Source organism: Psittacula echo (genome assembly GCF_963264785.1).
Source record: "Psittacula echo genome assembly, chromosome: Z".
Classification (NCBI taxonomy): domain Eukaryota; kingdom Metazoa; phylum Chordata; class Aves; order Psittaciformes; family Psittacidae; genus Psittacula; species Psittacula echo.
This window is the reverse complement of record NC_137742.1, coordinates 25,538,734-25,682,912: the sequence shown is the minus strand read 5'-3', so window position 1 is coordinate 25,682,912 and position 144,179 is coordinate 25,538,734. Positions and strand designations below refer to the sequence as shown.

Genomic DNA, 144,179 nt, shown 5'->3' with positions numbered 1-144,179 from the left:
AGAGGCCAGATTCGGAGGATCTGAGGGGCACAGGCATCTGTGTGCTTCAACCTCTTGGTTTGCATGGGGAGCAGCATCATGCTTGAGTGCCTTCAGGGGCTTCACAACCCAATGAGGATGTAACATGATGGTGAACTCTGTGGTTCTCTCTATCATGTTTTGCTTGTTAAGTGTAAAAAACACTGTCCACAGATTTAAGGGTCAAAGAATATTTCTGCTCCTCCTCCCTCCTCTAAAAATGAGTGATTCAATGAAGATTGCCTTCAGCAGTAACACAGAGAAAATCACTTTTGATCTTAGTCATCCCGTTTTTACCTCTTGGTAAGAACATTAGTTAGGTCACGAATTCTCCAGAGGATGCAGTAATAGAGTCAAAATCACCCACCCCAAAATGTCAGGAAACAGAGCCAACATGCACATGGCGAAGAAAAAGTACTGGATAGGAGTTGTACCCTCTTCATTTTCTTTTTTTTTTTTTTTTTTCTCTCTCTAATAGGAACTACCTTTAACTGACATAAGAAAAGGATGCTTAAAATCAGTTATATGGTTCAAAATGCATTACTCTTCTCACATGAGGATTTCTGTCAAGTTGAAGGCTTTTAAAACAGTGAATGTACTGTATTTCATTAATCTGGTACCGCTTAGTAGGCCAGTGATTGGTACAATATGGGACAGTCCCAAGAAACAGCAGTGCTATAAAGGCAGGCAATAAAACTCTCATACAGCAAATGTTACCTATCTTTCATGTTTGCTATTGCATTTAGGATAAAACTTGCCAGAATTAATCACTTCAGGGAGGTGAAACCTGTTAGCTCTTCTTTTCTGGGGAGAAAAGTGAGGTGATACTGCTGCCTGAATCCCCACTTACAGGGTATGGATATAGGCAGGCTGCTAGTGTAGCAGTACAGAAACTACAGGCAATCATGCTGCCTATATCAGGACTGATCAGACTGCAGACCCTGCCATCAGTACTGGGTGGTGGTGAACTCTGCTGGGTCAGCTTGAAATCACCTGGCTTAGCCTGGCGTTGACCAGAGTCATGACTGCTCCACAGGCACCGCTGAGCTCTGCTTGTCTTCTCCATGGGCTGGAGGCCTGAAATCTCAGTAAGAAGTGTATACTGCTCATCTCCATACAGAGCTCTTTGCAGAGTAACTTCTTCATGTCGTACCATTCTACAGTCTTAGGGCCCTCTTTGCTCAGCTTAATCTCACACATGGATGGCTCAAAGCCACAATTGCAGTGCAAGGGGCTCCAAGCCAATGGGGGACCTGGGCATGCCCCTTCTTGTACCGTTGGATTGTGTACTTTGCACTGCTACCTAACAGTTCGCTCTGGGACCTGCAGCAATTCCTTTGCTGCTCTCCCCCCAAAGCTATCCTGGGTTGATTTGCCACAAATGAACAACACAGTAATGGGGACAGGAACAGAAATGGAAGTATCTGTACCTTTTGAAAAGCTACATCAGTAGGAGACATGTCAGCTTGAATTTTATCTTGCTTCACAGTGCCTTTTGTTTGATAGCTCTTATGCTGAACATGACATGCATTTTATAATTTACACGCTTGAACACATGCTTAACTTCAGAGAACTGTTCCCATAATTGGAGTTAAGTCTATGTTTAAGTGTGTTGCTCAATCAGTGACTGAAGGCTAACACAGAAACATTGATTCATTATATAATAAGAATTACTAACACCTTAACACACTAATAAACTGCTAATTGGTTTCTGCCTTTTTGCACTGATAGGATTTAAGACAAAAGCAGTATACTTGCACAAACAATTTGGGATCCTTATTAAGCAGAAATGAGTGGAGTTGCCTTAACTGATTAGATTTGACTGGAAAAATGGTGTTTGTTTTTACTGATGGTGTAATTGATTGTGCCCATATTCTGTGGAAAGTTTTTTATATCAACTAGTGCCTTAACACATTAGGAAAATTTAGAAATCAGGTTTTTTCAGCAGCTGGATGTTCCATGGCATGGTTCTGATCTGTGAATATGCTTGACAGATGTGGACCTGGAATATTACTCCAGCTTTCTTTTGAAAAAATATTAAGAAGGAATAACAATAAGCAGGGTGGGTTTTTTTAATACATTCTACTCAGAAGGCAAAATTATTTTATTTACTTAAAGCATTAATTTTCTGTTCCAAATGGGACATTTAAAAAGTTGGAGAGTGCAGGTATCACAAGTAAATTAAGAAGCTTGCACCTTAACAAGTGGAGATCCCAAAAAGACTGAGGGGAAAAAAAGCAATCCTCAAGGGAAAAATAGTGAAGAGGCACTGTCAAGTTAACAAAGTCGGGTATTAAGATAACCCTTTGTTTACCTGGAAGAAGTGACAAACTTGTCCACGAGTGTCTGGCTTGGGATATATTTTCACTCTGTTCTGTGGGATGAAGGTCATTATGCAAGGACTGTGTCTAAGGACCTAAGGTAATGCTTCATATCCATCTAGAAAATAGAAGACTGGCTTCAAGGAATTTGAACCTATTATATAGAATCATAGAATCATAGAATAGTTAGGGTTGCAGGATGTTTGATCGTTTGGAAACTCAACCAGAGAGAGAGATGCTTCTACTACAGACTACTACATCAGTGTACTGGATACCTGAGTATCCAGGGTAACTGAAGTAGGCTATTTAATTACCCAATGCCACATTAGAGTTAAGAAGTCAGCTAGGTTTTTTTGAGAATACTAGAAGAAGAAATATTTTCTTCATATATGTGTATATATATATATATTTATATGTTATATAGATATAATAACTACTGACTGGGTTAAAGTCTTAAAGTCTGAGGATATTAGGCAGTTCAGAAGAGCAGAATAAACAGTAACAGAGACCTGAGCTAAACCTACAAGTGAGAACAGTAGGTGCTCTGGGGAGCAGATCCTGACTTGAGCACCACAGTATTTGAAAAACCTCAGTACAGATCCTCTGTCAGGATACTTTCAGATCCTCCGTCTGAGTATCTCCAGACAACACCCTTGAGCTAGTACAATATACAACAAGCCCTTTACAAAAATATCTCTTTCACAAAGCTGCTGTTCTGGAGAAACAGTTAAAAAATAGAAGAAAAAAAAAAAAAAAAAAAAGTAAATGCTCTCTATTGCACTTATTTATTTATTTATTTATTTATTTTTACTTTAGTATTGCCCAGACTGGGCACATTTTAACACTCTGCTTTCTTCACTTACTTGGTAAAAGTTTTTAACTGAAATACCTCCCAAGGCCAGCTACATGAAGTTGGTGTTACTTTTAGCAAAGAATAATGCTTAATGGGGCAGTGCTAAATGAGAACGCCAGGGCTTGTAGCTTTTACTTCTCTCCCAATCCTGATGGTGCTGCAGACTTCTAGAAGCTCCTTCTCTGGTCTTCAGATGCCAGCTCTTCAACTTGCCTCAACCCTGAGACAGGTAGAAAAAATCCTCTCCTGTGTATTCAGCACCGTCTATGACTGCTGGGCCACTAAACTGGAGATTTTATGCCAAAAATGAAAGGGGGAAAGTCCTCATCCCATATCAGCCAGGGCCCACTTGTAGCTTCACTTTTATTAATGGTGTCACACAAATCGGTGGAGCCAGAGGCTGCTCAGAAGCTATTCCTCTGAGAAGATCCTGCTCTAGTCACATAGCTTACAAGCACTGCCACCTTTCCGTGCTGCTTTTCTTTCCAGTGGGAGTGAGGATGTTTGGAGTAGGAAGCGCTGTGAGCAATCTGCATGGTTTTGGAACATTTTCTTCTTGCAGAGATTTAACACTGAGTTCCAGCTCTCCCACCAAGATACCCTATAGCAGCCCAGATGAGGTTCTAATCCTGCCACATCATCAGTCTAAACAGGGAGAAAACAGCTCTTATTGGATTGGGTAAGATTTCAATTAAAATAGATGGAATGCTAAAGCAGTACAAAGGCTTAAGCAGTAAAGTGAGGACAGGATAAAAATGAATGGTTCTAGAAACCATCACTGAGAGAGAAAGAGTTCTTAAAGGAACCCAAGAGCATAATGTGTCATATCTACCAGGGAGAAAAATAAGCAGTACAAAAGGAAAGCATATTATTATGATGATAAAAAGAACTATGTTAGAGTGATTGCAGACTCCAGCATCAAAATTAGAGTAAATAATTTTTTTTCCCAGAACTGTGAAAGAGCTGTTTCCTCTCCATAAATAATGTGTTTACCAAGTATTTTCTTGTGCTCTTCATTATTGAGCTGTTGCAGAAAAGAGCTCTGATTTCTTTCTTGGAATCCAGTATTTGTCAGAGTAACACCTGAGGCTTCCTATGAACCATCAATCTGGAGGTCTGTACATTAGTGAAGAAATCTGATGTTATTAGTCTTGTAATACTCCTGGGCTTGCAGAAAGTTACAAAGTGTTTCCTCTTTGTGTGTGTTCCCAAACGACTGACCTTCATAATACATGGTACAAGTCACTGTGAGGTAGAGATTCATGCAGTGTGGGGATGTAGCAGCCTCAAACAGCTGTCTCATTACAGTTCATGGGTTTGTAGTAGTCCAACTAAATAACTAGTTCTAGAGACCACTAAATATCCCCTGCCACGTAGAGCAGTCTTTGAAGTCTAGATGTAAATGACCTGGAAGGCTAAACTATACTTGGTATGACTGCATAATCATTTGCATGTGCATAGTAGAACAATGTGTGGATAGTTCTTGCTTTTGAAAAGCAATTTCAATGTATCAGTGCTTCTATATCACATACCATGCAATGAATAGCTGAACCAAGAATAGCAGCAAGGATAGAGGAGCGAATGTGCTTGAACTCCATTAGCTCCTAGTGTGGTCACTCAAGAAGACACACTTCTTGGATGAGGCTCTGCAGGCAGCAGACAAGGAGAAACTGCCTGATGAAGGGTGAGGAAGTGGGACAGTGTCATAGTAAGCATGCTTAGCCCAAAGCAGTAGTCTGATTAGCTTGTGAGTACTCTGTTTTAACTAACTGCTTGTATTGCTGTTGCAGTGGATTAGACTGTCCCTGTGTCCTGGCTAAAACCTAGAAGTGCTCCTCTTTTTGCTGCTGTGGCCTGACAAAGCTTTGCAAAAAACACGGCCTCTCCTTGCACACATAGAGTAAGGGGAGCTTCTCCACTTCTCTTTTCTACTGCTGCAAAAATGCATCCCCTTTCCAGGCTCTAATTACTATTTTTTTCTTTCTTTCTTACTCTGATTTGTGCCAAGGAAGACATTCTTCTGATGCAAAACCCCATTCTGCTTTGGATCCTGACGTGGTTTGCCCTTACTCTGTCATAGCCACCTAAGCCAAGCAAAAGCAGGAATAGAGGAATCGGATCATGTAGACCTACTCTGCCACATCAGCTCTTTTAGCTGTTACCCATCTACTTGATCTAAGAGCTTGCTGTGGGGTTCTGAGCTTCATTTCACCATTCCTGAAAGAAAAATATTCTGACCATAAACTGCAATTAAGAGAACAGGAGAATTTCAGTTCCCCTTTTCAAACCACCAGCAATAAGCATCTATCTGAATGGCTGTTGCTTCTAACAACAGCCTAGCAGGGCCAAAATGTTCAAAATGATGACCTGATCTCCTTCTGTGTCATGGTCAGCAGGTAGTGTTGTTTGCTAGGAAGCTGTTTTCTGAGCATGAATAGGGAAAACTTGAGCCTGAAAACTCAAAGTTCTTGCAATCCTTTGTGCCATGAAAAGGGCACCAGCCCAGACTCACATTGTCTAGAAACTGTGTAAGAGTTAAGCTTGCCTAGCAGTGTTAAGATCAGCATCTTGCATTTGTTGTCCATTCAGAACAGACATCAACACATTCAATGTCTAGATTTCAACCATTTTTATTCCACTTTTTGGGGGAATTTTGAACAAGCCTTTCTCTTTAGGAATGCTACAGCAAACAATCTCTGTGCCATCTTTAACTCTGCTCCCTGCAAGAATGTTACCTTCCCTCAGCCAGCTACTAGTTGTTGGTTGGATTTCCTGCCTTTGCCGTTTGCTTGTAGCCATATTGAATACCATCTGGTCATACACCTTAAAAATGTAATGTGCTAGTGTTTCAGCTGTTTCATACTACACAGAAGGTATAAACATAGGAGAAATCAATGACCTTGAATTTATAAGCTGTCAGAGAGAGAAGAAAAGTAAGTGTTGGAAAAAGATATGGCTGGGCAAATAGAGAAGTAGGGTGTTATTCTGGGCCTACAAGAGAAATGAGTTTTGTCTTCGGTAGCAACTGGTCTCAATTTTTATTGAGGTAGTTTGAACTGATTGTTAAGGAGAAGTGGAAGGACTGAGAAATGTAAAATTGTCAGCAATTCAGATTTGTTAGGCCTGCGAAGGTTATCAGAAAGATAAGGGAGAAGGAACTTTTTTTGCACTGAATGTATTCTATAAACAGCTTTTGTACTAGGTTTGAGAAAGGGCCAGAATGGTCAAGATACTCTACAGTAAGACAATGCAGGAGTTCCTCGTGAGGTCATATTCTGACTTCTTACCAGTAATGGATGCATGAAAAGGCTAAATTTCATCACATTTATATAGCTGAAACTTCACTGTGGCAGTCTGGCAGCAAATAAAACATGTCCCACAAAAGGCTGTGCCGGAAGGATCACCAGTGAGAATTCCAGATACTACAACATGCTAGAAAAATATGTATCATCTTTCAGGCTTAAAGCAATAGAAATTGCAATTTTATATCTGGATATCCTCTCAGATCCCTAGGGTTTATTGATAGGTACCTAGGGGAAAAACTAGGAGATTATCAGGAATGTAGTCTGGAATTTGCTGAGTTTAGCCATAATGTGTCCTACTTGTTGATAATGACTGCAGATGTCTGATATCCACAATAGGATTTTATTGCAAACCATGGGTGCAGTTAATTCTGCTCTCGTCTTTTCCAGTTGTCATGAGTCTTTATTTTGCAGATTTGCTATTTTTGAAACTTACCACTAGAGATTCAGTTCCTGTCATAGCATATGGATATTATTGCCTTTTAAAATATTTTAACCCAAATGCTGTTCTGATTTACCAAGAAGAGAACTGACTCTGGTAATGATACATAAACTTACAACAGCCTAAGGATAATGACCATTTTGGACACACATCTCTCGAGAAAATAATCCCTGGGAAGGTTGTCTGAACAGTGTTCTGTGCATTCCTCTGAGTCAGGTCTTCATCCCTCAACAGATGTCTCATTCAGAAGAACCTGTATGTAGATTGAGGCTCTAGAAAGGAGCACATCCAATGGGCTTTCAGGAAAACAAGAAAATCCCTAAGGGTTCTAGTGCAAAGCAAAGGTATTAGTCAGATAAGTTGTTGGTATCCGTGAGTTGAGGACACACTGTGACAAAGGTGAGGACACAGAGCCTGGAGACTTGCTTTTATCTGCATTTGTACAGCATCCATCCAAGAGGCCTGCTCCATGATGAAGGCATTTGACTGCCCTCAGCAGTAGCAGTGGAGCTAATTTCATTCAGTGGTCAGTTGCTGAAACTTGTGAAAACAGTGAGCAGTCTTTTATTGGAACTGCTATTTTAAAATAGTGCAATGCTTACCATGAATTGCCAGCTTCACCCATCACTGAGATTTAATGGGACACTCAGGAGTATTTTCACCACTTTTTTTATCTTCTGAAGGTGTCTCATTACAGTCTCTGAAAGTCTTCTCAAATCTTCCCTGCAACAAGCCGATAAAGCTGTTGGTGAGATACGTTCAGTTGTGTTTACAGCCAAGTGAAGATTTATTCTGTTCCTATTAGACATTGTGCTCCTGGGAAGACACAAGGATTTTTTAAAGGTTTCAGTGGTGATCCTCTTCCAAACTGGGGTGAGACTAAGAGCTTTGGGCAGGAAAAAAATGTTGTCTCACCCACCCAAAACCAACCAGTAGCTCCTGAGTCCAGCCATATCATCTAAAGTTCCGGTTCCTGGGTCTCTGATACTTAATTGTTAACAGAAATTCAAACAGCATTAAGAAAATACAATTGGTAGATCCAGAGAAGAGAACTGATGGAGTCAGAGCAAGGTGTTGGACGAGATGACCTTCAGACATCCTTTCCAGTTGATACCATTCAATGATGTTACTGTTGTTAAGAACAGGCAACTTAACTACCATCTTGCAATTCCTATTGCAAGCTCAGACCAGCAAGCCCTTGGCGACTCTGAAGTGAGCAGGTTTTGAGAGAAAGTGTTTCGTCAGAAAATTCCTCCTCAGCTTTCGTATTGCATGCTCAGCTGTGTTTCAGTTAGGCATGTTCCCTGGAGGCAGCTCTTAACCAGTGTTGCCCAGTATTTTTTGATGATACAGGTTTTCATCAGAATTTGTTAAGTCTGGGTAGGACATATTCTGCCCTCTGACAGTTTAAATGACCTTGCCTCAATCTTTGTAGGTTTGGTGTCTCTCAGCCCCATGTGCTTTACCTATGACAGGATTGGGTTTACCCCTAAAATCGTGTAGTGCATTGCTCTGATCTTTTCAACCTATAGCTACTGAGCTGGCCTTGTAATGCTGTCTTATATAAAAGGATTGTTCTGGAAAGCAAGATAAAGTCTCTGAATTATTGGGTTTTTTTCTTTTCATATGGACATGCATTGCTTTCTCTGGCAGCTCATTTACTTGTGGGTTAGAAGAAAATACTGGGAGAGAATCACCGCTTCTTAGTCTATTCAGCTCCTGCCTATTCAGGCTACAAGATACTTGTGGCCAATTGTGCTGGTGGAGATACTTAGAATCTACACTTGGTTAGCAAGTATCTATCTCACAGGTATCTGAACGATCCCTAAAAAATATTCTTTGCCTAAATATTTAGTGCCAGATAACCAGCTGAACAATTTGATCCAGGCTTCTACTCATCTATGCACAGCTTATATTGCACTCACCAGCAGCAGAACTCATGACATCTGCTACAGTGGATGTGGGCTTGGAAATGACATCAAATACAGCTTGCAGGATGTGGTTAGAAGAAATCCTCACAGGAATTTCTGGGTCTTCTTTCAAGAAACTGTCTGAGATCAGCTTAATCATTATATTCTTCTGTAAGTGTATCTCATGGGGGACTGCACCAGTTCTGACATACTTTTAGTTGTGACATTCCAGATTTCACCCGTTTTGAGTATGCTCTTCCCTTCATGTATCAGTCATAGGCCATAAGAATAGTAGCTGGCTTGTTTGGATGATGTGCATTTCTTGCACATAATTCTCGATTGTTGTCTCCATTTGTCTTTTAACTGCATGTTATGAATGTGATGGTTTCCCTTACCTAAACATCATACAAACAGAGGTTAAGTCCCTCCTTGGTGTTAGAAACTTGCACTCCTTTGAAGAGTTTCTGAAGCCCCTGTGACACACTGATATTGTACACAAGTGAAATTTGTGCCAAATAGGCAATACAAAACCTCCATTCTGTTTCAATGGTCCAGTTAAATCTGTACAGAGTTTGTCCAGACCTAGCATGCATCTTGCCTTTGCAGCTTGCCAAAGATTTTGAATCACCCTTGATTCAAGTTAGCCCCTCCAGCTACCAAGGAATGTGACCCGGAGTCATTCCAGCCATGGGCTGAGATTCATCTTTGAACAGTTTCCAGGTTTCTTGTTATAATCCAATTGGCATAAGCATTGTTTTGAATATAAAAAAAATATTGCAGATATCAAGCTATAGATGCCACTTCTCCTGAGGAGTTCTGCAAATCAGGTGTGATCTCAGGAATGACACTCTGGTCACCCTCACTTGGGATCTATTTCGTCTGCTTTGATTCACTCTGGCTTCCAGTCTGGCTACTCCATGTTTTTCTAGTAGTATGACAGACCTCACCTTTTGTGGGGTCTTCATTACAGCTGCCTCTGTCCTGCACCCAGATTCAAAGCACTTGCTCTGCATACACTTCAATGCTAAGAAAGTCAGACCCCAGGTCAAGCTCCACCTTTTACTGCTACTTGCTTACTTCAGACTACCTGCCTCACAGTTAGCAAAGACATTTCTACTTATTTTTCTGAAGTATGGGCACTTTTCCCATTTCTTTATAAACACTTTCTCTTGGCCTTTGTACCTTCCAGCTGGTAATGAGACATATCAAGCATAAAGCTTGATTTCTGGCGCTTTGTTTATTCTCACTTCATTCAGAAGCCATTTCCATTAAGCAGTGGAACAGAACCCTGCGGTGTTGAATCTTTCCGCTGCTACTGTGGTAACCTACTCCATTCTTTCCCCTCTCCCACCCCTCCATGCTATGGAGTTGACTTTTCCTTCTAGCTATTTGTGTTGGCACTTCAGGCAATAGCATTTCAGCCCCAGCATTCTTTCCAGGCCAGGAACAGCAGGGAGTTTTCCTTCTGACTGCTTCTGATAATTTCTTACTAGGTGAAAGAGAAGAACTGTGTGCCCTGAGCCCCTAAATGAGCATTGATTTACATCTTTGGGTCTAGACTGCCATTTGACTAATGACATTTTGAAAGTGCAAATATGCCTTTTTTTTTTTTTTTTTTAACCCACATTCTGTCATCCTTCTCAATCAACAATCAAAACGTCTTGCAGGTGGGAGCTAGCTGCCATGGCCCCTGAGTGTAACAGGTTGTCAGTTACTGTTTTTTGAGATCTAATGTTGAGAAAAGCAAGTATCTCTTAATAAAATTTCAGGGGTGGGCTCCTTTAGATGAAGTTCCCAGTTGTAAATTAAAGTGTTATTTACTGTCTGTGTAGGAAATCAGTGTAAGAAGACTAAGCACAAGACTCTATGAAAGTGGCGCAAGATTTTAGTTTACAAATCTCTGTGTAAATTGTTTATACCCACTGCCACTCTAACAAGCACATATTCCAAAGCAGCAAGACATACAGGAAATTTTCCTAACTTTTATTCCAAGTTTTGTTATCTGTGCAGCTGTGGTCTGATGTCCTGTTGGGAGAGCTGAAGAAGAGCGGCAAGTACACCAGACTGTACTTCTGTTGTCATTCCTCCTGGCACCAGAGCGTGGCTTTATCAGAGCACAGGCTCTCTGCTCTTGGTAAACAACACATTCCTCTTTGTTTACCGGCTTTATCTCTTACAGTCATGTCTTTAGCTATGAGCACAGGCCATTCTTCTAACCCTTGTTCTATTTTTTTCTCATGCTTTCACACACATATTTTCACTTTATTTTAGAATTGTAATATTTCTGTTACAAATCTCTGCACCTGCTAGGAGGTATCAGGTTAGCTTGGGGGTGAAGACTTTTAAACCATACCATATGGCAGGTTTTCTCACCAAGTATAGTTCCATTATCACACAGTAATGCCCATACAACCCCACTCTGGGTATCTCACTGGTACTTGGTTTCACAAAATACTGAGCATCATTTTATATTCTTAAAGAAGTCACAAATTCTTATGGATACTTATGGAAGGTGCTGAGCCTGAAGAAGTCTCCTCTAAGAAAAACAACTGAAAATTAAATAGGAGGGGTATGCCAGTAGGAAGCCACACTTCAGGTTGGTTCACTTGCTGTTTGTATCCAGAGCTGGCTTCTCTGCTAGAGCTTCAGCCAGGATATGAAGCAGTCATGACTGCTTTTGTGATGATACCTGCCTGGGTTGAGGCCAACATTCCCAACAGAGAGACACTGTGCCATCTGCTGTTTTCAGTACAGCAGAGGTATGCCAATCATTTTCAGTGAACAGAAATGTTGGAGTGGTACAGCAAGTAGTAATACTTTCAGTCTGTTAGCAGAGCTTCCTTCATTCTTTAAGAAGATCTGTCCTTAATCTTCTGTAAATCGTCAATGGGCCTGTCTTTATTTAAAAACTACTCCTGTTTCTGCTGGTGTGTGTGTAGAAGCCTATTTCTTGAACACTGAGCTCAAAAGATCTCACTGATAAGTTGGCAAGCTTCCAGAGAGTGTCAGGATGAAGTCCCTGTGAGACATGTGCTGCAAATACCTTACGTGAAGGATACCTGTTTTCTTTTATTATTAGTACAGGTTACAGACAAAGGGCTTTGACACTAAGTATATCGTAAGTAAATAAATTACATGCAAAAAAAAAGAATCTAGCATTGTAGTTATTCTATGGTTTTGTGTAAAAACATGTTCTCTTTATTAGCTGTAAAAATGAAATTAGAATCATCTGCAGGATTTTGCTGCAATTCATTTAATTTCCTGTTTTCTGAGTTATTTGACTTCTAGACCATTTGTTAAAAGGGGGAAAAAAAGCACTGACTATTTTCTTTGAAGATGGTGCAGGAAACTTAGGAAACTTAAATTTCAAAGATTAGCTGGTTCATAAGAGGAATATATTTTACCAAGTCCATGTATGTTCCAAATAGTGAACTGACTGTCAACAGAGCTGTGGCGACCAGCAGCCTCCATCTGTTTTAAAAAAAGGAAGAAATAATGTTCTTCCCATATGTTGAGGGCCAGGAGAAAAGGGATATGCAAAATGGTTGTGTAACAGTGTTAGAAAATAGGCACCTGCCACCTTTAACATATCAAAATAGTTGAGGTTTTCTCTCCTCCCCACTGCCTCTCAGTCCCACCTCCACCATAATGTAAAGATCAGGCCTTCACTGATGAGTTCTTCCCCATCAAAGCAGTACAACTGTTTTCCTTCCCACACCCCAAATCTAGAGCCAAAACCTCCCCTTCAGGGAAGCACAAGTATGTTGTTGGGGAGTAGCAAAGCCATCACGTCAGGTTTGCCTACAGAATCATAGGTAAGGGGTTTAGCACCCAGTGTTCGATCTTCAGCAGCTCTGCCCTGACCCTGTGGAGTCCCTGGGCCTATACAGACCATGGTCTCACTCCCATTACTGGACTTCAGTCCTCTGGCCTCTGGAGTCCCTCAAAAAAGAGGCAACAAAAATGCAGCTGCATGAATGGGCCAGATGTAAAAGCTAATCCTAATGAGGGCTTTGGAAATGTTCACATGGATTCCTCTCAAAGGCTAGATGCAGCAACAAAAACAGTGGTGTCCATAATGCACCGTGGCTTCATTCCCGCATCACCTGCTCCTAGGGCCCCATAACAGATGCTGTGATCCATCCAAGTTTCAGGGTTAAGAAGCAAGAGCATGAGCACAATCTCACAAATAAGATTCAGCTCCCCTTCAACTGCTGAGCAGTTTCAGCAACCTCCCCCCCCGGCAAGCAAAAGCCTGAGATCAGAAATTATCCAGTGTTACTATGACTTGGGATGTTGAGGGAATGCTCTAGCTGCCCTAGTCAACAAATGCCAAACTCCTGACTCAAAACACAACACTTTCTCCATGGCTTTCACCTTATCTCCTGGGGAAGAAAAGCAGCCAAGGAAGAAGTCTCCTTGGAGAAAAGCTTTTATCTAAGCTGAAAGGCAAGATCTTCAGAGAGAGGGGGATTAATGAGCTCATTAGTAAACAAGTTGCATGCTGCTACAGACAATAGCAATATCTAATTTCAGGCACTGAAACCTTTTGATTTCTCCCTTATTTGTAGGCCAGATCCCTTGAGTTACTTACTTCCAGGAGCAAGCCTTAATTGTGTGGCTAAAATGCAGGCCTAGTGCATGTAGATGAGCTGTAGTCTCATGAAAGCTGGGCCAAGGAAGCCCAATATCTCAGTGCTGACAGCCCAGAAGACGTGCTGTGATCATCCAGTCTGATTTTTCTAAAACTCAGGTCAGATAAGCATCCTGAATTAACTTCAGCATGCATTGCAGCAGACCGGTTAGAAAACCAGGCCTCTCCATTTTACAATTTCCATGGAGATGGAACCACTGCAACACTGCAAAGAGGTCCCCAAACCTAAATGTTCTCCCTGTGAAGAATGCAGTGCTGTATTTCTGGTTGACTTTACCACATCTCAATACCTGGCTATCCAATCTGCCTATACCATTCTCTGTCAGAACAATGAAAATTAACAACCTATCTCTGCGCCCTTAGAAGTATTCTTAGACTGTCATCAAGAACATCTGAACCCCCCTTTTATTTTTCTAAGCTGCACAGATTTGAGCTCTGGCAGTCTTTAGTAGAAGGCATTTTCTGATCTGTTAACCAGTCCTAGCTCTGCTCTGACAGCCTCTAATTCACCAGCATCCTTCTTGAACTGCAGGTATCAGGAGCCAGCTGAGCAGCCCAGGAGTTGCACCGATGTCAAAGACATACATGTGGCAACTTCTCTGCACTGGATGCAGGCCCATTTTCACATTCTCCTTTAGCACTTGTGGCCCCCATGTCACACAGGAAGCTTGCGATTAACTAAATATTTCCCACAACCCCACGTCCTTCTTCAAACCACTGGGATGACTTCCCTTATCCTGCAAACCTACACTATGCTTTGCAGTCTTCAATGGATGATTTGCCATTTAGCTGTATTCAAATGTACTGTGTTTGCTTACCCCACACAGTCAGCCTGTCTAGGTTCCACATGGTTATATCTTTATTTTGCACTCCTTTGCATTCAGGGGTATTTTTTACCATCTGTGCTGCTAACAGGCAATGTGATAGAATATAAAAAGTGTATTAGTTATTCAGTCCAGGAACAGCAGAGAGGGTGACTACTCTTCAGCTCCTTCCTTCCCTTTTTTCTCTCTCTCTTGTAGCTGCTGCCATTTTCCTGAGTATCAGGATTGTTACAAAAGAGGACAGTGCATAGTAATGCAGATGGAGAAGAGGATGTTTTGGATTACAGTGAATGTGGGATCTGCTCCAGAGCCTCTCCTCGATGCTCGCCTCCATGCAGTCCACAGGAGGCAGTGCATGGACAAAGGGAGGGCCACTTTACATAGCTGAAGCATTTGAGCTTCCTCTGCAGGTGCATGGGAACATGTTTTAAGCTAGCTAACCAGTTAGCCACGGCAGCTATCTGTGTGGGGTCACCACTGCCATACTCACTCAGGCTCTTTGGTAAGCCCTAGATTGCCATGACTGCTGTGTTAACAACATCCCAAGCTCATCTCTGCTACTGGCATATCCTCAGTTTTGTGTTACACACTCTAAGGCCATTCTGGATTCAGGAATGCTATATTTTTTAAGGTACTAAAAACACTGCAGAGTCAAAGTCTGTGAAATATACCTCAATGTCTTTTCTCTTTTGTCTTTTAACTGCCAAATGAATTAATTAGTATCGGTGTGAGTTTAAGAACTATGGAAAGCAGAACAAGCCATATGAACTTTCTCCAGTCTGTTCAGCTCCCAGAGAGTTCTCATCAGAATTCATCCAAATGTCATCACTGGTTTGCTTCTTTCAGAAACCTACTATTCCTGTATGTTTAAAATGATCCCTTGGATGTGCTGTTCATCTGAGCTAATTAAAGCCTGTAGACTAACAGGCACATTTTGCTCCTTTTTCTATCAACAAATGCTGGAGAAGCTATATGTGCAAAGATGTGTGGTAGATCTTGGGGTTATACTATGGCAACTTTATTTGTGATAAAAGGGATAGATCTGAGCTGGTACTGTTTATGGCAAAACCAATTTTAAGAGTTGGGGTTTTATTTTAATGTTTCAAAAATAACCTGATAATTTTAATTCCAGGAAGGGGGAAGGAGGAATATATTACATTCTCATCTCTTAAAATAGTTTCACTCTTATAGAACAGTTCATACTGTATAGGTTACTATTATAATTTGGTTTATTAACTCTTAGAAATATTTTTGCCTAGCTCTTGGTATAGGGTTTTTTTAAAATTGAAATATCTGGGGGTTATATTTGAAGAATGCTGGCCAGGCATTTATTATATCTCTGGCTCTTAAATCTACAGTGATAGGGTAACTAAATCTATGGCTTTGAAACCTCACTCTTTATTCTGTGTAATGAGTTATTAAGCAAATAAGACAATGGAGAAATCTAGTCAAGATGGCGTTGCTGTATGCTCTATTCTCATGTTTTATGTTGTCGCTACCTTCACGACATACTAAAGAGTGCAATAGTTTGAATGCAAATACATACAAGGTTGTTTTAACAGCCAAACCCAGAATGTTCCACATAGACATTTCTGCTGAGATTTAAGAAAGCTGTTCTTTAATTTTCTTGTGTTTAGGTACTGGTTCATCTGTGATCCTCTATTGCTATCTGTCATTTGCCCTGTTGCCTGCAATCACTTTTGAAAACCTAAGAGCTGTTCTCTGCTTGGAGCATGGATCAGCAAAGGATGTTCCCATAGTATGTATTAGGACCATATTGGAATGAAATGTCTGCGTAACAAATTAGACTTATAGACAGATGGATAAGACAGGCAAATAGATGAACTGGGGAGAGATCCAGTCCCAGCTGACATATGTTGAAACAATATTAAAATAGCTGTGTTAAACCACAAGGCTTTTACACTGTGTATGTTGACAGGAGTTAGATGGTGAAGAATGAAAGCAAGCTTTTTCCAAAGCAAGGTAATAGGAATATTTTTTCAATGATGATCTCAATAAGCCAAGGACATTGGTATACCAAAATGGACAACATTTGCTGCTTAATATACAGTACTGGCTCATGTTTGCCAGGTTATCCTGTAAAGAAAGAACTCTTTATAAGCATGAATGAATGGAGGCTAATGCAAAGAAAACCTTACTGCTCCTCACACTGACAGTAGCTGCTATAACTGGAACAGCCTTCCTCCTTCCCTCTGTCAATGGCATGGGAGGGGGGTTGTTGAAAGAGGTATCCTGAGACCGGTCGGGCTGCATGACACCAGCTATTGGATGCACATTGTCGCCTAATGACTCTGACACCACTACAACCTCTAACCTATTTTGGATGTGCCTCATTTAATCAGAAACTCCTGCTGCTGCAATATTATTCATGGCAATGGTGCCTTGAATGTCTGCTGGCTAGGATCCCTTAGCACTAAGCAGGACACAAAGTTGTAGCAAATTATAGTCCCGGGGTCTGATGACCCATTCCTATTGCACTCCAAGGGAAACTTATCTCTGGTGCCAGTAAGAGCTGTAGCATACGTTCCCATATCAACCCATGTGTGTCATTTGTAGTACAGCTCTCAGGCAGTAATGCACTGCTTGGCACTTAATCTCAGTATGGTAAGCAAAGCCTGTGAAGAGAAATAATGGGATTAGCGGCCATGCTAAGGTAAAATAACCAGGTAAAGGGCAGAACAAAAAGCAATTGGTATCTGAAGATGAGTTTAAACAATTACCAGTACTTTTGGATTGACGTAAGAACCCTGGGGAGTGGGAATATCACATTATTCAAGGATAAAAACAAAACAAAGGAATCTCAAGTATATGACAACACTTTTGTGCTATTTTTTGGCCCATTTCGTAATGGGGAAACTCTTGAGATACAGTATTGTCAAATGAGGTACAGCACAGGGAGACGGTAGGAAGTCCAAGCACAACAGAGTAGCACATGGCCCAGTGTAGGTGACACTGTACACGGGTACATGTGTGTCTTCCTATTGTAGCAGTTTCCAAACTGCAGGGTCATGGAGCAGTTGGTTAGCTCCAGGGGTGATAATCCTTAAACACTGACGTAAATAGAAAAGACTGTTGTATAACCATTTTGACTGGGGAGGCTTTTAGTGCCTTGTAAAATCTAAAATCTCATGTTTCTCACCATCTTTTCTAGTTTAGCTTTCTATGGAAGGTTTTAACAACGTGAGAAGTAATTAGAAGTAAATATGAAGGTTTTCTCCATCTGCTTATATTTTAAATCCACAGTTGGTCAAGCCCAGCACACTGAATTTGCAGTAGGTTTTACTCTCTGCTACATATAGTACAATTCATCTAAAGCCCTAGCGAGAAGGCTTGTAGGAGGTGGCAGCAAAATTGACACAGCACTGGTCCATTGGCCCCACCATGCCCTGCAGTGCGATGGACAGCAGGACAAACCCTGCCACTTCCAGACTGTGGAGGGGGTAGGGAGCTCTGGGTTGCGGATGGAGTAATGTGCCGAGTGCAGGCAAAGGGCTGCTCTGGGGCCCTGCAGTCACAGCCAGGCAGGGCAGAACACCATCAGGACATCCTCTGCTGCTGAAGGACTCACTAGCTCCACAGTTTATAAACTCTCTGCAATGGTGTCCAAAGCAATCCTGTCTTGGGGAAAAATAGATTTTCCTTTCCTTAGTTCAGTGTCCCATCAAGCTAGCTAGCTTGAAAGACACATTTCTCCTAATGAATACTAGCTTATATTTTTGTCAGAGACATGGTATAATGCAAAGGCATATACTTAAGATCACCTTACAAAAACATTTTGATTGCCTTTTCAGTTGGTGTTAACTTTCCAAAAGTTCAAAAACTGCTGATGTTTGAGAAGTTTGATGTTCTTGCCCATGGCAGGGACACAGCTGAGTGGTTTTGTTTAGGAAGAAGCAAAGGGTGTTTTTGTTATAAAATGCTGAGTGTTTATACAACAATCAGCTCTGCTCATCTGAAAAAGCACATCTGCTTTATCAGAGCAGGCAGAAATGCAGTTACAACATCAACATTTTGTCCCTGGAAACACTTGGGAAAAAAAAAACAAACTCAAAGCTGGTCACTGTCTCCACCTGGAGGGAAAAGGCTGTCCAACATAACCAACTTGTCCCATAGCATGAACCCCACTCCTGCCCACAGAACAGGGCAGCCCATGGGATCAGGAACAGGGCAGCCCATGGGATCAGGAAAGCCTCCAGAACCCCTCTGCTGAGATTTCCCCAACAGTGTGAAGAAGCGACCAGGTAGACATCAGGGCATCGTCCCTGCCTGTGGCAGGAGGGTTGGAACTGGATGATCTTTAAGGTCCCTTCCAACCCAAATCATTCTGTGATTCTATGAATTCAAAACACTTTCCAGTAGCCCCTGGAAAGTTGGGCAGTATCAACTTCAGGCGTGGTATCAGTTGTTCTTTTTTCTTGGTTGGGTAACAAGCATAAGAAAAGCACTGCTGGTACTTAAATAAATAACAAGTGTAACTTCTAATTGCTTTGAAATATCTCTGATTTCCAAAGAACTGCATTACAAATACGGTTTCCTGTATTCCTCAAGAATTCCTCAAGAATTTGCCTTTCCACTTGATAAATTCTTCCTCTGTTTCTTTCCTTAGTAGTTTCTATTGCACTTTTTCCTCTCTTCTGAGTCTATAAGCTGAGGTACCCCTAAACCACACCAGTGGTCTTCATCACTTCCCACCAGAGTACAGTTAGTCTCAAGCGAGTCTGAGCCCAGCATCCTGCAAGCATGTGCCAAGAGTGTGAAATGCTTGCTGATGCTGTGGACCAAAACATCCTCCAAACAACATCAATAGGCCCACAGACTAGTGTTAAATGCGTATTTACCACCAGTCTGCGTGGAAAAGGGTAACTGGGGTCCTGTTTGATCTCCCAGCAAAGGTCTGATATGGGGAGATGGAGTTCTCTGCTCAGGTGGTCAGAACAGCAATTGCTGAAGAAGAATGAAGTCAATTTAAATATGCCTAAACTCCCAACCTAACAACCGATGAAATGCATCCTCCTGCAAGTCACAGTGTTACCCAAGCCTCTCTAATACCACAATGCCATCCAGACCATGGAACAGAGCTCTGCAGGGAACGGTGCACATTCTGGCACAGACCAGCAAAGGTGAGTAGGCAGCTAGGTCAGTGCTTGGGTGAATGGGGCTTTTCTGAAACAGCTCAGAAAAAGATTACTCTTTCATCTGATTCTCAGCCAGGAAGACACACTGTCCCTAAGGAGAAGACGTGATATGTTGTGGTGCTCTCTGTATGCTCTCAGAGGCCTCACCAGCAGTCACAGGGAAGGCAGTGTTCTGAAGTGGAGCATGAACCCTGTATTTGGTTTTGGGTTTGTTTTTATCCCCTGTGCTATCTAGGAGGTGATTTCTCTTTTCCATTTCCCTGGATTGACCATTACTAGAAGCAGGGAGACAAACTGAGAAGCCACTGGAGCAGAGAAGGGACAAGATTTAGAGCCACTGATTTTCCTCTCTTGAGAGGGAATTCCATTGTGCAAAAATGTGTGAAACCAGTGAATTTTAGCTGTGAGTTTGTGAGAGCTTGTCATGCTGGTTTTGAAATGCTGTGAGGCAGAGAGGGCTGGCCGCATCTCTGGAGGAACAGCTGTGCAAACAGGAGGCTTGGTCCCATGGAGGTGCGCTGGTGTGCAGTGGTTGGGCGGCCTGATCTGCAGCAGGAAGGACTCCAGTGTCCTACAGCATTGAGATGCAGCTGTGTGCACAGCCTCAGCCTATAATTAAGCAAGGAGCCTTGGTCAGCCTCTCCCTGCCAGTCACTTAACCACACCTCAACTGCCTGTTGTATGTGGTGTGTGTCTTGTGGCTCTCAGACACACTGGGAGGCCGATATGCGGCTTCCAGGGCCATGAGTACCAGCTGTATGTGCAACCATGGGAGTCACTTAGATGTCTCCACTGCCAATGGGAGATGAAAATTAGAACAGAGATGAGATGAAGCTGAGATAGCATGTAAGAGGCAACAGCATCTAAAACCCCACATTAAGAAAGATCTCAGCCATGTCCTCAGCACTGCCCCATAGTAGTTATCAGGCTGGACATATGCATGCTGGCCCAGAAGTTCCACCATGCTGTCACCATGACAACAGTTCCACTGTTGTCATGAAGCCAGTATGTGAACCTGAACTATCATACCTATGTTCAGCACTTCAGTGTGAGGGAAGTCCAGGTTCATCCTGGTCTTTCTCATTTCCAGCGAATAGTGTGATGACCATTATGTCAAAGATTGTCCAAGGTTGCCTGCTGGTCTGACCTGCTGAGCTCATTGGTTCACTCTCACTTGCCAGAGCTGCTCCAGCAAAAGGAGAAGCTCAGTGTTTAATAAACAGCAGAGCATGGCTGCCTGAGGAGCTCTGCACTGGCTTTCAACCAGCATGTTTCATGTGAGTGCAGCCGTGCCTGCCACATAGATATTTCCTTGGGCAGTGCTCTCCAAGGCAGTGTCTCCTCCTAGCCTGTCCCCAGATTGGGATCTGCTAGAGTTTCATAGTATTTCAGCTGGACTGCATCCATGCAATGTAGTAACTCTTATGTCAACAGCAGCCACCCCATCATTTGTCATCTCCTGCCAATGAAGCAGGATGGTGTTTGAATGACAGCCCTCCAAGGACCACTTCATGATGCAACTTGTGGTGGCAGTGGCTGGCTAAGCAAAGTCCATTTTGAAAGAGTGTGATTGGAGTGTGCCGCAGGTCTTTGACATAAGGCATGAAAGAGAAGTCCTCACCACTTATTGCTGTTCCTATTTCAGGAGTGCCTTTCTCTCTGTAGGAGTGAGTGTCTAGTAAAGCTTTAGCATCAGGATGCTAGCTTGGATTTACTGGCTGGACTCCAATTCAGGCAGTTACCATCTAACTCTACAAATTTTCCATGCTGTTTCAGTTGGCTACAGCACAGGTTTCATTTCATGTTCAAATACGATTTAAATAGTTACTTCATACACTTGAACAATTCCTTTATTTCGTACCCAGTGGTGGGTGAAAGGATGTCATGCAGCATATACTTGGGTCCACTTCAGTAGCAGCTATTACCATCACTGCTGGGGTTGCAATGCTGAACAAATATATGCTGAAGGGAGCAACCTAGGGGTTGCAGTTATATGCTTATATATAAGCATAGGGCTTATAGTGTCCTACTGAATATACTAGCAGCTCATGAGAGAAATTTATAGTAACTCCAACATGTTATTAATAGTAAATGTTTAGTTCTTTAGAGGATTATTTGTGCTTATGATAACCATAAGAAATGAGATCTCTCTCCACCGAAAACAAGCCAGTTAAACCCAGAGCTTAGCCTCTGCAACGGTGGCCAAACCCCAATCTAGACATCTGCATTTTCTGACACCCCAAGAGGACAGAATCCTCCCCAGCTACTCAAGTTCCCTCATTTCACCAAGTAAACTTTTTTGTTCTCATATTCCAGTTGTTGAAATTCATTTGCCACACTGTGCTCAAAACTCTATTTATCCTTTTCCTCCCACTTTTCAGAACTGTCATGGTTATCAGCTTAGCAATGTGCAATGTAGATTCTTGAGATCTGATGTCATCTTGCTTGGCATATGTTGCACATTCAAATAAGCTGTTGTGCTGAATAATGTACCATATGTATTATCTCCCAGCATTGTGAAGGCTTATTAATGCTCTGATTATGTACCACTTAAACCAGGATTTTTCTCCTTGTTCTGTAGAGCTTTCAAATCTGGCATTACCAACTAAAATAAAATCCTCAGCTCGCACTCTCTTCTCTGCAGCATGCTGTTCTGTATATCAAACCCTGAAAAGGTTCTGGGAAAAGCCTATTATGATGATCTTTTGAAGGATAAATTGCACTTGGTTACATATGCCCACTTATCCTCTAACACTCGAGGTGCTTCTTTGGATGGAGGTTTTTCTTGCATGTTTTTTGTGTGCATGTAGGTTGGGAAGCAGAGTAGAAAGAAAATACAGCAGTGAATTTCAGCCCACAGCCATGGGAAACTCAACAGAAAGAGATAAACACCCCAAATGGTCTTCCTGTAGGGGTTCAAATAGCACACAAGGGGAGCCTCCTTTCCGGGGGGGCAATGCAGAACCAGATCAGCTCACCAGAGACAGTGTGGAGCCACTTTGTTGGAAGTTTTCTGGGACTTGGCTGAACACATCTTGATCCGACCTAGCAACAGTCCTGCTCCAGGTTGGGAGGGACAAGAACCTTCCAGCAGCCCCTTCCAGCCAACACTGTGGTGGTGCTCTGTGCCACAGTCTGAGCACCCTGGCCTCCAACCCAAGCAGACCATGGCTTCAGGCCTGGAGGAACAAGCGAAGAGTTACCCAGAGTGGCCAGAGCAGGCAGGATGGGAGCACTGCGCTCCTGCTTCAGCTGCAGACCATGCCCAGGACTTGGATTCCCTTTAAATGACCCTGCAGGGAACAGTCTCCACCTGGAAACAATGGAACAGGCAGCCTCTCCCCCCAAGGGCCCCTTCCTTCCTTTCTCCATAGGCTTGGGCATCCTGCTACAGACATCTCCCTGAGCGGGACTGCTTTGTCCCCTGCAGAGCACACTTCCCTCCAGCTGTGGGCAATCTAGGCACTGAGGCAGCAGTCATGGCACTGCTCATGTCAAGCCTGAGCACTGGGCACCTCTTCTGCCTTCTCAGAGCCATGTAACAAGCAGACTCAGGATGCTTCTACGGTGCAAGGGGCTGCAAGCAGTGCCACAGCACAGCAAGTGCCTGCTCAGATGGAACCTTTAAATTTAACTGAGGTCTCTAAAACATCCCTTTTTCAGAGAAATCTGTGTACCGACTTTTCTAGAAGGAACACAATAATGAGTACATATCAAGTAGTGCTCTCCAATTGTTACTCATGAACAGAAGCATCAGTTCTAATGAAACACCTTTATTTTTTGGCTTTAATGCTTTCTACATGCATGTTACTGTCATCATGTGTTTAAGTGATCCATATTTAAAGACTCTGAAGCCATTAAAGGAAAAGGGAGTCTGATCACCATTGTGGCATCTGGTTTACAGTTAGCAAAGCATTCTGTTTTTCCTGGATCACATTTGCACCCTGGGAAAACACTAAGAACAGATGGTTTACTATCCAAGTTTTACAAGTGGTTCAAAGAGGAGTAGGCACCCTGCTTGCTGCAAGTGTTTATAGAGGTTAAGTATAATCAGCTCCTGCTAGTCCCTGCCAACTGCATTCATTAAGTTAGTGGTGAGTATGGAGAAAAAGCCTAAGGAAATACAGTTTTATGAAGATACTGCATTATTCTACACAGTATTTAAGATCACAGCTAAACAGCTGACATAGATAAAAGAGTCCCATGTCTAGAGCAGAGACTTTAATTTTCATGTTAGGTTATTTACCAATACCAGTGACTAGCAAAATTAATCTTTAGTTCCTTTCACCCTGCAGATAGGGAAGGCTCTTACAAAGTTGCTGTTGACTCTATTTGAAGTGTTTTTTTGTTAACATTGGGCACAGAGGAAGATGTAATGGGAAGAACAGGCTGCAGAACCAGGAAGACCAAGTGGATAAAGCATTCTAAACAGATAGGTGCAGCCTCACATTCACCAGCTGTGGTCCTCATGAGGGACTTCAACTACCCCAGCATCTATTGGAGCGACAATATAGCGGGGCATAAGCAATCCAGGTGGTTCCTGAAATATGTTGATGGTAATTTCCTTCTCCAATGACAGAGGAAGGTACGAGGAAGGAGGCTGTGCTGGACCTTGTTCTCACCAACACGGTGGAGAATGTGAAGCTGGAGGGAAGCCTTGGCTGCAGTGACCATGAAATGGTGGGGTTCAAGATCCTGAGAGCAGCGAGGAGGGTGCACAGCAAACTCGCTACCCTGGACCTCAGGAGAGTGGACTTTGGCCTCTTCAGGAACCTGCTTGGTGCGGTACCATGGGATGAAGCCCTGGAGGGAAGAGGGACCCAAGCAAGCTGGTTAGTACTCAAGGATCACCTCCTGCAAGCTCAGTTGTGACACACCCCAACAAAAGAGGAAGTCAAGCAAAAACAGCAGGAGGCCTGTGTGGATGAACAAGAGCTCCTGGATAAACTCAGACACAAAAAGGAAGCCTACAAAGGATGGAAGGACAGGTAGCCTGGGAGGAATACAGAGAAAATGTCTGAGCAGCCAGGGATCAGGTTAGGAAAGCCAAAGCCCTCACAGAATTAAATCTGACCAGAGACAACAAGGAAAACTTGTCCTTGTTATCGACAAGAAGAAAAACCTCTAAATGTACACTGAGAGTAAAAGGAAGATGTCAGAAAGTGTGGGACTTCTGTGGAAGGAAACAGGAGACCTGGTTACCTGGGACATGGAGAAGGCCGAAGTACTCAATGACTTTTTTGCTTTGTCTTCACTGGCAAGAGCTCCAGTCACACTGCCCAGTTGCAGAAGGCAAAGGCAGGGACTGAGAGAATGAAGAACTGCCTGTTGCAGAAGAAGATCAGGTTTGAGACCATCAGTGGAACCTGAAGGTGCACAAGTCCATGGGACCCGATGAGAGATATCTGTGGGTCCTGAGGGAGCTGGCAGATGAAGTTGCCAAGCCATTACCTGTCATGTCTGAGAAGTTGTGGCAGTCAGGTGAAGTTCCCACTGACTAGAAAAGGGGAAACATAGCCCCCACTTTTAAAAAGGGGGAAAAAGGAAGAGGCAGGGAACTACAGGCCAGTCAATCTCACCTCAATGCCTGGCAAGATCACGGAGCAGATCCTCCTAGTAGTTTCTGTATGCTATGGCAGATGGACAATAAGGGGGTGACTGGTGACAGCCAACATGGCTTTACAATGGGCAAATCATGTGACAAATTTGGTGGCTTTCTATGATGGGGACACAACATTGATAGATAAGGGAAGAGTGACTGATAATCTGTGTGGACTTGTGCAAAGCATCTGACACTGTCCCACATTGCATCCTTGTCTCTGAACTGGAGAGACATGGATTTGACAGACAGACCACTCGGTGGATAAACAACTGGCTGGATGGCCACACAGAGAGAGTTGTGGTCAAGGGCTCAGTATCCAATTGGAGACCAGTAACGAGTGGTGTCCCTCAGAGATCGGTGTTGGGACCGGTCTTGTTCAACATCTTTGTCGGTAACATGGACATTGGGATTGAGTGCACCCTCAGCAAGTTTGCCGATGACACCAAGCTGTGTGGTTCGGTTGATACACTGGAGGGAAGGAATGCCATCCAGAGGGACGTGCACAGGCTGGAAAGATGGGCCCATGCCAGCCTCTATCCCAAGCACAAACACAGTCTGGGCAGAGACTAGATTGAGAGCAGCCCACTGGGAGAATAGCAGGATACTGCCACAGGTTCCCCAGAGAAGCTGTGGCTACCCCATCCTTGGAAACTGTCAAGGCCAGGTTGGACGGGCTTTGAGCAACCTGGTCTAGTGGAAGATGTCCCTGCCCATGGCAGGGTATTTGGAACTGGATGATCTTCCAAACCAAAGCATTCTATGATTCAATCATTTTATTTTCATAGTGGTTCTTTGATGCAACTGAAAAAGTATTTATCTTTGGTGTTCTTGCTTTTGGACAGCAGTTAAACTTTATACAACTCTTTCTTTGTGCAAGACAGTATGAGAGAGAAGCTGATCATGATTCACAAAGCTCTAATTGATAAGGAAACGTAGAACCCCATCTTCTTTAACTACATCTAAGTGCAAGACAACAAGAAGGTCTGTCTTTGTTATAGGATTTCTAAGTCTATTTCATTTTTAGGTGTGTTTTTTCAAGTCCAGCAAGACCTGTACATCAGTAGAGATCAACAGTCAGTAGAACATCAGTTCTACAAACAAGAAATTTTTTTTCCTGTTTGTCCAAAGTGAAAGGTCTGATGAGTAGAACACTCTTCCTTGCAAGTGAAGTATTTTTGTAACTTCCTCTCGATACCTGGAAATGTGAAAGCTTCATTATTGTGCTGTTAAAATCAGTATGGTGACTCATTTAATAGCTCAAACAGGTCTGCTCAGAGATCACCACATCTCATTAAATATCAGATATAGGTTCTATTTCATTAGTCTGTAGGAGTATTGTCCTGGAGAAAAAGGTTTCATGTTAAATAAATACCACTAGCTAAGAGCATCCATGCCACAAATGGAGTTTTAAATTTGAAATTTAGACAGAAGTGATGCAATGGCCTTTAAGTTGCAAATAAGCTTTCTTACACACCCTTTACACTGTGTTTTTTTAAACTAAACCACAGGTGTTAGTAGCTGTAAAAGGTCCTATGGATTGAATACTGGTTGTTTATAGAGTAATGATTCAAGAGAAAAAAATGTTTTATCTTCTGAGTCAGTATTGAAACAGTGTGGCACTCTGGTTAACTTTCAGGACACAAAACATAGGTCCTGATCAACTGGCCTCATTAACATACAGTAAATCTTTGTTAAATAAGTACTGAATTTTAATATGACTGAGAACTTGATTTCTGGAATCTGAACAGAATTGAAATGCATTTACTGCTCGTATTGTAGCAGCCAGCATTTTGTTTCCTGGGAAAATCTGCAGTGACTCTGCTCAAGCCTTGCCGAGAACTGAGACTGGTTGTTGTGACAAGGCATTGTCAGGCTTGGCACTTCCACAGCAACTGAAGTTCTCCTCTTCTTTCCAAAGCCCTAAGTACTTTAAAATACCTACTATAAAAAACCCCCACAGCTCTGCCTCATATGCTTGACTCCTCAGGAAGAGAGTTGCAACTATGTTCAGTTTTCCATGAAGGCTTGGACACAACGGAAAATAAAATTCACTTATGGTCTATCGCAACTAATGTTATTTGAAGAAATTCAAAGGGTGAATATTAAATCGTTATGAAGTAACAAGATAAATGCAATTATCAAGAAATAATTCTGTTGTTTCTCTGACTCATTTTATCAAAAGCTCCAGATAATTCTTGCAATTAAATGTTCTGGGGTAAATAAATTACTGTGTTGGGTCAACAAACAGAGAACACATGGTTTAGTGTATCTACCTGATTGCTCTTTTGAGGAATCAACCAAAACTTTAACTCTTCTTTCCCGTACTCTGAATACCTTTGTCCTGTGCCAAAGTATTTGAAAAAGAATACATTTTTAGCATGAGGTGCTATAGCACAACTTTAAAAAGTCAGGCAGTGAGATTACAGACACACGTCTGTAAGTGATGAATGTACTATTAGGTCAGCATACCAGATCCATTTTTTGAATTTGTGGACATGCTGCTTGCTACTCCATGTCTTTCTTCTTGCTCTTCCATGCCTTTCATAGAAGAGAAGCACCTCTCCTGTATAAAGACAGGCTGAGAGAGCTGGACTTGTTCAGCCTGGGAAAGAGAAGACTCCAGGGAGAACTTAGAGCAGCTTTTCAGTGCCTAAAGAGGCTGACAAGAAATCTGAAGAGGGACTTTTTCATGAGCATGTAGGGATGGGACAAGAGGGAATTATCTTAAGCTGACAGAGGGGAGATTTAGATTAGACATTAGGACTAGACATTGTGACTGCCCAATCCCTGTCAGTGTCCAAGGCCAGGTTGGATGGGGCTTGGAGAAACCTGGTCTAGTGGAAGGTGTCCCTGCTTGTGGCAGGGGGCTTGGAACTGGATGATCTTTAAGGTCCCTTCCAACCCAAACCATTCTATGATTCTTTGATGCCAGGCTCCCACTATGGTAGCCTTTTTCAGCTCTTGTTTTATAACTTCTGTTGAGTAATACTGTGAGCTGGAAAACAACTTCTTTGCTTTCAGCAAGAAAGATAAGGTGATCCCATCAGCAGTTGAGTCCTCCAAGGGTACCTTGGGGGTTAGTCTGCAGAGGTGATGCAGTTGTACATCAGGCTGGAATATACAGAGGTTAAGCTTTGGAAAATCTTGTGACATGCCCAGGGAAGCTGTGGCTGCCCCATCCCTGGCAGTGTTCAAGACCATGCTGGCTGGGGCTTGGAGCAACCTGGTCTAGTGGAAGGTGTCCCTGCCCATGGCAGGGGGGATGGAATGAGATTATCCTTAAGGTCCCTTCACACCCTAACCATTCCATGATTCTGATTGCCCAGCCTACAACTGGGCTTAGATAGACATAACTAAGCCCTAAAGCATCTTCTTTGTCTTGCTTCACTGTACAAGTGCATTCGTGAGGGGAGATTAAAACACAATTAGAAACAGTGTAGGTAAGTCCTAAGTGCATGTAATTTTGTAAGGATAATACCATAAGCTGCATTTCCAAGAAGTAATATTGTCCCTTTCAATAAACTTTCTTCAAGGTTTGTACTTGATGGGTGATGTCAGAAATCATGTAATTTTGTTCTGAGAGTTAAACAAGAAAAGTGCATCCATTTCTTTGTAAAAATAGTTCACTATATCCTCATCCATATGGTGAAGGAGACCCTAGGAAAATACCCTATTCTCCTTCCAAAAGGCAACACCCCACCAGGCACGGTAGATACCTTCCTGTGATGTACCTGAAGTTACCAGTAACTTCTTGCAGAATTCAGCTACTAAGTAATTGGGAAGGTGCTGAAAAACTGCGAAGACCAGAGGAGCACAAGATGTAAATGCTTAAGCCATGTCAAGCTATCCCATCTATTCAGTGTTGACGTTTGACCTATGACAGCACCAGAGGCTTCTGTAAAAGTGCATCAGGAAAAAACCTGGTTTTGTAAAAACATGGGAGAGGAGAAATTGGGAACAAGTTGATATATCTGCCTCAGATGTAGTCAGAAGAAACAAGTAGGCAAATTGAATGCATCTGTATCAATTAAAAATGTCTCTATCAATTCTTTCCAGGGTGTGTCACCTTCATATGCTAAATTATATAAACTTTTGTAGGAATTATCTCAAACAGAACCCAGGGAAACAGCTGATAAACATAAACTGAAGGAAGTGCTATTAACACTGAAAACACACAAGGAAGTTATTGAAACATCAGACCACATTGAACTGACTGAAAGAGAATGCTAAGGATATCATTATTGTTGTTAAGAGCTAATTAGCAGCCAATTGCTTAAGTTTGCATCCTGTGGGTAACTTCCAGGAGCACAGCCTAGTTTACTTAATTCAAAGGGGTTTTGGAAGAAATGTAGTCTGGGTTTGTTCTGTACCACCTCCCTTGTGGCAACACAAAACTTCAATAATGCTTTAATAGAGCAGCAGAGGAGTGAAATAACGCAGGCACTAAGGCTGTGGAAAACTCTTCATCCAGCCTGACAACTCAAAGAGAAGATGTCATTCTGACTCTGAATGATTCTCTCCAGGTGTACATCTTGCGATACAGGAAATATGACACTTCCCTCTGTGCCACAGGGTAATTTTCTTACTCAGACGGTGAACAAAGCACCTCTCAAAACTGATGTTTCTTTTATATCGGAGTTTGCCAAGCATAAGAAACCAACAGGCATGAAAAGATTTGGGGTGCCAGAACTGTAAGTTGGAAACTTAAGCATAGAAAATGCTGTCTTATGCAGATGTGGGCAGGACTTTTCTATAGGCATGTGTCCTTATTGTGGAGGAGGTAAGGAAATCTTCCTTTACTTTGCCTCATAAAACAGCAAACTCATACTTTGCAAAGGTTTTCCACCTACAAATCACTATATAAACTTGGAGTGTGCTTTAACCAAGCTCTGGAAAGCAGCCTCTCGTATTTCTCAGGTACACCCACCTCTCCTGCAATCCTATGAGTCAGTCAGGAGCCTTCTTCCAGGAATCTGGCCTACTCAGAAACCCAGCTAACAAGCACTGCAATAATCAGTGCAGAGGGCTGACACCATCTTGATAAAGGGGAAAAAACAGGAGAAGTTGGCAAAAACTCTTAACAAAGTCTACATTGATCATTAAACAAAAGGCCCTAAAATTTCCATGAACTCCTCTTCAACTGTTTTCCTTTATCAACTACATAGTAAAAGAGGACCCCACTTCTCTGTCACTGATACCCCAACTTCTCTCATTTCAGTTATGCATCAGCCTTGGTTCAGAGTCAGCACATGTCATCGCTGTGGGTGAATTTCTGATGCCTAAAGAAAGAGAAAAGGCATCTGTTTTTGTCTACTGTCCTATTGCCAACCAGTCATTAAATCCCAGGACGAGAGCTGTAAAAGCAGTGATGGGAGCATCCTTACATGTGTTGGACCTTCCCAGACCAAAGCCAATAAGCAATGACAGCTGGCAGCTTTAGGTTTGGTCTTCCCCAGGCTAATGAGACTGCAGGAGAGAAAACTGGCACCATGCTGGTGTCAAGATAAGCCAACAAAAGCCAGTGGCCTTCTATGCCAGGTGACCTAAAGCTGATCTGAGAAAAAGCTGAGATGGCAGTATTGGGAGTAAGAGGGTAATGCCCTACTCTTCCCACTGTCTTTCACTGGGGGATTGTAATCCCAGCTGACCTTGTTCTCGCTGGTCTCTGTGGCAGCACCTGATGTCTAATGGTCAGGGCTGCAAACAGCACAGAGCCCTTGGAGACTGCTCTCAAGAACTGCCCATTGCTGGAGGTGGCATCTAGCAGGTACCGCGACTCTCACAAAACATACTTCAGCAAAAAAAGTAAGCATCTTGCCTGCTTCAGTCCTTCTGAGCATGTCACTCCGTTGCTATGTTCTCTACACTGGATGCCACCAACTGCCAACAGCACTTCAACACTTAGTCTTCCATCTGCAAAGACAGCTACCTGGCTCAGCTAAAATAAGGAGGCAAATAGAACAGATGGGAAACTGCTTTCTTAGCCTGTGGAAGTCAGGGGGATTTCTGAGTTTTTCATATCCTGCACTGAGGAAACAGGACCTCTCAAGGATTTTTGTGAAAAATAAGGTATCCCTGCCCACTGCACAAAAACTACTAATCCACTGGCTCAGACACTTGGCTAGAGCTGTAGAGCAAACAAAATGAGTTCTCACTTTTTCTTATTCAGAGAGTGCTGAAATCCCTCTCCCACGTAATCAGGGAGGGGGATTCAGCTATTACAGGCAAATTTGTGCCTGATCTGTACCCATCAGTCCCCTTCCACCTCCCTTCTCCCCCCAGATTCCTATCTGGGTATGAGCAATCTTTCCTGTACAAAACAGTACATTTTTTTGTAAAGCATACAGTTTTCAAAAATTTGCATTTCCAACAGTGACAGTTTCAGCAGAATATGTTACTGGCCATGGAGGTGCTGCAGCCTTTCCTCTTCCCCATGGAAGAAATTTCTTGAGATGTCTCTTACTGTGGCCACAACTAAGAGCAAAACTCACTGGGAAGTCCTGACCTGAACATATGCAGCCCAGTTTAACCAAATATTGGTGTTGTCTTTTAACAGTAAGAAGAAAAAAAATGTTTTTCCTTTTTTTTGTGTGTGCTTTTAATAATTCTCAGAACACAAAGACAACCCATAGCTGGAGGCCCCATGAAAACCTAAAAACTTTCCCTTCAGCATCTGACTCTCTAATGCTATGCCATTCAAGTGAAAGTTAAACATAAGTTGGAATAACTGTCTGCAAGAATGGAAAAAGGTTGGAGAAGGAGACTTAAGATTTAAAATAAAAACAATTAAAATGGATAGGGAAAAGAAAATCAGTCACATTTGTTCAAAATAATTACCTAAGGAAGAATAATTGCAAGTGCCAAAACTGGACAAGAACATGGGTGGGTGATAACAGCTATGTGGAAGTCAGAGAGCAGTGCATCAAGGTTAAGAGGGCAGACACAGGGACCCTGTTTGCAGCACAGTAAGGACAACAGCCTGGAGAGGACAGCTCCCAACATGACTGCTTTACCACCTGCACAGCCGCTGTTGTGCCAACAGTAAGTCAGCTGGTAGCAACTGATAAATAAATGATCATTCACTGCAGCAAACAACAATGTGGTGGAGCTGGATTCCCCCCTTCACCAGGCTGCTTTGGGTAAGTTGTAGCTCTGCAGACTTGCACTTCCTTGTCCCTCTCACCTCTACACTCTTGGAAACCAAACGCTTGAAGTGTTTGGATGAACTGGCAGGCTGCCTGGCCACCCTTGGCAAATTTGAGCTGAGTACCAAATTGCTCACACAGGGACTGCTTCTACTTAATGGGCCACTTGATACCCAAGGCAAGAAATTTCTTTGTGCTCTTAGTAAACTGAAGGACCAGCTACACTCTGTATCTTGATGGCAGTAAATCACCAACAGACCATGCATGCAATACTTCAACATTGGAAAAAATTGGAACATTGACGTTCATGATGAAAAATACCACACGCAGTTTTAATGACGGAATGAGCAAAAGGGAGATGAACAATGCTGAGGAACATCTTGTGCCACAGGCTGATTTACTGCAAGACCTTACTTGCCATAGAACTAAAGTTGTCCTCCACTAATTCCTCGTCTCAGCTTAGCTTTTAATAAAACTCAGTAAATCTTGCTTGCTCAGTCTTGCACTAGGCCATACTGGCCTAGCATATTACAAGTAATTTTCCTTGTTGGTTTTTTTTTTCTATAAAACCTGCAGCAAGTCATTGGATTTTCCTCACCTTCTGCCCACAAGAACAGTCCATCGTACTTAGTGAGGAAGTCTTTCACAGTCTCAAGTACTGTGATACTGATAAATATCTCAGACAACAGGTCACTGACTGTGAAAGCACATGCCCATGATGCCTTTCCCTTGCTAACCTTTTCTTTCCTTCTCCTTCCCAGCTTCTGATTCCAACCTGATCCGATTTCATTTGCACCTGGGATCTGTTGCTGAGAGCTTTACCCCAGCCATAAACAGTAAACCAGTGTGGTACAGCGAATACTGGACCTCCTTCTTCACTTCTTTGCTTTAACATATCCCTGAGGTGGTACAAAGCCTCACCTGCCTTCCCAGCAGCTATCCCTGATATGGAGCTCTGCTCTGTAACAGGCTGCCCCTGGCCCTCCCACTGCTGGGTAGACTTCCCTAGTGCAAGTAGACCTGGACAGGGAAGCCTGGCTTCTGCTGTCCTACCCAGACCCAGGGCACAAGGTATCACCAGAACGTCAAGCCGCACCTCATCACCACACCTGAATGGCTAGGTCTTGCATAGATGCAGAACATCAGTGCTAACAAGAGGCCTATATGCCAGACAGAAGGTGGGCATATGCCTGACAACACCAGAGGCAAGGTTGGCCCACTGGTGAATGGGATGGGTGCCCTGGTGACAGAAGATACAGAGATGGCAGAGTTATTGAATGCCTTCTTTGTGTCAGTCTACTCTGCCGGAGGCAGTCCTGAAGAACCCTGTACTCCTGAGACCTCAGATGAAGTCAGGTCACTGGAGCGGTTTGCCTTAGTCCATGAGGAATGGGTTAGGGACCAGTTGAGCAATCTGGACATCCATAAATCCATGGGTCCAGATGGGATGCACCCGCAGGTGCTGAGGGAACTGGCGGAAGTCATTGCTAGACCACTCTCCATCATCTTTACCAAGTCTTGGGAAACGGGAGAGGTGCCTGAGGACTGGAGGAAAGCAAATGTCACTCCAGTCTTCAAAAAAGGCAAGAAGGAGGACCCGGGTAACTATAGACCGGTCAGCCTCACCTCCATCCCTGGGAAAGTGATGGAACACCTTATCCTTGATGCCATCTTAAGGCATGTCAAGGATAAGAGGGTTATGAGGGGCAGTCAACATGGCTTTACCAAGGGGAAGTCATGCTTGACCAACCTCCTAGCCTTTTATGAGGAAATAACATTGTGGATGGATGATGGCAGAGCGGTGGATGTGGTCTACCTTGACTTCAGCAAAGCATTTGACACAGTCTCCCACAGCATCCTCATAGCTAAATTGAGGAAGTGTGGCCTGGATGGTCAGGTAGTGAGATGGACTGCGAACTGGCTGAAGGACAGAAGCCAGAGAGTTGTAGTCTATGGGGCGGAGTCCAGTTGGAGGCCTGTATCTAGTGGAGTGCCTCAAGGGTCAGTACTGGGACCAGTATTATTTAATATATTCATCAACGATTTAGATGAGGGAATTGAGTGTACTGTCAGCAAGTTTGCTGATGACACTAAGCTGGGAGGAGTGGCTGACACGCCAGAAGGCTGTGCTGCCATCCAGCGAGACCTGGACAGGCTGGAGAGTTGGGCAGGGAGAAACTTGATGAAATATAACAAGGGAAAGTGTAGAGTCCTGCATCTGGGCAGGAACAACCCCAGGTTCCAATATAGGTTGGGGAACGACCTGTTAGAGAGTAGTGTAGGGGAGAGGGACCTGGGGGTCCTAGTGGACAGCAGGATGACCATGAGCCAACACTGTGCCCTTGTGGCCAAGAAGGCCAATGGCATCCTGGGGTGTATTAGAAGGGGGGTGGTCAGTAGGTCGAGAGAGGTCCTCCTTCCCCTCTACTCGGCCCTGGTGAGACCGCATCTGGAATATTGTGTCCAGTTCTGGGCCCCTCAGTTCAAGAAGGACAGGGACCTGCTGGAGAGAGTCCAGCGCAGGGCGACAAAGATGATTAAGGGAGTGGAGCATCTCCCTTATGAGGAAAGGCTGAGGGAGCTGGGTCTCTATAGTTTGGAGAAGAGGAGACTGCGGGGGGACCTTATTAGTGTATATAAATATATAAAGGGGGAGTGTCATGAGGATGGAGCCAGGCTCTTCTCAATGGCAAACTATGATAGGACAAGGGGTAATGGGTATAAACTGGAACACAAGAGGTTCCACTTAAACTTGAGAAGAAACTTCTTCTCAGTGAGGGTGATGGAACACTGGAACAGGCTGCCCAGGGAGGTTGTGGAGTCTCCTTCTCTGGAGACATTCAAAACCTGCCTGGACACATTCCTGTGTAACCTTATCTAGGTGTTCCTGCTCTGGCAGGGGGATTGGACTAGATGATCTTTTGAGGTCCCTTCCAATCTCTAACATACTGTGATACTGTGATACTGTGACAAGCGGCTGAGCTAGGAGAACAGCCTCTCACTCAGAAACCTGCCTATGCTCAGCCATTTCCCCAGCTTCCTACTGCAGGCACACAACACAGGTGTTGCAGGCACAACACCTGTTGGCAGGTCCCAACAACATGGTCTAGAGCACCTGTGGTGGCTAAAATGCCTGGGCCAGCTGGGTGGAAGACAGTGGCTTTTCTGCTGGCACAGATTGGGCTGAACAAGTGGAAAGCTCTGGGCTGTGTGCTTTGGGATTTGACCAGCTCAACCCTCTGTGCGGCTCTTTAATAGCATGTGTCATGCTGAACAGCCTGATCCTGCATCAGTGCTCTAGCAAAATCCATCACCTTACTGGCACTGGTTAGCACCAGGCAGAATTATGAGCCATTTAGCTGAATCATGCTAACCACAAACAACAGACTAAAATAGTTTGTGAAACTGAGCATTTGTGCTGTGAAACAGTACATTCTTTTAATGCAGTGTCTTGTTAGTCAACACAGTCTTTAAGCATGTTAGGGATTGGGCAACTAGCTGCCAGCAGTGCACCCAGCCAGATTTGAGCCACAGCAGTTTGTCAGGATAATGTAAAAAGCTGGTCCACCTTTCTGTGTGAAAAATATCCAGCACTGTGAATGGTTCCTACTGCAATGCCAAGAATAATACCAAGCGAGAGAAGAAAGCTACTCAAGTGAGTCTGGAAACCATTTTAACCAGGGACCAAATACAACTGGGTGTTTTTCTTGACAGAGTTTAAGCTACATTAGCAAAAGTGACATGATTTCAACAATGTTTAAGTGTTTATAAAAGCCTAATGCAACAATGTTTTTTAGAGGGGGAAAAGATAGTTTAAAGCTGGCTTGGAAATGCTAAATATACCATATTTGTAGCAATTCATTCATAACATTTTTCATCGTATTTCTTCTGGAATAGACAAGTTCCTACAGCCAGCTGACAGAAAGATACAGATTAGCCCTGAAAATACCTACATGCACTTCCAGTGAAAGTTTTCCTGGGCATAGGAGTGTTAAATGTGCAACCTCTGGAGTGCTTGAGCCAGCTTACAGTTGGCAGTCACCTGCATTGGGAAAGCAGGGCAGGCTGGAGTTGCTCTAGAGGTAATAACCTCTTCCCTCCCATCATCACCTTCCAGGAGCAGTGCAGGGAAGAGAAGGCCCACCAGCTGCCCTGGTAGCAACAAGACAACAGAAAGGTTACAAAACATGTGCTTCCCCCCAGCCTCCTCCCCCCAAGCAGCTGTTGAAAGGAAAGATTTCTCCTGAAAAGCTGTGATTAAAATTTAATAAACCTTTTCATAAGGAGAAAGAAAAGTGTTCAAAAAACCTGACACTATTTCCATACAAAAACACTACCAGAACTCCACAAAAAATCTAAAGTTTTAATTCTGGAACAATGACATTTTTACAAAGAGATTTTAGAGACTGAGTGTACATCTTCATAAAAGCAACAAACTAAGGCATGTTCTCCATAGCCGTGTCTAGAAATTAAGAGATTTTTAAAAGCCATGTGACTTGATCTCATTTAAACCTTGTCAAGATACAGGCAGTAAAAATTCTAAAAGTCTGACTTACTTTTAGATGAAGTGGACTGTCGGTTTGTACAACTGTCATGAGTATGAGCTAGATTAATTTCAAACCACTGAAATAAATATTCTAGTAAGAGCATGGAGCTGAAACACTGTTTTAAAGTGCTCTTTAGAAACCCAACATTTCAATTATAATTAAGAAATGTTAAAGATCTTACATTCCTTACATATCAAGTCTGAAAGTACAGTATGTACACGATATACAGTCTTGTCTTTATAAATAGGAAATAATTTATCTATATATCTCAAACATGACTACTAGCTGAAGGGAAGCTTAAAGACTATTTTGATTTGACCTGAAAAAAGGAAAAAAAAACAGTCATCCCATACATACAGATACGGGAATGCTGTATCCCCAGAACTGCCATTTTGGCTGATCTCCTTGATTAATTCTTATCTGGCAGATACTTCACCCACTCATGAAGCATCTGCCAGCACGTTGCCAGTAGAGAATGACAGCATTTCCCTTGTAAAGGAATTGCCTGGGTCTCTAGAACTTGCAAGGCTGCTGCTAAGAGAATATGTAATGAGACATAAGTCCCTTAATTAGAACAGAAGATATAAGCACTGCAATGTATTAAAGTTTGCAGAGATAAAAGAACTCTGAACTAGACTGTCAAACAACAAAAATTTGGATTTTTTTTAGTTTTTGAATGAACTGTAGTGCTTATAAAAAATTAAGACAAAACTAACATGAGGCATTTGTGACAAACTTAAAAGCCTATCTCAACTTTCTCATAAAGCCCTAATCAGTCTCTTTCAATCCAGAACTGCAGTGTAGTTGCTAGTCAAGTCTCCTATCCTGACAGGACTCAATCAAATCTCTCCAGCTCACTACTGATGCTCTCTGATTCTCACATAACAGTTCTGCAGCACGTGGCATTCCCTTGTGCACAGGTTAAGCCTGCTTCACTCAGGACTAATACCAAGTACCCATGAAATGTTAGTAGTGTACCTCACTGCACTCCCACATTGCACACACTTTCCAACAATCCCCCTTCAAAGTACAACATGATAATGTTTTCAAAAATATAAACCACCTTAAAACACAGAAGTGTTCATGAATGTACAATAAAAATATTTAACTTCAACCCATCACTTTTCATTTCTTGGCTGCCACAAAGCGCAACTTTTTTTTTTCCCTTTCAGTCTTTTCAACGATTTTGAAACTCGACTTTGTAATTTTCAAACAGATACAAGCGTATAACTATTCACATACAGTAACATGATTACAGTAAAATCAAGCCACAAAATAAATTTATGGTGAACATTCTGTAACGGAATTTAAACTTTTGGTCAACCTTTCTGCTAGGCTAAAGGCAAAAATATGCTGTACAAAACCACTTCAACATCTGCAAGAATAAGCCTCTTGTTTACTTTAGCCTCAGCTTAGCGTGTGGTCAGCCTGAACTACGCAATTCCTTAAAAGAGCAGGTAGACAGGAGATTGTAAAGCTCTATTTCTTCCTAGCTGTTGTACCCATAAGCAGATTCTTCCCTTGTGAAACAACATTCATGTGAAAAAATTTATTGTGGCGCTCAGAATTCTGAGTTGAAGGCAAACGCAGGTGTATGAGCAACAAAAGTTGTCAAGGTGACAAACGATTCAATGGACTGCCTTCTTCTCCACCTGCAGCAAGCTTGAGCGTCTTTAGCTTTCGAGGGGGATGCTGGGGACTCTTACGAAGGTTGTCGTCCATCTGCAGGGAAATAATGAGAGCCGGATCTGGCAAACAGTAGAATACAGATTACACAATTGTCTATTCGTCAGCACTGCCATCATTAATGCTGGTTTGGGATATTTTTTTCCCGTGTTATTCCAGGCCCAGCTAGAACTGATGCCTTGGTTCCTTTCCACCCCCAAAGATATGCTTGTGTTAAAGCAACTATTCATTCCACTAGCATATGGTGCATCAACCCCAAAGGGCAAATAGGTTGCTTCTGCTCAAATAATTTTGTCAGCATTATTGAAGAAAGCAACACTGCTGCCTTCTTCTAAGAGACCAATGTTTCAATTTTGTACAATACCCAAATGCAGCAGCATTTGGGAAAAAAAAAAAGCTGAAAAAAAAGAAAGCTGATCAAAAGTCAAACTGGTAATATCAATGGATGATTCTGCATGTTCAGCACCTTGCAAGAACAAAACTTTTTCAAATTAGAAATGTTCTGGAGGCGCTGGGTGAATTTAGATCAGTTACTGATTTCAAAAAGTATTTAATAAAGTACTTGTGATACGACCTTTTCAAAGACATGTTAAAATTAATCTCTGAAATATAAAGATTCTACATTTTCATAGGAAATCAATCTAATGCCCTGTGCATAATGTGGTATCAAAGAGATTCTAGTTACTACAGAATAAAGCGAATTGCAGAAGACAACACAGGGTAGATCTCCCGAGACTGTCTAGTCCATCCCACTTCAAGACAGGAGTCTTTAAAACTTCCACAGCCATTTCAATACCTCAAAGAGGAGATACAATCCATACCTAAAGCTACAGAAGCTGTTCATAATTAATGATCTATTTCCTACTCTGGTCTTTTCCAGGAAGAAATGCCTTCTGTCCTTCTAGTTAAAGTGTTCTGTCTGCATCAGAACACTAATTCTTCACAAGTCTTTTTCACATGAGTTGTATAGCTTTTGATAGGTGCTGAGTGACACAGCCTTAGAGACAAAGAATACAAAGAAATAAAAGCTGGATGTAGAACAAGCAGAAGGAAGAGTGACTGTACATTAGTGACTACAGCATTCAGCTGGGAGCAAGGAGAGCTGGCAACTGGTCTTAACTTGAAGGACCATTTCTAGGTCTTGATCAATACATTGATTTCTTTCCTGGAATGTACTTGCAGAAAGACATCTTCTTTAGTTCGTATGCGTACTTGCAAGATAATGCTTTTGATTGTAATGAAAATACTTTTGAAGTACAAGGCTTCATTATTATTTTCAAATTACATAATTCTTCCTGCCTCTCTACATAAAGTAACTCACTTAGAAAAGAAGCAGTTAAATAAAATGTCCACCACACAGCTGCATTTGCCATACAAAAGTATCTGTGAACAAGTAACCACAAAGAAGCAGGAATATTAGAGATTGAAGCAAACGTAACCTTTTCAATCAAGTTGGATTCCTTATTTACAAGCTGTGTGAGTTTCTGCAGATTAGCATCTGCTGTATCCTGTCCAGCTGGAGTATGGCCTGGAGAGTGAAGGCAGAAAGATGAAGAGTGAAAAGGTATTTAGAAAAGCTTTTAAACCCTTAAAAATGAACCCACATTGGAGAGAAAGTTCATACAGTATTTTACGCAAACAAGAATTTAAGTGTAAAAGCCATTCCATGTGAGAAAACCGAAGTATTAAGCATAAGCCACAGCATACATGTGCATTTTCGGAAATGCTTGCAGAGCACAATTTTAGAAGCCTTGCTACTTCATTTCCCCACAGAAGCTCTAGCATCAGCTACATAAAATCTAATTCTGCCTTGGTTCACAGATGGAATACTGAAGTCCTAATCCAAACAAGGGGAAAATAAACAAATCTTACCTGAGGCAGTTAACCTGAAGTAGCAAGTTAAAATATCATCACAGAATCGACACAGATTGGGAAGCTGTTTCAAATGCTCTTGTAGACGTACTCTGGGGAAGCACACTTTATAAATTGGTGCAAGGAAACCAAACACAAAGGCATCCAAGGTGGTAGGCCTGAAAAGAGTGACAAAACAAAACAAAAAACCAAAGTGACTGAAGACATTAAGACTGCTACAACATAACCGCTTTTTGTCTATGTCAAACACAACTTAGGACAGAACGGAGCCAGCTTTTCCAGCATTCCATCTTTTCACATAAATCTGTTAAATGCTTTGATTTCAAATCAATCTGGTAAATGTACAGATGATCTACTGATTTCAGCACCTCTGAACTGGAGACATACTGGCAAGCTGGAACAGTTAACTTCAGCATTAAAATCCAGTCATGGTGCATGCTGATAAGCCACTCTAAACCATATTTCTGCAGTATAAAAGCCAAACTGTATGCCAGGGGACCAGGATCCTCTTTCACAAAGTGGTCCAACTTCACTGGCTAAAGGAACAGATCATCTTTTTTAGGAACTGCTGGCACTATGCCACTAGCAATATATGTTTCCTGCTCTGTGGACATACCACAGAAAGAGGAGTGCTCCCAGACATACACCCTCTGCCCATGAAGGTGCTGATAACACCCCAGGCTTAAGGCAGCTTTTCTACATACAAGCACAGGAGGCAATATTCAGAGGCTAGAAAATCACTCGTTAGTGCAACATTAACTCATCAAACTCCCCACATTTTCTTAGCAGCTGTAGTCTGCCTCTCTGGAAAAATTCAGGATAAGAGAGACACCACATTGCCTTACTCCAAATGTCTTCTTAGTGACCTGTTTATTCAGATTTATCTGTAAAGATGAATGTCAGATGTGAAACTACTGTGCAGCACTTTTTACGTTCTGACAGATAAAAAACCAAAACAAAACAAAAAAAGAAATTTGTGTTCACAGTCATGTGGTACCTTCCTTATTAGTCATTAAAAAGAAACAAAACCTTCAAAACCAAAATACAAACAACAGAACAAAACAAAACAAAAAAATCACACTCACGTATCTCCAAAGAAAAACTGAGATGTTCCCAATCTCTTCGACAGGAGATTTAGGCACTCCTTGGCATCCCTGTATATCTGATAAGACACAAAACTGTCTAAGAGCCCTAGGTTTAGCAAGGCTACTATGCATAGCATCATTCATCATTTGACAGTGTGCTAGACTGTTTCCGTTCTCGTTTTTGACAGCATCAACTTACAAATTCTTTATTAGACAACACATACTTGTGCTTCCACTTCAGTGAGAGTGTAGAGTGGAGGCCCTCCCCTGGTCAGCAAAATCCTGTTCAGTGCTTCCCTGGACATCTTTCCAGGCAGATACAAACTCAGTGGGAAGGTAATCCTTGAGGCAAACCATGGTTTTGTCACACTGCAGTAATTTTCAGCATCAACCCAGAAAGTGTGCAGCTGTATCAACACAAAGAAAAATGTGGCTGGAATTTGAGTAAGAAAAGTAGGTACTTCTCAAAAGTTTGATGTGCAAGGCCTCTGTCACAAAAGCAGCAGCACCAGGAATTACTGTAATTTAAAGCAATCAGGCCACATAAAGGACTATACTCATTCTTTAAGTGTAGGAGTATATAATTAAGACAACAGCTACCTTCCACCTAAAGAAAAACAACAAAGATATTACAGACCTATACACATATGCATAAAATTACATACACACTCATGTTTATGTATGTGTACATATCCACACTCACACGCACACACACTACCTATAGAAAATATATTACAAAAAATGTTGCAGGCATACTGTATCAGGTTGAAGTTTCTATAATATTCTTTTTAATTTTATACAAATCTTAAATTATTATAAATGGTGGCAACTGAAGCCAAAGTCATTCAAGAGATCTGATGTCTGAGGATTTTTATAGCTGTAATATACTTACACTAAATTGGTGAGGGCATGCAGACATGTGTTATTTAGAAATTAAAAATGAAATTATTTTGATTTCTCAAAAGTTCTGCCTGAACTGTCCAACAGGTTTAAACAGTTGTGCACCCCACATCAGACATAACACACCTTTTTCAGAATACTCTAGTGAAAAAGAAACAGCAACAATAAGCTGCTTTCAGGACACTGTTTCCTAAAAAGCACATAAAATAAAAGCAAATCATAGATGACTTTTAAAATGTGTTTCATACATTCATTATTATTACTTCATACCCCACAAATAAGTACTGCATTCAGCTCTGGGGCCCCCAATACAAAAGGGACAGGAACCTGCTTGAGCAAGTCCAGAGGAGGCCATGAAGATGATTCTACGGCTGGAGCGCCTCTGCTATGCAAACAGCCTGAGAGCTGGGCTTGCTCAGCCTGGAGAAGAGAAGGCTGGGTGGAGATCTCACAGGAGCCTTCCAGTATCTGAAGGGGGCCTACAAGGATGTCAAAGAGGGACTCTTCGTCAGGGACTGTAGAGATAGAGTAAGGGGTAATGGATTCAAACTTAAATGGGAGATTCAGGTTAGATGTAAGGAAGAAGTTCGTTACTGCAAGGGTGTCCTGCGTTTGGCAGTAACAGAAAAATAACTTATTTTTCTCCTTCTCAGTAGCTGCTGCAGTGCTGTGTTTTCGACTTTAGTCTGGTAACAATGCTGGTAACACACCAATGTTTCAGTTGTTGCTAAGTAATGCTTTCTCCAATCATGGACTTTTCAGTCTCATGCTCTACCAGTGAGGAGGGACACGAGAAGCCAGAAGGGAGCAGAGATAGGGCACCTGACCCAAACTAGCCAAAGGAGTTTGTGGTATTCCATACCACAGCACGTCATGCCCAGTATATAAACTAGGGGAAATATCTGGAAGGCCCAGATCACTGCTCACGTCAGGCTGGGTATCGGTTAGCGAGTGGTGAGTAACTTACGCGTCACATATGTTTATTGTTTTCTTAGAATCATAGAATAGTTAGGGTTGGAAAGAACCTTAAGATCATGTAGTTCCAACTCCCCTGCCATGGGCAGGGACACCTCACACTAAACCATGCCACCCAAGGCTCTGTCCAACCTGGCCTTTAACATCACCAGGGATGGAGCATTCACAACTTCCCTGGGAAACCCATTCCAGTGCCTCACCACACTTACAGTAAAGAACTTCCTCCTTATATCCAATCTAAACTTCCCTTGTTTAAGTTTGAACCCGTTACCCCTTGTCCTGTCACTACAGTCCCTAATGAAGAGTCCCTCCCCAGCATCCCCGCAGGGCCCCTTCAGATTCTGGAAGGCTGCTATGAGGTCTCCATGAAGCCTTCTCTTCTCCAGGCTAAACAGCCCCAACTTTCTCAGCCTATTTTCATACAGGAGGTGCTCCAGTCCCCTGATCATCCTTGTGGCCCTCCTCTGGACTTGTTCCAACAGTTCCATGTCCTTTTTATGTTGAGGACACCAGAACTGCACACAATACTCCAAGTGAGGTCTCACGAAAGCAGAGTAGAGGGGCAGGATCACCTCCTTCAACCTGCTGGTCATGCTCCTTTTGATGCAGCCCAGGATACAGTTGGCTTTCTGGGCTGCGAGCGCATACTGCCACCGGCTCATGTTCATTTTCTCATCAACCAACACCCCCAAGTCCTTCTCTGCAGGGCTGCTCTGAATCTCTTCTCTGCCCAACCTGTAGCTGTGCCTGGGATTGCTCCAACCCAGGTGTAGGACCTTGCACTTGGCATGGTTAAACTTCATAAGGTTGGCATCAGCCCACCTCATAAGCATGTCAAGGTCCCTCTGGATGGCATCCCTTCCCTCCGGCGTTATCAACCAAACCACACAGCTTGGTGTCATCATCGGCAAACTTGCTGAGGGCACACTCAATCCCACTGTCCACGTCACCAACAAAGATGTTGAACAAGACCAGTCCCAACACCTATCCCTGAAGGACACCACTGGTCTCCAGCTGGACACTGAGCCATCGAACACAACTCTCTGCATGTGGCCATCCAGCCAGTTCTTTATCCACCAAGAGGTCCACCCATCAAATTGATGTCTCTCCAATTTAGAAACAAGGATGTCATGTGGCACTTTTCCTTTTCTCCTTCTAGTTTTATATTCTCTCCCCTTGTTGTTTCCCTTATCATTATTGGTGGTCACAGTAGTAGTTTTGTTTTATACCTTAGTTACTGGACTGTTCTTATCTTAACCTGTGGGAGTTACATTCTTTCGCTTCTTCTCCCCATCCCTCCAGGAGCAGAGAGAAAGGAACAGGGGGACTGAGCGAGCAGCTGTGTGGTTCTGGGTTACCAGCTGCGCTTAAACCACAAAGAGGGTGTTAGGCATTGGAACAAGCTGCCTGAGGAGCAGTGTTGAATAGTCTTGAGCAACCCTATCTACTGCAAGGAGTCCCTGCCTATGGCAAGGACCTTAAAGATCATCTTTCCAACACAAGCAATTCTATGATTCCATGAAATACACTCTTCTTTCCTTTACAAAATTTGCTAGGCAGTATTTCCAAAATTGCACTAATTCTAGCCAGGACTATGGCTGAGAGACTTTAATGTCCCCCATATTGGACACTTCTTGTACCGTTCATTTCCAAAAATTCTGACCATTAAAGTATTTCTCAATACTTACCAGAGAAGGAAGCAGCTTCTCTTCAAGTAGTGCAATATATGCCAATGTATCAGCCCCTTGTTTTGCAGACAATTCATAATCAGCATTGTATTTCTACAAATTAAGAAAAAAAAATTACATACTACAAACAGTGTTACTGGGAACTTTCTAAAAAGATGATTAGCGCAACCCAAAGTTGTTTCAAACTTAACACCTATCAAGTCAGCAAACAAAACAACATTTTTCAGGACAGAAATCATGCACTCACTAGAATTGCCTTTCTTCTTCAGGCCAGCTATGTCAAACCTCCTTGCATCTCCTTTTTCTGCATCCTCATTCTTAGATTTTTGGGCCCTCCTATTCCCAAAACAACTCTTGTGTCTCCTTCCCACTGCTTTCCAAGCAACTGTCCAGTGACACAGCGGGAATTTTTCAGTACTTAGGGATGTAACAAAACTCTGGAAAGAGCTCATCTTTATTTTTGAAGAAGAATCTGGCACTTAAGCTGGTGCAAGCATAAAGAAGGCACATACTCTCATCTTTTGCTTTTGATGACCATTCTAAAAGTTGAGAAATTGGATGCTAACAATATAAGGGACCAAATGCACACCTAAATTAATGCAGTTACAGCTGACTGAGCTTTTAATTCTGACACTGGATCCTCTTAAAGTATTATTTGAAGAGTTGATAAGGTTTTTAAGGGGGACATGAACTTAGTCAATTTAGAAACAAAGGGTCAGTGCTGACCCTTACATATTTGAAATGCAAGCATATTATTAATATATTTTAAGCCAAGGAGGGTTTTTTCCTAACATTAATAAATCTTTGGTATTCAAATTACTATGAAACTTCTGAATTTTAAAATAACTGTCTAAAATCCCACCTCAAAACACGCAGTTTTCAGATTCTGCTTTTCTGCCCCCAAAGATTTAAAGTTTCACTTTAAATTTAGTATTTTTTAAAGTTTCACTTTAAATCTTGACTAGGCAGGAACTGAGTTTCTAATGTAAAAGCAGAACAGTGAGCTGGAAAACAACCTTAGAAATAAAAGGATGATGCAATGCTTTACTAGACATCTTTATACTTTGTCAAAGAAGAAATCATATAGCTTTATTCTTTGTGAATAAAACATGAAGAAATCTGCAAAAGGCAAGCAGGAGTTGACTACGCAAGAACATGATGTGCATCCAGAAATGCTTGCAGACGTTTTTACACTACAGGCTATAGAAAAACTATGTAGATTAAAACTGACACTGTATTATCCTTTAAAAAAAGAGCACTCACAGATGATTATCCATTTAAGCAGTTAAAACCACACTTCCTAAACTGTGATATCCTAAGTCTGCAAAGTCATAATGGTGGTACAAGTGTTATAATTAGGAGCAGGGTGCTCAGTGAGAAACTGTTCAATTAAGGCAAATTTGTTGTCCTTCTCAATGAATATTCTTCTCTTGCCTATTTATGTATCTTTCACATAACTAACCATCAAACTTTCAAACAACTGTTATCCACCATTTTGCAATTCTCATGCATGTATTAGCAATCTGGGTCTGAACTGAGTTCTAAGTTTTCAGAAGCCTGTATCATTGTACACGAGGGACAAGAAGAGCCACTATGAGGCAGAGAAAACAAACCTTTTGGGAGTGACCTACCTGCTTTCTTAAGAAGTTTAGTATTTTTGCTGGCTGAGAAATGACAATGTCTTCTGATATGAGGACTGGCACATCCCCTAGAAGGCATAAATAATATAGCCAACAATTTATGTGGATTAGTTCTAACTTAATTAGAAAGCAATCAAGTCACTTCATCTACTTTTCCTCATGTTTGGATGTTACTAACATATACACACAAACTAAGCTTTTACTAACATGGGAGTTCCGCCAAGGTCACAAATACATCTAGGGTATTATGGCCTTCATTAACAGTAACACATAAGAAAGAGACTGTGTTAAATCAAACTGAAGACAATGTTTTCTGGTAAATCACTGATACTTTGAGAACCAGATTCCTTGTCTGGATTTCAGATATTAATTTTAAGACACAAATTCTAACACAGTCCAACTGCTCTCTCAACTCATTTACCTCTTGACCTCTCCTTCCTTCTATGCCTATTTTTCCCTGCCATTCCCCTCTGAACCACAGAATCATAGAATGGTCTGGTTGGAAAGGACCTTAAGACCATCTAGTTCCAATGCCCCTGCAATGGGCAGTGATAATTCACACTAGACCATGTCACCAAAAACCCCATCCAAGCCAGCAATGAACACTGCCAGGGATGGAGCATTTACCACTTCTTTGGGCAGCCTGTTTCAGCCCCTCACCATCCTCACAGTAAAGAACTTCTTCCTTATATCTAACCTGAACTTCTCCTGTTTAAGTTTTAACCCATTACCTCTTGTCCTATCGCTACAGTCCCTGATGAAGAGTCCCTTTCCCGCATCTTTGCAGGCCCTCTTCAAATACCGGAAGGCTGCTATGAGGTCTCAACACAGCCTCTCTTTTCCAGGCTGAACAGCCCCAACTTTCTCAGCCTGTCTTCATAAGGGAGGTGCTCCAGCCTCCTGATCGTCCTTGTGGACCTCCTCTGGACTTGCTCCAGCAGCTCTATGTCCTTCTTATGCTGAGGACACCAGAACTGCACACAGCACTCTAGCCTTGCTAGAACCACTGCCCATGCTACCATTGCATAATCATGAACCAAGTACTTCCCTTCTGCCAGAAGCCTACTGGCCAGATGTTACTCATCAGATTGCAGGATCAAAGACTGCAGACTGTAAAATTTCTGTAACAGGTCTATCTTATAGCAAATTCACAACATAACTGCCACAATGAGCCTATCATGACTGTGCTGCTAAACACTATTAAAGTAACAATAGTCAGCAACACTTAACTATATGGACCTTTTTCTTAATGGATGTTATGTATTTTGGCTATGAAGTATTTGGCAAGTACACCCAGCTAATTCTTGGTATTTTCTTCTAACAGAAAATAATAAGCCTAAAAGCAAGAGCCGAAGGTACTAATTCTACATGGATATAGTAATGTCTAAACTGATATTGTGGTAAGTGTAATTGACAGAGTACTTTAACCCTGCAGTGATTTTACCTCTCTGGAATACAGATAAGCAATGGATAGAAGTATCTGACACAAAGAAGTCCTCTCTGATACCTGATCTTCAACTTCCCCAGCAACTAGGTTGTTAGTCACCTTTTCTGAGTCAACCTCTCTAACTCAGCACAGTACTACACATCCCAGCTGGTGTAAGTTTATACTCTTTGAGGCTCACATTCCACTTCCAGCTGTACCAGCCCATTAAATTACGTATAATTCTTTAATTACATAACATTATTTCCATACACAAGTCTAGTTACTACCATCATAAATAGACAGGGTGCAAAAAGCTTAAGAATTTGTTTTCATTATACCAACAATTTAGACTGCTGACAGGCACAGGTACATCCTTGGCACCACTGCTTTGCTGACTGCCTGCTGCTTCACCCATACCCATTTTAATAAACTGTCCTTTGAGGCACTTTATTTGTCTTCCTTTATTTTATTCCCACAGATTCATCACATTTGATCCTGCAGTCATTTATTAATGTGTGGTGAAAGCAGGCAGCCTTCACTGGGCCAGGTTACACCCTTGAACACAAAACCAAAGCAAATGCCGGAAAAACGCAGAAAGTGGAGCCCACGTTTATCACCTGGCTATGATTAAAGAATAAAGAACTCAAGGATGGTACCTTTGCGAGCTCTCCATGAGTTATTTATAGTATTCACTGTCAGGGGAGCACCAGAAAATTTGGCATAAGCCTGCAATAAAGATTGAGGGGAAGTAAGTCCGGTGTGTAAGAGAAGTGTAAGACAGCACTTCAGGAGTTGTTTTAAACAGCTGTGGGCACTGAGGACCGACTCAAAGGACACGCACCGGTAGGCGTATTCGGTTTTAGTCGGCCGTCAGTGCCCTAATGCACTTCTAGTCAACGTAGGCCGCGGCGAGGCAGCACCCCGCAAGGCACGATGCCCTCGGAAAGAGCAACAGCCCGGGACGCGGCAGTCGCGCCGCTCCGCAAGGCCCCACCGTGGGCCCATTCGCCCTCACCTCCCACCCACCCCCGGCCGAACACGGCGGCAGCGGCGGCCCCTCGCCCAGCACAAGGCTCGGCCTAGGGCGACGAGCGCGGGCGCGCCCCGCGGCTGCGGTGCCGGCTCTCCCGGGAGGAAGAGTGCCGCGGACAGTCGTGCCGGCGGCAGGCGAGTCCGGGGGCGCCGTCTCTCCTTCCCCCCCCTCCGTCCTTCCCTCCCGGGGCGGGTGCCGGCCGACAGCAGTTACCATGACGGTCAGAGACTCCGGGTGCACGGACGGCAGCCCCCAGCCGCCTCCCCAGCAGCTCAGCTCCATGGGAGCCGCCATCTTGTCCGCCGTCCGCGCCAGAACGGCAGGAGCGGCTCTGCTGCCCTCGCATGGCGACGCCGGAGCGCCCCCGGCCGAGCCCCGGGGAAGGACAAGTCGCCGGATGGGCCGTGGCCCTGTGGCCGGGAGGCGGCGGGGGATTCCCGTGTCACGGTGCTCGGATCCTCCCGATCGCCGCCCCCGGCTGCCGAGGCCCGAGGGCGAGGCCACTGGAGGCGTCGCTGGGGGTAGGGGCATCGGCTGCTCCAAGCCTTTTACCTGTGAGGAGACGCCGCCTGCCTTGAGGCGCCATCGTTTTACTTGGGGGCTCCTGCTGCCGTACTGCTTGAACACAGCTCTCTGGCTCCGTTGCTACACACGAAGCTGTGACTTTCCAAAAGAGCAAACATTGTGGCTTTGGAGCAGATGTGAAGATCAGTCGCCAGGAATTTGGCTTTAAAAATAAGGAATTCTGATCATATGGTACCAGTTTTGACCAGGTTATAATGATAACCCTTTCAGTGTGGTTTTTTTGTTTGGTTGGTTGGGGTTTTTTTTGCTGTGGACTATTAGAAGTATCAAATTGTCAGCTGTTTCATTTCAGCGTTGGTACAGACATGCCAGAGCATGTCTATATATTACATCAAGTAAAATGTTTCCATCCTGCCCACACAATTGACTTAAAAAGACCTTATGCAGACCACCCTTATTGATATCTTCTGTGTATGAAGAGATGAGGAGAACAAGGTCAAAGCTTCATCTTCCCCCTACCCCAGATCTGTGGTTTCAGATCTGCATGAATTTTATGGCAGAAACTTACTACAAATCCACAACACTGATCTTGAGATCACTCTGCTCCAGTTTATGAGGAGCACGGGAGAGGAAGCATGTATCCATTTTCTTCCTCAGAAATAAACACACCACTGGCAACGTTAACAGTAGGGTGGAAAAAAACCCAAACAAAAAGAAAAAACAAAACCTGTTTGGTTGGTTTTGGGAGGTGTTTGTTTGTTTTTTAACTGCTAAATTTGTTCCTGTAAAGAAGTATTTAAGGTACATATTCTTAAGGACACCTTTCTTCTCTTTTCTGCCCTACAGGGACCAGCTAACTTCTAGTCACTGTCTCTAAGTACTTCACTTTGGCCTGATCCCCTCACTGGGGTGTGCAAAGGAGGTTCCGAACAGTGAACAGCTGTGATCCCAATCATCTGTTTCTATAAGGAGGATGAGCTGGCAGGACTTTCTTAGGCAGGCTGCAAGAAGGCTTAGGAGGTAAATGTTAGAGTAAAATTTCTTTGCATTGCCTTAGGGCCCAATTCATCTCTGTGCTGCTCTGGAGTCCAAAGCAAAGATGGAAGGCAATCTGCATCTTCCCTCCCCCATCCAAAAGCTCTTCAGGAAATTTTCCTCTTGGTTGCCTGAGTGGAATTCCTATTAGTGTAAATGAAAAGTTAATAGGTGCATCAAGAATGGGTATGTGCCTGGAATTGAAAAAGTAGAGCTTAAATCCAATCTGTGTTTCCGAAAAAGCAAAATTTCTTCTGAAAACCATGTTTGAAGCCCTATGTTCTACAAAATTTTTATGAAAATGTGGCAGGATCAATCCCAGAAGTGTTGACACAAATACAGAAGGATGTGGTTTAGAGCTGATATTTCGCTTTCATTAACTAAGACTCTACATCTTAATGGACTCTTGCCCATTAATCCTGATTTTTAATCATCCATATAATTCCATAAAAACAGTGAGTCTCCTGATTCATATTAAGAGCAAAATATGAAAGCTGAATTAAGCAGCAGGAATTCCTTTCTACTTCCCCTGGCTTATTACTTGGAGTTTGAGCAAGTCATGGACACTTCTGCAAAGCAAATTCTATAATGTTGGCAGCTTCTCTGTATTCTGCATACTTAGAATTTTACTGATTGATGTAAACTAAACAGGAAAAATATTTTAACAGTTGAGGTTACCTGCAGATTCTTCATATAAATTTAAACTTGTATATATTTCTGTAAGAAAGTTACTTACAAAATGTTACTGGCTTTATGAAAGTCTCATTAAAAACAAAATGCCCTAATAATCACATTTTGATTCTTATCCAAGATACTAACCTCCAGTACATTAAGATGGAGTATGTACTTCAGATAATATGCAAAAATGAGAAGGCAATAGCTACTATTCCATTGTTTTTATTGAAAATTACAATTATAAGGTCAAATAGCCCCTTCCAGACAGCAGATAAACATTATACTTTGTGAAAATTCTTTAAAGAATGTTGTGCTTGAACACAAAATTCCTTTCAGGAGTATATCTGTAACATTCTCCAATAATTAAACTCATCACTGAAATGAAAACTGGAAAAACCACAGTGAGCTTTATGTGTACTAGCTAAGTTCATCTAAACATGGTCTTAAGCTTCTGTTTATAAACACTGTGAACTGGTTCCCTTCTGTTATATTGTATTCTGCAGCATGCTGTATTTGCCAGTATTGCTTCCATGTGCATTCTTGGCGAATAAGCACAAAGAATAAGCAGATGTAGAGCAAGAACAGAATATGACCCTCACAGAAATAACCAATACATAAAATACTACAAGCAACACCCTCCTCCCATAAGGTTGATAAACACCAGTGCAAGAGACTTCTCTGTAATTAAACGAGAAGTGAAAATTGATAAGTTATAATTATTTAACAAACATTTTTGACAGAGAAGGGATTTTCTTCTTTTTTCAAGAAAATATTTCTGATGTTTTGATAAACTCAAATAAATGGCATAATAAATGGTTGCATATAATTGATGGTGTTCTCTTAGATAAGTGAAAGCGAAATTTTACTATCCTTTTATCCCCTTTTTTTTGTCTGCTTAGTAAATGCTTTAATACAGAACTGTGATGATTTTGCAGATGTTTTTGTGTCGGGCATTTAAGCTTCTGTTTTCAAAGAATGTTCTTTGGTGATGCAGGTCTTCCCCTTAATAGATAGTAGAGCAACATCAACACTGCTCTAGCTCCATGTATTAACCTCTGCAGCATTTGTGCCACCTCCATCGTTTAGCCTGGGGAGAAGTTCCGAACTGAGAACAGAGGCTTCTAGGGAGCTTGTGGCACTATAAGTTCTTCCTTCCTTTTTCATTCCACACCCTTGCCTCCTGCTCTACTTCCTTTCAGCTTCCCTCTTTCTCCCTGCCCCATAGCACTTGACACCTACTGCTGTGTTTTTCTCACTCTACTGTGCAGCTCTCTTGCCAGCCTAATGACACCACCATGTCATCCTGACACTTAACACTGCAGGGGCAAAGATAGTGGAAGTGGAGGCAAGGCATTTCCTGTTGTGTGCGGACATACATATGGAAGAGCAGCAGTGTGAGGAGGAGGAATAGCTCTGTACTGGGACACACTGGATACAGGGGAGCACCATCCAGCCTGGCAATAGGCTGAGGAAGGAATGAGCAACTGGAGGAATGGTTTCTGTTTCGCAGAGAAGCTACGAAGTAGGGAGTGATACAGGGTATATACCAAGCAGGGAGTGCAACTACAGGGTGAGTATGGTCCAGCTGGAGTTATTGGGAAATCTCAACACAGCTGCACTGGGGAGGAGCCAGCCCTCGTGCTCTGTGTGGGGACAGAGCCTTCAGTGTGCCCTGCTGCCCCTGCCCTGCAGTGTACTGTTTCTTGCCTTCCACACAATGAGCTCACCAAGGGCTGATCTCCGTGGTGCTTGTTAGCTATATATGCCAAGCCTGATGTGGCTGAACATTATTCAACACTACTTTTCTTACTGAACATAAAATTTCCCTCCTATTGTTGCCTTTCTTTTTATGATGTAAATAATATCAGACAGTTACAGCTATTGCAACAGCGTGCTGTGTAGGTAGCAAACTGTGAGGGGACCAACCGTGGCTTCCTGCGTTTCTTGTGATGTGACAGTCTGCAGGCCTGAGGCACAGAGAAGCACAGGACAAAGAAGGCGATGCAGCAGGTTAGGAAGCACGCTACATGCTGTCAACTCCATGAGGTTCTGTGGAAGACTCCTTCTGTGAGCAGGGGGGCTGCCTGATGGATGGTTTCATGTGGGCATGAAGATACTGGTGGCACTGCTGGCACTGCTCAGCCCGGAAGGGGCTTGCTCGCTCGCTCACTTGCTCCTTTTCTCCCATCCTTTCTAAACACCAGCGATGCAGAGTCTAGAATTTTCTGAACTAGATAGGAAACAGTAGGATAATGACACTCCGGGGCACACACAATACTGAAAATTGTTGTAGTTGAAAGCAGAATTTTTTTTAAAAAAATGAGTCTGGTAAAGTCGTCAGGTTTGGGGGTTTGTTAAGACAAGCAAGCTTTTCCATTAGCCTCAACCCAGTCAGTTTGAGCTCTCCCAATGCTCCTGAACTCTCATAGTGAAATGAAGGAGCAGGTAAGACATTCCTCACTTTGCCAGTTACAGTCTTCTAGAAAGAAACTCAACCTGCCCAGTGTGCAATCTGCATGGCCCCTTTTGGTGACACTCTTAGATAAGGAAAAGTGGAAGAGTTAAACTCCTACGAAGGCCAAACCTGCACACCAGTGCATCTCCACCTGTTTTGAATTCAATGCCATTAAGTATGCTTTCCTTTCCAGGGCTCCTCAAAGGGCAGAGTCTAACCAGGATTCTGACAGGCTGTTATTTTCCTGAACCTCAGCAAGACTGTGAGAGTGATGAGACACTGGCACAGGTTGTCCAGAGAAGCTGTGGCTGCCCCATCCCTGGAAGTCTTTAAGGCCAGTGGATGGGGCTTTGAGCAACCTGATCTAGTGGAAGGTGTCCCTGTCCGTAGCAGTGGGGTTTGGAACGAGATGGCCCCTTCCAACACAAACCATTCTGTGATTGATCTCTGGCTCTGCCCAAGCTCTGTAGACCCCACCAATGCCGGTCGTTCCGAGCTCGGTCCCCGACCGTTCACTGCTTTTCGGACCACCGCAGGGCCCGGCCTTTCGCGGGCGCAGCCGTACCCCGCCCGCTCAGGGGGCAGGGGGAGCCCCGGCCAATGGCCTGCCGCCCGCCGCGGTCCCTCCCTGGACCGGGGGCTACCGCCCTTAAACTGGGGGGCCCGGAGGAGAAGGTCTGCCGTCCTGCACCGCGCTCTTCGGCCTGCGCGTCATGGGGTGTGAGCGCGGCGCCGCTCTGCTACTCCTATCTCTCGCCCTGCAGCTGTGCTCGGGCCGCGCTGCCTCGCCCGCTCCCCGAGGTAAGCACCCCGCCGACCCTGCTTCCCTACCGCTAGCACCTTTGACCGCCCTCTCTTTCGTTCAGGACGGCTTTGGGTTTGCAGTGCCTTGTCGCCCCGGGAGGAAGCCCTGTGCCGGCAGGGAAGGCGCTGGGAAATCGCCAGGTCCGCAGGCACGTGCAGAGCCGGAGCTGTCGCGGGCAGCCTGGTCTGTGCTGGTCGGCGGGACGCTCAAAGCGCCTGGGAACAGCCGGCTGCCCTGGGCCGCTTGGCTCTCCCGCAAGGGGGACCCGGAGGAGCTGGTGATGTAGCTCCTCCACTATCCACCCCCCTGTAATAAGTAAAAGATGCTCTGGTTTTATAGAGGTGCTGGTAGGTGTGTTGAATATCTGAAGGGCGCTTCTTCGGTTTCAAGCTCTCTCTCGAGGCGAGTTGCTAAGCTAGGAAAACTTGGAAAACTCCTTCATAAAGTGCGCAAATATTACCTTCCAAATCCAGAATTTCTTTGATAATATTATGCACATAGTAAATCTTTTATTTTAGAGCATGCATAAAACGTGTGGTATCGCTATCCAGCAGTAGCTTCTGACTGGAACCAGCTCAGCTACTAAATGCAGCAGTTAGTGTAACTTGATGCTGCTCCGGGAGCCTTAGAAATGTGCGTTCTTCTCTCTGTTTTTTTAACCCCTCCATTGTCTTACGAAAAGGTCTTTGACATTTTAATCGACTGCTTCATTCCTTATGTAAGTGAAGCAGATTTAAAACATAGCCAGTTAGATTAATTTACCTGTATTACCGAAAGCTTTTTATTAAAGTCCTTCTTGATGTAAAAACATTTCGGAAAATTGTTATATTGAGAAGTAGGGTATTGCCATACTTAAAAAAAAAAAAAAAATAATAAAAAAAAATTGAGGCAGATCTCCAGCTTGCAAGGGGCAGTGGCCTGTGAAAGGTGCCGCTTTCAACATGTAAAGTGTTCTCCTTATTAACAGTCGTCAGAAGCTGTTGCAGTGGTGTTAGGGTTTCACTCCAGGTGCCTAAGCCATCATTACTTACCTTGAAAAGTGCTGAACAATGTAAAGTTTACAGTCATTATGGTTAGCTGTGAGCGGAGAAGAACCTTGAAGGGTCTCAAAAAGCTGGTGTATCATGGCAGCAGGATTAAGGGAAAGAAAAGAGTCTTTTATTTTGAACTCCATTTTCTTCTGTGCCACTAATTTCACTCCTCCATGCCTCCGTCTCTCAGGGCTTTATGCCCTGTCTTTTAGTTCTCATCTGAACGGGTAGCCTTGATGTTTTTGGGCAGATCTCCAGAGTGGTTTGCCACTGTCTCAAGGTGTAGCTGATCCCTTGTTAGCATTTTCATAGGAGGTTGAGCATCTCCCTTCTAAAAACCACAGGAAGCAGGTGAGGGAAAGAATTCCTGGTCCGTCTCTCGAGTGGGCTCTGTTTAGCCCCGTGGGTATGCATGCTTGTGCTCAGAGGCATGCCCGAGTCTTCACTTTCCCTGCATGGATTGAAAACAGCTGCTTGTGCCTTACATCACTGGCAGTCCTTTTCTATCCGTTTGTTTTAAGTCTAGTGTTCCAGAGAGACAAAGAGAGAGAGAGATGAGATTCTTCTAAAAATTGAATCTGAAAGCCTTGTGAATCTTTTTTTTATCTTGTTCCTTCCAAACAAGCAGTTATCTCTGTAAGGTCTAAGAACTGTCTCTCTGCCAGATCTACTGAGGATATAAAATCAGTTTTCATAATCCCATTGCTCTTCTGCTAGCCACTTTTGCTAGCATGTGTGTAATTTACACTAGGGACGGATCCATACACGGACTGCATTTACATGCCAGTCAGTCAAAATATGCCAAGACAGGGTTCCATAACACGGTGCTGAAGGATCCAGTTGAAGCAATGTGCTTTATAGAACACAACTACCAAACCAATTAGAGCATTGGTTTCAATATGCAAATTTCGGCAGACGTTTTCCATGAGGTTAGACAGACATTTGCTGGTGTTTAGTCATTACTTTAGTAATATCTCTCCTATATTTTTAAGTGTTTGACTGTAGCAGAGATTAATTAGTCTCACAGAAATTGATATAAAATCTGCCAACAGACCTAGAAGAATTAGATAAAATGCATAGCTATATTTTATTCTGTCTGAGACTCAAGTACGGTATTGTGGTGCTCTAGCTGAGAAGATACAGCTCTACTTTATGAACGATTATTACCTGCAAAATGCTGTTGTACATAGCTGTGAGTTGCATTTCTCTTGCCTGGGCAATTGCTTTGCTCTTTGGACCCTGAACATGATAAAATGCCCAGCCTTTTGCCTCTGCTGTCTGGGTCGCTGTTTTCAGTAGGAGCAGCAGTTGTCCTGGGATGCTGTAAATCTGAACTGACTGAATAAGAAGTCCTTTGACCAGATCCATCCCAGATACGTGTTTCTTACTTGTTTGACAACAGTATTATAAGCGCATGCAAATCAAGGGCCTGATTCTTATTGTATTGTGTCCTGGAAACTATCCATAGTCATGGAAAACTTGGACCCAATACAAGTGTAGATTTAAGCAATGATCTGTATTTCAATGGTTTCATGAGATGAAAGGAAAAATCTCTTTATTTTTGGGAATTACATTGTTGTCTAGATGAATGGATGCTCCAGAATGAGCAGTGAAAGCAGCATGAACCCAGGGCCTAATGTAAGGTTATATACCCCATAGCTGAGTGTAGGTATGTGTGCCTACGGGATTGTCCTGAGTGCTCTTCAGTCTCCTCCTGCTTGTAGCATATGGAAACACTGCATTGGGAGGATGACCCCATCATCTTAGTCAATGAAGACAGCTTTGAGGTCATGCTGGGTAGAAAGGATTCCTATCAAAAGTTCCATTGGTTTTTGACCTGGAAAACTTAAGTGGCACAATCACAGGCTTCAATCAAGATAAGGCGCAATGTGCTGTCATGTGCTTTTGCTGTCTGCCTGGTGTTTAGGGCTCTTCTCCAGTGGCAGCTCTAGAGTATTCTGCTGGTGTGGGAGAAAAATATGGCCTATGGAGTGGCAGTGGTATACAGTGGCTAAATGGGTGATTATATTTAAATAACACTTGTGCATAGTCATTCATCAGACTTTATTGGAAGGGTATAATATATACACTTCTTTAGTAACAGTGGGTTGAAATAGGAGATTATCAAAAAAACTAGCAGAATAGTTTATTGAGTTTGGAGACATCATAGATTTAGGAACATTGAGGAAAACCCCAGTTCATGTTCCAGTGCTGTAAGGGGAGGTAGCTGATGTATATGTGTGAGTATAAAGTCATATATATGTCATAATGCTCTTCACTGATGCATTGTGCAGAAATTGCAAGAAAAATTTGAAATGGCTTTTACTATGCCTTCAAGGTTTATTCTTTTGTTTTGTTTTGGGTTTTGTGGTTTTTGGTGTTTGTTTTTTTTTTGTCAGGTGTATTTTTGTCTGTGCCAGAAGGAAAAGATAAGTCTTATTTATATAATATAGTTTCTTAGATGTCAGTGAACTGAAAATGAGTTTATGAACATCATATTGCTTACTTTGCTTTTTAGAATTTTAATTGGTGCACTGTAGATGTCATCAAAATGGTTGTTAGGATAAGTACACTGAAAATCTGAATTTTTTGATGCTGGATCCTTAGAGTAATTAAAATGTGAACACAAGCATCTGATTGTGATAGCAGAAATAGGTTAAAAAGCTTTCTACTGAGGTGCATCCTCAGAAGAGGAAAATCTTATAGCTCTACCTGAAAATACTGAGTACTGCAGTTTGAAGACTAGATATTTCTGTATTAGTAACTTACCAATAATTCCTGTTAAAAAAAAAAAAAGGTTGCTAAAAGATAATCCATTGCAACAAAATCTGTATGATATTTTGACAGACTCCAAGAATATTTTTTGTTGGAAGGGACCCTTAAATATTATCTAGTCCAAACCTCCTGCCGTGTGCAGAGACGTGTTTCACTAAATCAGGTTGCTTTAGATGTCTCTGCTGATGCCAGAGGGATTGAACTAGCTGATTTTTAAAGATAATGTTATTAGTTTTTGTTTTCATATTATTTATTTTAGGTAGGACAACTTGAGTTCATTTTAAAATATCCATATGGAAATAGCAAAGAGCATACAATCTGCAGTGGTTGGCTTCAGATTGCATTCTTCTTTGGTCATTTCTATTTTTAGATTGCTGTTGAAACTCGCTTATTTTTCAGTTTTTGATCTTCTTCCGTATTCCAACGAGAGAGTGGTAACAAACTTCTTGCAACAAGCACTTAGCGATCCTACGCTGAACGATGTGTACTTGCTCTCATCATTCAAATTGCAGCCGAAGAGCACAGCCACCGTATTTGGCCTGTATTCACCAGCTGACAACAGCAAGTATTTTGAATTTACAGTAATGGGACGGATGAATAAAGGTGAGTTGTTTGAAGTATGCATGAAGTATTGTTGGGGGAAAACTAATGTTGGATCCACAGTTAATGGTGTGTCACAGATGCTTTAAACTGTGTGATTAACCTTTGTGCTTGAGTAGTTACTGTTGCTTGCTGTCACCATTTAGCTCCCCCCCCAAGATAAAATTGTTGGTTGCATCCTCTCTCACTGCCTTTCTCTTTCGTTCCTCTTGCTGAATGCTGCTCTTTCATGTCCAAGGAAAGCTGACCTGACAATCACAATCACTGACATATCTCCACTATGCTCTGAGCAATCCTGAGAAAGGAGTTAAAAAAAGTAGTATGGAGAAAGGAGTCAGTTCAGGGCTTTTTTTGGTGGTTTGTTTTTTGGTTTGGGTGTTTTTTTCCGTTCCCCTTTTTGCTTTTCCCCCTTGGGACAATCACTGGTTCTTATTACTCAGGAATGTGAGGGACACACGCACATGCCGCCTCATGCATATGAAGGGCAGGTTTTCATTCTGCTGACCCTGGAGGTTAGATGTGACTATGCAAGATAAACGTTCCTAGCACTTGCAGGATCTTTTGGGTGAATTCAAGTGTGTGTTCTCTGCTTACCAAAATTAGTTAATCAGTAATCAGAGTAGGAACTTCAGCAGACTTTTAGATATGAAGAGCTTTCATTGCTGTCTAGACCAGACCTAGGATATATTGCAATTTTAAGTTTCAGTGAAAAATTGGTGAATTGTTCAAATTACTGTTGTGCTGTTGCTTCACTACTGCCATGATAATTTGCTGCTGCAAATGTTGTAAGCAGGTAGCTAAGTATAGTATACTGAGAAACTCTACTGGTAAGCTTTAGTTCATACATAGGAAAATGACTCTGTGTGCTGAGGAAAAGCACAGTTTTTGCTTGGGAAATGTAGGGGAATGAGTTAGATATAATGTTGGTAGTTTCATCAGGTCTGCCAAAGTCCTTCTGAGCGTGTAGAATAAGAGCATTTGTCTTGTGTGTGTGTTGGGGGTGGCCACACAGTGTTATCAGTGTCACATAGTTCCTAACACTGACTTACCTAATTGGTAAAGAAATGATAGATCACACATACATCCCCTCTCTCACCGCCGCCCTCTCATACACACACACACACAATTATGTGTGTAAATTTTATATATAGGTCTGCATAGGTGTACACAGAAATACGTCTATATCCATATAATTGTGAATACACAAAACTCTTCTTCTGACATTCAAGAATACCTGCATAACTGATTGTTAGTGGTATGCTTTAACAGACAGAAGAGACGTACTGAGGAAGATTATGTGGTTTCCTTTGGTTTTGTCCTCAGTATGTTAGTGTTGTATTTGAGAAGTGTCTGTGACAGGAGAGTGGCATATAGGTGGGCAAAAACATAAAGAAATTTGTCCTGCCAATGACCAGTGTTGAGTTGATGGGGAAGATCTGTAACCTACCAGTTGTAGAGGTCTCTTTGCCTCCTTATTGCTTCAGTACACCTTGTTGAAGGTACATGTTAGTTTGTGAGTAGTAGGTGGTATTTACACAGGTGATTTCTCTGGAAGTGTCAGGTGTCCCATATGGCTACTTTATACAGTAAGTTAAACTGCACCCAGGAAATCATTGCGTGAGCTGAAAGTATGAGGTGTGGGGACTGTTCGTGATCCTCTCAAGATGGGAGATGACCACTTAAGTGGTCAGGCAATGTTGCCATGTTAGCAAAATACAGGTTCTAAATATTCATGGTTTTGGAAGGGTGTGTATATGCATAGTGCTTCCTATGCATGGTATTTCCCCTTATGCACCCCAATCTGATCTAAGTAGCCCAAAGCAGGCATTAGTTATCCTTTATTAAATGCCACATTGAGAGCTGTGTTCCAAATGGTTTGTTCTGGTTTTGTTGTGGTGTATCTGATAGTAAAATGTTCATAATGCCTAAATGTTTTTAAAGCACAGGTTTGAATCACTAGGCAAGTGCTCAACTTGTTTTGGTTAGACCAATGTACTTTTCAGAGGCAAATAGCGTTGGTGGGGTTTTTTTTTTGAACGATTCTGTTATGGAACAAATAGCGGTAAGTGATTAACATTGGTGTAACAACAATTCTGTGAAGCAGTTTGTATTTACTTCCAGGATTACTAATTTCATTTAAAATCTGTTTCTTAAACAGTACGGGTGAGCCACTTACTCTAATGAATGTCAGTGTAGAATATCGTAGCAGCAAACATGTAATGCAGGGGCTTGGATGAGTAAAATCTTACAGAGGCTGAGGCAAAATCTCCTTTCTAAAGCCTGCTCTACTTTACCAGATGGATATTTGGCCGTGCTCGAGGAAGGAATATTTGAGCCACCTTCCAAGCCAGTGCTTCTTGTCCTGAAACTATTCTGGCAGGGTCTATTATGTCTGCCACCATCTTTCTTTCTGTAGCTTACAGCTGTGTTTGGTCACTCTGAATGCAGGGCCAAGATCCAAAGACCTTACTTTCGTATGACCAGGCATGTGTAATATTCACACAAATATAACGCCTGCAAGCTGCTCTATCCTGCCAGATCTTTGAGGTTGCCAAGAAACACTACCTTTTAGCAAGTTACAAGTGACCTCATGCATCTTTGTGGAAATCTCAGCTGTGTCAGTGTCTTGACATAGACAGCAGTAAAAATATTCTTGATACTGATCACAGCTGCTGGGACATTAGCACTAGCATAGACTCTGAAGATGGAGACATACCCTGACCTATTCATGCTGGTATAAATCTGGATTCTTTTAATCATTAGGCTGAACAATTAGAAAAATGGTTGGGAACATGTACTCAGTAACTCAGAAGGTCACCAGCAAACAGAGGTATTGCAGCATCAAAGAGGGTACATTAGTAGCTGAGAGATGGAAAGCTAATTTGTTAAATTAATAGAAATGGGATGAATTCAGTAGGTGTTATTAGCTCTGAACCTAGTAAGAGTTTTTCCCTTCACTCTATCCACAATTTGTAGTTTACCTCATGTTAACGTAGGTGTTTCATGAAGGTCAGAGTATTTGTGAGCTCTTCCTTGATGGAATAGTAGCAGCCCTCTGGACTTCAAAGAGATATCAACAGGAGCCAGTACTTAACTGTTCAGGTGCCCATCATCTGTGCAGCTTGACATCTCAATGCACATAACTTATCATGAGGAAATAAGAGACATACAGGCTAGTGATCAGTGGGATCTTAGAAACGAGGTCTGACTAACACTGTAGAGCAGTTACATACTCTCCAGATGCACTCAGTTGTTGCTTCTGAAGAAATGCTTTAGCAGAGTTGGGAGGGATTTTGTAGAGAGAACTAACTAGTTGGTCTAAGAGATTTAGCTTGTGGATCCTGGCTTACCAATCCAATTTCCTTAGGAAAGAGACAGTTTTTCAGTATTACGCTATAAGAGTTTTTGTTTGCTGTTGTGTTTTTCTGAAGGTGAATTTTACTTCATAAAATGAAAATTTGTTGTGTAAATTATCAAGTAGGTCTTTCACTAATGCCTTAAAAAGTAGTTGAGAAGGGGCTTAGTCATCTCTAGGGGTGGAATATGTCTTCTCTGCATTATATTTTGGTTTTACTGTTTGTTGCAGAGAAATGCTGGTTACTGGCTTGGACTCATGCTTCCTTTGGTTTCTTTAATGCTGCATTTGGATACACTGTCAGATGGCCTCACTCAATGCAATGTGCATCACTGAAACTGATTTTTCTAGTTGTACATTTCTGCTGCAGAGTATTTCTAGGTCTGTCAGACATGCAGTTGCCAAAGCGCTGACTGCAAGCTGTCCATTGCACCCTTTACTTTTACCACTTATATTCTGGCACATTTTGGCCTGTAAAGTGACTTTGGCTAAACCAGTTAGAGAGGCCTGGACAGAGCAGTGAAACACACTGCAGGCAGCAGTGCTTTAGAGATGGGGAGTCATGCAAGATTCCTGGTAATTGTGCTCTGAAAGTCAATGTCTCATTTATTATTACCATTTATATCTGCATATCAAATGCATTTACGAAAGCTGACATGTGGAAAAATACCAGAAGAATTGCAGATTTCCACATGACCTTCCTTGACCAACCTTGGGTTATCTGCTACACTCTGATAGTTCTTCTGTGTATTTTGTACTAGTGGTGCTGCGCTATCTGAAAAGTGATGGGAGGTTGAATTCAGTGATCTTTAGCAACGTCCAGCTTGCTGATGGGAAACCCCATGCTGTCATCTTGTGGCTGAGTGGCCTGCAGCAGGGATCAAGCACAGTAGAGTTGTATCTGGACTGCCTGCAAGTAGGTGCCATTCAGGACCTGCCAAAAGTGTTTTCAGCGCTGTCTCAGATGTTGGCGGTGATAGAGTTGCGCACTTTCCAGGAGAAGCCACAGGTGAGTGGTAAAACTGGGAGCAGGCTGAGCACTTAAAGGGATCACCAGGGATCCTCTGGATCATTGTCTCCTGACCTCAGCCCATGCAGTGGCCAAGCTCTGTACAATGTGCTTCAGTAACCCGAGTATTAACTTGTGAAGTAAATATAAGTTCCATATAGAGCAGGTGAAATCTTAGTTTCATTGAACCCTGTAATAATAGTTATGCTGTGTGTTTGAAACACAATTTTTTAGCTTATTAAGAAAAAAATAAATTGCTGCCTGTGTTATTTCAGGCTAAGTTTCTTGGGGATTGAACCTTTTGCAAGGATTTAGCTGATGCAGCAATGGCAGCTCTTCATCAGCTTCTAACAGCTGTTCAGTTTGAGAAACCCTTGGCTGCGTAATGTGGCTTTCTGCTTCATGATAAGCCACATGGACTAAAAAGTCAAAAAAAGAGGGGGACTCACATGGTGTAAAGGTCCAGTCCCCTTCTGTTTGACTACAGTAGCTTTTTTTTCTCTGTCTGAGGTTTGCATAGCTTCCTGTCACCTCCGTATCAACAGTCTGAGGTAAACAGTGTCTTCTACAAACAGCTTCCATTGTTGTTGATGCAAAATATGCATTAGAAGGTGCAAAGGCATACTGCACCCAAGTTTGCCCCATTGCTTTGTTTCATTTTGGGCTTGAAAATGATCCTGTTTATATGGAGAATTGCTAAGCTGCCCATGTTCCTTACGTGAATGTAAACCTGACTGGGAGTGGTGGGGGAAAGATTACTTTGGATTCAGTTCAACAACAACAACAAAAAAAATCATTCTTCTATGTCACAGATATAAAAATATGTGAAATTCCTGGTACGTGAGATCATATGAATCAGAATAGTAAAAAAAAAATAAAGTTCAAAATAAAACCACAGCTATGTGAAAGTCTGCAAGGCAAAGCTTAGGAATTTTATTACAATTCAGATGGTGATGGGTGGTCCTGAAGGGGATGGTGTGGGAGCCCTGCTCAGGAAATGGACAACCTCTCTAAAAAAACAATTTACTTTGTCTGATATTTCACACTTTTTCCATTGTCCCAGAATTGTGAACTCTGTTTTTCTTGTGACTCCAGGATGCACTAGATGAGCTGAAGCTGGTAACTGGAGGAACACTTGCCCAAGTGGGGAACCTTCAGGATTGTTTTCTTCAACAAATTGAACCTGTTCCTCAGTACACTGGTAAGGCCTGCAACCAGAAGTTTAAATTGTTCCTTAGGATCCCAGTGCAAGAAACTAATGTGATGAATATTAAAAAGGTGGAGAAACTCTAGAGATAAGTAATAACAGTTGTTTGACTGAACTACAGACATTATAATTTCCTGTAAATGTTTTAGAAATAGCTCAGTTTGGAAAAAAAACAGTCACTGTTGCTGGTGGTAAAGCGATGAGTAGTGTTCCTAGTGAAGGAGAAGTCTTAATGATTAACAAAGGCTTTTTAGCCTAATTTAGAAGACAGACTTCTGTGATCATGATCTATTGGTGTCAACTTCATAATATTTTAAGCATTCAAGTTGCAGACAGGAAGCAGTCCTAAGTGTGATATGCTGCTACAGGCTTAGTGAAAATAGGTAGATAGAGTAGCAAGACCTGTCAAAGTACAGTACAATGGCCAGTATTCATATTTTGATCACTGAAGTGTACCTGAGAGGGGAGGAATGGGGCATGAAGAAGGACACAGGAGACTGCAGAGCATGTAGGTGCTACAGCTGCAGAGCCCATGGGTTCAGAAGGGGAGAGCCATCACAAGGCAGCCACTAGCCCTGCTGCAAGTTAGCCAAGGCTTGTGTCACCTGCTGGACTGGAAAACTGCTCCAGAACCAATTCCTTTTCTACATGTGCTGAGCATTACGGAGACTGAGCAGGGAACAGGGAGGAAAGGAAGGACCTGAAGCATACTGAGATTTCTGCAGATCCCCAAGAGATGGGTGAAAAATCCCCTGTGAAGGGCAAGGGTACTCTCTGACTTGTCAACCCAGTAAACCTGGGCTAGACTGCCCCACCTCTACTCTTTCCTAGTCCCTGTTTGTCTGCCATCCTGCTGTGGGTGTGAGGGAGAAGAATGGGTTCACACTGTGTGCAGTATGTTAATATGTGACATCTGGGCAGAGGGAGAAGTGAGTTCCAGGTTTGAAATAGGATCACTAAGAAGTTCTCTCTCTCACACCATTTCCTGCCTCCCCTGCCTACACCCCTCCGGCAACCCTGCAGCATTGCTAGTTTTGATGAGAATAGAGTCAAGATACACAAATTTTATATGAAGGCATCCCGAGTATATTATACGAACGTAGGAGTCAGTGGTGTGCAGCAGTAACAGAATCTGGTTTGCCTTTTAATTATTTAAATCCTCAATTGTATGTGCTTCTGTTTTCTTGCTCGTTAACATGTATATCTAGGCAAAAAATAGAGTTTTGTTATCAAAGGTCTGTCTTTTTCCCCTAAATCAACAGACATTTACACATAGAAAGGAAGGGCAATTCAATGTTTCCTCCTCTAGAAACTCGCAGCTCTGTGAATGAGATTTCCAGATTGCAGACTTGCAGCTTTCTCATCTATAACTTTTTGCTTATTAATCAATAATACGAATGGCAGTAACACAGAGACATATTGTCTCTCCCTGGCTGCCTCTGCCTGACTGAGCCTCTCAGGTTCAGTTGCTTATTACCTTCAAGTGGAATTAGTATCATATTAATAATAAAACAACTTGCATGAATATATTCAAGGTCTACATAGTCAAATTCACCAAAGGAAAGGTGCAGATGTTCCAACAGCAATATTAACTCAGCTGCATTACACTTTATATATGCTTCATGGTGTCTTTTTACAGGAGCAATATATCAGACAACCACAATTGGCCTTCAGAGAGAAAAAGCTGGAATGCAAATCCTTAGCTGTATAGGGATGTGAGACCTATGTATCTTGATAAAAGCATGTGGTTTTGTATTAATTAAAAAATGCTTGGGAAAGCACTGGAGGGAAGAGGGACCCAAGCAAGCTGAATAATATTAAAGGATCGCCTCCTGCAAGCTCAGTGGTGATGCATCCCGACAAAGAGGAAGTCAGACAAAAATGCCAGGAGGCCTGTGTGGATGAACAAGAGCTCCTGGACACAAAAAGGAAGCCTACAGAGGATGGAAGGACAGGTAGCCTGGGAGGAATACAGAGAAAATGTCTGAGCAGCCAGGGATCAGGTTAGGAAAGCCAAAGCCCTCACAGAATTAAATCTGACCAGAGACAACAAGGAAAACTTGTCCTTGTTATCGACAAGAAGAAAAACCTCTAAATGTACACTGAGAGTAAAAGGAAGATGTCAGAAAGTGTGGGACTTCTGTGGAAGGAAACAGGAGACCTGGTTACCTGGGACATGGAGAAGGCCGAAGTACTCAATGACTTTTTTGCTTTGTCTTCACTGGCAAGAGCTCCAGTCACACTGCTCAGTTGCAGAAGGCAAAGGCAGGGACTGAGAGAATGAAGAACTGCCTGTTGCAGAAGAAGATCAGGTTTGAGACCATCAGTGGAACCTGAAGGTGCACAAGTCCATGGGACCCGATGAGAGATATCTGTGGGTCCTGAGGGAGCTGGCAGATGAAGTTGCCAAGCCATTACCTGTCATGTCTGAGAAGTTGTGGCAGTCAGGTGAAGTTCCCACTGACTAGAAAAGGGGAAACATAGCCCCCACTTTTAAAAAGGGGGAAAAAGGAAGAGGCAGGGAACTACAGGCCAGTCAATCTCACCTCAATGCCTGGCAAGATCACGGAGCAGATCCTCCTAGTAGTTTCTGTATGCTATGGCAGATGGACAATAAGGGGGTGACTGGTGACAGCCAACATGGCTTTACAATGGGCAAATCATGTGACAAATTTGGTGGCTTTCTATGATGGGGACACAACATTGATAGATAAGGGAAGAGTGACTGATAATCTGTGTGGACTTGTGCAAAGCATCTGACACTGTCCCACATTGCATCCTTGTCTCTGAACTGGAGAGACATGGATTTGACAGACAGACCACTCGGTGGATAAACAACTGGCTGGATGGCCACACAGAGAGAGTTGTGGTCAAGGGCTCAGTATCCAATTGGAGACCAGTAACGAGTGGTGTCCCTCAGAGATCGGTGTTGGAAACATCTTGTTCAACATCTTTGTTGGTGACATGGACATTGGGATTGAGTGCACCCTCAGCAAATTTGCCGATGACACCAAGCTGTGTGGTGCAGTCGACTCACTGGAGAGAAAAAACATCATCCAGAGGGACGTGCACAGGCATGAGAGGTGGGCCCAGTGTAAAACTTAGGAAGTTCAACAAGGCCAACTGCAAGGTCCTGCCCCTGGATCAGGGCAATCCCAAGCACAACTACAGGCAGGGCAGCCCTGAGGAGAAGGACTTGGGAGGTGCTGGTTGACAGGAAGCTCAACGTGACCCAGCAGTGTGTGCTCTCAGCCCAGAAAATCAACTGTGTGCATCAAAAGGAATGTGACCAGCAGGTCAAGGGAGGTGATTCTCCCCCTTTTCGCTCTCAGGAGACTCCACCTGCTGTACTGAGTTCAGCTCTGGGCCCCACAACCCAAGAGGCATGTGCACCTGCTTGAGCATGTCCAGAGGAGGCCATCAAGAGGATCAGAGGGCTGGAGCACCTCTCCTATGAAGAGGCTGAGAGAGTTGGGTTTGTTCAGCCTGGAGAAGAGAAGGGTCGGAGAGACCTTATAACAGTCTTCCAGTACCTAAAAAGGGCTGGCAAGAAATCTGGAGAGGAATATTTTACAAGAGTATGTAGTGACAGGTTGAGAGGAAATGGTTTTAAGCTGACGGAGGGGAGATTTATATTAGCCATTAGGAAGAAGTTCTTTTACTATGAGGGTGATAAAGCACTGGAACAGGTTGCCCAGAGAAGTTGTGGTTGCTCATTTGGTAAATGAGATTAGTATGTTGCATATAATCATCATCATAAGATCATTCAGGTCAGAACGAATCTTTGGAGGTCATCTAGTTCATGTAGGGTACCTGAATCTGACACAGGTTAAAAAACATAGCCGTGTTGCACCAGACCAAAGGTTCTTCTAACCTAGTTAGTGTTACAGAGTATGCCAATATAGACCCAAGGACAAGAATTAAGAGTGGAGTTATAGTGTGTTTCTCCCTCAATGCTATCCTATTTTCCAGCAATTCATAGTTGTCCTGGGTTCAGCAGCAGCAGTCAGTTTTTTCTCCTTCTTAGTAGCTGTTGCAACACTGTTTTTTTGACTTTTGGCCTGGGAACAAAGCTGATATCACTGATGTTTAGACTGACCAAGGACTTCGTGAGTCTCATGCTCTGCCAGGGAGGAGGAGGGGCCGGGAGGAAGCGGGGACAGGACACCTGACCCAAACTAGCCAAAGAGGTATTCCATACCACAGCACGTCATGCTGGGGGATGTAACTGGGAGCTAGCCGGAAGGGCACGTCCTCTTTTCGGTCAGGCTCTTTTCCGGCGGGCGGTATCGTACTCTCTTCCCTTGTTATTTCTCTTATCATTATTATTCTTGGTGGCAGCAGTAGTGATTTGTGTTATACCTGAGTTACTGGACTGTTTTTATCTCAACCCGTGGGAGTTACATTCTTTCGATTCTCCTCCCCATCCCTCTGGGGAGTGGGGGGGGGAAGTAGACTGTGTGGTTCTAATTTACAGCCGGGGCTTAAACCACGACAATAGTATATAGGGATGTCTCTCAGAGATGGAGTCTTTGTGTTTTGTACTTGTCCTGGTTAATTTTCTTCCTAGCAGCTGGTGCAGTGCTGTGCTTTGGTTTTAGTCTGAGAATAATGCTAGTAACGCACCAATGTTTTAGTTGTTGTTAAGTAATGCTTACCCTGATCAACGACTTTTCAGTCTAATGCTCTACCAATGAGGAGGGGCACAAGAAGCTGGGAGAAAGCAGAAACAGGACACCTGACCCAAACTAGCCAAAGGGGTATTCCATATCACAGCACATCATGCCCAGTATATTAACAGGGGGGAGTCACCCAGAAGGGACTGATTGCTGCTCGGGTTGGGCTGGGTATCGGTTGACGGGTGGTGAGCAACTGTATTGTATATCACTTGTGCTTATTGAGGGTTTTTTTTATTTTCACCTTTTAATTTTCCCTTAGTTATAGTAGTATTACATTTTACTTCAGTTATTAAGCTGTTCTTATCTCAACCCACTGGGTTTACATTCTTTCAGTTTTCTTCCCCACCTTGCCCAGGGAGGTAGGAAGTAGGGGGTAGTGAGTGAGTGGCTGTGTTGCCAGCTGGTTTTAAACCTACAGTATGTATGTTTCTTTCCATGAGTGTCCAGTCAGTTTTGAATGCTTGATTAAGAATGTCTCCTGGTAAGAAATTCATCATGTTTGTAGACATACCTTCTTCTGTTTACTTTGAACCTGCCTCTTCTAGTTCCATGTGCAACTTCTATATGTAGCTTCTTTGGTGTAGGATTATAGGCTGACAGGAAACTGTTCTCTTGTCAGCCATGATCTATAATTTAAACACAGCTGGATCTCTGCCCAGGTAACCACAGTCTCTTTGAATGATGTTTCAGGACTCTTGATTTCGCCAAATGGAGGCAAGTAGGGTACTTGAACCAGTATTGTTCCCAAGAAAACTTGAAGTTTCCTTGAGGCATTTCATTGTGGCCTGTACTTAAACAAGCTAGTGTTTGTGCACTTGTCCTGCCTCTACCAATTAGCTGTGCAATGGAGCTGGTGCCCCCTCTAAATCCAAGGCCCTGTGCTGGAACATGTTGCCCAGAGAAGCTGTCAGTGGAAGTGTTTGAAGTCATGTTGGGCTGAGCTTTGGGCAACTTAACCTAGTGAAACATGTCCTTGCAATGGCAAAGGTGTTGAACTAGGTTGTCTTTAACTGTCCCTTCAAACCCAAACCATGCTATGAGCCTGTACTGCAGACAAGCAAACAAAAAAACTCACACACACACACACACACACACACACACAGAAACCAACCAACCAACCAAAACAAAAAAAAAAAAACCCAAGCAAAACAAGAACAGACCCTAGCATCTGTCCTGACAGCCTGTGTGCCAAGTTCCAGTGTGCGATTGTGAAATACCCATGATCCTAAATTCTTGTGCCTTCCTCCCAGATAAAAATAAGACAATAAGACTAGAACACGGGCAGATTCTGGAACAGGTGGTTCACGAGTGTTTAAACTTAGTGTTTTGATGAGAAAGTCTGACATGAAGAAAGCTTAGTATGTTAGGAGTGGGATAATTCCCACTAGATACGGTTTGAAGTTTGAAACAGTAAGGTAAATATTAAGAAAAGTGTTTTTCACATAATTTTTGAGTACTCACAAAAGTGACACATGAATAAACCTCCCCAAAGCCATTTGGCTTAAAATCAAAATACCCTGCATATATTTGTGAAATTTGTTTAGACATACAGACTTAGAGAAGTAAAAAACCTGGCTGCTCAAGAGAGCTACAAACTCAGAAGTGAGCTACAAACAGAAGCTACTGCAAGCTAGTGTACTAACCATGCTCTCTGCTACTCTTCTGTCACTGACTCAAAACTAGTGTTTCATTTAACAGGTGGGTGTCTCATGATCTTGGCTCATGGACAGATGTAACTTTTGGTCTTGTGTTGGGTTGGCGGTCTTTAATTTGTTGCTTGTTATTGAGAGCTGGCTTTGGTGTGAATTCATAGCATGTTGTGAATCCATGCAAACTCTGCACCTCCTAGAAGAAAAGGCAGCCATGAAATGTGCGTACAATGTGACGAGCTGCCTTTTGGAAGAAAAGCCAATTGCAAGTCTTAAAAGGACTGTTTTTATCAGAGCAGGCACTCCTGATGCATTGTCAGAGCTGCACAATGAGGTTGCTCAGAACGCTGGGTAACTTCACTTTGAAAGTATGCAGGAATCAATTGTGGTGACATGGAATACACTTAAAAAGGGTGACTTCCCGTTTTATGCTCAGATACCTCATGCCCACCTTGCCGTCCTGCCCCAGATGGGTTATTGCCATAAGCTTGAAATCCTAAGGTTTCACTTAAGGTTGCTGGTCTCAGGTGTGGAGGGAACCAGTAGCACTGATGGCATTAGTTCCTAGTGGTGTTAGGCCCTACTAGAGAGCCTTGCCACTGAAATAATGGTAGAAAAAACAGACTGGTTTTCTCTTCATGGAGAGATTTCTGCTTTGCCTGTTTCTGTGATTATACAGTGGAGCTCAGTCCAGAAAACCCTTAAATACACAAATCAATACAAAAATTGGAAATAGATACTGTGTTTGGTCTAAGGATTCCTACAGGGCTTAAGCAACGGTAATGTCTGCCCTCCTTAGCTCTTCATGGTGTTTCCATCTTGTATCTCAATATTAGCATGGCAAATAAGGGAGAGTTGTGTGCACACTTTCTCATTGCTGTTTCCCTGCAGGTGATTTTAATAGGCAGCTAATGGGTCAGATGATTCAGATGAACCAGATACTGGGAGATGTGAAAGACCTTCTCAGGCAACAGGTACTGTATAAAGGCTTCAGTGTGAAATATCCCAAGCTTCCGACTTTAGATAGAGTCAGTGAGAAATTCACATAAGCAATAAACTCCTGTGTAGAGTTCATTGCCTCAGAAGTATGACACAGTGGAGAATAACCATACAGGTCCTGGTACCCTGTGATTGCTATGGAGGATCACTGAATGTGGGAGTGCTTACTCAGATACAGAAAATCTCATGTCTTAAGTGGAGAGGAACTAGACTAACCATCCTAGCTTGCTGTTAGGTAGAGATAGGTCTATCAAAACTGAACTTAAGTTTGTTTCACTTGCTTGTGGGTTTCAGAACATGGTGGCACGAGCCTTTGGTTAAGTATGTTATTCCTAAGGGTCTGTTGATGATGGCTGAACTGAAGTATAGCACCCATTATCACTGCCCTTAATTTTATGGTATAAAGAACATCTATTTCAAGATAGACTAGCTATATTGCATGGTTGGAGTGATACCTTGGGGAAGAAATCATAGAATCATAGAATAGTTAGGGTTGGAAAGGACCTTAACATCATCTAGTTCCAATCCACCTGCCATGGGCGGGGACACCTCACACTAGACCACGTTGCCCAAGGTTCTGTCCAGCCTGGGCTTGATCACTGCCAGGGATGGAGCATTTACCACGTCTCTGGGCAACCTATTCCAGTGCCTCACCACCCTCACAGTAAAGAACTTCTTCCTTATATCTAACTTGAACTTTCCCTGTCTTAGCTTGAACCCATTATCCATTGTCCCATTGCTACAGTCCCTGAAGAATGATAATGGCTCCTCCGGCAGCCAGGTGCAAAATAACTTGCCTGTATCCAAATAACATTTGGTTTCTATATCCTCAAGGTCAAAGAAACAACTTTTCTGAGAAATACCATAGCTGAGTGTCAAGCATGTGGTAAGTATTCCTGGTATTCCCAGTAAAAGGCAATCAGATGAGATGTACAGTCATTTAAAAACTAGTATTGATTGCATCAGCTTTATGTTGTTTCTAAGAAGTACTCTTAAAAAATATTACTTTTCCATGTTTTAGATGTATTGGACACAAATCTAAAATGGATTTTCATTAGAGAAAAAGCTTTCGGTTTCCATAGGCCTGATAATCATCTATCAGGGGTTAAACCCCTACTAAATCAAGTGGTACCACTCACCCTGAACTGTCAGTTCTTGCTTTGCCGCAAAGCTGTGCCATGTGTTCCTGGGTAGGGAGACAATGCCTGCCAGGAATCTTATGAACAATCTTAGTAGGAGAACAAAGGAGGAATCATGTTCTGCTCTAGCTGGTATTGTCAGTCTGAGGAAGATCCTATGCAGTCCTCTGATCAGTCATCTGATTCTGAGCAGGCAGTCACTGATGAACAGCAGGAAGACCCAAAACATGGTCTCCATTTTTTCACTAAACAGAAGCAATAAATACTTTCCTAAATGCAACTGCATGGACCTCCTCTATGACTGACAATCAGGCCATACATGCACTCAGTATAAAAACCAGAATACCCCCTCACTGGGTGGGGCAAAAGGCTTTAAACTCGTCAAGCGTTTTAGTTTATTTCTTCTCCCAGTCTGTCAGCCTCATCAAAGCTCAAGCTGAGCTCCTGCCAGATTAACCTTTATGTATAAGTGCCAAAGAAAAAGTCTTTAAGGCCTGCATGCATGAGTACCAAGGTTCAGCACCTGCCAGAGTCTCAAAAAAACTTTGCTCTTCCCTGGGGCTGGTCTCTGTGCACCTAAGCCAGTGTACTTGCATGTCCTTCTGTGTGTTCATGGGCTGCCAGCTGCTGCTTCTTTGTTCTTCTTATATGTAGACTGTCAGATGTGCTCTTGAAAACTCATAGCACTGTTTTTCTTATGAAGTGGTAGTGTTGCCAATTTAGCCAGAAAAATGTGTTGTACTCTGACACAAGTCCCTTGGGGCATCTGAGGTCACTGGCTTTCAGCTTCCTCCCCCTGGCCAGAAGCAGATCTGCGCTGGGACTAACCTAGCAGGAAGGCTCCCATGTGTAGCCAGGAGAAGCACGTGGATCTAACAAAATAGCCTTAATTTCCCCTGTCTGGGGACACAACAAGCTCCTGGTCTATTCCCTGCAGGATTTCTCTTCAGCCACAGCACAGCTGGTAGCAGCGTGGTGCAGAAACACCAAGCCCCTGCTGCGCAGCCTCCTGGGGATTTCTTCAGAGCGCTCGCCAGCTGAAAGCCATAATGGATGTTTCGTTCAATCGCTGAAACTGTTGTTCTTTCTGCATTAAAGGTTTGGGAGCTGTGAATTTTCCAACTCAGCTTCCTAGGCGCAGTAAACCCAAATGCGAAGTTAATTCCTGCTTCAGGGGAGTCAGGTGCATGGAGACAGCAGAGGGATTTCAGTGTGGCCCCTGCCCTGAAGGACTCACAGGAAATGGAGTTACCTGCTCAGATATTGATGAGGTAAAAAATAGTGACTTTCACTGAATTTAAAAAAAAAAAAAAAAAGAAAAAAGAAAACAAACTAAAAAGCAACTGTTTCATACATATCAATGGGTTGCTGATGCTTGCTGTCTTCAGCATTTGCTGACTGCTTGCACAGTGAATATTAGTTCATTCTGATTTGATTCCACCTCCTTATTTTGCTGTTGCTGCAACTTTATGGAGGTTATATGTGTGAAAACTTGAAATACTCTGGTGAGTTGAGAAGTCACTTAAAGGACTTTAATTTTGGAAAAAACCCAAAAAACCCCAACCAAAACAAACAAAAGAAGCTTTTGACATAGTTGTTTCTATTCCCCAAGAAGATGCAGCAGCTTTTGTTAGGGGCTGCAGAAGCCCTTCTTATCAATATGGGCTTTGTTTCTTTAAATTGTAGTGCTTCTGAACCAGCCTTGAAGACCAAAGTCTTCTCTTCAACCCAGACTGGAGCAATGTTTTTCAGCCTTGTGTTTAAAGTCTGTGAAAGAAAATAAACATTTATTGTTATTGTTGCTTTTTTTTCTTTATGGTTGTGTTGAAAGCTGATAATGTTGACTTAAATTTGCTTCTTTTTTCCTTGTGTTATATGTTAGAAAGTCAGAGCTTGCTTGTACTGAAGACTGAGTTAATAAATTGACATCTTAAGCAATTAAATAAAATCTGTGTTAATTGGAATGTGACATTCAGAACACAACAAAACCACTTCCCAGTTCACCACATTTTTTTTCTGTATGAAGATTTTTGCCATTGCTGTTTAGCGATTTTTTCTGGAAAAACACCTGGATGTAGTAGACCAGGGAACCAGGAGAATTAGGTCATTAACTGTGCCTGCAGATAGCACAATACTACCAACGTGGCTGCCTAATGATGTAGCACAGCAAAAGCAATTCCTTTTTTCTCCTTCTCAGGCAACAGGAGATGTGCTTTGACTGCTCTTTTGGTTTACTTCCTCCTGTAGGCCATCAGCAGAAAGGATGCAATGTGTCCAACTTATATATGTCTGTGAAAAAGTAAGTAGGTTGAGTGTGGCAGTTTCCTGAGTTGCAGGCAATATCTTTTGTTTTGCCTCACATGACATGGACTATGTCTGCTGCAACAGAAGGTGCAAAAAATGGAGGTGAAGCCCTGAAATGTGAATGGAAGAGGTGAAGCTGAAAGAGCTGTGGTGTGAGTTTCATGCCACAAACAACCATGGTGAGAGTATCAAGCCAGCCTAGCTGGAGCCTACTGGTACAGATGGTTTCCACCTCCTGAGGCATACCTAGGCTGAGGTGGAGCATGGTGATAATCTCCCTGCCATTTTCAGGATTGAAGCAACACTACTCTTGACAGCAGTGGTAGGAAAACAAACCGAGACTGGTCTGTAGTGACATGATTTCTCATACGGGGTCTTTACATGAACAATGCTGCTGAAATGTCACCTAGTCTGGTGTGGGTCTTTTCACCAGTAAATAACTCTTTTAACAGCTGGCTTTTCACTTACAGTTGTGCAGGGGGGGAAAGAGGTAATAAATGGCAATAGCTTTTCATTTTTGTTGTCTAATAAGAGAGGATGTGTCATATTTGTTTTCCTGAGTTAGCTGAGAGTATGAAGTAGTATTTTTTTATTATTTTTGAAAGCTTTTTAGAAATCTTCTGGGAGAGCACCTTTCTACTGACTAAACTATTTCTGTACTTCCTAGTAGCTGGCATTTAAAAAGAAGTTCACCTACAAATTCTGATAAAGACAAATCTAGAAGATGCCTCACTCAGAGCTGCCATAATCTTTTCCAAGGCTTTTAGCATCTCTGCAATATGCTCCCTTATTCATTACCAGTTTGAAGACATTACTTTCATATCTGTATCTTGGAAGCTGCAGCTCTGCTCTGTGTATGGTGTAACTTGAGTGCCCTCTGCTGCCTATAATAAAAAATCCACAGTAAATAAGGAGCACAAAATGTCTGTCCTAGGTTTTACATTTTCCTTTTGCTAGTTGTGGACCTACTTCTAACAGATCTTTCCATCAAACACACTTTGATATTAAACATGCCTTCTCTTGCTCCATTACGCATGTGTTTAGTTACAAGTTGTATGTTTGTTGTGGGTGGGTATCTTCTGGCTTGTTCTCCCTCCATCTTGTAGATGTTTTTCTGTCACTGAGGGGAGAAAAATGCATATTTTAAAAGCTCTTTTCTATTTCTTTCTCATGTTTCTTATTTACTGTTGTCTTTGAGCCATGCGTAGCATGATGGTATGTTGAAGTTTTCAGTACCCTTAGAAATATTACCTAGTATGGTGAGGCAGCAACACAGGATGTGGTTTCTCAAACTGGCACTCCCAAGGCCAGTGAAATGGGTCATAACTGTTCTGTGAAGCTGCATGATGGCAATAAAGCAGATGGTGCCTTCAGGCCAAGGGTGATGCTGTGAGCATGTGGGATTCTGGAACAAGTACCAAGGGTTGTGTTTGAGCCTTCAGTTTAGAAACGTGTGAGTGCCACTGACACATCCCTGCTCATCTGCTTTATGTTTGGGTTACTTCCGGCTTGGAGATTTGCCCAAATATAAGTGAGGGGAGATGCTGCTGCCACTTTTGTGTCCACAAACCAGAACTGGAGGACCAGTTGATGGGTTGTAGTTATACAGCTGTCTGTCCTGATATTGTGGTTGGGATGCTTCCAGGGGGCTCTCAGCCTTCAAGGGAATTGAACCTACCCAGCAAAAAGGACTGGGATCAGAGCTTAGGGCATCAACTACAGGCTATCATGGAAGACTGCAGACAGCTGAAGACCTACTGGGGTAAGAAATATCTGCAAAGTCTGTTTCTTTCTAAGCCAGTTCTGAACAGAAGACATACAGACATTACATGTTGCAATGCCTTTGACTGAGAAGTCTGTGCGCATAGTCAGGGTCTGGATGTTACTGAAGCACAAACATGTGCTCGGTTCATTTTTTCTTTGCAGTGTCGTTACAACCCTTGCTTCCCTGGAGTGCGATGTGTGAACACTGCTCCAGGTTTCCGATGTGAGTCTTGTCCCCCAGGATATACAGGACAAACCGTGCAAGGGATAGGCCTCAGCTATGCCAAGAGCAATAAGCAGGTGAGTAGCAGTATCCCTGTGGCAACCACCATTGCAAGTTGCTGGTTTATATCAATGCATCTCTATTGTACTTTATACTTCAGTCATTCCGTAAATGCCTTCTGTAGTTAGGCAGAGCTGAGTGTTTCAGTCAGAAGATCTGAGTTGTGTTTGTTTGGCTTTAATGGGAGTATTAAGAGTCAAATACTCAGATATAAACAAGAAAAAATGTCATTATCTTCACAGGTATTTCTGGTCAAGGACACTCTGTTGATATCTGTAAGCTGGCTTTGAACTAGGAAGAGTATGATAGAAAAGGCCTATTTTACTGTCATTTTTTTCATGTTTCTGTACCACCCACCCTATAGTTGTCTAAATTCTTGTGGGCAAACCAGAAGCCCATCCTAAGTTTGAAATTTTCTGTATCACAGAGATCCATTGGAAGGTACACCTATGGGTATGTCTGTGTCATTCTAAGAGTGATTTCAGGAGAGTCTATGACTCTTTTCTAGACTTAAATTTCAGTGACTTTTCTTCAGACTTGGATCTCAAATTGACATTGTTCCTATTACATGATGATTTGTTTTGTTGCTAGGTCTGCTTAGATATTGATGAATGTCAGACTGGTGGACTTGGACTCTGCGTTCCAAATTCCCATTGCATAAACACTTTGGTAAGCACCTTTTCATTTGTGGCTTTAAAAAATTGACTGTTCTAAAATTCCTTGAGGCTAGGATTGGATTTATGGCTCTGATTGATGAGCTGAATAATACAGTTTGTTGGCTTCATCTAAACCAATCATTTCCTCTTTTCCTGTCTATTAATAAAAAAAAAATAAATCAATACTTTGTCAGTAACATGTCCATTTGAGCTGTATCCACATCGATTTCCTTGAGGAATGTCAGGAACTCTTCTATCCCCATCATCCAGTTATGTGTGTTTGTGAGTATGCTATTGCAAGGAACCTCCTTTGAAAGATTAAATCTTTGCTTCCCCTCTTCCCACTTGGGAACTGCTGCAGCAAGCTGTTCTCCTAGGTGCTCTTTTCACAGGAGTAATGCCTTCACTTTGTTAGGGTATTTATAGAGTACCAGGTATCCTTCTCAATAAGTAGAGAGGAGGAGAGCTGCGATTGGTACAACATTTTTAATACTCATAGGTATTTAGTCTAGAAGAGCAAGCATAACAGAAGTAGAAACAGCTATGCTTTGAAAGGTTTGAAAGATATTAGGCTCCAAAATAACAGGGCACATATACCTTTTAATGCTATGAAGCAAGTTAGACCTTTCACTTAGAATCACAGAATCAAAGTTATTTAGGTTGGAAAAGACCCTTAAGATCATAAAGTCCAACCATTTACCTAACAGTGCTAAGTGCACCACTAAATAAACGATGTTCCTAAGTGCCACATCTGTGTATCTTTTAAATAACTCAAGGGATGGTGACTCAACCACTTCCCTGGGCACCTTGTTCCAGTGCTTGATAGCCCTTTTAGCAATGAATTTTTTTCTAAAATCAAATCAAAACCTTCCTTGGCACAGCTTGAGGACATTTCCTCTTGTTCTGTCACTTGACACCTCATTAGATGCTTCCTTTCAGGTAGCTGTAAGAAGAGATAAGGTCTCCCCTTAGCCTACTTTTCTCCAGGCTAAACAACCCCAGTTCTTTCACTTCCTCCTCATCATACTTGTGCTCCAGACCCTTCACCAGCTTTGTTTCCCTTCTCTGGACCCACTTCAGCTCCTCAATGTGTTTTGTCGTGAGGGGCCCAGAACTGAACACAGAATTCAAGGTGCGGCCTCACCAGTGCCCAGTACAGAGGGATGATCACTGCCCTGGCCCTGCTGGCCACACTATTGCTGATACAGGCCAGGATGCTGTTGACCTTCTTGGCTGCCTGGGCACAAGCTGGATCATGTTCAGCTCCGTCAATCAGTACCCCCAGGTCCTTTTCCATGAGCAGTTTTCCAGACACTCTTCACCAAGCCTGTAGCATTGCATGGGGTTGTTGTGGCCCAAGTCCAGGACCTGACACTTTGCCTTTTTGACCCTCATACAATTGGCCACAGCTCATTGATCCAGCCTGCCCAAATCCCTCTGCAGGGTCTTCCTGCCCTCCAGCAGACCAACACTCCCACCCAACTTGGTGTTGTCTGCAAACCTGCTGAGAGTGTATTTGATCCTCTAATCCACATCAAAGATAAGACTTTGATTACTTTGATTTATTATAAAATAAAGATACTAAGCAGAACTGGCCCCAGTACTGAGACCTGAGGAACACCACCTGTGACTGGCTGCCAACTGGATTTAACTCCATTCACATCCACTCTTTGGGCCCAGCCACCCAGACAGCTCTTTACCCAATGAAGACTAATGAGCAAGCAATGAGCAGCCAGTTTCTCCAGGCAAATGCTCTGGGAAATGGTGTCAAAGTCTTTGCTAAGGTCCAGGTAAACAGCAGTCACAGCCTTTTCATCATCCACTGAGCGGGTTACCTTGTCATAGAAGGAGATCAGGTTGGTCAAGCAGGATCTGCCCTTTGTAAACCCATGCTGACTGAGCCTGATCACCTGGTTGTCCCATATGTGCCACTTATGCTACTGTAGACACTGTTCTGCTATAGCTGGTTGTACAAAGCAGGCTTTTTCCATTACAAGGGAAAGGTTAAAAGTATCCTGTGGGTGTAAAAGTGGTCCTTTGTGCAGCGAAGTATTGTTGAGGCTATTAGTAGTGTTTGAAATGATTGCTTTCTTTGTGAATAACCTTGTTTTTCTAGGACTGCTTTCAATATTCAGTATGATTTGTGATTTGGATTTTTTGGTGTGGTTTTTAATTTGGGTTTTTTTAATATCTAGAACATTTCTGTCACATGCTGTATCTTACTGCATGACTAGACATAACTAGTCCTCTTCAGGAAGTCATGAGGACCTGTTTGCAGATGGCAACAAGTGTCCTGCCATCTGCCAAAACAGCAGTATGGGTTTCTTACTCCTGTCTCCTTTAGAAACAGTTTGGTCTGGAAATGCTGCCTTAAAGGCTATTTTAATGCATACCAGGCCTTGATATAGGGCAGAATTTACTGAGTGAATTCAGAAGACTCCAGAAGATATTAGCCTGGCATCCATTAAGAGAAAGTGCACCGGCTGGTATGTTTTATATAGGCCATACAGTTTGCATAGCCCAGTGATTATTTTACTCTTCACTCATTTGCATATCTTCATCTTCAGCCTGGAAGTATGCAGACAGCACAGAGTTAAAGTTTGGAATGAAGCTAGGAACATAGGACAAAAATAATACCCAGATGGGTAGAAAATGTATATCTCTATGATGGCTGACTAGGACAGTCCTGACAGTTCCTTTTACAAGCTTTGTATGGGAAGAGTGATGGTGTGAGAAGTGCCTCAGTTTTACAAAGGGATGGATGCACAAGTTTGACAGAGATCTGACTGTTTCTGTTTCTCGACATGTCAAAAATAATTCTTCTTTACAAGAGAAAAAAAAATTGTTTTCAATTAACTTTTATGTCATAGGTTACAGATCTACAAGTGTGTTGAGTTTTGGTTTTGGTTTTTTTTTTTTTTGAGATGAAGGCCACATTAAGGGTCAAAAGAAGAACCCTTGTTACCAGCATTTATCCATGGTGGTCATCCCAGCACACACGTCCTTGGCTTAGCTCCTTTGGGTTTGTTTACACCAGAGAGTGGCATAATATGAAATATATATATGCATCTAGGTAAACCACTGGAAAAGGTGACAGGGTGTTCTTAATGCAGTGTAAATGAGGATGACTATGTCTTCAACTCCTGAATTCTTTTCTGAAGAACAACATTTAACTCAAATGGGCTTACAAACATACAAGTAAAAAAAAAAAAAAAAAAAATGAAGCAAAGGCATTCTAAACTTTCTTGTCTCTCACTGATTAAAAGTTGTGCCTAGTTGAGTTTATTAAAAACTGATGGATCTGCTTTACACTGAAATAAGAGCATCCAGTCTGATTAAACAGGTGCTGCTTACAATTTTACGTGTTTTGGCTACCTGAAAGCTGCCTGGAAGCAGCTCAGACTGATACTGGCAGGGACAAGGCATCATGAAGAAGCTTTTGCTGCTACATGACTTTTCTCTGGCTTAACAAAAGACTTGTCTAAAAGGTAGCAATTGAGCATATTTTTCAGCTTGCACTGAGGGAGCCAAACCTGATTTTCGTGTAGCAAACAGTTTGCTCACAGTGCAAGGAGGCCTCATTGGATGAAAAACACTTGCACAGCATAAGCAATGTGGCATGAATCTTGCCCACGTGTTTGATTTAAAAGAAAGGAAGTCTTGTTAAAGGGCTGGCTAGTAACTTTTTGTTCTTACAGGGGTCTTACCACTGTGGCCAGTGCAAACCAGGATACACAGGAGACCAAATCAGGGGATGTCAGGCTGAAAGAAGCTGCAGAAATCGAGCTCTCAATCCATGCAGTGTCCATGCTCGTTGTGTTGAGGAAAGGAGAGGAGAGGTGACATGTATTGTGAGTTCATAAATTCATGCTTTTGTACAATGGAAAATAGCCTTTTTTAGGCTGGAACTGAGAAGGTCTTTGTGTTGGGTATTTTAACTGGATCTTAACTGGGCGCACTAGCCCAGACCAGCTATGAAAATAACCAGGCTAAGTCTATCTTGCAATTGCTTTCTTCTTGCAGCATCTCTGTGAGGCAGCCGTGCTCATTTACAGTATTTACTGTGTCTATACAATTAGATATTTTGGGAGTGGCTTTTATAGACTTTCTATAGTCTCCTCAGAAAGGACTGTTGAATGTCACTCTACAGAAGACATCACAAGGACAAATTCCTCTCCTGGTGCTCATCTGCATGGCTGTGGGATCCTCTCTGCATACCCAGTGTGGCTATACTTGCCTGCTGACAGAGATGATATTTTTCTAAGTGAAACCAAGACCACAGATTCTAGACGTAGGTAGGCTGTACTGTGCTTTCCAGCCATGGGACCAGAGGAGCAAGTGGCACATAACTTCCATTGTAAGAATCTAACTGAAGTATATTACTTAGTTTTTCCATCTTGCAAGGAGAAACAAGAGACTAATCCTGTGACCTAAATTTGGATACAATGCATGCTTTTGCTGGCACTTGTTTTGGTCTCATTTTTATGTACATCTGTTTCAAAAAGAATCTGGGATATTTTAAGTCCATACTGTAATGGTAAGACAGCTAGGAACTTGTGTTAGGCAAGCCCTTATTTTAAGGAGAGGACAGAGTTTGATATGTACTTCTATGCATCAATCTTCAGTTACAAGATGAATTAGGCATTAAGTTTCAACAGTACCAATCTAATTGGCTGGGAGAAACTTGCATGCAAATGCACTTGCTTTGCTGATGCAAATTTAGTAACTGTCAGCGCAGTTCTATCTTGAAACTTCCTCTAGTCGCAGATGTATTCTTGAGATACTGAACAAAACACAGTCATCCCATCTAGCCATGGGCCCCTTGCTGACCACTAGCTGCATATTCTGCCTAGGTCACATCTTCCTGGTCAGTGTCTAAAATAAATCTATAGCTTTCACTGAAATTATTGTGTTGCAGACACGCATTCCATTTAGCATCAAGTCTTGGCTCTTTCTAGCTATGTCTAGATATGGAAAGCTTGAAACAAAAGTTTTCTTTCCACATTTTTGAGAGATGGTGAAGTGTACCTTACTGTAGTTCAGGGACTGTCCATTCCTGGTGTACGTTTGTGTTTTCAAGACTGTTGTGGGTTTCCTTCTTGAATATTGCTACAGTGACTCATTAACCTTTTGGTAGTACTACCATGGTGTTTTATTGATAGTGTGGCATTGGCTGGGCTGGTGATGGTTATATTTGTGGAAAAGATGTTGACATTGACGGCTACCCTAACGAAGAACTCTCATGCTCTGCTGGAAACTGCAGAAAAGTAAGAAATTCTTTCTTAATCCTATAATGACTCAGAGCACGGAGGGGTAAAGAGGAAGAGGGGAAGAAACACAACTAGATGTATTAACCTTTTTTCAAGGAATTGAATTTATGGCTAAATTGTTTTAAATTTGATTCATTGAGTAATTAAAACAGTAATAGAAAAAGTCATTGAAATTATGAAGGCATCCAGTTTACCCATAGAACACTAGACAAGTCTCATTTTATATCTAGGACAATTGCAGATTTGTCCCAAACTCTGGACAAGAAGATGCTGATGGTGATGGGATTGGAGATGCCTGTGATGATGATGCAGATGGAGATGGCATTCCCAATGAGCAGGTACTGTGTAGATCTGGGTGTGGGGGTCTGTGTAAACAGCAGGATTTCACACTACTGCAATAGGCAGTGATTTTGAAATATGGCTCACCACTATTTGCCAGTGATTATCCCATACCTTCAGTGTGAGCAGCTGTCTAAATCCTGTCTTTTTCTTTTATAGAATGCTCGCTATTATAAGACCTAAAAAACCCAGGCTGTTTCACAAAGCCTTAAATCCATCTGTGAGGGATTTACTAGTGTATGCTCCATTATTATATTTTATCATTGAATTCTAGAGCTTTTTGCATACAGAACTTGTGTCCTTGTCACACTTTCCTATAGCATGGCCTTCAGTAACATTACTTTCATTAGTGTCTTTTTAAAGAGTAGGTTGACCTTACGTCATATTCCTTGAGGGATCCAAACCCCACTCAAATTAATGGGTGTCTTGCCAATTGGTTGAAGAAAGCTTTGAATCATATTCTGAAAGTGAAAGAGGTTTCCATGTCGGTACACTACTGCAGAATATATCAGAGATTAAATTCAGATCATAAAAGCTCTTCTGTGTTCACCCCATACCCCTACAAGCCCACTGTGGTTCTACATGAAGATCTTTCTGTGGTATTGCTTAAAGCACTTCCAAGATAGACAAGAAGAACACTCTATTCAGATTACAAATGTCCGTGCGGAGCTAGGGCAGACTGGCAATCACAGAAGGTCTGCCCCAGGCTGTTCTGCCACAGAGGCCAAACCTAAATTCAGGTAGCTTGAAGCAACTGGTTTTATTAATGTTCTACAAGGAAAGATGTTAAATCCTCCCTCAACTGTAAATCTATATACAGTTTCAACACCTTTGCAAACAGTAACTTCTGTATTGTTGCTAAACTGTGTTCTGCCTCCATGTGTGCAAGAGGGTGAGATCATGGATGTGCTAGATGGCAAGGGAAAGTTTACACCAGTTTGAAATAAAGTCTTCTCCATGTGCTTCCTGATGGTCTTAAGAAAGTCAATAGCATTTATGTGGCAAAAAAAAAAAAAAAAAACAAAACCAAAAACAAACCACCCAAGCAAAACCAAAACCAAACAACAACAAAAACAACTTGCACATTTTTGCGTCAGAAAGTCATGTTTTTCAAAGTGTTTCAGCTTTGGTTTGAGTCTCTACCAGAAGGGGGCAGTGGACTTTCACTGAGAGCATCTGGCAAATCCTGTCAGGGTCCCTGAGCTACAGCTTTTGAGGACAACCATGTAAGGAAGCCAGGACACCAAAACAGGTTACTCAGTTACTTACTATGGACAAAATGAGAATCAGCAGTCAAAGTTATAATTAAGGCCTTATGATCTGCATGTTTATATTTAGGGTTCCCCCAGCATGTTTCAAAGGAGAGCTTTAAGGGACATGCAAAATCCTATCTAGAGCTAATCATAGAATCATAGATTGTTTTGGGTTGGAAAGGACCTTAAGATCATCAAGTTCCAACCATCTTGCCATGGGCAGGGACGCCTCACCCTAGACCATGTTGCTCAAGGCTTTGTCCAACCTGGTCGTGAGCATTCACAGGGGTGTTCTTGTTCCAGTGTCTCAACACCCACACAGTAAAGGATGTCCTCCCTATATCTAACCTAAACTTCCCCTGTTTAAGCATGAACCCATTACACCTTGTCTTATCACTACAGTTGCCAATGAGAGTCCCTCTCCGGCATTCTTGTAGGCTCCCTTCAGGTACTGGAAGGCTGCTATGAGGTCTCCACGCAGCTCTTCTGTATATATCAGTCTCTTCTCCATTCTGAACAGCCCAGCTTTCTCAGCCTGTCTTCATATGGGAGGTTCTCAAGCCCCCTGATCATCCTTGTGGCCCTTCTCTGGACTTGTTCCAACAGCTCCATGTCCTTTTTATGTTGAGGACACCAGAACTGCACACAATACTCCAAGTGAGGTCTCACGAGAGCAGAGTAGAGGGGCAGGATCACCTCTTTTGACCTGCTGGTCATGCTCCTTTTGATGCAGTCCAGGATACGGTTGGCTTTCTGGGCTGCGAGCACACACTGCTGAGCCACGTTCCGTTCCTTTTCTCATCAACCAACACCCCTAAGTCCTTCTCTGCGAGGCTGCTCTGAATCTCTTCTCCACCCACCCTGTAGCTGTGCCTGGGATTGCTCCAACCCAGGTGCAGGACATTGCACTTTGCTTTGTTGAACTTCATGAGGTTGGCATTGGCCACCTCTCAAGCATGTCAAGGTCCCTCTGGATGATACCCCTTCCCTCTTGTGTATCAACCGAACCACACAGCTTGGTGTCAGCAATATTCACATAAAATGTAAACTGCTCACAGTAATAATTTTTTACAAAAGTAGAAGCAAATGTAACAGTTATATAAATCCACAAATGTAGAAATTAAGTATTTGAGACCCAGTTCATGCCTGATTTGGATCTGTGTCTCTTGCAGGATAACTGTGTCTTGGTTCCCAATGTTAACCAGAGAAATAGCGACCAAGATATCTTTGGAGATGCTTGTGACAACTGCCGCAATGTTCTGAATAATGATCAGAGAGACACAGATGGTGATGGGAAAGGAGATGCTTGTGATGATGACATGGATGGAGATGGTTGGTCATTCTTCACTCCCAGCTTCTCTGATGTTCTTGAAACTTGCCCAGAATGTGCCATGTGTTAGGAGATTTCCTGTCACCAGTTACATTGTCTTTCTTCATGAAACCTGTGTTTGCAGTCCTTTTCATTTACATTAATCTGTAACTTTTAGCCTTCATTGGAAGCCCCAAACACTGTAACAGATAAACCTAGCCATGGTTTATGTGTAAGTTAGGGTCATTAGTCATTCAGTAATTCCTTAAAGGTACAAACATGTCCCAGAGTACCCAGCTGCTGCCTATCCCAGATGCCCAAGAGCCACATAATTTTTATTGCTGTAGAAGGCTTAAAAGAAGTAAAAAAAAATCACAACCCTTCAAACGTAATAACAAAGGTGAAATGTTCCATCCTCTAAGCTGTGAAACAGGAACAGGATAGAATGAGTTGTATATAATTAATGAAGTGTGTGTGATGGAGTTGAAAGCTGTTCTTTAGCAAGATGTTTCTAACTTCTTTTAAGTGAACGGATGCACACGTAAGAAGGATCTGCTGTGCAGGCTTATAATGTCATTGCAAGATGAAGTAGTTGCTGAAAAGGAATAGTGTCTTTACTGTTCTTCATGTTTATGTTGTCCAGTAACAAATGAAGGAATTGTTTTTAATTAACATCCTGCTTTTCGCTAGGTATTAAGAACCTTTTGGATAATTGTCAGAGAATCCCCAACCAAGACCAGGAGGACACAGATAATGATGGTGTTGGTGATGCCTGTGACAGCTGCCCTACGATCAGCAACCCAAATCAGGTCAGCAGGCACAAGGAAAAAAATACCCTCATTTAGGGAGAGGTACTTTTGAGGTTGAAAAAGAAGCATGAGAATGAAGCAGCTCATGCAAGGTGTTTACCTTTTAACAGTAGGTATTTGGAGAGGTTTTATGGAGCTTCAGAGTCTCCTGACAATGGGAAAAGGGAGGTAACAGGTGTATTATCATAGTTTGGGATGTCATTAGCACCTTTGCCCTGACAGTATCTTCTGCTGGCATGCTCTGAAACATGGGTGTGGTCCAGTCCCACAGAGTCCAATGCCAGACCCGGCACAGTGGTGTCATTTAGTTACACTTGATATTTCTTCATTTAGGACAAAATCCCAGTGTCCTTATTTAGTAAAACTTTTCATTGCTGCTAGGTGAGAATGTTTTGAATTCTGATTAAGCCACTTGTGACTAACAAAAATTGCTGGAAACTTTATAGAAACATAGTAGATTTTCAAAGCTGCTGAAGACATCAACTGTGGTTAGAACTGAGGGGCACTTATTTTCAGTAGTAGAAGAATTTCTCTTGAACTACTCACCTTGCTTTAGCTGCTCCAATCAAGTTTAACCCTGTTTACTCATTGTCTGTTGGTTTTGGTTTTTTTCTTCCTTCAAATAAACTGTCTTTTTGGTTGAATGGATGATGCAAACAAGAAAATATGTTTTGTGAAACAAATGTTTTTCCATGCTTTTATTTTAATTGCATTTGATTTGGTTGTGTTTTGGTTTAATACTGCCATTTTAGTAGATGCTCTCAGCAGCTGATACTGGAACTTTCACTGTTTCCTTTTGCAGTCAGATGTTGACAACGACCTGGTTGGAGATTCCTGTGATACCAATCAGGACAGGTATGCTGTGTAATGGCTTGTAACAGCAGCAGGGAAGGGGAGAGGCCTGTCTTGAGCTGAATCAAGCTCAAACTTCCTGGAGAAATTTAATCCCTCAGACTAGCCTGGATTTAACTCCAGTATCTCCTCAAAGAGGTGTTATTTCAGAAAACATTGTTTGAACCATCACTCTTGTTGGATTGCTTCCCTGTAGCAGTACAGTTAAGAGCTTTTCACCTTTAGCCCTATGTTCACACAGGCTTCCTGCGAGTTCCTGTGGAAGTGACATTCAGTGCAGTTCTCTGGCTGTAAAACCCAGAGCACTGCTCAGAACTTTAGTGAGGTAAAAGGCTTTTTTCTTTTCTTTATTTTCATTCAGCTTTTCTTTCTTTTTCAATCCAGCAGGAATTTCACAGTTAAGGGCTGCATGTTTTCCCATAAGAACCTAGTGTTCCAGAAACAGAATTTTATCACCAAGTGTAAAAAAAAAAAAAATACAAACCAAAACGATAAGCCACTTTGCTTTAGCACAGCAAGAGTGGCAGGGGTCCTCTCTGGCTTTACACACCCTGAGCCTTCACAGGGGCATGTCCCGTGACAAACTGCTCATACCTGCCTGGAAGCAGCTTCTGCATAACCAGCGTTAGGGGTGGCAAGTCCTCCCCTGCTCTCCTTACTTAAATGAAGAAGAAAGGGAAGTGATAAATCCTGTGCTGGCACAGCTTGTTGTCAGCCACAGGTGGCTGCAAGGTCTCACCCCCGGGTGGTTGGTGGATGCTGCTACCTGGGATGATAAATGCAGGGAGCCCACTTCCTGACCTCCACAGAGAGCATTCCCAGTCTTGGGACAGTAGCTGCAAAGGGCCCTAGCTGAGAGCTGTTTTAGGTACATATGGCCTTAGTTTTTTCCTGTTTTAAAAAGGGACATGGTTTCTTTTCCTCAAACCTAGCTAATTTGTATGAAGCATTTCCTGGTAGAAACACTATAGTTCTGCCTGAGGTTAACCTTGCAGTAAATGTATGTGCATGGTCCTCATTGCATTTCATCTTAAGAATGTGTGAACATCAGTTGCTCTGACCTAAAATAAATGTACTTTTCTTAAGCAGTAAAAGATAGGTGGGAATATGCATAGCTGTAAGCTGCAGCACTGCCCTAATTTGGCTGCATGTCACCTGCTCTGCCTGGGTTCAGCATAAAGCTACTGAGAAAACATGCCTGCTTATCACCAGGAACTATTTTATTTATGGTGTGTGTACAAGACACACCTGGCTTCAGGCCATTTTTTTTTGCGCAGATGCGCTTAACTGTTGGCATGGGGAAACAATACAGCCAACCCATAACTTCCTAAACTCTTTCTGTAGTCTGTCCCCATTACTTGTGACTCTTTACTGTAACCAGCTGATGCTCGGGGGGTTCTTGAAAGCTACAAACTTCTCTGTTTCTCTCTGTGCGGCTCCCCTGCAGGACTGTAACGTAACAAAACTTGATATGTAGGAGGCGGAAAGTGGTGCTTGTTTTTTAAACAAGTCTGATTTCCCATGTTTGTGCAGAGTCTTCCATAAATTCTTATTCACATTCACACTTGCATGTTCATGAGCACCAAAACACTTGTGGACAACATATCTGACAAGGGACACCAGCTGTTGAGTACTTGGTGTCTCTTGGGTGCCTTTTGATTGATGACACTGCACTTGTTGGATGTGTCTTACACGTCCTTTAGGAGTGGATGTCATTTGAGATCTTGGGCTCTGGTACCTTTTCCCACTCCCTGTAAGGTTTCTTTTTCTTGTCTGAGTATTTTTATACCTCCATGCTTAGTCTTTTACATTCCTGCTGCCTTATCATATGGTCTGTGTTTGCTGCTTGTCTCCTTGCTGTTCAGCCACCTGAGTGACACGAGGTTGTGGTGACCACTGGTCTGTTTCCTGTTATGGCATGCCTCTAGTGCAATTCCCACTTGAGTACCCATGCTCTCCCCCATGCAGAGGCAAGAGCTGATGCTGGCATGCCGTTTCTTTTTGTTTCTTTGCTCGTAGTGATGGCGATGGGCACCAGGACAGCACAGACAATTGCCCCACCATCATCAACAGCTCTCAGCTGGACACGGATAAGGATGGGTTGGGTGATGAGTGTGATGAGGATGATGATAACGATGGCATTCCTGACCTCTTGCCCCCTGGCCCTGACAATTGCAGGCTGGTTCCCAATCCAGGGCAGGAAGATGATAATGGTAAGATGGGCCTTCAGGAGCCATTTCAGTGCTTAGGCCCTACATCCTTCCCCGGGCACTACATATGTGCACCAGGATCCAACACAGTCACTGCGTCTGCATACACTAGTGCCAGGAGGGAACCCAACACACAGGGGCCCTTTGGCCCTGGCAGAGGACCCCGGGTCCCCTCCCCAGGCACTGCAGCCATCAGGGCTGAGACTCCAGCTGCTTCTCAAACACCCTGATCCACCCAGAGGTGGCTACTTGCTAAACCATAAACCTTTCACTTCTCTGATGCCTTCAGGTGATGGAGTTGGGGATATCTGTGAGTCTGATTTTGACCAGGATACAGTGATCGATCGGATTGATGTGTGCCCTGAGAACGCAGAGATCACCTTGACAGACTTCAGGGCCTATCAGACAGTGGTGCTGGACCCAGAGGGGGATGCACAGATTGATCCCAACTGGGTGGTTCTTAACCAGGTAAAAATACATCTGGTCTTTCTTACCTAGCTGAGAAAGATCTTTTGAAAACCACAGTAAAACTGTCTCTGTAATTGCTGGACCTCTGGCAAACAAGTGCAAAGTGAAAGCTGTTGGTTGGTTGACTATTTCACAGGAGTTATAGCGAAGAAACATTTTTTTAGCATATGATAGCTTTGGTGTTTCTAATAGTCTAAAATAACTACAGGGTGGTCAACTTTTTCTGGGTAGATTTCACTGCTGCCAAGAAGGTGAACACAAGACTTTTGTGTCAAACTATTGAAATCTTTCTGTAGCAAACAGTTTCATGAATCCTTCCCAAAATTTTGGAAATCTGACCTGCTGTATAGCAGAGCATTTACTCTAGATGGAGTCCAGTAACTTATACTAACAAGTCTTAGCCTCCAGGAGGCTAATGTATTCTGAGTCACAGGGAATGTGCAGTTTATTCTCATTGGCAAAGTCACTGCCAAGCCAGCTGAGATGTATGCACCTTCCTTAACCCAGTCCCAGCAGTCAGTTTAATCCCAAATTCCATGATCAAACTGTACAAGCCAAGTGTAGGAAGAGCTCTCTTCCACCCCAGCCCTCTTTCTGACATCCTCCTGGCCCTGCACCCAGTTCTGGTTCAGTGATTTGCAGAATCAAATTTTGCAGTAGGAAAGGCAAATCATTCCTGACTCAGGGCACACAAGCAGCTGAAACATTAGTATTTGATTATAGCCCTCATTTTAATTCAGATTAATTATAAATAAATATATAAAAAGATCATAGAATAGTTGGGGTTGGAAAGAACCTTAAGATTATCTAGTTCCAACCCCCTTGCCATAGGCAGGGACACCTCACACTAAACCATGTCACCCAAGGCTCTGTTCAGCCTGGCCTTAAACACCGCCAGGGTTATAGATTATTATTAATATTATAATTATTTTTCATCGTATATATTATAATTATATAGCTATATATTTATATTTACATATTTTATATATTTATCGTGTTATTTGTCTATTACAAATATATAAATATTATTATTTGTATTATAAAGAATTATAAATAAATATATAAATTAATTAATTAACTACAAGTGTTATTGTGAGCAAAGGGAGGAGATGAGTGGAGGGGGTGCTAGAGGAAGACAGAAGGGGCTGCAGGCGTAGCCAGTTCAGCTCATCACAGACGCCAACCAGCCTAAATTTACCCTTACAGGGCATGGAAATTGTGCAGACTATGAACAGCGATCCTGGCCTTGCTGTTGGTATGTACCTCTTCTGAGATTCAAGTTTTACAGCAAAAAACTTAGAGCATGTGAATTCATTTTCTGCAGACTTGATTTAACCCATGTGTGTCCCTCAGGTTACACGGCTTTTAATGGCGTTGACTTTGAGGGCACTTTCCATGTGAACACCGTGACAGATGATGACTATGCTGGCTTTATTTTTGGTTATCAAGACAGCTCTAGCTTTTATGTGGTAATGTGGAAACAGACTGAACAGACATACTGGCAAGCGACTCCCTTCAGAGCTGTTGCAGAGCCTGGCATTCAGCTAAAGGTACTGGTCGTAGCTCCTAGCTGGTGACACGCCAGTCACCACAGCCTGGCTATGCCATCCTGCCATGGGCTGGCTGTGCCACCAGACCATCTGACTGCTGTGGGCTAAGCCATCATGCTGTGCATTGGCCAAGCCATCACTCCATGGTGGCTGTTCTGCCTTACTGCTGTTGTCTCTCTGCAACAGGTGCAAAACTGCCACTCAGCCCTTTCAATAGCAATATTTGTTAAGGAAATTAATCTGCAGTCTTGCCCCTGCTCATCAGCTGGAGAGTTTAGTCTCTGCTGTCATTGTGCTCTGATTGTAGCAGGTCAAACTGCCTCCTTGTCCTGGGTTGTCCATGCAAGTAGTGGCTCCAGTTATACAAAAGAAGTTAGGAGCATGTGAGCAGGAGGGAGGGTGCTTCTGCAGACCCGCTCCCTATTACAGAAGGACTTACAACTCCTGAAAATCACATTTCTCTGTGACTGGTATTGGCAAATTGCATTTCTGCAGGCTGTGAAATCCAAGACGGGCCCTGGTGAGCACCTTCGCAACTCCCTCTGGCACACGGGGGACACTACTGACCAGGTCAGGCTGCTGTGGAAGGACCCCCGAAATGTAGGTTGGAAGGACAAAGTCTCCTACCGCTGGTTCTTACAGCATAGACCTCAGATCGGTTACATCAGGTAAGAGAGGAAAGGATAGATATGGTGAGTACTGATACATGTCTGCCTAAACTGTTGTTTCTCATCACCTAATTCAGACAATAACCTGGGAACTTGTGAGATGCTTGAGCTTTACACTGATGAAGCCTTGTAACAGGCTAGACTTTCGAAATTAAGCCTGCAATACTTTTCCTAGGAAACATAATTCCAAGTTATGCCTGTTTGTAACCTGAGTTTTATACCATCTGGCTGTTGTAACTGAGTGCTACCCTAATAAGCCCTTTTCTGGGTTCAGTACCTTGTTTTCCAAGCTACTGATGGCCACTTATCCCAAAACCAATGCATTTCAAAATTTCTTGATTTTGATCCTTTAGAGTATTTTTGTTGGAATCATGATAGTTCATTTACAGATTTTGGGATAACAGAATTGGTAAAAGTTGTCCACTTAAAAGGCTGTGATCCTAACTATGATCAGTAATTATCGTGACATGATAGATTTGAGATTACATAGCATATATTCAGAAAGTTTGTCAGAGCTGTGTAATGCATGTTATTTATTTTGTTATTTGAAAAACAAAAAAAAAATCACCTCTCAGGAGGAAGCATTTCACTCTGCACATCCAGGTCAGCAGGAATTATACTTGTAGATTAAGGGCAGTGTTAAAACGCAAAAAAAAAAAAAAAACATAAACTGGCATCATCAGCTCAGTTTTGCATCATTGTAATGGGACAGAAATAGAGGTACGTCAGTTGTTCTTCAAAAAATCACCACCCTGCAGTTAAGATGCAGTAACTTGATATTATAATTATTCCAGGTTTCTAGTGCAGAGCATCATCTTCATTGGTAATGGGAATGATTATGTTTGACTTTCTGCTAAAGTGGATTATGAACATTTATTCTGTCAGTTGTGTCCCAGCCACAGGGCAGTTGTGAATAGATCTTGGGTGGCAACTTTTGTTTAGTCCAAGCTGTTTGTGAAGCTGCTTCACAAGCAAGCATCTGCCTGTGGTTGCAGTCTCTAGCCAGCCTGATTAATGCCCCCTGCAACTGGGAAAGCTAGTGAAGTCTCTCACAGTCCTTCAGAAACTAAAGGCAGCCAGGCCTAAAGTGAACCTCTGCCAGCTCTCTGTCCACATCTTGCTGCGGTCTGTTTAGGCCAGATGCCACAGACCATAATGCGTCTAGCAAAGGTTTTCTGAGGCTTCAAGGAAGCATAGGAAAAAGTCACTTAAGCCAAGACTCTCCCACAGAAATTTGAAAGACAACAAGTTCTATTCATTGTACAGATGCTTTTGAACTGCCTCAGCAAATCAGGAAATAAACTCAGGAACATAACAGGAATTGTCGAGGGTTTTTTTTTCCTTATTTTATAAAAAGACACAGGAACTTCTTTCCCTTCACCACTGTCTGTTTTCTTGCATGTCAGGGTCCTCATCCAGACAGGGTCTTTCAGGCTCATCATCCTCTAAGTCACGTACCCAGTACCCCAGAGGCTGAGGACTTGGTGCAGACAGCATTGCAGCATCCCAGCTAGCTCCAGCATGGTTCTGCTGAAGCCCTAAATGCAGGGCACACGCTGGGGAGCTGGCAGGGCACAGCTCTTCCCAGAGCTGCTTGGGAATTTGCTGATGGGTTTTCTAACAACGAAATATCAGATCATCAGAACTGTTCCTGGAATTAATCACAGTCACATTTTTAAAGAAACTCACAGTGAAGTTTAACATTCAAACTGGTTTGTTTGAAACTTTGCCTATTAAAAAAGAAAAAAAGGTTTAGCTTCAAACTGTGTGAGACAATATCCGTTTGGCCTTCTTCAACTGGCCTGATCTGGTTCTCCCTTTCTCCTGTAACTGTTGACTGTGGAATTTTTCAAGAGTTAAAGCTCTCAACCTGACTGACTATACAAAAATATATTCCAGGGCTTTTGGAGGATGTGTAAAAAAACCCCCAAACCCACCAAAACACCCTTCCTGTCCAGCTCTTGACAGCATGCAGCATCACTCCAGTCCCTGGCCTCCAAGAGGAGCTATCTTAGCTTCTTTTTCTCCTATGGGAAGGAGGGAGAATACCATTTCCAAGGCTGGAGCCACCATCGATAATGAGATTACTTTTATGAATGTTGCAGCCCTGGAAAAGCCATAATGGACATTCTGTTTGCTTTCATTAAGGGCAAGATTTTATGAAGGCTCTGACCTAGTGGCAGATTCTGGTGTAACTATAGACACCACGATGCGTGGAGGACGGCTTGGAGTTTTCTGCTTCTCTCAGGAAAACATTATTTGGTCCAACCTGAAATACCGCTGCAATGGTAATGTTGCTCTTACATCATTTCAGCTAACAACTAGCAAATGACCATGAAGTAGTGTGGTAGTGTGGCTGCTGGATTAAGCCATTTTGCATCCTTTCCATTGCTTTTCATTCACAAGTTATTCACAGCTGTGAAACGCCTCCCCTGACACCAGCAGCATGCTGCAGCCCAGCCAGATGGGAGCTGACACACTCACAACTGCTCCTCCCAGAGCAGTCACTCTGCTGCAGAGATTGTGCCAACTAAGTAGTATAGCTGTCATCAGAGAATTAGATACATTATTTAAAACCAACCAACCATGAGGTGTACACACACAATATACATTCTGAGGCCATCATACATGTAGGATGCCTTGAGCTGTAAATACAGCATGAAAGAAATCTGGAGAGCCACTGGGATCAGTCACCAGGCATTAGTGTCACACATGTACTTGTTGGTTGCTCCTGTCTGTGGGAGGAAAAGATCATGAGATGTGCTTTGTCCCATGGAGGAATCCTTCTCAGACTCTGTTGGAGCATGCTGGCTTACCCCTCTTGGGGTCAGAGCCTCCTAGCTTAGCCTTAATCTCCCACTATATGGAATAACTCAATCCTTGGTCACTCACACAGAAGCTGTTTGTGTCATGACATTTCTGCCCTGGCAACACTACCTTGCTGGTAGTGAGGTTGGAGGGGCTGCCCCACTCCTCTCAGCATCAACCCCTACCTGACCAAAGCAGCCTTCAGAAAACAAGTTACCAGCCAAGTTGGAATAGTTTCTCTGCTTGCTCTCTGTGGATCGAAGAAGCCAAGACCACGTCTGCAGCGGACACAGCCACTGCACAGCCAGACCCTGGCTCTGTGGTGTGTTCCAATGATGGACCCTGGTTCCTGGGCACTCAGTATGCTTGAACATCATGGTTAAACAGGGAAATTTTTAGACAGTGGTGCTTTCAATTATGAATTACTTGATAAGAGCCTGAAAACAGACTCTTATGTCTGTGGTTTCCCAGACATATGTGTTTTCCCAGCAATCATGTTTCAAAACTGCTGCTGAAGCCGTAGATACCGTCCTGACAGTGAGCAGGCAGTGACTTAGCTGCAGGCACTTCAGCAGGTCAATTAAACCCACTCAGAGAAGTCTCTGGAGTCCCCAAGCATCCTGCTTTCATTTCAGAAAAAGCTTAAAAGGAATTTTCAAGCCTCAAAAAAAGGTCAACAAAAAGCAAAGAACTTGCCCTTTTTTGCTGTATACTGTGTGTATTTACATAGTTACTTCCTTTTTGAGTTTAGTTACCTGTCCTGCGTCAGGGTGGAAATAATCAAAATAAAGTTGAGGTCACGCAGTTGAGCTTCATTGTTGAGGCTCCATCTTTGGCTGCAGCTTTAGCTCTATGGTTAGTTCTGTGGTGCTCCAGATACAATGGGAGCTGGCAAAGATGTCCTGCAAACTCAACACTTCCAGCAGAACTGTAGTCACTCTTATGACGTTGACCCACCTCCAGCTTACTTCACCAATGCTGAAGTGGTTTTCTTCTACCAGCTGCTATTGGTCCTTGGGTTAATGTGTCAGTCCCTTCTTGCTGCGTGGGAAACCATCACAGGGAAGTTGAATTAGGAGCCATGAGAAACAGAGACACTGACATAGAGACATGTCTGATGTACAGAGCAAGACAACCACATTTTCTGCCTTTCCAGTCAGCGCTTACTAATAAAAATATAGATGTGGAAGCCACAAAATTTTTGGATGGAAATGTAATTTGAAGGTTGGTAGTGCTCCATTATGAGCTGGCGCCATAGTGTGCACTGTCTAGTTAGCCTCCCTCTGCTTTTCGGTGGTATACAGCTAAAACTGAGAACAGTCCCTGTTCATTCTTAATGCATAAGCAAAAGAGAAGGCATGGTACCTAAAGAAGAATGTGTGGGTAATTCATTTATTTAAATGCTCCCTTGTTTTGTTGGAAGAGACTCAATTTTTGCATATTTTCCTATTTTCAGATACCATCCCAGAGGACTTTCAAGAATTTCAAGCTCAGCAATTTGGAGTTGGGGATATTTAAGAACAAGCAAACTAACACTGCTATTGCAAACAATAAACCAATATATTTTAAATCCTTACATGATTGTTGTTGTCGGAGTGCACACTGCAGCTTGTTCTCATTGATGTGACTATATCAGACTTCTTTTTTTGTATAAAAGTAAAAATAAAAAGGAGACAAACTAGCCTGGAGCTTCACTTGTTTTTGAATTTGCCCTGAAATCTAGGGAGCAGCATGTAATGGAGTGACACTTGGTTTCTCAGCAAAAGTTTGAATCTATTGCTATTTTGGATTTGGTGTTAAACAGGGTGGGGAAGAAAGTGCAATTTTGTCTATCTGGAATGTGTCAGAAAGAACAGGTTGCAGCCAGGCACGAAGTGGTTGGGAGCAGTCTGGCAAAGCCAAGGGCTTCTTAGTACCTTTCCAGTCCTGCTAGGATAGTTTTCTCTCGTGTAGAGCATTTCAACTCCTTCAGCAGACCTCCTCTAAGAACACTATTAGACCTCCCTGCCCTCCCACTCCCAGGAAACTGTGAGTAACATTGTCACATCCTGTAAAAGCAAAAAAGCTGACTGCAGGGCATTGTATTCACAGCTTATTACTTGCATGTGACTTAAAAAAGAAAAAGGACATAGGGAGATAAATGCAGAGTCATCTATACAGAGAAAATGATCCTAACTTTCAGATACACAAAGCCAGGCTTTGACCTGCTGTCTGTAGTCAGAGCACTCTCTCAGCAGGCACTACACTCATGAAAAGTCACCAAGTCAAAAACCCAAACCACTGCATGAAGCATTAGCAACCATTAGGAAAGGACTAAAAAACAAACAGTAAAAAAAAACCTTACCCCAATGTACCCTGTAATTTGAAGTATAGAAAGGTGTTGGATACCATGTGATTTCTCCTATGTTCTTCTTCTTACTGAAGCTAAGAAAGGGAAGGGGGACAAGCTGCAAGGACAGCTGAAGAGAAGGATATTGCAGCCTCTAGAGTAATTGCCTTAAAAGGGACAATGGGAAACGGTATTTCAGCAGACGGGGAGTACGGTGAGGGTTTAAAAAATCAGAAGTAGCCCTGAGGAGATGAACAGCCATGGCCCCTTCCCAGCACGAGAGCACAGGGAAAATGCGGTGAGTGCATCAAAAAAATTAAAAAATGTCCTGTTCTCTGTACAGTAAAAATGCCATTGAGGTTTATGGTGCTATCAAAGGCTTGGGCTCCAGGAAGAGTTTTCACTGTGGGCATGTCCACCATTGCCAAGGCTTCTGGGAGCAGCACAGCCCTGCGACCTGCCCCACGAGGGATCCCAGAGTCACAACACTGGAGCGCTCATCCGGCACGGCATTTAATTGTGAAAGGGCCTCCAGTGTCAGTCCACCTTTCTCCTTGGCTTCATCAAACCCAACCTCACTCACCAGGTTTTCAACTGAGGACTGGAAGGCTAGTTACTTTGGAGCAACACAGAGGGTATTGTCACATTATGCTGAGAAGATGAGAATAAACATTTTTTTCTAGCTGAACATAGGCTGTAACTGCAGTATTGTTTGTTTATGAAAGAACACAGACTACGAAGCAAATTTCTGTCTTCCTTCTCATGCACTCGCATTTCAGTGGATGAAGCCGCCCTTCGCCAGGCAGAAATGCTCTCCAGATGATTTGGGTGCAGTCTGAGCGAGAGCAGTTTCTCACTCTGTGCTGTGTGAGCCTGCAGCACACACATCTTGCACAAGTGGTCTGTTCCTCACAGTGGGTGCCACAGGCCTGGCCCACCATGCCCTGCCTGCAGCATGTGCTGGTCAGAGCATGGCAGCACACATCAGCTCAATCAGGAAACATCCAAACGCCTGCCAGCCTCTGAACCTCCACCTATTGTGTCCCCTCCCATGGCTGGAGGCTCTCCCCCTGGCACAGGAGCTGGGAGGGAGCACCCTTGCTGTTGGTCACACCAGTTTGCCACCTTTGAATTTGGCCATTCCCAGGCTCTCTTCCAGTCTGTGCCACTGCCACTGCCACTGGAGACTGGAAGGAAGGAGGCTCTTGTGCTGTCAAAGGCAATTGCATGAAGCTGTGAGCTTCTAACCTGCCCCAGGAGAAAACACATTGCCTTTCTCAACCGGCAGCCACAGAAACCAGTCGCAGCTCAGGCAGCCCGAGCTCTTCCTTTGTTTCAGATGGTGCTGTTGGGACATTACAGCAGGGTGCCAGAGCTCACTGCCTTTTGTGTTGACTGCTAGAACTGAGAAACAGCAAAGCGAATAGTGAAGTCCAACTGTTGCAGACAAACATTTGCCACCCAGGGTCATAGTCTGGGCTTGGGAAACCTCCTGCCCCTCACCTTCCCATCAGAGACAGTGCAATCCCTGTGTGTGTTTAAACAAGCTCCTCTTGCACCACCACCTCTTTCTGGATGATTCTGCAACACAGACGTAGCTCCATGTGTGGCCTCTGGCAAGTGAAGATGCTGCAGTCCTACATCTTTCAAACCCTATGTGTAGCTTCCCTTTGCCCCTACCACCTGCAGAGCAGAGCAGCACTCAGCTGGAGAGGCAGCTGCAGAGTCCTGGGGCTCCTGCACCAGGGTCTAACGTCTCATCACAGGTTAACTCTTTCCTGCACGCTACAAACACCACGACAAACACAATTCAAATGCTTCTGTTCTCCTGGTTTTAAACTCCAAGAGAGAACATCCTGCCATGGTGCTGCAGGGTGAGGTGAAGGTAGGGGTGGCCACATGAGTGGCAGGCTGCTGAGCAAAGACTGCTTGCTCTCACAGACCCTTGGCACTGCTCAGGACCCATTTGCACCATGGTCAAAACACAGAGCCTGCTGCTACGCATGCCAGAGCTGCACGGAGAACGGCAGCCTCCATTCCACCCTATGAAACTGGGTAGCAGCTTCTCATAGCCACAGGAAACCCATGTCTTGGTGTAGGCCTATGGCACAGGCACAACCAGCCCCAGCAGGCAGGCTGCAGCCAGCAGATGCTGATACAAGACTCTGCAACAGCCCAAATGCAGATGGCAGGAAGCAAGGACCGCAGGGCAGTGCAGGGAGATGCAGCACTTTCCCTGGTGTAGATCTAGGTGTCATATTCAGCTGCTGTCCACCCCACTACCTGGGCAAGTGAGAAGACAAATGAGAAATCCTTGTTTCAGACAACTGCGTGGGCTTCAGCGCTATCCGTGGCCTGAAAAATATTCTGTTTGTGCTGTCAGAGGTATGTGACACATCTCAGAGCTCGATTGTACAGATGAATCTGTGCAACCTGTCATCTCGTGAAGGTCACGCTCTGGAGGGATACAAAACCATATGGACAGGGAAGACATGTAATATTCTATAAGCCAACATTTTAATTGCTAAACAATGTCCCAATGTAGTGAACAAAAATGATCAATCAGTTTACCATTACTGCCTCAGCAACTCTTTACCTCATATATTTATATATGTCTCAAGTTTCTCCTAAAATAAATGGACTTTTCAATTTTTATATATCACACCAATTCAATTCAAATGTAAGAAAAACTTTATTGGTCCATTAAACATTAAATCTATAACAATACATTCACTCAGTATACAAAAGGAAGTGTTCATAAAAACCATTAACATGCTTTAAAAAAGGCAAAGCCGTTGGCTATTCTACAATTAAGATCTTAAAACTCTGACGTCTTTACCAACCCTTAAAAGTCAAAGTGTTACAGTTACTACAGATCACAAAAACTCGCAAAAAAGTTAAATAAACGAGCAAACCTCCACTTCCCTGGGCTACAGCTTAATAAAATAAAACCACACTTACACACCAGAAAGTTCCCTTGAGATATTAAGAACCTTGTAAAAGACTAATTAAAATCCCCTCATTGCTAAGAAAATGTGTTTACATTTTGACTACTTTGCATCCAGTTTTCGAACATGGTGTATACCAGACCGGGCACTGCTCCTCGTGGTAAACAAAAAGCAGACAGTGAACCCATATGTTCTCAGTAACTATTTTCTCACCTTGCATATGGCAGGTTGAACAATTTTCTCTGAAAGTCAATGTTTCTCGCTTTAAGTCTGTCCGTATGGATGCCCAATGACACCTAAGCACCTGGACATGTGTTGGTTAAAGGAGAAGTAAAGCCCTGGTATGAATTAAAAGATATTATTTCCCCATAGCTTTCCAAAATTCTTGTTGGCTTCACACCAAGGCTTCTTTGGCAAACGCGTGGCTGCAGTGGTGCGCCCCGCAGATCTGCTCAGCAAAAGCCCTGGAAGCTTTCAGCTGCTGGAGTGGTCTCAAAGCTGATTACTGCAGCTCTGAAGAAGTTTGTGCAAATGGCTGCCCAGCACAGCACTGAGAGCTATTGGAGACTGGCAAATGGGGCTTGTATCTGAAATAAATTCCAGCTTTAAAAAATAGCATTACTGAACAGGTGGGAATGAGTCAAAACCAGGTTTGATAAAAAAACAACCAACAAACCAAATCAAAGCTGGATTTAAGCCCCCCTTGACACCTACAGAGTTTCATCTGGCATTAGAAAGTGGCCACCATGCCAGTCTCCTGAAGTTTCTAATTCAAACCCTGCACAGTTGCCTGCACCCTTGGCAGTGTTCAAGGCCAGTTTGGACAGAGCCTTCAGTGGCATGGTTTAGTGTGGGGTGTCCCTGCCCATGGCAGGGGGGTTGGAACTAGATGATCTTAAGGTCCTTTCCAACCCTAACTATTCTATGATTCTATCCCCACCCTTGGGCACATGGGCATTCTGCCATCAGGATGTTGAAAACACAGAGAGATACCAGTTCCCAAGTTATGTATTCTGTTACAAGAACAAAAAGCCAAAGCTTTCTAAGCACTCGACCCCTGGAATTCCCTTGTATAGTCATGTGAAATGCTCAGTTCAAACTACTGTTTACAAAATTGAAAACACAAAGTAAGATGTCATGGCGCTCATTATGTGTTTTCCTCCCACAAGAACTTGTAGGCCATTTCAAAGAACAAAGAAGCAGTTTTCATAGAGAAAACTGACCCATATAATAAACTATGATCCTTGACTTTAACACTGCAGTTTGTCCTGCTATAAAAGGAAAGGATCAACAAGACGTAGCAAAGAATTCTTTGCTAGTTTCTAGTGCCAAAGACATCCTACTTGACAGGAAGCAGAATGGGAGCGAAGTAGGTTTACAATGAGTTTAAAAACAATCCAAGGAGAAAAAGGCAAATAAAACAAGGAGAGACAACCAGCAAGCAAAAGGCATTGCTTCCAAAGCCCAGAAGGAAAGATGAGAGCGAAACTGTAGCTTAAGTTTTAGCTTAAGTCTGCATGAAGACTTGAGCTCACCCATCTACCCACAGAGGTACAGTCTTGTGGTATCATACTTCAGCAACTTATTCAGGAGAAAAGCCTAACAGCTGATAGCAGAAAATCTTTATAGTATGTTTTAGAAGCACTCAGCGGATTATTCTGTTACCAATCTGTTCAGAGATGCCCATGATAGCGTGGGCTGCTAGTCAAAGTTCGAGCAGCACTGGCTTGAGCTCCAAAATCTTCCTGGTGAACTGGTCAAAACCAGAGAACTGTTAAAGAACAGCTTTTTTCACAAGTGCAATGGTTGCTTCATTAATAGGAACGTTCTAGCCCAGAAATGGCTGATGAAGCATTCGTATGTGCACAGTTTATAATCTCAGAGCACTTCTAGATCTGCAAAAAGGTGCTAAAACGTAAAATAAATAAATAAATAGACATGCAGCGTTTACGATTCTGTGCAGGGACAAGCCCTCCTTCTGACCATGCATAGGTTAGCAACACTGAATTACCCATTTCAGATGAAAGTGGTCCAACCCAGTCATGATTTACCGAATTAGCTGGGCAAGTACCAGCTTTTTGAATCCCATGGAAATGCTTGAAGTGCAGAGCTAAGACTATCACAAACGTGTAACAATACTGATGTGTGATCACAGTGCTGTTCCTTACTAAGCATCCAGCTGCAAGGGCTGCCTGCACGCTTTGAGGAAGTAGGTGGTAAATAGCAAACAAGCACACTCATCTGCTTTTCAAACATTCGTAATGAGGTTTGATGGTATCACTTATTAGTCCACCAATCTGGATTCAGATATTTGCTCTCTGAGTCCATCCCCCTGATTTTACCTCAAACAAGAACCAGTCATGATTGCAGCTCTCGGTTGCTTTCATGAGAAAAACTAAAACTGCTCCAGTCTCAGACAGTGCAGCAGTGAGGCTCCAAATATCCTTTCTTAGGACAGACAACTTGAAAAAGTAGGAAGCTGCTGATAAAATTGTTTCACCTTCCCAGCATAACTAAATTGTGTCAGCAGTCGGCTCCTCCAAGAGTCCATTACAAGATACCATTAGTATTAACTAGAGGAAACTTAGTACAGGACATTAGTCTTCCTGTGTTTGTAACAACAGTTTCCTCACTTCACACAGCCCAAAAATACTAGAAGCCAGAAATGCTGCTCTGCTTATGCCTGAGAATTCAATGAACAATTGTGGCACAACACAGGATAGACACCAGGCAGCTAACCGCCTCAAGCAGAGCAGATACCTGCACCTTCAGATATGGGGAGAGAAAGTTAACTGTTTACAGTTTAAACGTAAACGTAAGCAACAACTACTCATTTACTTACAAAAGCATCAGGCTATTTGTGAGTCTTCCCAGATCATCTTACACTGCACAGTAGTACCTGAGACAGTCTCCCCTAAGAGGTTTGTCAAGCACAGATTATTTTAGTCTTCCACATGCACCATGGGTCTGACTTTAGTCTTGTACACACCAGTGTAATGCAGAAGGCAGTATTACCCAGTCACAGGCTCAGTTCAGGTTTTCCAGTTCCAGTGCCATCTGAATTATTAGCTGTCATAGCAATAGGTATGAAGGCACTTCTTCAGAAGGTTTTAAAAGCCCAATTGTGTGAGTTGTTTGGAATCTATGAACTGGGCATTTGAACCCTCGACTCTTGCTGAAGATTTTGTTAAGTAGTTGCACATGGAAGTTCACAGTACAGATTTTGCAGTGAATGGTAAGGCTGTAACACTTGCCTGGCCAGCAGGAAGCAATGCCTGAGGATCTAGGGGTGTTGAACACTCAGGTGCCACCAGTTACTGATCTGTTAGAAAGGCCTGTAGGTACACAGCTGGATCTGGGGCCACAGCAGGGACAAACAGGTCCTCAAAGTTATTTTCAGGGTGATTTCCCACAACGTTTGCTCAGAAGTAGACAAAGCAGTGTGGTCAGGCAGTGGTCCATTCCCACCCTACCTATACCAGCAGATCTAGATGCTTAAGGTCAATAGTGGAAGGAAATGATGAGGGAGCAACTCAGTGAGGCAAGTGCTGTCTAAAAAGAATGGACTTATGCCTCACTGTGGACTTCACTCTTACAACCCTGTTTCCCCTGTGTAAAAACTATTTCCTTACATACAAACTATAAAAAAATTGAGCACAGTGAGGTGCAGGAAGTCCCGATGCAGGCAGATACTGCCTACATAAAATAAGTCTTTTTGTAAACAAATAAGAACATCCATTGGCCAAGATACATGTTAAGGTCATCCACATTTGTGACTGCTATCAGAACCAGAAAACAGTTACCATTCCCTGCCTTATAACCTGACATAGTGCAGGCCTTCTTCTGCAGAGCTCTTCGCCTAGATTGTTCTGTTAGAACACACATTGCTAATTTAAAAAAAAAAAAAAAAAAAAGCTTAGTTTCTCATAGTACAACACACATGGCAATAGGAGGTAACTCCTGCAAGCCTCTATACTTTAGGGAAAGCCTTCACTAATGGAGGAGCAAGAGCCTGCATTGTCTCAGCTGCAGCTCACAGCTCTAGCACTGGATCAAGATTGTTTGTCGGAATAAGTGCTGTGAGTTAGGTGGGATAATTGTTAGTCATCATGGCACAGCCCATAAGTCCTTATCTTAGAGATGAGATAAAGGCTTCTATATTGACAATGCGCTAACAAAGGCCCTCTTCTGCTGCAGAAAGATCTGTGTGGCTGGACACCAAATGCAGAGAGAGACACACTGATGGGCCCCCATGCTAGCAGAGCTTTTGGCGAGATTAGAAACTTCCAGCAGAAGCAAAAGGAAAGGAAAAAAACTCTGCTTTCCTCTCCAGAGTTATTTGTTGCTCTTCTAACTCCATGCCCAACCTAAGCTTCAACTGCTTTTTCCCCCCAGATACAAATAGGAAGAGCAGCAGGGGAGTCACCTCTGAACAGGCTCTTCCTTCCCTCAGATCTCATGACATGTATTTTGAGGCTTCTAATCACCGAGGGTAAGTGGTGTTAAGTACGCAGGACTGAAGATCTGTAGATTTTGTTTGAGGTAAGAGTACATGGGATCGGGAAGATTGCATCCCTAGCAAGCTCTAAGCAGGACAGAAACCTTGAGATAACCATAGCAACAAGGCAGCTAAAAATGGTAATGAAAACAAGAGCAGAACTAAGATCTGTTACTTTAGGATTACTCTCCAGGTGTGCATCAGCAATTATTGCAACAGATCAAATAAGGCATGCAAATATTTTGGTCACCTCCCTGGCCTCTATTTTGTGCTTTATTTTGTTTTGAGAAACTACTGGTACTTTTAAGGCTCCTTCATATATCAAAACAAGAAATGCTGTATCTGTTGATTTTGTCTATATCCTGCATATTTCACATCGTGTGTATATATATGTAGAGAGAGAGAAGACAAAACCTCTAAGACTAGCATAAGACATAAATTCACCTCATTGGAATGTAGTCAACCATACTAGATTCAATCTTATTCAGCATTTAGGGCATCAGAGTTGTTGTTCTACCACCGTATTGTCTGCTTAAAGCCAATAAAAGTGACATTGTACAGTTTAATATTGTCAAGTCAGTCATATATACTAAAGCAGCTGCTGTTACATTTGTGTCTTCTGGTTCTGTTTTTCTCACTGCTTACCCCACTGCTTAGAATAGAAAGTCTCCAAAAGAAGTCTAGTCTCCATTAATGGATTGGTTGGATAAGTTCTACCCCAACAGCAAAACTAACATCAACAAAGGAGTATAAAAATACAGCAGTTTGAAAGAATACTTTCCAATCAACATGCAGGCAGAAAGGGAACATGATGCATCACAGTCCTTTTCTGACCATCAATGCATTTAAAATATTATAAAATTAGTAACAGAAACAGAAGTGAAGATCCTGGGAGATCTTTAGACACAAGCTGAAACAGCAAGGTAAGAAAGTAAACGAGCGCTCCACTTTTAAATTTGACAGCAACTGGCAGTGCTCATGTAATTAGCATTTTGCCAACAGCAAACATCCTGAAAGAGAATGTACCATATCTTAAATCCCGTTGCACTACATCCAACATGTAATTTAGGAGAGCTGGCAAAGCAAAGTTGGACAAAATTCAGAGTTTAAGAATTTTTGTAAGAAATCCCCTTCTGTTAACACTGGACCAGATCTGAATTGCATAAAATATTCAGGTGCCTTTAAAAGTTATAACAGAATAAATACTCTATTATCATTGGTACATTCCTTTCTCAATCTAGGTAGACAATAACTTAATATATTTAATATTTAGATAAAGAATTTTTAGTAGATGCTTTGGCAATCAAATTCTTACATATTCTCTATTTCTAAAGAAGTATTTAGTTATGTTTCTGGAAAAAATTATCTGGATAATACTTTCAAGGATTATATGCTGTACAGAACAGCAATCCAAATCATCACTGCAAACTGTAAAGGACACAGTTAATAGAAGAGTATGGAAAGGAATGTATATTTGCTAGAAGATATCCAACATTCACAGGAAAGAAGAAGATATATCTGCACCATGATTTTTTTTTTTTCTTGCCAATGAAGCCAGAGAAAGATTGTCAGTTATTTGAAAAGCATTTTCTTACTTCAGTTTATGCAACAATGGTGTTTCCTACACTCCACACATCAGCGTCACAAAGATTTGGAAGAGATTTGTAATCTTTTAGGTAATGCTTGTTCATGAAAATTAAAAAAGGTAAAAAAAAGTCTTCAATCATGTCTTTAGTAGACTAAAAACTTACTAACTGGTACCTTATGATAAGTGGGAAAATAGGTGTAATTCCTCATTACAAAATTACTTGTATTTTATTTGTAACAGTGGGTGAAAAAAAAAGAAAAATAAAAATATAAAAACCCAGAAAGACTTTCCGAGTGTTTACACTGAGAACTCTCTGGTTGGGCAACAGAGTGGAGCAATGAGAGTACACAGGTACAGGCAGACACAAACCCAACATGAGGCCATCTTAATCCAGAAGATGGACCAGGTTCCGGTGAAGAACTTTTCAATCTGAGCACTTTCGTAACTGTGAAAGGAAAAAAAAAAAATAAAAGCAATAAACTCACTATCCATATCTCAGACTGCTGTATCTGTGTCTTCAAATGGCTCACAGACTTCAACTAGGTTAACCCAGACACAAAACAGGGGAGAGGAGCCCTTTGTAGAGCAATACCTTGCACAGGAGTCACCCAGGAAAGACTTGGAATGTCTCTTCCAGCTTCTTATTTAAGGAGAGAAGACACACTAATGGCAGAAGTTCCGTTCACATCTCCCGTCTCAGTGCAGAGGACCATTAATTAATTAATTAATTCTCAGATTTATAGAAATATACTTACTGGAACCAGTGAGTTACTGTCATCATCACGTAGAGCGAAGCCAAGAAGAAAACAAAGTGGAAGTAGGCATAACTGTACACTGTGCCTTCCTTCTCATCATAAATCACAGACTGACCTCCCCTTTTTTCAATGTGCTCTTCAGCATTGGCTGTTAAGAGACAGGAAAAAGGGAGATTTTTCAAATTTGATGAGAAACGAAAGCAACAGCTGGCTTCACCAAGAACACAGAAAAACACCCATGTTGTGGTTTAGGAAAGAATGAATACAGAGCAACACTCTCCTAGCTTTCAGGGCGTGGACCTAAGCCTTTAGTAAAAGAAACTGGACTGCCACTGAAAACCACCTCCCATCAGCTTTCTGGCCCACAAGCTAGTTTTTTAGCATTTGGGCCTTTAAAGTGCTCTACCTGCACAATACTCTTCTGGCAAGTTCAAGCTGATAACCCTCATTGTGTCAAGTCTGTAAACAGGGCACGTACTTCCCCATTCACTCCTGAACTGCAGTCTATGCAGAGTTGCTGAGCCAAAAATCTAGCAGGCAATCACATCCAGAAGCATGCAAAGAGCAAAGATTACTCTTTGTATATTGCAGTAACGAAATGTCCTTTAAGAAATTATTAACTAGCCTGCTGTTTTAAAATGGTATTGTTACATCTCCTGCTTCCTTCCCTAGCCTAACTTTGAGCACTTCAGCTGCTTCAGTTTAATATGCAACAGCACAAGCAGGTCTCCATCTGAGAGCTGTGTCCTTACTCTCTTGGCTTTGGTCTGAAAACCGTGAGTGAGGTAAATTGTGAGGTGAAAATGTAATTACCATCTCCATCAGGAATACAGCAGAAGCAGCAACGAGCTACCTGTGGAACAGACAAAGGAAGGGTAAGAGTTGTGCTACAGTAAAGAGGCAGGAGAGTCGGTAAAGGAAGGCCTGTTACGTCTAGGTTACAGAGCCTAATGTAGACAAGTCTAGTTTGTATTTCCAGCCAGGACAAAACTCTAATTAGGATTTGCAAGTAGTTCGTAACAGTTTCTAAGCTTTGGAAAAACCTATTCAGCAAGATTTTGAGCAAATTAACTATTCTTTAAGGACTACTCCATCCATTTTATATAACCCACGGTCAAACACAAGTGCAAATACTTATGACAAAATGGTGGAACAGCTATAGTACAGCAGTTGCACATTTCTAGTTCAGAGGGTACTTACCTCTTCAGACTTGCATTGAAGTGCTTTTTAAATAAAAAATTTCTCTACTGAAATGAAATGGTGACTTTCAAAACCTTGCCACATGGGTTGGAAATCACAACTATACAAGTGTAAGTAAGTCAGAAATGTACTTATCTTTGCAAGATTTTGCTGGAAAGGAGCCAGAATGAGTACAAGCAGAATAAGTAAAATCAGAAATCTGGCTTTACTCCTTTATATAAATTAAGGGGGTTTTTAATTGATAAAAAAAGGAAAGCTTAAACTTACACTTCTTGTGGTAATTACCACTTCTAAGTGGTAATATAAATGGGAAAAGGGTGCTGACCACCCAATAAATATAAGTGCATTTTCTGCATCAGACCACAGTGCAAGTCAGCACCTTCTATAGTGTATCACCCACATTATTTATCCTGATAAAATCCTACTCTGGGTTTTACTTTGGTTGTGCTCTGGTGAAGACAATGAACTCTGTTGGGAAAATTCCCTTCCCTAACTATTATATCAATTGGGATTTATAATATGAAAGTGTCTTAACCTCGTTTACTTATATTAGTTCACAGCATACACTGCAATGTAATGAGGTAGTGGAGTTTTACTGGAGGCATTGGTATTGTTCATGCTTCGGTAAAATAAACCTCAGGACTGCCCAGCCCTGGAAAGGACTTTGCTTCTTGGAAGGTTACAGCTGTCCACGAAACATGAAAGATACCCCTGGACAAACAAGAGCATCCTAGCCCCTCTAACATATCTTTGAAACTCTCCCAAGCATCCTAGATAAGTAACTATTGCAAGACTGACTCCAGGGATGTCTGGATCAATAGACAAGTGGCAAGAACACTGCAGAAACAAAGTTGTTTTGCCAAGTTTTACTGTGACTAGGTAAAACCCACCACACCCGGTGGTGTGGGTGTCAGTGATTAATCAAACAGTGCTGCTCCTGAATGCTTGAAGGGTACGGTATGAGAACCCTGTGTAAAACCAGTTGGGGTGCCCCAATTTGTGTGGGACACCGCATGTGCCTGAATAAATATTTACCCTTGTAATTCTATACTTTGTGATCTAGCCTCTCTCCCTGGTCGGCACAGGCCACTTGCAAGTTTTCGTAAAATGCTCAACTGATACCTACCTTGGAGAATTCTAACCACCCTAATAAACAGTAAGTAAGCTATTGCGCCTGGACAAGATAAAAGGAAGCCATGGGACACTATATCCTTGAAACAGCAACAAAAGTAGACCAAAATGTGGGAATCAGCAAGTTTTGAGAAACATAGTAACGGACAACAGGGCATGTGCAAGAATGGAGTTCATCTAATGGACACAGTGAGGAAGACTATCAAAGACCACCAGAGGATCCCGGACGACCACCTAAGAGACTGTGCGCACATATGTACAGAACACTTACATTACTATAATGAGTTATAAGAAAATTATGAATATGCTAATGGTTTATTGGAAAAGTAATGCATATGTATGTTTTATCCTAACAAAAACCTCATAGTTAAACTGTCATGCACGCACGTTAGGTTGAGCAATCCCCCGTGTGTCCAGTGCTGCAATAAAGGATGCCTGCTTTCTAAAACTCCAAATTGAGTCTTAGAGAGGTCTTTGACTGACTTTCACAGTAACACAATAATCAGATAGTAAGCCTTTAAGGTAAATTGCCAATGGGAGCATCAAATGGCAGTTTTTACCCTGCATATCCGTGATCAAATGTACTCACTGGGTTCATAAACTCATAAAAAGCCGAAAAGCTTATTCTTTTCTGAGACTGGCTGATTTTCAATAAAACCCTTACTCTGCATATCTTTCTGCTGCTGTGCCAAGCCTTACCTACAGCGCCAGCCTGAGCAACCCTTGGGCTGCACTCACATGCCAAAGCAATGTGACTTAATTGCAACCTCTTAATCAGTTGCAATTAAGTCCCTGCACACACAGAGTGAGGAAATTAATAATGCCGACACGCATACTGCTAGCCCCTTGTAATGCTTGTTTGTCTTGAGCACAGAGGCCGACAGACCTTCCTACACCAAAAGCAACTGCAGAGCCACATTCAGGCTCCTGGCCAGAAGACAAAAGCCCTTTGCAACAGAGAAGGCAATCAGAGTGCAATTAGTTGCTCTTCACCAGTCATTTCTTTATGTTTATGTTTGGCGGCTCCTGTTCCCCTCTTTAAAACCAAACGGTCTGGAAGTAATGCTGTCGGCGAGCACCAGGGCTGTGAGCTGTACCTTCCGGGGAGAGGAGCACATCCAGGGCCTGCTGTGTCAGCCACCCCAGCCCCATTGCAGCTCCTGCCGCAGGAAGGTTAAAAGCAGAAGTTAAAACTGCAGATGTCAGTAACAGCAACAGCAAGAGAGCTACAGATTCATCCTCCAAACACACACACACATTTGAAGAGCGACACTAGCAAGCCTAATTAAGGGGTAACTGTTACACAGCAAAACACCACTCATTTCCCAGTGTATCCTGGGTGTTTCCAGGATAAGGTGGCCAAAGAAATAGGCAGGTGTAATGAAGAAACCGGTCCTGCTGAAACAGGGGCAAGAAACATAATCCAAGATGAAATCATAGGCAAAAAGAGAGGAAGTACTTATGTGTGGAAATAAAAATAAGAGATATGATCTTGGGATGACTCAGTTGCTATGAGAACAAAGGCAATAAGTACTGAAAACGTTCAGGAACACCACCACTTCTTCTTCTGATAGCTTCCTAGCAGACTTTTCCTTTAAATGAGAGGACATGAGTTTGTGTGGGACACAGGAAGATTTACAGGAAGTGTGCAGGATGTTAAATAAACTACAAGAGCAGCAGATTATTTGAGTACATAAAGGCATCTCCATGGGACCAGCAAGACCTGCAGATTGGCCAATGTGGGCAAGTATTCTGGTATGGACTCCAGGTATAGTCTGGTCTGGTCTGGTTTAGCAACCAGAACCTGCATGCTATGAACAAGCTTTTGTTTTCACCTAATTACAGGTTACTTAGCCATGAAAACAACAGCAAGAAAAGCACATGAGGAAGCCTGCACAGAAATCCTGTGGAAGGAAGCAAGAACTCACTTCTCTTTCGGGTGTTCCATATATGCCCCTCAGTGCTTCTGAGCTTGCACGTGTTGTTGAGGTCAAACTAGGAGCAAAAGAAGATAATGTCAAAACCCTCGGCACAAGTATAAGCCTAAGTGTGATTTTGCAAAACCACAGCAAGCATAAATAGTTACTTCCATGCCTAAGCTAAGCATTTGCCTGGATATAACATCAAGCACTAAGCATGTGAAAAGCTTGTTCTGCTTGAGTATTCCCCAGCCACAGCCAGTCACTGGCCAACTCAGGCTGAATCCTGAGTTTAAAAGTAGGACACTCCGGAAAGGTGGTGAATTCATCACAATCATACAGCAGCAAAGAGCTAAACGCTCCAATTTGCAATTCAGAAGAGATCTCCCCGGCTGTGCACAACCAATGCTTTTATGTTAACTTTACAGCCATCACTTTGGCTCAGCATTTCTGTAAAGGCCTTGCTGGCTAAGGAACAGGTCACTGGCAGCAGTTTGATTTCAAAAGTAAATTACCAACAGCGTACCAGTGGTCAGAAATCACTTTCTTGCATGACTATAGTTGTCTGGAGGGAATCATATCATCAATTAGGTTGGAAAAGACCTTTAAGATCATTGAGTCCAATCCTTTCTAGTTTCTTCTGAGAATAAACATTTCTTGCCCAGTCTTCCCCCTTCAGAACGTGTAATGCAAATCTTCCTTTACCCACAGCGAGACATGTCTTAATGCTTTGCTGCACACACTACGCCTTAGTAAGCAATACTTCAAAACCTTCCCCTTGAAGGCCTTCTTATCTACGCAGCTACCTGGTGCAGTTCCCCTGCAGGCTATGTGAAAGTTGTCTGCAGTCCTGAAACACCATCCTGAGGAACTGAAAATACTATTCTAATGCAAACTAAACACAAGATATCCATATATTTCATGTCAGAATTAAACTGAACACATGCATATTTGACAGCATTAAGAGTAGCTGTGCTACCTTTTTCAGAAATTCTGGTTTTCACTTCAAAATTACAAAGGAGTTTCAGTATGTGAATTTTGAAGTGGACTGATTGAGAAGCAGAACCTGCTCAAAAATCTGCAGCAGACAGGCAGTGCTGTCTCCTGCTAACCTGCACAGCCAAAACAGGCAATACAGGTGACAGTACATCATCTTTCAAAAAAAGCAACTCCTCACCTCCCCATCCTGAAGCATGACTGAATTTATTGATGTGAACTGCAATGATACAAGGTAAGCATCACAAGTGTACGGGCACAAACAGATTTTTCTGGATAAGGAGATCACTGGCAAATCCTGATGGCAATACTGTACTCACCACTTGCACAAAGGAAGCCCTAAACCCTCCCACATAGTTTTGTTAGTTCGAAAGACCCTCAAGGAACAGTCTTAGCCTCTGCCAGGAGGCTACAGAAATTTCAGGTACCTTTTTCAGATGGTCATAACTGCATAGAATTTTTCTTGCAGAAAGAGTAAATTCAGAATCAAACCACCCTGAGACTGTTTTGACATCCTGGACAGCTGGAAACTTCTTCCCCTCCGCCTCTAGATGTAAAATGCTCTATTTGGTTTTAATGAAGTGTATTTATTTCAAAAGTTGTACTATCTTGTTGAACATTTTTGGCTAAAACATCTAATCATTCTGAAACTGGGGAGAATATGAACCTTCCAGCTCAGTTCTATTTCTCCCTGCTACTTTGTCTGCATGAGACATGCTATATACCTTCTCTAGTTAGACCATGACATTGCATTTACAGTGAGGTAAGTGCAAAACCCCAGACTTACCAAGAATACAAAATGCAGCCAAACAAAATGGTAGTACCCAGGCCAGTAACCAGGTTCTCATCTCTGTGCAGGTGTTGACTAAATTCAGGTACACAGATTGTGATGTTCCGATTGTTTTCATCCAGGACTTCACAAAAGAAAACAAACAAAAAAGTACAGTTAGCAAAGCTCATTTCACTGCATTTCAAAGTAGTCATCAGACTGAAGGTATTCAGCAACGTATCTTTATTAATTCAGACACTGGTATATTTCAGTTGTTTCTATCTATCTTCTAAAAAGATCATACAGAAAAAATTACATAAATCTGACCTGGCATATTCTGTGTTTCAGGCAAAACAAAAATGCAGCTAAGTAGTGTACTTAAATTTCTTGTTTGATGAGAGCAGACAAACAAGAAAAAAGACTGGTGAACTGTGAAACAGGAAGTTGGAATTTTACCAACATTTCATCCAGGACAACCTGTAAGACCAAGGTAGTAGAGTCTCAAGACCATAAATTTCTTTGGCAGCAGAGGTGCCTTGAGAACAACTGTGAAATTCATACTCAGTGAAAGAACATGGTGTGTAGTTGCCCTGTTCTCAGACGCATATACAGAGGCCCAAAGAAAAGGAGATGCATTGCTTACAGGCAAGATTTCATCTGAACATCTAAACAAACACTACTCCTAGGTCCCTGAAATGAAATTAACTCCTTGTTTTAAGATGCATCTGGCTTTTTGGTGTCTGGAGTCAAGGCTAGGCAGAGGCAAGACGAGCATCACCACAAAGCAGGAGATTACATCTGCACCTTACTTCAAATCAAGAGCTTTTGGAGCTGGTGCTGTTTCACGCAAACTGTGTTCATATCTCCTCTTTCCTCCAGCAGCCACACTGCACCCTCACTGGGATAGCACAACTATTTGTAAGAGCAGAGGGCAAAATGCAGTAAAGGCTGTACCCCCGTTAAAAATAAACCCAAAGCCAGTATCCTGACCTTCTGGGGGAGGACTTTGCATGGCCCCCCGGAGCTGCACAAACAGCTTTATCAGCACACAGCAGGGACAGCATGGAGGTGGGAGCAAAAGAAGGGACAACAAGCCTTGGAAGGCAAGATGGAACATTGGGGCCAGAGATATGCAGAATCCCCTACCTGCCCATCAGGGACACCTCTGCAGCAATGCAGATCCACTGTTTAGCAGGCCTTTTAGCTAACTCTGCCACCAAAAAATTAAGGCACATTGTGATAATCACAGGTTCAGTAGACATTACCTTTTGTTTGCCAATTCCTTCTTAAGACATTTGCAACTCTGCTTTTTGGCTGTTGTAAATAAGTACCTGTGGCTTTCATTTACTTCAGGCCTGGTTTACAAAGTGGCTGAATGGCAAGAAGGCCAATTTGAAAGTCCCTCCTTGAGGAATGAATCAACATTAGATAAATTCATGGCAAATCTGAGTAACAAGCCTTGGGACACCTTAGTAAGTGCCAGCACCACCCACATTGTCCAGCACATGCCACTGTAAAAGCTGCAAAGGCCAGCATGAGAGTCCTTATCACACAGACAGGGAAGAAAGGAACATCTCAGAGAGGATGACAACCATGAGGGTTCTCTGACTTGAGAAGGAGGAGCAACTGATTTAGGAGGTCGGAGAGAGTGTGCTTGATGTGTACTCTGACCAATACAGTAACCACACTTGCAGTACATACAAAAAGAACCATAGCATTCATTTAACTGCTGAAGGCTTTGTCTGTCACAAGCACAAAATAACACAAGGCCAATGATTTAATACCACACGTCACTTTCTTCCTCTTCTTTTTTTTTTAACATTGTGTCAAGTCTTGAGAGTAATTCAGATGCCTTCTAAATTAACTTTTATATTCATTCAAAAACACTGCTTAAGCTCCTTAAATAAATCTTCCACCTAAATACTGTCTGTCCATCTTAGCTCCAGAAGACATTTTTGTGTGTGCCAGTGCCTACACAAGTTTGAGATTCTTTCCCCCATCTCTCCCCTTTCTTCTTAAGAGGTGTCTATAAAAACTTCCTGCCAACAGACTTGTTTTCTTCTAGTTACTATTTCAACTACTCAAGTTGAACAATAATACAGAAGGGCTCAAATTAGCATTACTAATTCGAACCAGAAAAGTCTTCTTCAAGTGAAAATAATGCTCCCTGTCCAAACAGGTGAATGTGATGGTTAACTGGGAAAAGGAAAGTTTGACTTGTGTTTGTAATGTCTTGTTGTTTTTTTGTATCATAAAGAACTTAAAACTCCAGGGAGTTCCCTTCTCCTGGTTTGCATTGCCAATGGTTAGAAGACAAGTCAAGTGAAATACAGAGACTGTGCTGAAGAAAAACATCATCTGAAATGACTGCAACGTAACTCCAAGTCCTTTCTCAGAATGTCTCCTTTCAAAATGGAAGACGAGTGGTAGTCAAGTTTTTGTTCCGTAAGGAGTCCACAGCTAAAGCTATCTAGCATAACAATTCTAGAAGTGATTTTAGTATCAACTGTGATGGCCAGCACTTACAAAGTGCTGGGAACCTCGTAAAATTTTTGATGGAACTGATCACACAGCTTCCTCCAGCAGCCATTTGTTCCAACTCATTTCCCATGATGTGACCAAACACATTATATATTGTATGAGAACATGCACTTGCCACACAAGGAATAGGCTACAAGACTCTAGGAAATTTGATGGTAGGAAACAGGTACATGGAGAGTGACAATTGCATGGTTTCTCTGCTGCCAGATTTATTTCTAGTGTTTGCAATTTCTTCTGTATAGGCCAGAACAGGCCAAAGCCAGCACTCCAATATCCCTAAATTTTTTAATTCATGTTTGCTAAATTCTAGCTTTTAATACATGTCTAAAAGAATTTACATAGAGCATTACATAACTTACTAGTTTCTGGTGGCTTGCTGGACAGTGCAGAGAAAGTGAGGTACATGACGTAGCAGCTGATAACTCCTGACTGCAGCAAACCAGAATGGGGCTGGCCTTTACAAGAAAGAGGAAAACAAGTTATTTTTGCAGACAATTTAACTGAATTTAACTGAATTTAATTTAGCTGAAAAAGAAATTCATATCCTTTAAAGAACAGCACACCAGTATCCTTCAGAAGTGTATCTTTCATGTTTTATGAAAAGAATTGTATCTTTCATGGTTTAGAGCCGTTCATATGTTTTTAAGTCAGTTTAGATACACTTCCAGTGGCATGTAAAGAGAAAAGAGTGTCTTTTAGTTCTGATGGCTGTTTTAGAAAGGCATTAAAGATTCCCTCTAAGTAGTGAATCACCCCTCTATTCTCACCAAAAGCACCAGCTTTCCAAAAGCTATTGATATGCTGACATGACAGTTTTATTTGCCTGTAAATTTTGGAATATTGGAAAATATGTTGGAATAACTCAAATTACTATTTCCAAGTCCAATATATGCAAGATAATAACAGTGCACATATATGCTTCATATACTGAAGCATAAAATACTCTTGTCCACTCTTCCAGGCCCAAAATTTACAGATGGTAAACCGCAAGCAGTCAAAAGTAAACGGTGGATGAGTTTGTCAGCTATTACTCAACTACTATCACTGCCAAGTTGTGTAAGCTCCACAGCACTTTACCAGCACAGAGCTTTCTTCACACTATGACTGCTTGATGGCACACCCAAAATGTCTCACACCTTCCTAGTTTTAGCAGTTGAGCTGATGACCGGCAACTCAGCACTTCATGGTGTAGATAAAGGACAGGGGCAAGAGCAGCATCAGCTCTGAACTATCTTGAGACTTTCTGCCTGGACACAGCTCATGCCCCCAGGCACACACCTGTGGCAGCACCAGAGATCCAAGAGGAAAAACAGATCAGCGGACTCACGATTCTGGACACAGGGCAATATGGCCACCAGTGACACAAAGAGGCACAGGCCACCGTGAACACCAATCAGGACTTTGTTGTACATGCAGCCCTCTGAGTGCGTGTAGAAAAGAGCCATGAGGACCAGGGCTGTCACAGCAATGGAGTACAATGTGAGAGTGACCAGAGCAAGCAAACCATTCCACATCTGCTTGTGCTTTGCACCTGCAGTCCTGTGGAGAGACAGAGAGAGACAGTACCTTATCTTTGTCTTCCCTTCTCTAAAAGAATTAAATGTTAAATAGCTGAATTGTTCATATCCTCTAACACAAAAGACAGTGCTTACTTTCCTGAAATGTGTAGGTCACTACATCAACAAGGCCCTTGTAAGGTTCCTCCCATGAAACAGACATAAACATTCCTTAGTATTAGTGTTTATCTTCTGTATTATCATGGCCAGCTGTTTCTGTAATTATAGCCCAGCATGACTCCTAGACCTTCCAATCTCTGGGATCAGCCCATCAGCGCATCTCAGCTCAATACTTCAAGGATTTCCTCAGTAGGAACTCAGACTATCGCAGGTTTAGCTAGCAAGCAGTGCTCTTCAAGTAAGGACAGCAAAGGCATGTTGTTTGGCACAGCCTCTCTTCTGCTCCTTGCACTGCCTTGACAGTTTTACCACCCTTTCTTCAAAAAGCCTCCTCATCTCCATTTGAGTCTATCTCGTCAAGCTCCCTCAGCTAAAGCGCTGTTCACCTTGTATTCTTCTCTTCACCTTCCAGACTCCCCTTGCGAAGATCACCAGTTTTTTAGGAATAGTAACTACAAATGTTGTTTTGGCACAAAGGGATTTTTGGTGCACGGAAGGTGGTTGGTTGTTTTTTTTTTTTTTTCTTATTGTTTTTCTGTTTTGTGCAAACATGACTGATTTTTAGAAGAGCATCTAATGGAGGGAGTGCTAAAGTTAAATGCTGCTGCTAGAAAAGAAAAGCAGCTACAGGAATTAGCCGTAATAAAACCGTGTGATATAAGGAGTTCTCACTTCTTCCTCCTCGAAAACAGGTATCTAACAAGCCAAAGGTTTGCTAAAATTCTTTCTTAGCAGTCAGTATGATAACTGGAACAAGAGAGGACTGCAAAGGTTTGTAGAGGAAGAAACGAGAAACAGAAAGGATGGAGGTGGAGGCTGGAGCTCTTGCATGTATGTGGGAGGACATTTTAAATATTTTAAATTTATGAGAGGCTAAGAGCTAGGAAGGTAATAGCAAATATGCCTGAACCAGAAATGAAGTCAATACCAAAATGGGGTATAAGTGGGTTGATAATGGAATCTTTCATATATAGACGAAAAAAGTTGAAGAGAAAGTAGCAGTTCTCATGTCAAGAAACAATAAAAAATAATGGATGTTCATTAAAATGAAACAAAAAAAGCAGGATTTACCAGTTTACATCATTGTATACAGTTTCACTGTTACATTTTGCAAATCTAGTTTTATCCTCTTGCACCACTGTTTCTTAGGAGATATGTTTTCATATAAAATATAAAACAACTTCAAGGTTTTTGCATGCTAACATGCTACTGATTATTGGAAGCTAAGCAATTCCATTTAAGAATAGATCAGCAGAGTAGAAGTGAATAAAGAGGAAATATCTGGGGAAGGAAAAAGTGGATGAAGCAAAGCTTGAACAGCTCTAAACATTGAAATGAAAGGGTCTTCTTTCAAAAATTACTTGCATGCTATTTTTAAATTCCTTGTTACGAGCAATGTAATATTCAGGAGTCCACTAGAATTTTATGCAAAAAACTACTTGCCCAACACATACCAATTTTTATTCCATTTGTGTGTGAACTCAACGAGCAGGATGAGCTGAATGGCGATGAAAAGGAAACCTCCTGTTGCTCCTACGTAGCGCCAGGCTGCAAAGCAGAGGCAGAAAATAGGTCAAACTGCAGTCACCTTTCCCTTGAGATAAAATGGAATCACTGTTTATGCAGTGAAGCCGTGAATGCTGTTTGAGTATCTCAAGCCCACAGATGTAGCAGAAGATTTCAGTTGGAAAGCCAACTCAGCTAACTGAAGATTAGCTCCTTCATGAATTCAGCTTGCAGTGTGCTCCACTTTCAAAATAAGCCTGTTAGGACACTTATTGAGTTTCCATAACCTAGAGAATTTTTGTGGAGACTACGAGTTACTATATTCAGACAGAAAATACTGAAACCTTTATTTACGACTGGTAGCGTGAAGGTATTTCACAGGAATCTAAACCCTGAAATTGCAAGGTACTGGAACACAATACTATAGAGGGCAATTTCTTCCCATGCAGATTCCAGTACCACAGAAAAACAAAGGTGGAGGTTATCTATTTACAAATGCTGTCCCGAGCCACTCCCAAAGAGACAGGAACAGTTGGTATTCACTGACTCATTTTAAGAGGGATTGTTTGACTACTTAACCATTGACCCACATATACTGTATTTAGGTAGCTGTTTGGATACTTCAGACAACAGATTTCTTACGTACAACATCAGACGTCTCTGAGGAAATGTAGATACCTATTTAAATGTTTAGTTGCTTAAACAGCTTGTAGCAGCTGATTTCAGATGACACCTATAAAACTCAAATTCAGGGGCTGACTGTTTATCAGGATATGCAGACTACAGCTTCAGGGAGAGAAGTCAGGAGGTAATTTGGGGAAGAAAGCTTGTTATGCTGTATCTCCACTTTGGGCTAGACTGGTTTCCCTTTGAGAAACAGCATTCCTAACCAACACAAAAAGTTCTGCTTTCCCTTTTCCCCAGATGCTTCATTTCTTGAAGACTTTTCACAAGTCTTGCTTGCTTATGAGTACAAGTAATTACACAAGTACATCTTTCTAATCCAAACAGTGATTAGATACTAAGGACAAGTACATATAGGCATCCCGTGACTTCATGGGCGAGAGGAACAGGGATAAGGAGACCTTCACTTCTGGGGCATCTAACTGAGCCAGGACCAAACAACGCCTGTCTGGTGCCAAGGATGCCTTCCAAAACTAGAAATGCTTCAAGGCACAGCACCCTCAGCAGAGCACCCCAAAAAGTCTAATTTTACCTTCATGCATTTACACCACCAGCCTGACAGCTAACAACATCCAAAATTCTTTCTCAATATTGCAGGTTTCCAGCACCAAACACCAGCACCCGGAAAGACACTGTGCTCCCTCAAGAACCTGCACCTCTCCATAACACAGCATGAATCTGGCTGCTGCGCTACTGCAGAGCAACCTGCACAAGCCAAACTAACATGTGGCTCTATGCTCTTGGGAGAATCATTTCTTGTGCACCATTACAGCTCCCTGCGTCTTAAACAATCTGCAAGACAGCACCTAGCCATTTGGCCTGCTCCTGGTCAGAAAAAACCATGCTCTTTACTGCGTGTAAACTACATGCTCTTTTCTCATGAAAAGACCATCTATTTTCATGAGAAGACTGTTTACTCTGTATACAGTTTCCCCAAAACTTGCTTGAAGAAACATGGTAATATTTAAGTTGATAAGACCTTTAGACCTTACAGCCACCCATAAGGTAGTGCAGAATGAAGCAGCACTGCAAAACAAGGACATACCATTGAGGAAAGTGTCCTGATCAGGAATGAAGAAGGCTCCTGAGCACATTGCTGCCAGAAGTATAAGTTTAATCAGCCAGAATCTAGACAAGAGGAGAGGAGGGAAAAAAAAGTCATTTGGTTATAATAGGCATTAGAGGTCTTCAAGTCAAGTATCATGAGAAATCTTTATTTAAAGCATGAGACAGAAAAAAAGAAAACCCCCCTTTGATGACTGACTGCCACTTTAGTTAGTTCTCACTTGACCGCATTATTTCTGACAAAAGCAGTAAAATCAGCTTTTGGTTTGGGTTGGGGTTTTTCTGCTTAGTGGTACATCCAGCTGGAAAGCAGGCAGCACAAACTGGTAAAGTGGAAATGAAGCAGTCAAACAAATACTCACCCGTTATGAATGTATGCACGGCAGCTTTTGCTGCTGTTAATTTTGATGGTGAATAAGAAGAACAAAAAGAAGAAACAGGCCATTCCAAAACAGACTTTGTACACCGCAGAGTATCCCACCAGCTTCTCACACATCTCACCCGCCTGAATACTCTTGCACATCTGCTTGTAGAAGGGAATCTGAAAAGCACACACGTTACAAGCTGTTAGATAGGACACAGGGCTCCTTGTAACCAAGCATGTCTACATCTGTTCACCACTGACTTTTCGCTGGCTTCGTTTAACATATTCCTTTCTTGATAACCCCCTGCCTGGATTTAAATGTAAATGTAAAGCACAAAGGACCGGAGTCATCTAGAGCCTCCAGTCTCAACTCCCTCCACATGCTTTGGGGGTACAAGTCCATCTTTCTTTCCTTTACTGCCCATCTCCTCACCCTAGGGACCCTCTCTCACCTTCCCATGCTTAACAGAAGACTTTGGTTTTGCTTCAGTAATCAAGGAGGGGCTGCAAGGCAGGATGTTTTGGCTCATGCTGCCCTCCATGGATATGTAGACTGAAGCACACCCAAGGGGCACAGAGGCAGCAACTCCCTCCTCTCCATCACAGCCTCTGAAAGGGCATTGTGCCAGCTGCCCTGATTTTGCTTTAAATTAAGAGAGGCAGGAAAATTCCACTTTTCTGTTGACTCATTAAATATTTGCCTTTGAGGCCCTGCTCTTGCCACGAGGGGAAAGCAAACAGCTGCACCTTTTGGCTTCAGTCTCACAGGCAGACATGACACTGGGTGCTCAAAAAATCAGGTCTGTGTGGCCAGGACCCAGTCCTGTGAGATGCCTCCATGCAGACACCCCCCTCTCAGCAAGGGAGCCACTGAGCTGTGCAGAAACACAGGCATTTAATTAGAAAACCACTGTTGGTTTCAAAGAAAAAGCCTCTCTGTATGTTCACAGGTCTCAGATGAGGCTGGTGAGACCAGTCGAACAACACACCAAACCCCCTGGAGCTGACGGCTGCTACCTACACAGGTCACTGGAGGAGAGAGAAGACATGTCTGCCAGGACACAACATGTACAAATAAGTAACTTGGGCAAGGGAGTTGGGAACCAAACTTCAGAAAGCATTCAGCCAGGCCAGATTTTGCTTAGGAAAAATATGCAAAGACTGCGGGCAACACTGTCCTTGAACATTTCCAAGAAGTTAGCAAAGACAGCAGACACTGCTTCCCTCAGCAGGCAGGTCGGTACACAAAACCAGGACAGGAAAGAACAAAAAGGACCCAAGAGCAAGTGATCAGGCAGTGTTCCCAGCTGGGTAGAAAGTCATCCGAGATGCAGGAAACGAGGGGTAAACATGTAAACTGCAGGCTTTCAGCCACTAGGCTCTGTAAGCCTGCTTCTATCAGCAGGGTATGCAACTTCCCCTGACATGCCAGCAACCCAAACCGGTCAGGAGCTCAACAATCCTCTTGCAGCTTCCCAAAAACAGCAAGTATTTTAGCAGCTCATAGCATGTTAGATTGCTGTGCAAAGGGTAGCAAACATAACTACAGTACTGAGCTGATCCTAGATGGGCTAGAACCAGCCAAGGAGATGAAAAGCAGGTCTCAGCGCAGCTGCGTGGTGTTACAAGAATGGATTCAAGCTGGACTGCTCTGAGATGCTCTTTAAGGAGCAACTCAGATGTGAGCAGCCACTGTGTGAGAAGCTGGACAGTAAATGAGGAGCTGTGGCTAACTTGCATCCAAGAGTTCTTAGAGAGGTGCTGAGAAATTGCCTGGAGCAGCAGGCTTTTCCCAGGTCTTGAAAGGCTATAAACAATCAGATTAGGCAAACATGCCAGCATTCAAAACAAGCAAATGGATTGACTGGAATAATTAAGAGACCTATCAATGCCACAGTGAAGCCAGGACAAGCCAAGAGGCCACAGCAATGCCAAGGAAAGCAACTGGCCTATCAATTAATGCTTTCCAGTTCTTTGCTTATAAAAACATCAGTCAGCAGAGATTACAAAGATGTATAGTATCAAACTAACAATATTTCTGAGAAAATTGGGGATTTGCTTGATATAGATGACCAAGAAGACAGATTTCTGCAACATCTGTACTTGGAACCAAGCAGCATTTTGCTTGAGACTTACAGAACAAAACAAAGACACCCTGGCACCTGATTAATTGACTAAATTAAAACCAGATCTTTGCATAACTGTAAATGGGCATCTTCTTTAATTGCGTAGGTTTCTACAGATGGGGTTTTGACCCTATATGTTCTTTTCTCCATTTAGTAGTAATTTCTTTACAGATCTGGCTGAGAGAAAATGGATGGATTCACAAGAACAATAGCTCAGTTTGTGCCTACACAAGCAACAAAGACCTCAGCTGCCATGTAGTATGCACAATACTATGCAGGAGCAAGTGATGGCTACAAGAACGGTCCTGTGGGATTGAACACCCTTTTTGGGGACCCATGAACCTGAAGGAACAGAACAAGAATAAAACTCTAGGGGACCCCGGCAGATGATAAGCATGAGCACAATGCTGGGGACAAAAGCGCTGATACAATGAAAAGGGCATGTTTTCGAGAGAGGATGATCTACTGCTGGGAACAATTTATCAAGGCTTTGATAAGTGACTTTTTCACTGAAGGTTAAAAAAGATTAGGTTTTGGGATGGGTTTTTTGTTGTTTTTTTTTTTAAGTTCTCTGTCTCTGAAATACGTTCAGCTGCTGAACAGCCTGCCCAGCCCATGTGATTTACCAGGCTTTCCATTTGCTGGGCAGTTTTGCCAGCTGTTAAATCATGGATTAATTATTTGCCAAGTTTGATATAGTGAAATATTTACCTTAAACCTTTAAAAGCAACATAAGCTAAATTTTTTGGCATCTGAGTAGGGGACAAAGCATTCTTGCTGCAGAAACTCAGTATCTGCTCAGATAACGTAAATGCCACAATTGCTGCACAAGCAATGATGTTATCATAGCAATGTCAGCAATTTCCCGAGTGCAGTGAAACCCTTTGAGATGATAGCAACATCTACAGAAACAGGGGCAGGCAGCCCTGAACTTGCTTTCCCCTCACCACAAACCACTGATCCCCAAAATAAATGCAGTGCAAGAATCAATCTAACACAGCAGCACAATGTCCAGGCTGAGGCTTGGTCACTTCTGAGCTTGGATCTGACTGCACCCAAGCTTGAGAATGCAGGAGAACACGAAATAGCATTGGAGGGGGAATGGGAAGGAAGAAGTGTGTAGAAATGGGCCTGAAGAGCCAAAATGAGACTGCTTTTTTCTGGATGTCCTCATCCAACAGAGGGAGAATGTGGCAGATGAACTTTGTTATAGAAACAGAGGAAGCATGAAAGAAAATCTGTGTAGGTGGGGAGACAAGGGCAAAAACACATGTTATCTTCCATCTTGATGATCTTAAAAGTCTTTTCCAACCTGGTTGATTCTGATTCTATGACCTATGGCTAAATTCTCATCAGAAACATGCAATGGGCATCTGCACTTAAAACCCCCATTTTTGGTAGCAAACTTGGATTTTAGCATACTGTAATACAGTTAAGGTCCAAGATACAAACCTGGCTAGGGAAATAAGCCTGAAACCATGCTCTGCCAGAACACAAAGCCATCTAGAACTGAAATGCTTTTCAAAACTGAACTGGTTGCTACTGGATTTTGTTTTCTGGAAAATATCTTTCTTAATTTTCCTTTCATTATTTAAGTAGGACCTGGATATTTTCAGTGTAAAATGCTAGTTTTGCAACAGGTTTAACAGTAAAAAATTAATTAAAAAAACCTCAAAACACTACTTCAAAAGACCAAAACAATTCTCTTCCTTTTCTTCTCTCAATTACCCTTTTGAATTCCGTCAAATGCAAGGATTTGCTTCAACAGAGCATTTTTGAGTAAAGCTGTATCTGTTTTTCAAAAAAAATCCAACAGAATTACTGGAAAGTTATATATGGATATATGCATAGAAGCACTTCAAGTTGGATGCTGCCTTGCTTCATTTTGGAACAGAATCAAGTCTCTAAACCATTCTGTGTAACTGAATATTGGTCTTTTGTGTGTTTCTGTCCGCATTACTGAGGCTCTCATGTCTTGATTGATGCTCTACCTCATTTGGCTTCATACAAAACCTTGCTCCTCTGAAATCTATTCTACATACCACTATCCAAAATAGTTTCATGGTCAAAACCACCCACTCCTTTCCTACCCCTCCAGTGCCTCTTACTTCTTCCACAGAAATCAAACACACATGCCTTAGTCTCTTTGGACGTTTTTCAGAATTTAACCCTTTAGGGCTCTCTTGGTGTCCCATGGGTGCAGGAACAGCTCAGGAGAAAACTCCTCCCACAAAAGACAAGTGTCCAATTCTTAAGGCTCATCACAAAATATGATGTCCTTAAAATCCTGCTGGTTAGACTAGGAACTAAGGTTTTGAAAGGATAACCAGGTACCGTGTCCTCCCACTGACACACGGTTTCATCTACCTGCCAGCTTTGGTGAGGATGTGGAAGCTGAGACCCCTGTGACAGGGAGTCACTTTTCCAGCCATGTTGCATGGCACAGAGAGGTCCCCAGCTCCGGGCTGGCAGCTGCAGAGTCTGGAAAACTATCATAAATGTGTTTTAACAGACAGAATGCATGACCATGGGAGTAGATTAATACAACAAAACAAATATAAACCTTTTTTTACAAGTCTGTTTAAGGTGTCCTTAAGAGATGTACGTTCACTGCTGCTTCCTCTCAAAATAATGCCAAAGGACCAAGTGCTACAATAAATACTTTTAGAACTACTTTAGACTTGGGAATTTATAGCTAATCAACCAAAAAAACCCTCTCACTGACAAGGGGGAGATTCCTTTCACGTAACATCAGTGTCTTTGAACTCTAAACTGGTAAAGCAGACACATGGTTCCCTGCCAAGATTATGGCTCCATAAAGGACTGCACTAAAATCTTATTTTTTATTTTCATAACAATTTAAAAACATCTGATTAAAATTAATTAGAAGTCTGTCTCCTGTCAAGGAAGAGGGTTGAGGTCCTAGAAGCATCATGCACAGTGTTTGCTTACAGTCCAGCTTCAGGACTTAGGAGTGCTCCATGATCTAGTCAAAAGCAGAGGAATCAGTAAGTTCCCAGCACTTTCAAAACACTTTCAAAACACAGTTCATCACTGGGAAACTGAGGACTGGTTAGTCTGAATAAACATTTCCAAGGTGCACTCTATTACACCTGGGCTGAATTAGCTTCAGAAGTCTTTGAATTTTCAACAGCCCCGAACATAATTATTAAATTAGAGAGCAGATAGAGAAAGCCTACTTTCATATGGTGCATTTACCATTCAAAGTCATCAAATGCTCTAAATTAAGAGGGTGATTATCTTTCCACTTCACACTAACAGCTACTTTGTGCTATTTCTTCCCACACTGAGCTTTCAAGACTATGAACTGGAAAAGAAATTTGGCATTACTGAAAAGGATGTTGTTGAAGGCTTCCTGAATCACTTTTGTGTTGGATAAAGAGAGAATATTTTTTGTTAGGGGTACAAGCTGCATTAAAACCACACTACTGATGGAAAACGACTTTATGAAATTTGGATATGAGCACAGAATTTGCCTCCCACACAGTTGATTTCCCTGGGTTATTCACTTTTTTGCCAAGCTAAGCATCCAGTAAGTCAAAGTAATTCTTGGCAAGCAAATTCAGCACGCACATGTTGAGCAGTCACAGCTCACAGGCAAGCATCATGCCTGTATTGGGTACTCTTACAGGGCTGTCAGCAACTGCTGGTAATCAGGAGTAAGAAGGTAGTGGTAGAATAACTCAAGCAAAGTGCTAGTAAAGGAAAGAAAATCAGGACAAAATATACAAAGAGGGTACAATGGAAAGAAAGAAAGGTCACTGGCAGCACAGCACAGAAACCCTCAAACTAGCCCTATCATGAGCCTGCTGGTTCATCCGTGTTGCAGGCATAGGGTGCAAACACCAGCTTCTGGATCTAGAACGATGCAGAGCTAAGTGTTTCACAGACAACTGCAAGTCGAGTGCAGAAGGTAAGCTTGACCCGCAATTGGTTAAATGAGGAAACAGCCTTAACTGTGCACCCACTGGCACTCGGTCTTGGGAGAGTAACACAAAACAACTAGGTGACCTTCTTAGTGAGGGAACCATTCTGAACCCCCAGGGCATGCACAGCCTCGAAGCAGGCCCAATGGTGAGTTTGGTGGAGAAACTTCAAGAGTTAAGCAATCCAGCCATTGTTCCCTCTACTTAAAAAACCAGCTTCTCTTCTTGTAGTTTGTAGGGGATGAGAGGGAGGACTTGTGCTATTGAAAGCAGCTTGGGCAGCTGAAGAAACCAAATCGAAGACAAGGTACCTCAGGTCCAGTGTAAGAGTGCAAGCAGATTGCTGAGCATTGAGCTTAGGAAAGTTATATTAAGACTCTGAAAGAAACCTGAGTTTTAAAATCTAGTTTAAGCCACAGCTCTTTCATGCTTCAGAAGCTTTTTAATTAAAAAGACAATTAGAGATGAGCAATATCTGCTGTGGTTACAGCCCATGTGAACAGGATGACTCAACACACGCTGAAGAAAACCCCTTGTAAAGGATTTGCATCATTATGCATAGCAGTAGTCTGTCACACAGCACCAAGAACACAGAATTAAAATTATAAATGCAACATTTGAACAGCTGTTTTCTAATTTGCTACTTCTGCTACTAAATAAGTTGCCAGAGGCAAACTCAATGTTGGACTGAATTGATTTGTTCTACTATAACATGTCCCCTAACGGGCTTTAGTGACGCTACCTGTGCAGCAAACCCGGGATGGGTTCACTGCAGAGCAATGAAGAAGGAGGAAGACTGCTAGTCCTGTGTTCCTTGACTTTTCATGCTGTGAAACACACTCAGCAGATGAGGAATTGACAGGAAGGAGACCCATTTCCTCCCGGGGCAGCAGTGGGTTCGTCTGTCTTACTTACGTGTGTTTTCATTTCGTTAGCTACTGTTGTTGACATCATGACACAACAGATGATAGTCACCAGCATGAAGTAAAGCGCATACATGAAGCGAGTGCTGGTTGACTGTTTGATCTTGGGGCAGCATTTGCAGCACAAGGAACAAGCAGCAATACCACAGCAGCAGGCCAACTGGAAAGGAAGACAAAAAACACAAGTCATTCCATCACCCCCTTTAGGTTTCTGTTGCAAAAGTCAGTCAGGAAATCTGTGAGACTTCCTGTAAAACACAATTTCTTAAGTCCTCTCCTCTCAGCTGAGTAGCATTTAAGTGGAAGCAGATTGCCTCGTTTATCAGAAGTCACTAGGTTGAAGCACATCAGTTTCTAGTTTTCCCACACACTAAAGCTGAGTGAAGAGGATGAGGAGGAATTGATCCAGATTTTTTAATCCTGCTCTTTACTATCACTGTGCAACTCATGGTCCTGACATGTTTCACCCAGCAGAACAGGCATTGCAATGGTAAATCTCTGCTTCCTGCAATACACTCTCCCTCCTTTGTAGTGATAAAACAAATCTGCACAAGAGGGGCACAGACCCCCAGATTGTTTACTTCTAACATAAAGACAAAACAATTTGTTTTTTAAGACAAGCTGGAGGCTCTGTTTCAAAACAAGCTGTGCAGATCCATTTCAATTCACCAGAACCATACTGTCCTTTTTAGGTCCCATTTCTGGTGCACACACAAAAAACTGGTTTTTTCTTTTCTGTAATTTCTGATACAGAACTTTTTATGCTACCAAAGACTTTGAGCAAATCAAAGCGAACAGGAAAACTGCTGGAACTCTTGGGAAAACTTTCAGCAACACTCTGGGATAGTGGTCTGAAGGCTTTGTAAACAGACAACAGCTACAAAGAAAGCCAAACAAACCCAAACAAACAAACAACAAGCTACATTAAAAGTTCTAAATATTTTGGGCAGCAGAGAAAGACTCTGGAAGTACTGGGCTTGCTGCGAACAAAGATAGCTGAGCTTGAAGGACCCAAAATACAATGGCATCATCCTGTACTGAAGAAAGCCAGAGAAGAAAGACAAATTCACAGTTATTTAGACACCCTTTGCAAAGATGAAAATGGTGATCCCACATACAGGATGGCAAGGGAAAAAAATCATAGCTGCAAGGAAAATAATAGCAAATCACACTTCAGCTGCTACTGTCCCCAGTGTTTAATCATCATCAGAGACAGAATTCCTTGTATATTTTAGTTCTTTTTTACCCGCAACTGAGGGTCCACCAAGATAAAAACCAGGAAGCACAGCAAAAAGCATGTAATTGCCTTATTCAACAGGGAAAAGTTACTGGATAAATCCTGCAAGGGCTCTACCTTGCTGCTTATTATTTCCTAACTGTTAACAGTATCATTAACTTTCAAAGAAGCTGGATTCACCTTCCCTGCCTTCTACATTTAGAAAAGTCATATATAAAAATCTAAGCCTTATTTTTATACATAGGGCAGCACTGTTCTTGGCCAAGCCAGTCCTTGCAATAGGCAGCAGCTTCAAATGGCTCATGTGCTTACCCCAGCAGCCGTGATCACAGGAGGCATTTTTGGACATCAGGAGGCAGCCAGGAGCAGGGAACCTCTCTTCCAGGTCTCACTGCTGCCAACCCAGAGCGACCTGAGCCCACAGCACTCCCATTTTTGAGGGTCTCACTGTGGCTGGTGTGGAGCACAGGGGTGGTCTGTGGCCAGTGCCAGGGACTTGAAAAGACTGAGGTTGCGTTTTCCCAGTGTTTCCTCATCCCTCAGAGGGACCATGGATCAGAGGATCCCCTGCTGTCTAGCAAGCAGCTGTACAAGCTGGATGGGTTTTCTTAGTCTTTGACAAGGGATTCAAAATTCACAAGTGCCACATTTGAGTCACCCAGACAAACTTTGTCGGCTTGTATGTGCCTTTTTCCTCCCACGACATTTCCTCTTCCAGCACCAATGACTGTCCAACCCAGAAAAGGGGGTTTCATGTGCCTGTTTGCAGACACACATGTCTGATGTAAGACCACAGAGTCTCACAACCAACCCGGCTGATCAAACATCATTTTGAAAAAGTGTCTTGAAAAGACTCCCAGCTTATCATTTCCTTGCCATGTCTATCTGCCACAACACCCAAGATCAGGTTTCTTCCCTTCAGCTCTGCAGAAAGCAGGTGGCAGAAGCCCTTGCCTCGCTCAACAACAGATCTTGGGTTTGCAGGAGACATGAAACAGAGAGAGTCCAAGCCCGCTGCCACACCGCCCTTCCCTCCATTCACCACTGGATCTCACACCATCAGAGATGGGGGCCTCAAAGCACACAGTTGCTGAAACTGCTGCAAAGCAGAAATCCTCCCCAAAACACACAAAGGTCCAACTGTGGGGAATAAACAGAATGGGCTCGTGCTGGCACCAAAGCTGGAAATTGAAAGTACTACGTGCATAAGCACATAGTGCAAGTATACTTTCAAAATAGAAGGCAGTGCTGGCAGAGTGGCAATTTCATTTTTTATAGGTAGTGAAATTAAGTTAACTTTTACAGCATTAATACAATTCCAAGAAAAAAGAGCGCTATGGTAAGTTACTGACTCAGCAAACAAATGGAATAATAGCATTTCAAAACAAAAGCGTCCCAGAAAAGTATAATCCATCCATTCCAGAACTGTGGGAGAAAAAAATTAAAAAAAAATTAAAAAAATAAGATTAAAGGTTCTTTCAGTCTGTACCAGAGAGATCCAAAGATCCCACAGCAAACTTCTATTGCTGGACACACTTGCCATAACATTAAAAACTACAGTACAGAACTAAAAAGGTATGCAGCTTTGGCATTTGTAAGGGTAACATTTTCCTAAGCCAGGCACTGGAGAGCTCTGCCAGTGAAATCCCATTTGCATCCAGCAAAGTGTCTGCTATTCCAGTCCTGGGTCTCTGGAGCTGCTATTTAAAGGAACAAATACTTACATAGAATATATAGCTCAATTTAAGCATTGCTTCACATTACTTAGGGAGATTTTAATGATAGTTTCTAATACTGAACACACACCATATAAATTGGCAATATTTGTGAAAATACCAGTGTCTTCATCTTTTTTTCAGTACTCCTTTCAGCACTCTGAATAGCCATGGAAACCACAGAAAATTGGTTAGGTTATTCAGCCACAGTCCCAGATTGGGTGGTTTGGGGGTTTACTCCTTTTTTTTTTTCTTTTCTTTTTTAAACTCTGGTTATGACTAACCACATTCCATAGTGGGCCACCATGAAATAAGTGTTACCCAAAAATAAATCAGAACAGTCTCTGTCCCAGAGAACCACAACCCGCTGACCTGAGAGGTGTCAAAGTCTTCGGGTGGCAGGCTTCAAAGCCCACATACACATCAAGCTCTCTGTTAAGAAGTTGCAGTCAACATGCAGCTAAACTACACAGCCGCTTTTCCATGGGTATGGCCTATCTCACCTTGCCTCTGCCTTTCAGCTGTAGAGAGGGTCTGCCCAGGGGCTCAGGACCCACTGGTGCAGAAGTGCAAGCCAGTAACAAACCCTTCCCATGTGAAAAAAGACGGCTGTGAAAAATGCAAGTAATGTCATAAATCTGTTACAAGTTTAGCTATCATTAAACTAAAGATCCCACAAAGGATGCAGAAGGAACTCATCAGCGGTTTTCAAGACACAGACAACCCAAGGCCTGTGACAGCTGCCCTCAGCCAGCCTTTGGGGATCCTGGTCTGTATCTACAGAGCTTCTTCCAAGGCCAGGATCCCCAAGAACGCAGGGCAATGGCATCCGAAGGCCAGGCTGCTCTGGCAGGAGTCTGTCATGCTGCAGTGGGTTCTGGATTCATCTTTCTCATGCAAAGGCTCCCAGCAGCCAGGCAGCAAGTACAGCTGCCCCAGCTTCATATCCCCTCACCAGGTGAACACCACAGTCTGACAATCATTACAAGCACTACACAAGTATTTATGCTTCCTACAAATACTTTGGATCAGCTCGCACTAACCCACTGCGTACACCAGCCGCCTGCTGTGCTCGGTGCTACCCTTTCAGGTCTCAAGGAGGGTGCACTGCCAGCTTGCCTGAGATCCCAAAACTTGAAAATCTGGTTAGTGTACCTGAAAGCAGACTGCGCCTCGATGCGCACTGCTGGGGCCATGGCTGACCTGTCTGGTTCCACAGCAGCAGCTGGGGAAGGCTGTATGGGGAGTGCTCCTGATGAAAAAGAGTCAAAGCACAGCTTCACAGGCGTTTCTAATGGTGGCCACGCTGGCTGCACAGCCGCTGCTCCCCCCAGCCTTTCTCTTCTGCTGGCCACTCGCTCACTCCTGTCCTGGCGTCACACCTCGGTAGCCCTGACTGTTGTTTCTGCTGCTTGGGGTGACCGAACAGAGCAACCTACTGGCTAAAATAAACTAAAGAAGGTGTGTAAATGCTGTGTCAGCGCTCCTCAGCTGCTGGTTTAGTGCACAACAGTGGGAACCATTTTACCACTTCAAGTGAAGGCACAGTGAACTGGCGGGAGGAAAGAGCAGAGGCGGATGGCCTACACCAGTCCCACGTGCTTTGACCCTTCTCTGACCAGATGTTTCAATGGCATTTTCCTAGCACCCCATTCAATTTGAGTGCAGTAGCAACGAAGAGGAACAGTGATTTCTACATGCACACAGTGAGGAGCAGAAGCAAGCAGATTGTGTAACAGCCCTAACTGTGCAAACCACTTTTACAAGCATAGGCTGGCCTGAATGTATTTTCATGCTCTCATTCTATGCCAGCCTGGGCAGTTCCTATGGTTAACAAGAGTTAGGCAGGTTAACGAAACAAGGTAAAAGCAGGCCTACCAACCTGAGCACAAGCTGTTGGCTCCCTGCAATGAATACTCCACCAACATACACTTAACATCTACCACACACACAACAAGACTTGATTTTTGCAAGCTGTGATCCAATCTGATATATCAGTGGAATGAGGTGTGATGGTAATGTTAAGCACACACACAACTACTTACATACAAGACTGAGAAGTGAAGTGAACATGTCCTGACTACTACTTTTAGAGAGACAGTGACATTTTTAGAAGGTATTTTCCACAGATGTTTCCAAGAAAGTCTCAGAGGTCCCAGAAAATATTTTGTGTAGCCATTAAAACAAAGTGAAGAGTTTCAGGATCCCTGCCCAAAATAGCCTATGGTATTTTTAAATTATACAAACCATAGGGAAGTATCAAGGTTATCACAACAAAGCACTCTTCCTTTTGGGAGACTTCAACAGAAATGGTAACAATCAAAGGGAAGAAGAGCATTGGAGAAAAAAAAAGAGTGCATACTTTAACGAAAGGAAGACTCAACAGCGTTTCATCTCTTCCCTCACATCTGACTGCCCAGCCTGACCAGCTGGGTAGACCTCATGCCTTCTGGCCTGTCCACCGAGCACGGGAACGCGGCTTGCTGAAGCTTCTTTTCATGGGGGGCCTGCAGCAGCTTAGCTTTTCCTGCACTGCGTGATTACTTGACTACCAGCTCTATCCAGGCCCTAAAATGTGCAGATAATGCAGTCACTGAGCTGCTAACAGCAACATCTATCATCTATCTAAAACACCCAAACATCTACTCTCACAGCTACATGCAGCACCCAAGCAGGCTGGAAAAGCAAAGCAGCCAGCCCTGCATGAACAAACATCCTGAAGCAGCTGTACACCAGCCTTTTAGTTTCATGCAAGAGTCAACCACTTTGTTAGTGCACTGATTCATGAAACCAAGATGCTTGATGCCAGGTGTCCCAAGCATCAGGAGCTGGGCTCAGACTGTTATTGAAACCGCCCTCTGCTATGCATACACATTTAGCAAAGGTTTCTTCAACCAGACACATGGTCACACAGCAGTTTGTCCTCTGAAATAACTAAACTCACCAAAGAGGATTCACTCTGTCTTTTGACTTAACTGGCTTTTCACCGCTGCTTCTTTACTGCTCAGACTCACCACGTGGCTTAAGCCATCTTCTGACCAGCATACCAGTTAATCAAGTGACAACCTATTTTTGGGAGTGCACCTCACGCTGAAAACTGTGCAAAATTAAAACCAGTTTCAGAGGACAGTCACGCCAGCCACTGCCCAAACACTGCTTTCAATGAGGCTTTCCTGCCTTGCGTGTCCAAAGCAAAAAGGCTTGTGCTCTGCATCGCAGACCAGAACTGCCACACAGCACCGAGCAGCACTAAATCTAGGTGAGAATGCAGCATCCAGGACTGCCATGCCAAGAGCTAAACTGCACGTGAGCCACTGCCAGGCACTGGCAGAGCTGAAGTTAAGCTGAACTGGGGAGAATTCCCTTCTCTCTCCATTACTCAACACTCTCAAGCATTACTAAGTGGTGACTCAGCTCAGCACTAGACAATAATGTCACTGCAAAATGTCTAAATTGAAGACTGCACAACTGCTCCTCTCCTGGTGATTTTGGAAAAATCAAGACAATTGTTTAGTCTGCCATGAGCCTCGTAATGCATCACATCACCCAGCTCCCCAACAGTATGGCTATTCTTCACTAGCATAGACCATACGGATTTGACAGCAGTATGAGGTGGACTGTCTGTCCCTTTGGTTACTTACAGCTATCACCAAAACCACAAAAAAACCCCTCCAACCTTCTAATTTGTCTGCTACAGTTCGTAGGCACTGTTCTTGATGCGGCTTTCTCCACTAGCTTACAGGGCCTTTTAATTACCTGGTCTTTTCTCCCCGCTCATCAAAGAAGGAACCCAAGCCATTTACCTTCAGTTTCATTTGAAGGCTTTCAGACTTTCCGTCCCAGCACCTAAATTGTTTGGGTCTTTTTCCTGCACCCCCTCAGATTTCTCCTACAAGATCATGGCAGCATCACCAGCCCCACTGCAAAGCACCCAGCCCTGGCTCCTCTCCCCAGCGTGTGCAGCCACAGAGGGGGTGAGACTCCCTCACAAAGCCTGCTCTCCGTGCACACCTTGCATAGGCAGCCAGTGGCTGTACTTAAAAGGTAAGTTTTATTTGCACTGGGGCCATGCCATGGGAGTTACATGTAAGAGCATCTAGCAAGCCAAACACTTTGTTAATGGTTCAATGCACCCTCTGCTTTACCTGCCCTTCAATCATGCCTATGTGCTTTTGGGAGCAATTTTAAACATACTCTCAGGTCACTGCTGAAAAGGGACCGCTATTTTCATCAGTGACCTGATCCTGAATCTTCCTTGCATTGATCCCTTGACAATTTTCATTAAGAGCAACCTCTGCTCTGTGACAGGTTCAACTGTCCTTTCCTATCATTTCATATTTCACAGTTTTCTCATTCCAGCTCGTGCTGCAGCCGCCTCTCTGTCTTTCACAGCAGAGTAGCTGCTAACAGAACAACTGGAAGATGAAAAAGACAAGTCAGCAATGCAAAGTCTGACAACTTCAGGCCATCGCTTCATACAGTGAGCAGGTTTTCCCCAAGTTGGCTCTGATGTTTGAGACCAGGACTCTAGAGGTAGAGCAGCTGATGCAGATGAAATGTAGTGCATAGCCACAGACAGAGATTGAAGGGCAGGGCATGCTTAAGTCCATGTACCACTGCAGTGAAGAAGCAGTTCAAATGAAACATCTGTACGCGTGGACTTAAAAGCATATAACTGGAACAACTGCTTCATTTCTGAGTGAACTAAAAGCTCTGAGCTGTTCCACAAAGATGCTGTGTCTTTAAAAGGTGGTTCCATTACTGAGTTCAAGACGACTTTAAGGCAGGGGGAAAAAAAAAAGACATAACAAAGATATACAAACACAGGCTGAGAAAGTTGGGGCTGTTCAGCCTGGAGAAGAGAAGGCTGCGTGGAGACCTCATAGCAGCCTTCCAGTGTCTGAAGGGAGCCTACAAGGATGCTGGAGAGGGACTCTTCATGACGGCATGTAGTGATAGGACCAGAAGTAATAGGTTTAAACGTAAACAGGAGAGATTTAGATTGGATATTAGGAAGTTCTTCCCTGTGAGGGTGGTGAGGCACTGGCACAGGTTGCCCAGAGAAGCTGTGGCTGCCCTATCTCTGGCAGTGTTCAAGGCCAGGTTGGACAGGGCTTGGAGTAACCCGGTCTAGTGGAAAGTGTCTCTGCCCATGGCAGGGGGGTTGGAACTAGATGATCTTAAGGTCCTTTCCAACCCAAACCATTTTATGATTCTATGATTAACACTTCGTACAAAGTGACAGAAGGTGCTGGTACAAAACATTAACTATTTCTCACCACATCATATAAAAAAAAAACAAAAAAAACACCAAAAACCAAAAAACAAAAAACCTGCCTGCTCAAAGTACTGTTAAAGATATTTCAGTTTAGATCAGTGTCACCAGGAGCCAACTTCATACATTTCCAGATTGGCAGGCTCAAAATGGAGCCTGCTCATGTCTTCCATTGCTTACTTCTTGATGAGCATTTCAAAATACAGTGACTACTCAAGAAGTATCTTGAATAGTACTCCTGAACACTGTTTTGCCAGTGACTGTAACATAAGCCAAGGGAAAAAAAACATATAAGATAGGCCTCTTCACGCTAAGAATGCTGAGAACAGTTCCTGCTAAAACTTAGTGTGTGAGACGACAGGTTGACAAATGTTGAATCAGCCCTGTGCTAGACAGAAAGAAGTGCAAAACTTTTCATTTTCTACCTGAGAACATTGGTATGTTTAAATACTTGAGCACACGCCACCTCTAATTGCTGGAAGCTCCAACCACTAAACTGCACACGTCAGTTCCAGCGTAGTTATCACTAATTAAAGTGAAATGAGATTGCTGGGTGTGTCAGGACTCCCTTCAAAACAAACATGGGGCCACCTTTCCCCACATGCTATCATGGGTGAACGCTACTGTCATCCTCAGCTCTGGCTGCCCCAGTCCCTCACTGTCTCATGCTGTAGCACGTGCTGACATTGAAGCCTGTCTCTTGGGTGACCTGAATAATGCAATAGGCAAAATTCCGTTGGCAGAAGGGTTGATCACAGCCTAAAATTCTAGGAGGCCAGGAAATAAACACATAAAAACATACTGGAGCCCACATAGTTAAGAAAGAAATGGAAGTGCCATTAATTCAGGTATGAGAAGGATGAGAAGGACCTTGGAAGCAATCTAAGGTCCAAGCATCTTCACACGGTTAAGTTGAGAACACCACCTAGCCTCAGCAGGTAATTTGGGATGACAGTAGTCAGCAGCAGTTGCCAGCTCCATATGAGACCTTCAGCTTATCCTGTAGTCGTAGCTCAGACTTCCAGGCTCCCCTAAAACAAGAATGTCTTGCATCACCAACTGCTAGTGCATCCACTATAATGAAAGTCTCAGTGACAGCAAAAGCACCCTGGAATACCTACACTTGCAAAAATTAAAATAAAAGCAGCACTAGGACTTATATCCTTCTGCAGAAAAGTATCCCCTTGCCCTTAAAAGTGAAGGTCCTGTTCTTATACTGCCTTCACTCCACAGCTGTACAGCATGGATATTTAAGCTGTTTCTTTAAACTTAGAATGCAACCAATCTGTGGGATGTGAGAGAAAAAGACTAAAAAAAATATATTAAGCAGCAGTGGAAGATTAAGCAGGAATGATAAACCTATCTTCTGCTAGAATGAGACAGAGTCTCTTCTGCTTCTTATGTAGTGCCAGGGCAAGGATTCCAACATAGTGATGCAAGTGTCGAATGATACAACACTTCGAGGATCTCACTGTCTTTTGGTTGCTTTTTCTTCCCTATCTAATCACTTTTGACTCCAGCAGCAAATTTTTTTCAGCTACAGCAGGCAGATAGGGGCCTCAAAGATATTACATTATTAGTATTTCCTTGAAAATAGGCAAAAGGGTTAGGGTTTAGCAGAGAAAAATGATCTCTCAAACCTGAGCAAGGAAAAGGCTTCAACACGAGTTCAGTATTTAACAGGAAGGGAATAGATGTAAGATACCACGCTCAATGGACAAAGCTGTAGAAAAGTAGGCTTTGCTAATTCAGTTGTTCAGGCAGCCATTTATTTAAAACAAAAGCTCCATGTTTCTGCAAACTGGGGAAAAAAGTTCTTACCAAATCTGTTTTTCCTAACTGCATTTAAGTGGAATGCACTACAATACAGACCACAGACAGCTAGTTTCTTCTTCAGTCATGATTAATAGCGGTGGCAGTGGCTTGAAAAGGCAGGATGTGTTTTGGGGAGCACTATGTGGAGCAGAGCCAGGATTCATCCCACAGCACTGCAGCACATCACACCATGCACGTGCTCCCACCAATGCCCCAGCATCCCCAGAGGACACAAACCTGGACAAGGATGACAAAGCCACCGTTTTCACCCTGTGACAAAAAGAGAAGACCACGAGGACAGGACTGCAAGACCCTTCTCAGCCTGCAGATGCAAACAGACAGTACCAGAGAGGCATGCCACCCCACAGCACATGGCAGGGCTTCCCTTCCTTGCCCCAACAGCTATGAGCCCCAGAAGTTGAAAGATTGGTTGAGGCCAGTCTTACAAATAAAGCATTTATTTTCTATTAAAAAAAATATACAAAACCTAAACCCAAAACGAAACGCCCAAACCTTAGAATAAAGAGGTCTGGGTATAAATAAAAATCTTACACTCCTACTGCATTTACTATAGCATATGATTTCTAAGTGCCGAACGATATTAAGAAAAGCACTCAAGATTAAACAGACCATCAGAAATAGCTTTATAAGCTTTGATAACTACCAGTTCTTATTGAAAAACCCATCTTCCTGAAAAAATCCAGTTACAAAATACTGCCCCCCCCCCCAATTAATGTTAACTATCTAAATTACATTTATTTAACTCTGGAAAAAACATATTCATTGTAATAAAGATTTTCTGCAACAGCTGCTTTTCTTAACCATGATCTCAACTTTATTCCCTTGAGAATAACTACTGAAGAAAAGCCAAATGTAAAATCCTGTTTCCCGTCAATTTGAGCAGATGTTTTTATGTAATCAAAAGCATTGTGGAGGCCCAAGCCAAACTGTATTCTCACTGTGCTCTCAAAATAGGCCTACCAATGAAGCACTAGCAAAAGAAGAAACAGTTAGCAAGCTTATTACAGCTCCGAAACCTAAAAACTGGAGTTATCTTTGAAACAAGGTTGTACACTGCTTGATAAAAAACAACTTCAGAAATTACAATTTATAAATGGCCAAGTTCCCTGAAACCAAGTTCCCAGGGTCCCCTTGGCAAGGATACAAGTCACACAGCAATGTTAATTAAGACTATTCTAAATAATTTTTGAGTGCAAAATCAGCATAACCAAGGTACATTGAAGTTTGGCAGCTTGCTGCTGTATCCTTTAACAACAGGAATCTGGGCTGTGAAACCTGAATTCGTTTATTCAGACAGGCACACAGGCACCATCAACTAGATGTTTAGCGTGGTTTGACCCAGAAGTACAGATCACTCAGTGTCTACTTCACACCAGGGAAATTTTCTGGCACTACTCAAGGAGAATAAAATGGGTACTCAAGTGAAGTTAACTCACAGCAGAACTCTGATATCAGCTACGGACATCCACATGGGACAATTGGAGCTTCACAGCTCAGAAGGACAATACCGAAGCTTTCAGGCAGTTCTAGGAAAGCAGATCCACAGAAACTGATACAGGGGGCTTGATATAAGAAATGCCAGTGCCTGGAAAATATAGAGTTAAAGTACTTTTTGCTTAACTTAAGTTGTAGAAAGAAAACTATGGTATAAGTCTGTGGAATTTAGGGGCCCCACTAAACATGAGATAATTGTTTCACACTAGCCTTCTAAAGTATAACATTTCACACCATCCTTCTACTTATCAGTTAGTTCAAAGACAGAGCCTGCTAGCTTGAGATACTCCTTGCCTGTCCATCCTGCAATAAATTCTGCAGGAAGGTCACCCTGTTCTAAACCTTTGCTAGTTAACAGAAGAATTACAGATATGGTTGGTTCCAGCTAATTGTGTAACCACTGGGGCGTCCAACTGTGCCAAAGGTGAAAAGTTTAAGAAGAGGAAGACTCGTTTACTTCATCTTGAAGACCCCTGCTCACAAGAGGAAGACTCATTTACTTCATCCTGAGACCCTCGCCCATGACCACGGGGAGGCACTGCGCATGTGCAAAGGACTTTTTAGCTCATTATAATACGAAGCGGGGATAGATCATGAATATGTATAGGCGTGTAACTTTGGAGGATGAATGTAGCGGGAAACGACACTGAGGTGTGCATACTTTGAAGGAGCGATCCCGATGCACCTCAGTGCTGAATAAAAGCATACCTACTTTACAACTTTAACGAGTTGTGGAGTCTCTCCGCATATCAAAACAGAGGTGGATACAAGATATATACAGGGCAAAAGTACTTTTTGTAAAAACCCCTCGCCCCATGGGATATCAAGCCCAGTAAACCAGTATATTTTAGGGAAAAAGGAGGGACCCAACCTCAGTGTTGTTTTTCAGGACTTGTATAAAGTTCCGTCTTTCCTCAGGCACACCATCTCTGTTTCTGGAGACAGGATCAACTTCATCTTCAGGGGAACATCTAAGGAGCAGCCAAATTCCCTCTCAGTTTTCCAGCTTGATTAACACTACCCATAAAATACCTGAGGAAGCTGGGTTGGGAGGGAAAGAAGAACTGCTATCCCTTTTGTTTTTCTGGTTAATGTTAAGCAGACATCCCCTCATCAAGGTTGGAATAAATCTAGCCATGAAGGCAGACCATTTTTCTTTTAAAAAAAGTTACGCTGCATGCTATCAAAATGGGGTTTAGCCATTTATCATCTTAGCCTGCAAAAAGGTTATCCACACTAAGTTTGCTCGTATAACTCCAGCAATATGCCATACTTAGCACAGATAAGTCTTACATACAGAATAGTGCTTCAGCCAGCAGAATACATCTCCCCGGGGCATTACATAATTTTGGCACTGTGACTGCGTGCACTTCAGGGCTTTTGCTTTGGCTCCAGCATCACTGAGGAGTTCAGTTTATTTACGGACTCCACAGTGACACATCAGTGTCAATAAAGCGCATTACTTTCAGATATGACTACACAGTGGCTTTAAGAATGCCTCAAAGTTTGGTCACACTAAAGCCATGCCATTCACCACACGAGTCTCACAAAGGTCCCTTCCTCTTGGTATTGAGTTACTTCTCCAGGAGCTACACCAAGAAAAAGCCACGCAAATGCTAACAGCCACAAACCACAGCAGTAACAGCACCCACTAAAGCACTTTGCGAGCTGCTCCAGAAGCTGCTTCACACATTTCCAAAATGGACGTGAAGCAGCAGTCAGGGAGGTGCCCTGCTCTAAGAGGAACATCAGCAAACGTGGTTGGTTACCGCTGTCCCCTGCGACCACCCAGGGCTGCTTGGCAAAGCACGGGGAGCTCCTGGAGGGGGGGCATGTGGAGGCACGCTCAGTAATCCTCCCAGCCCAATGAAGACTGGAAGAACCACAGCGGGAAGACCAAAGCTAGCCTGGGATTCAACCTTCAGGAGAGATCTGAGGCTTTCTTCTAGTTGGTTGACACAAAAGCAAGAGAAAAATGAGACGCTGAGGGTGGGCAGTGATCAAAGAAGAAACACCACTAGGTTTAAACCCACAAAGTGTTTAAATATGTAAACCAACAGTAATACACTAACTGGCTAGTCCATTGCGTATGGGACATGGCAGTAAGCAGTACAGATGTAGTAATGGGTTTCTATCACAGAAGCGGAGATCTGGGAAAATGAAGCACCTGGTGGAGTGCCTGGTGGAGATGCAGTCTAACATCACACTAGAGAGGCAACTAGTAAGGACAGGAATCCTTCCCTGGAGTGAAACCAAGGAGAAGGTCTGGACATGGCCTTGCGACCACCCGTCTCCTGCAAGTCCACGGTCCTTCATTCATGAAAGGTGATGCAGCCAAGAAACAAGGTGCACCCCGGTAAGCCGTGGAGCACTGACTCCTCACCCCATAGATGCTGAAGGTCCTGCACTGCCCTCCATCACCACTTGCTCTCATTTCTCACTTCCTCCGCCAGCACCTGCACTTGCTGAATCTTTCCACAAGCCAGAATTGAAGGAGTTTGTGGAAGGCTCTGAGGAGCGCCAGGCAGCCAGCAGCTAAGAGAGATGTTAAGTCCATTCCACTTCTCACCTCCCCCGCACCAGGCATCAGTGGCAATTACCTGACCGCCTCTCGTCGCTCCTAATGATCCGTCACCCCTCTGGGAGCTGCTCCTCTCAGGGCAGGCGGCAGTGTCCCCGTCTCACCCGCATCCCAGTGCGAGGCGCAGGCGGAGGTGCACACAGGGGAGGCAGGCGGAGCTCAGCTTCCCCCCGAAACACGCGGGGAATCCACCAGGACCCTCCGCTGAAACACCGCGGTAACACTCGAACAGCCCTGCTCTACAGACAGGCACCCCCGAGGCACTCGGCTCCCTCAGTTTAACGCCCGACCTGCGCTTGGAGGACGCCTCCACGCCTCCACGCCTCACCGCGGAGATCGCCAGGCTCCGGCCAGGGGCAGCGGAAGGACGCAAACCCCCGGTCCTGACCTGTCCCGTGCTATCCCGGGCTCTCCGTGCCCCGCCACGGGCGCCACCACCCTGGCGCTATCCCGGCTCCCCAGACAGCCGCCGGACCGCCGGCCGGGCCCCACGCCGTGTGCCGGGGATGCCCCGCTCCGGCGCGCTGCGGTGCCGCTGGCGGGTCCCGCACCTCCCGCCGCGCACCTGCCGGCCTCCCGCGCGCCAGCCCCCTACCTGGCCGGCGCAGCAGTGCGCGGACATGCCGGCGGCGCGGCAAGGCCTGGCTGCCCCGCTGCCTCTCTTCAGGCGGGAGCGGGCCGGGTCGGGCCGGGCTGGGCTGGGCACGGCGCGGAGCGGAGCGCCACCGCCTCTGCCCCGCCGCCGACCGCGACGCCCTCGGCCCGGCCCCGCTGCCTCGCTTCCGCTGTCGTCAGCCCGCGCGGCGGGGGGGCCCGCGCCCGCATCGAGCGTGACGGGCGCCGTGCGGGTGTCGCTGTGTGCCCCCCCCGAGACGAGTCCCGCGGCCGCTGGCGGAGGGCTCGGTGCCCCCAGCGCGGCCGGGGTCCCGAACCGCGTCCTGCCCGGCAGCCCGTGCGCCGCCGGCGAGCCTGGCCCCTTCGCTTCCCGAGGCGGCAGAAGCGGCTGCTCCTTCTGCAGCTGACACGTTAAGAGTGAATCCGTGCGGTACCGTCCCCGCCAGGCTGTGCCAGTCGGCTGAGATCACTTGCCGTCTCGTACACCCGCTAAAGCACCTGCTTTTTGGCAATCGGAATTTCATGAATTCACTGAATAAGGGGTATAAACAGGTGGATCTTAGAACACCAGGCATCAAATTTAACACTACAGCGCACCAGCCTCGGGTTCAAACTGCTTTGCGGCACCCCACGGCCATTAACAGCCCGACACCTTTATGGAAAAGTCAGGGTTGCTCAAAGACTGGCTTGAGAGCTGTGCTTTCCCAGCAGAAGCAGAGACTTTCCCGGGTGTTTCCAAAATACTCTCTCCAGCATCAGTTGCCAGGACTCAGGTGTAGCACTAAACGGTGGTTGAGGATCTCTTTTCCTGTGTGGTGATAGGCATCTTTGCTGAAGGTCTCTATGGAAAGACTCACCCTGTCTGCTCTTTTGTCTCTGTGTATGTGCTCTTTAATATTTG

At 43.0% G+C, this 144,179-nt stretch overlaps 3 protein-coding genes across 5 annotated transcripts; 1 reads left to right on the top strand and 2 right to left on the bottom strand.

Annotated features, from left to right (window-relative positions):
* Positions 1-36,636: 36,636 nt before the first annotated feature.
* Positions 36,637-49,378, bottom strand: MTX3 (metaxin 3). 3 transcript variants are annotated; one of them, XM_080637195.1, is made up of 9 exons: positions 49,293-49,378; positions 48,703-48,772; positions 46,612-46,688; positions 44,981-45,073; positions 41,642-41,824; positions 41,418-41,494; positions 40,333-40,490; positions 39,900-39,988; positions 36,637-38,496 (listed from the first exon to the last, which is right to left on the bottom strand). In XM_080637195.1, exons 1-9 carry the CDS (start codon positions 49,371-49,373, stop codon positions 38,386-38,388), a joined length of 939 nt encoding a protein of 312 aa, XP_080493321.1. In that variant the 5' UTR covers positions 49,374-49,378; the 3' UTR covers positions 36,637-38,385. The 3 variants fall into 3 exon arrangements, with proteins under 3 accessions (XP_080493321.1, XP_080493322.1, XP_080493323.1); XM_080637196.1 differs by lacking the exon at positions 39,900-39,988; XM_080637197.1 differs by lacking the exon at positions 41,642-41,824.
* A 5,104-nt stretch (positions 49,379-54,482) lies between these two features.
* Positions 54,483-97,078, top strand: THBS4 (thrombospondin 4; the record flags this gene model as incomplete). The annotated part of the gene is made up of 22 exons (XM_080638003.1): positions 54,483-54,570; positions 58,780-58,983; positions 63,097-63,344; positions 64,440-64,545; positions 71,771-71,853; positions 72,713-72,764; positions 74,116-74,288; positions 77,248-77,385; positions 77,960-78,037; positions 81,723-81,875; positions 83,187-83,291; positions 83,525-83,632; positions 86,059-86,218; positions 86,886-87,004; positions 87,807-87,859; positions 89,876-90,069; positions 90,356-90,534; positions 91,741-91,789; positions 91,888-92,084; positions 92,580-92,752; positions 94,901-95,040; positions 97,017-97,078. 22 exons carry the CDS (start codon positions 54,483-54,485, stop codon positions 97,076-97,078), a joined length of 2,862 nt encoding a protein of 953 aa, XP_080494129.1.
* Positions 97,079-106,968: 9,890 nt separating this feature from the next.
* Positions 106,969-132,673, bottom strand: SERINC5 (serine incorporator 5; the record flags this gene model as incomplete). Its single annotated transcript, XM_080638278.1, has 12 exons — positions 106,969-107,368; positions 107,679-107,826; positions 108,492-108,531; positions 111,938-112,004; positions 113,712-113,838; positions 116,594-116,689; positions 117,562-117,773; positions 119,365-119,458; positions 121,146-121,228; positions 121,528-121,706; positions 128,518-128,685; positions 132,521-132,673. The coding sequence occupies 12 exons, from the start codon at positions 132,671-132,673 to the stop codon at positions 107,221-107,223; spliced, it is 1,515 nt and encodes a 504-aa protein (XP_080494404.1). The 3' UTR covers positions 106,969-107,220.
* Between the last annotated feature and the right edge of the window lie 11,506 nt (positions 132,674-144,179).

Coding starts and splice junctions, on each gene's coding strand:
- MTX3 (XM_080637195.1), bottom strand. CDS start 49,373: ATGGCGGCTCCCATGGAGCTGAGCTGCTGGGGAGGCGGCTGGGGGCTG. Junction 46,689..48,702: donor CTCATGGAGAGCTCGCAAAG/GTACCATCCTTG, acceptor TATGCCTTCTAG/GGGATGTGCCAGTCCTCATA. Junction 41,825..44,980: donor AGAAGCTGCTTCCTTCTCTG/GTAAGTATTGAG, acceptor GTGTTGATACAG/CTGCACACTTTCTGGGTTGA.